Genomic DNA, 144,179 nt, shown 5'->3' with positions numbered 1-144,179 from the left:
TCACAGAAACCCCATCGACAGAGATGTAAGTAAGACGTCCTCTGTCAGCTTCAAACTGCCCAAACAAATCAGTCTTTGAATAAAAGATTCAAGTGTTTCTGATGTGTCAGTTTGATCTCCTGGGTCGTCGGTTAGCGAAAAACATGATCCAGACGAGCTAACGTTAGCTCTGTTGAACCGCTGCTAACGCGTCTGTTTTACAAGGTCAACATTAAGCGTCCAGTCAGGATGTGATGTAAATAACATGTAATGTTAGACACGCAATCTGAAACGTACAGTCAATACTAGACCTAATTCCAATTACAAAATTATGACAATGATCCTGTATCGTTCTGTTCACAACAGTCACACGACAGTTGCGATTGTCATCCATGACACTGTTCTCCCCCCCCCCCATTTTGAAGGTTTTGTGAGGAGCTTTGAGGATGAAAAATATTTTTGAGTAAAAGCAACAGATGAGACAGATAATAAGATAAATAACATGAAAACAGAAATGTTGAGTACCTCAGATACCAGCAGTACTGCTGGTTTTCCATTGTGCCAGGTAGTTCATTACATTTCACCTGTTGTCAGTCATTCCGACCAACTCGTTACAACAGATGAATGTAATGAACTACCGGGCAGAATAGAAAACCAGCAGTACTGCTGGTACCTGAGGACATAATTGAGAATAAGGCTCTAGACTTGCGCCACCGCCGGCAGTTTCCAAAGGAATCAGAATCTGCCGGCGGTGGTCCAGGAAGTGGACCCACAATTCGACCCTTGAGTCCAATAAGCTCCTCCTCTTCCTTCTTCCTCTGCTCAAAGTGGACGTCAATCAAAGTCTGGAGCTCCAATAGGTCCTTCTCCATACGCTTTCTGTGGATGTCCTGAAAAGCAGAGAGAGAAAGGGATGATGGGAATGAATGAGAGGTGGATGAGTTGGAGAGAGGGTCAAATGAAGTAAGGTATGGAAAGATTGTTGATAAAAAGGAGACATAAACGTGTAGAGGGATTTTTGTGTATAAGTGGATAGAGGATATTGGATATTTTTCAATTGCTTACATCAAAGTCAACTCTCTCCCCCTCGGGAATCTTTGGTGGGGCTAGCTGGGGTACCAGGGGTCTGTAGAAATAGTAAAAAGTGTAAATGAGCAAAAATGCGAGGAATACGGAAAAACAACTATAAGCCAAAAAACCTTGACGGTGTACAGCAGGACCTCAAACATAAAATGAAGGGGCTTGATTCAGACCTTTGCCGAAAAAGCACACCCCATTAATGCCCATTTACGATAATGCATATACATACATAGCAAAGCCTGTCCATCTTCATGCTGCAATATGTGGCTTATAAAGGAATTTTCCTGATGCACTGAAATATCTCAATACGTCTAGCTCTCATATTTGATATCGATGTGTAACTTCACAAATCCTGAATCGGACACTAAAGTGTGTGAATGAACGTACTTGGGTTTGGGGCGTTCCTCCTCTGGAGAGCAGTGAGGAGGAGGTGGTTTGATGTAAAACAAAAAAAAAAAAAAACAGAAAAAGAGAAGGATAAGTTGAAGTAGTATATGAATTATTATGTGAATAGACACAAATATTTCCCAAAATTTGTATGGAAATAATATTGGTAACACTTTAGTATGGGGAACATATACACCATTAAGTAGGTGCGTACTTTATAAGGTGGTAGTACCACAAGAAGAGTTATTCTCCCTTACTAACACGTAATGAATATGGTCTGTTCTTACATAACAAAACACAAAAGTACAAGTGTTAATAGTGTTAAATTACTGTAAATTAAGTTTTTGTGACTTAGAATGTGTTCCCCATACTAAAGTGTTACCATAATATTGTTATACATCCCTCTTTGGCAATGAGAGATATTCTTGTGATCAGACAGATAGTCTGAAACTGGCAACGTTAGCAAGGTCTATAATGTCAATTAGCGATAACAAACTGAAATGCTTGAAAATGCAAAGTAAAAAACAATTCGTCAGCACTGAACCGTCCTCGGCGTGACTGACTGTCTGTTAACACCGGGCGAGCTGAAAGGTGAAACAATCTTTTCCAGTTAGTTCTTTTTGTCATAGGTTTCATCAACTGTTTATCCAAAAGTGTAGACGCCTTTTGAATCGAAATGCACAAACACTTCAAAATGACTCTAGGTTGTGTTCAAGTTCCCTGTACCCCAGTCGGTTACCCAACCCGTTCTCTTCAATCTGTGCACAAATAACATACACTTTCAAATTGCATGCAGTGCATACACCAAAATCCACTTTTGTGTGCAGGTGCTACACCCATCCTTCCCATTAATTTCTGTGGAGAGGAGATGCATCCAAATACCATGCGTCACCTTGAAGGGTCATGACGTCACCAGCGACGCTCAGTTCACCTGGTCCTGATGCGTGGCAACCAGTCGCCAGAATAAATTGTTGGGATTTTACATTTCTGAAAACCAAAATCTCGACGTTTCTGAACCAAAAATACATTTAATGTCAACAACAATTAATAGTCTATGTTTCGGAACACAAATATTCTGTAGATGTATATTTTTCCGACCCTATTTAAGGGGATGGGAAACAAATGTGTGTGGTCACATTTTGAATATTTAATTGTTAAATGGATGAAAATTAATTTTAACCATTTTTGACAGTGCCCTCCCTCACTTGATGACTCTACCCATATGGGTATAGGTACATAACTGAAGTCAGAAGCTCTCTATAACAGTTGGTCCCTTGTCTATAGCCCTTTCTGTTACTGAATGAAAAGCCTACCACCATGCGCTGAGGTCAAGGTTCAGAGGTCAATATTTCAAAGCAGGAGCCATTTACAATCCTCAGACCGATGTAATGTCGCTCTACAGGTTGAGATCTTTCCAACGATGTAATTGGCTTAATCCTATGACAAAGTTTTAATTTTAACATTTCATGGACAGGGCCGTGACCCGGGGTTACTTTTAGAGAGCCCTTTGGAGGCCCAACACATGAAATGAGAGGTCTTTAGCAGGTCTTTAAAATAAGCCTTGTCGTAGGACTAAACAAAATGCATCGTTGGAAAGGTCTCGACCTGTAGAGTAACATTCTGTCAATCTCAGGATTGTAAATGGCTCCTGCTTTAAAATATTGACCTCTGAACCTTGACCTCAGCGCATGCTGGATGTACATAATATATAGCCAATATTTGCGGAAGTCGAAACATGAATTACACCGCATTTATGTGGTTTATTTGAAAACAATAAATCATACAAATGTTGATTTATTTAGGATGTTTTTAGCAGGCATTGTAGAAACACGTTTTAGGGTTGTGTTCAATGTAGGAAATGTTGCATTCCAAAAATTTTCCGACAAGACCTGAAAGAATCTTTGTAATAACTAACAAACTAAAGATCATGTACATTCGCTGAACGAAGAACATGAAAGTAAAATACATATTTCTCACTAGAAATGTTATCAAAACGCATTTTATTACCGAAACTATCTTAAGATGTTCCATTTGCCACTGGGACTAAAAGGAATGTCAGCCATTTTTTTCTTTATGCAGACAGAAACTCGACAGTCACGTGACGTGGATGCAGGTTCCAGCAACATTGAAATGTTGATATGAAACTTATTTTTGGTTCAGAAAGATGAAGATTTTAAAGTGCTGGGCGACTGGGTTGCCGCGCACCAGATGAACTGGGCGAAATGAGCCTCGCTGGTGACGTCATGACCGTTCAAGGTGATGCTGGTGTTTGGACGCATCTGCTCTTCAAAGAAGTTAATGGGAGGGATTGGGGTAACACCTGCACGCAAAACTGGACTTCGGCGTGTGCATTGCACGCAGTTCAATAGTATAAAGTCGTGGTATTTGTACGCAGAAAGAAGAGACCGATGAAACATCTTCTGAAACGTCATCACTGTACAAACAAAGGTGTTAATTAAGACAGTTTCAAAATCCAAAGAAAAATTCATGATGGGCTTTACAACAACAATTCAACAATGGCAATATCCCCAGATAGTTCACTTTTCTACAACTCGCACCAAGTATTGTGGGAAATTCCCAACTTGATCCCGAGAAAATAGTGTGGTCTGAGCTTTTAGCTACTCAATAACACACTTTTACAATCTCTCACCTTCCTCCTGGGCTTCTTCCTCTGGTGGGCGGGCAGGCAGGCAGACGGACGGACAGACAGACAGGCAGGCAGGCAGGAAGACAGACAGGCAGGCAGGCAGACAGGCAGGCAGGCAGGAAGACAGGTAGGCAGGCAGGCAGGCAGGCAGACAGGAAGACAGACGGGCAGGCAGGCAGGAAGACAGACAGGCAGGTAGGCAGGCAGGCAGGTTGAGGGATTGGTGTTGAAAAATAAAACGGAAAATGTCATAAATGAGGAAGCATTCAATTAGAGGAAGGAAGGAAGGTAGGTAGGAAGGTAGGTAGGTAGGAAAGAAGGAAGGAAGGAAGGAAGGTAGGTAGGTAGGTAGGTAGGTAGGTAGGAAGGAAGGAAGGAAGGTAGGTAGGCAGGAAGGAAGGACGGAAGGTAGGTAGGTAGGCAGGAAGGACGGAAGGTAGGTAGGAAGGAAGGAACCCATTAGATTTTCGGTGTGAATCAGACAGGAAGCGGATTGGGACGATAACAGCAGAGAGAATAAAACGAGGGAAAGAGGAGGAGAGAGGTGTAGAAAAGAATTACTTTACTCCAGAGTTCATATACGGTGCTGCGTAACGTACACGCTTCAATAAAACTACCATTTCCCATCATGCAGTGGGAGTCACGTCACTGACTGCAGCCAGAGGAAAATGGAGTTTTCTTTTTATCTAAAGCGGTCATAGTTATGTTACGCACGTGATCAGTGTAAAGGACATGTAATAGATGTAATAGCAAATTAATTAATTTGCAAGATTAATGAATAAAACAGTGAATACAGATCAAAGGCACAGTCCACTTAGCTCACTTGTTGACATGTCAGTTATTCCTATCACCTGGCTCAGGTCACTACTCATTTAGAAAACATGAGAAATCAAAGGGAAATGAGCACAATATCTGCACTGTATCGTCTTTGTTTGTTTGTTTGTTTTTGGACACCACAGATTATATCCTTCTTCCTCTGATCTCAGTGTGGGGGAAATATTTACGTTTATAAGATCAGAATATAATGGAAATATGTAATGTATAACGTGGGTGTGTGTAACTGTGAATATTTGTGTCTTACACTCGACTTTACAGTGCAAGTGCAGGTGAACCATCGGAGTAGACAGGAAGGTGGAAACTCAGCGTGCAGTTTTCCCAAACTTTCACACGTTTTGCGTGAAATCACTTTACAATCTGGGTTCAGTCTTCATTTAATGCGACTTGAACATCTCACTGAACACTACCAGGTTAAGGAAACTGGGCTCTTTTGACATGAAGAATTTCAGATTAGGCTCCTGGACAGGTTGGGGGAAACTGGGTTTGGAAAAGTAAACCGAGCACAGTAAATGTACAGTGTAAGTGCAGGTTTTTATTGAATAAAAACAACGCAGTCATCTGCATAAAAAGGTGATGTCTGCAATTTCGACCTGCACAGGGACTGAAATGTCAAATGTAGTTGGCTTCTTAAAGTGTGGTGATACATGTCAGAAAACTCTCGTCCTACCTTGGTATTCTTGTTGCTCTGATAGCCGGGACCAGTACCGTTTCAGCCAATGAGAAAGCAGGACACGGGGACAATGACAGGTCAGAATCAATGCAGCCTCACCAAATGCTCTCTCTCTTTCTCTCTTTCTCTCTCTCTCTCTCTCTCTCTCTCTCTCTCTCTCTCTCTCTCTCTCTCTCTCTCTCTATATATATATATATATACATATATATATATTTAAGTCAATATAAAAGAAAAGCAGTAACAGCTTTCATTTGCTTGAGCATGTCTGCAGACAGGAAGCCATGTGTTATCTGAATGCAGGATTACGAGGCAGCAAACTATGCAGGAATTTGTCTTGGTGGTAATGGCACACAGACATGTTAGTAACTTACCGAGTTTTCTGGTACACAGAATAAAACCTGAGCTTGTTCTTCAGTCTTGAGACCTATTTCAAAACCACATGGGACTCTGGGCTGATTTGTTTAGAGCATTTTTGTTTTTTGTTGTTGTTGGATTTTTTTTTTTTTTTGGATCAGTTCATGTTACACTGGTCTTGCAATTTTCTCCAGCGGTGCATATATGCATCATAATACCCAAATTCATGAGCACACTGTTCTTCGTCAGCTGTTCTTCATCATAACTGGACACTCGTAATTTCTAGGTCCCTGCTTTGCAGCTAGTGTGGGCCAGGCCAGAGAGAGGCCTGATTGACTCTTGTTTTAATATAAAACTTCTGTTTGGTGGAGTGACAACAGATTGAGTCTTGATACGTTTAGACCATATGACTCTTTTGAGTGTAGTTTAAAACAGAGTGCAGTGTAATAAATTGTATTTGTGCAGAATGGTGGTGGGTTGTAAGTATTTAAGCAATGTAGGCCAGGTAAATGAGACCATAAACTCACTGTTATGCAGAAAAAATAATCACAAGACTAAGTACACCAACTGGGGGAACCAGAGAATTCTATCACAAGGCCCCAAACTGGATTATTGGCCCCTTCAGAGGGACGTGGTGATTGTGCACAAAGAAACATTCAAGGACATTTTCCATTTTCTCCCCAAAACAAGAAATAAATGACCTTGCCAAAAATCCAGCAAAGCACATTGCACCATTAGAAACATTCTGGCTGTATGTCTTCACCTTCTCCATCCTCTTCTGCCTGTTCTTCCTCCTCTTCTGGCTCAGCCTCCTCCTCCTCTTCTTCTGAGAGAGACAACAAGAGAAAGAAAAGCTTAATAAGTTATAACATCGAAGTCTCACTTTAAGTCATAGTTTCTAATACAGTACACCTCCTTTGTGTGTGTTTGTGTGTGTGCAAGTGTGAAGGGTATGAATACGGCGGACAATTCCCTGAAGGGCAAAATTCTCTAAATCTAAAGAAAAGGGATCTCTTTAAATTTGAAACAATAATTTATTTGTTTAAGCTTTCAACATGTATAAGTTATCTATTTATATCTGTTTATGTGAGCGGACATCACGTCAACCAGAAACTCCTACAGAAAATGTGCAGGCTAGCTGAAATGGCTTGCAAGATGACCACTGGGTGGTTGCTAACGCGTGGCCTAGTGGTTGCTAGGCATTTACTGGTGGTTGCTAGTGAGTTTTAAGTGCATAGCAACCCACAGCAATCCCTCTGTAACTAGAAACATGTAAACGGCCAATCACAATGAGCCGATGATACAACAATCCTTCTACTATTTACAGAAGAGTTTCCCGAATTTCAAAACGTCGACAACCTCGACACGTCTTCCACTTCGGCTTGACACCTGGAAGTCTGAACAGAGCTGCTACGCTGAACTACGCAGGACGAGTTTGAGTCCAAAGTTCATTCATTCATTCATCTTCAGCTGCTTCTCCGGGGTGGGGTCGCGGTGGCAGCAAGCTAAGTAGGGAACTCCAGACGTCCCTCTCCCCAGCAACGCCCTCCAGCTCCTCCTGGGGGATCCTGAGGCCTTCCCAGGCCAGATTGGACATGTAGTCCCTCCAGTGAGTTCTGGGTCTACCCCGGGGTCTCCTTCCAGTTGGACGTGCCCGGTAAACCTCCAAAGGAAGGCGCCCAGGAGGCATCCTGATCAGATGCCTGAACCACCTCAACTGGCGCCTTTCGACACGAAGGAGCAGCGGCTCTACTCCGAGCTCCCGCCGGATGTCCGAGCTCCTCACCCTATCTCTAAGGCTGAGGCCAGACACCCTATGGAGGAAACTCATTTCAGCCGCTTGTATCCGCCATCTCACCCTTCCGGTCACTACCCAAAGCTCCTGACCATAGGGGAGGGCTGGAACCAAGACTGACTGGTAAATTGAGAGCTTTGCCTTCCGGCTCAGCTCCCTCTTCACCACAACAGTCCGGTACAGCGTCCGCATCACTGCCGAGTCCAAAGTTTTTGGAGAAAATAACGATGAAGGTAAAAACACCGAGACAACATAAAAACGCTGTTTGATATATATATATATATATATATATATATATATTTTTTTTTTTTATTTATGCAGTTGTCACAGTGAACAAATTCCCTTCCCCTAAAATGTCGACCCAACTTACCTTCTATCTGTTCCCTAAAGAGAGAGGAGGAGGAGGAGAGGAAGAGAAACGTCATTCATTAAACCAGTGAACCAGATTCTGATCACGTGACACTTGAACGCCGACGTGGACAAAACTGTACTCACTCATACTCCTCTTCTATGTCCGACATGGCTGAAAGAAAGGGAGCAAACCAGTTATTACGGACGGATATTATTAAATAAAGTGATTGAAATAAAACCGGTGTTAAAGACATCGATGAGGTGCTGGAAGACCGAAGACACCTGAAGCCCACATCCTAACACGTGGGGAGGGAGGTTGTTAGGACTTGGGGGGGGGGGGGGTTGAGGTCGGTTATTTCACCCACCGACGTCAAAATCCACCCCTGTACACAGAAACTGAGAGACAGTGTGCTGACCTTTTCATTTTCCCACAGTTTTCGTCAGTGAAATGAACACTCCGGCATGCTTATGTTGACCCAAAACAAGTTGTCTCTGGGCTTGTTGTCTACATCAGTGTTTCTCAACCGGGGGTCCGCGGACCCCTAGTGGTCCGTGGTGTAATTGCAAGGGGTCCGTGAAAATAAAATATCTTTAAAAAAAAGATCCTATGACATTTATAGAAATAGGATTATTTTACTCAAATGTGACTGAGACCTTTATCTACCTAAACTATAAAGGGTAACAGGACTTTTTTCTCTAATTACATCTGTTTCACAAGTGTCATCTATTGTATTTTAATAAGAGATCTCGCTCCCGTTTGCATTGTTAAAAGTTACTGAATACATATTCTGTGTTGTTACATATATCTGAAAGTTACTGAATACATATTCTGTTTCGTTACATATATCTGAAAGTTACTGAATACATATCCTGTTTTGTTACATATATCTGAAAGTTACTGCATAAGAATTCCGTTTTGTTAACTATATCTAAGTTACAACTGAAAGCTCTTATTTTTGCCCCAAAGAGTGAATAAATGCTATAATGCAATTTAAATTGCAACCCCCCTCCCCCAAGATCAGGTGGAGGGGTCCTCAGGGTAGATCAAAAATACGCAGGGGGTCCAGGACCCCAAAAAGGTTGAGAACCACTGCTCTACATGACCGCCAAAGCCCTTGAGCAAGAAGGCACTTCATGCCCCCCCCCCCCCGCGGAGCTTTTCGAGAGATCAGCCAAAGAAGACTGCGAGCGGTTGTCTTTGGCGGCGTTGGAGCGACCGGGTCCAACGCCTTGGTGTCAGCATCTGTATAAATCCCTCTGGGGAGCGACCGGAGGCGAGCGCGGCCTGGAAGGACGCGCCGTGCGGCACAGGCTGCGCTGAGATTAATCACTGTGGTGATGGAAGTACACACACACAGACACACACAGACACACAAACACACACCGTCCCACAATGCACATGAGAAAGAGAGAGGGAGAGAGAGATCATCCCTGTCTCTCCCTCTCACGCACGCACAGTGGCTGCTGACACTCTTTTGGCATGAACGAAGGGAAAGGATGGGTCATCAACAGGTGAGAATGTGAGGAGGTTTAAAGGGAGAAAAGACGGAGAGAGACAGATAGAGTTTCGCTCACTTGCCCTGCCCCCCCCCTCTGTCTCTGCCCATTCCTTCTGAGTCCCGCCCCCCCCCTCTCAAATGGTTTAAGAAACTATGTTCCTATCAGGAAAGAAAGAAAGAAAATTGAGGAGAGAAAGAAAAGTAAAAAGGAAAGAAAGGAAGGAAAGGGAAAGAAAGGAAGGAAGGAAATTGAGAAGGAGAGAAAGAAAAGGAAAAAGGAAAGAAAGGAAGGAAGGCAAGGGAAAGAAAGGAAGGAAGGAAAGAAAAAATTGAGGAGAGAAAGAAAAGTAAAAAGGAAAGAAAGGAAGGAAGGAAGGAAATTGAGGAGAGAAAGAAAAGTAAAAAGGAAAGAAAGGAAGGAAGGAAGGGGAAAGAAAGGAAGGAAGGAAAGAGAAAATTGAGGAGAGAAAGAAAAGTAAAAAGGAAGGAAGGAAAGGGAAAGAAAGGAAGGAAAGAAAGAAAATTGAGAAGGAGAGAAAGAAAAGTAAGAAGGAAAGGAAGGAAGGAAGGAAAGAGAAAATTGAGAAGGAGAGAAAGAAAAGTAAAAAGGAAAAGGAAGGAAGGAAATTGAGAAGGAGAGAAAGAAAAGTAAGAAGGAAAGAAAGGAAAGGGAAAGAAAGGAAGGAAGGAAAGAAAGAAAATTGAGAAGGAGAGAAAGAAAAGTAAAAAGGAAAGGAAGGATGGAAGGAAAGAAAGAGAACGCACGTGCTAATGCGAGGCACTTGGCTTTTATTTTGAAAGTAGCTTAACGGATGAACTTGAGGGGTCCGACGTGTGGTCTCACGGCGGTAAAGAGTGATCAGTAAATGAGTACTGGGGCACTTAACGACGTGCTAATTACAAAAACGAAACCAAAATTAATTTACCCTTTTTCCTCCGCGTCCATTTTGAAAACGTGTTCGTTGCGTCATGTCCGGTGTTGGGGGCGGGGCCAGAGCGGGCTGTGCCTCGCCCGCTGACGGTGGCCCCGCCCTCAAATAGAAACCTGACTGACGCCATTTTTGACCTGTCGCAGCGCCGCATCGCTGGACTCGGGTTTTAAGTTAATTTGGCGGGTGGAATCGACATCAGAAATTCATTTTTATAAAATCATTTGAAGTGCCACAGTACTGGATTTACGAAGCGTTTTGCCTGCTCTCTGAAGTCCTTTGTCTCGTTTCTAAAACGTATAGTTATTGTTCTGCTACTACACTTCTGAGTATTGCTATTGCCCTTACTGTGTAAATATTATCAACCTTTCCCTCGACTGGAGAATGGCGCCGTTCTCCCTGCAGCTGCTTATTCCAGTCAGACAATGTGACGTATTTCAAAGTGAAACAGGATATTAGGGGGCGGGACCAAACGTAAGAGGGGGTGTGATTTGACTGGACCGTGCAAAGCATTTGATGATATTATTGGTTGGACTGTTACTCGCCTGGTGACGCCAGGCTGTTTCAGAGCAAGTTAAAGTGAATATACACTCACCGGTCACTTTATTAGGCACACCTGTCCAACTGCTCGTTAACGCAAATTTCTAATCAGCCAATCACATGGCAGCAACTCAATGCATTTAGGCATGTAGACATGGTCAAGACGATCTGCTGCAGTTCAAACCGAGCATCAGAATGGGGAAGAAAGGTGATTTAAGTGACTTTGAACGTGGCATGGTTGTTGGTGCCAGACGGGCTGGTCTGAGTATTTCAGAAACTGCTGATCTACTGGGATTTTCACACACAACCATCTCTAGGGTTTACAGAGAATGGTCCGAAAAAGAGAAAATATCCAGTGAGCGGCAGTTCTGTGGGCGAAAATGCCTTGTTGATGCCAGAGGTCAGAGGAGAATGGCCAGACTGGTTCGAGCTGATAGAAAGGCAACAGTAACTCAAATAACCACTCATTACAACCGAGGTATGCAGAAGAGCATCTCTGAACGCACAACACGTCGAACCTTGAGGCAGATGGGCTACAGCAGCAGAAGACCACACCGGGTGCCACTCCTGTCAGCTAAGAACAGGAAACTGAGGCTACAATTCGCACAGGCTCACCAAAATTGGACAATAGAAGATTGGAAAAACGTTGCCTGGTCTGATGAGTCTCGATTTCTGCTGCGACATTCGGATGGTAGGGTCAGAATTTGGCGTCAACAACATGAAAGCATGGATCCATCCTGCCTTGTATCAACGGTTCAGGCTGGTGGTGGTGGTGTAATGGTGTGGGGGATATTTTCTTGGCACACTTTGGGCCCCTTAGTACCAATTGAGCATCGTGTCAACGCCACACCCTACCTGAGTATTGTTGCTGACCATGTCCATCCCTTTATGACCACAGTGTTCCCATCTTCTGATGGCTACTTCCAGCAGGATGACGCACCATGTCATAAAGCTCGAATCATCTCAGACTGGTTTCTTGAACATGACAATGAGTTCACTGTACTCAAATGGCCTCCACAGCCACCAGATCTCAATCCAATAGAGCACCTTTGGGATGTGGTGGACCGGGAGATTCGCATCATGGATGTGCAGCCGACAAATCTGCAGCAACTGCGTGATGCTATCATGTCAATATGGACCAAACTCTCTGAGGAATGTTTCCAGTACCTTGTTGAATCTATGCCACGAAGGATTAAGGCAGTTCTGAAGGCAAAAGGGGGTCCAACCCGGTACTAGCAAGGTGTACCTAATAAAGTGGCCAGTGAGTGTATTTTGGTGTAAAATAAGTAAAAATCGTGATTTGTGTGTGTCGAGGGGGCACAAGCTGTCGAGCAGACGCATGATGTGACTGGGGAACTGTACCAACTAGGTAAAAAAGTAAATTTTCATTCCACATCTTGAAATTGATATGTGTTTCTTCTCTTCTCAGCCTCCTTCTATTATAAACCCCTCTCTCTTTTACATTCTTTCCCTTCTTCTTCTCTCCCTTTCCTTCCTTTCCACTTTTTCTGTCCTCCTTACCACATTCCTTCTATCTCTGTTCTATTAAAGATCCAGTTCAATGCTTTCAAACCAGTCACACAGCTTTTATTGTGTATTATGAATGTTTCATCTTCAGAAGCATCATTTGATTTGTTATAACTGTGTTAGCGCCCCCTGTGGGGAAAGAAAACCCCCGGATGATCCGCTGTGGCGACCCCTAATGGGAGCAGCCGAAAGTAGTAGTGTAGTTGTAGCGCCCCCTGTCTGAACACAGACCATTCTCAGCAGGTTGAGTTCACAAGACTCTTTATTGATAGCTAGCTAGCTAGCATGATGTTGCGAGGCAACTATTCACCAACTGACAGACTTATGGTGACAATTCACTTGCTGTCCAATCAAATCAGAGTATTAGATGACGTCGTCTTGATGCATGCTCAATAATCCCGGTAAGAAAATCAAAGAAGGTTGAATCAGTTCATCCGGACACAACGTTTACTGACAGACACGTTTCATCACTCAACGTCTTCAGTCTAAACTGACTGCGGGTATCCCCTCCGCAACTGTATTGTTTATAAGGGGTGCCCCAGACAGCATCCGGATGTGGGCCACTTCAGGCTGTGATGCGGCACTGATGGCCTTCTTCTGGCCCTGACAAAATGGATGTGAGCCTGAAGTGGCCCACATGTATAACAGCAAATATGGCCCAAATATGCCAAATGAAATGTGGGCCTTTTCTGGCAAAGATGCGGTGCTCTGGGCAACATGTAATCTGGATGTGACCCTGAAGTGGCCCGTGTGGTAAATGGTGAATATGGCCCAAATATCACAAAACAAATATGGCCCACCTTTGGCCAACTTTACATTAACCAACCTTCTGTTATAAAATACAATGAGAATGAAAAACACGATTTTAATTGGACCGGACCTTCAAGCTCCTCCCTCCTCCTCGTTGTGCATTAACACTCCAGCTTCTCTGTAACACTAATGACCCTTTATGGTTCACTTAATCTCCCATCCTGCTCACACACCCGCTACCAAATGTGTCCCCCCAACACACACACCACACTCGCGCCCTTGACTAAAATTACCCTTTCAGAATTCCTCCGCTAAAGCCTTTGTCTGTGTCCCTGTGTAACTCAACCCATCTCCCAAATCCTCTCGTTGTGTTGGTCCCTCACCCATTCTCTCCGTCTAGCTTCCAGTGGGAAGTTTCCGATCGCCCTTCCCCATCCCTGAGGAGTTGTTGAAATGCGCACCTCTACCTCATCTGCCCTATCTGTCCCATCCCTCCCTCCATCAGTCAACGTCCACTCTCTTCCCCCCCCCCTCTCTCTCACTCTCTCATCACTCCTCTCACTCCATTTTACATCAAACCCATACAGTGCCTCAGCAAAGATGCTTAGTAGTCAACAGTAGAAGACGGTGGCTGTGTTTGAATACTCATACTATGGCCATAGTGTGTTCTATGTGGTACCCATTTATCAATAATCTACTCAAATATCTTTGTAGTGGTGTCCGGGTAGTCTATTCCGTTGCCTAACGCGGGGATCGTTGGTTCGAATCCCCGTGTTACCTCCGGCTTGGTCGGGCGTCCCTATAATTGGCCGTGTCTGTGGGTGGGAAATGGTGCCCCCATCGAGACGAATTCAAATTACGTAATCGACTCTGTGCATAACTGTAGTCCACTGACTTCCGGTTTCTACTGCAGCGGTCATACCAGTTTCCTGTTTGTTGGCGCGTGCTATTGACAATGGCATGTTTTTGGCGATGCCTGCAGGATTTACCATGGATACATGTCAACCACATGCACACAACTGTCCGCACGCTTTCGCCTGCACCTACCAGCACACGGGGGAAAAGTCTCAAGTTGTACACATCAAGTTACGTCCCCAATGATGAGGAGGATGAGGCTCCTCATCCTCAATGTCAGAGTCACTTATGAGACAATTCTGTGCATGTGGTTGACATTTATCCCTGGTAAATCTTGCAGGCATCGCCAAAAATATGCCATTGTCAAGCGCGAACACCGACAAACAGGAAACTGGCATGACCGCTGCGGTAGAAACCGGAAGTCAGTTATGCGCAGAGCCGATTTAGCGGTCAACAAACCTGAACTCGATGCAGACTAGAGCGGACGTCATCCGGTTGGGTCAGGCTGCCTTTGCTACCATTACATCAACTGCAGCCACAGCAGCTGTGGATTAGAGAGGAATATTCTGCGTGGATCTCCTTAAATACCCACAAACGGGAGTGATGTTGCCTAACTTATTCAACCCCGCGTGTCAGTCTGTCTTTCTGTCTGTCTGTCTGCTGGTATGCATGTCACCACATGCTTGTGAGGCTGGCTTCGTGCCCGTGTATCTGTCTATCAGTCTGTCGTTGGTGTCTTTGTCTGACCAGTTGTCTGTCACTCTGTCAGTGATTTATGTAGTCAGTGTGAGACGTGCGGATGGTGGGACCATCTGACTCAGACGTGCATACTTCATTTCTTTTATTTTCCATTTGCAGGAAACTTAAAATGTAAAAAAAACACCATACGTCCACAGTCAACATTAAATCAGTGGTAGTCCGCCACATACATATTCAATTCAATCAATTCAATGCAAAACTTTATTGCAGACTCAGGGTCCATAACAGACAAAGACAAACAGGTAAAAGACAAACCCCAGACAATACACAGAGTAAACACAATAAAATAAAAGAAGGAACAAGTCGGTGTCTTATAAGAAGGCTGATATACCAGTGGCCCCACTGTGGTACTGAGTCTTGTATTAGTTAAACTCTTGATGATTACATTATCAGAGTCCCTGAGCCGGCAAATACATTTATACATGAGCTTTCTTAGAAGAGCCTTGAAAGGTACTGACTCCTGCAGCCACAAACATCTCACTTGCACTACACCATCTAGGTCTTTTAGTGGCATTCTCATAGCATTGTTATAAGCTACTCGAAGCCTCTGTAAGCTACATAGTTACACAGTTGAGTACCAGTTATTTAAAAGAATCGGTCCAATGATTTCAGTCCAGTCAGTTTTATTGTGTAATATTAATGTTAGGAGTCATTTTGTCATCTTCTCAGAAGTATCATTTGGTTTGTTATAACTGTGTTAGCGCCCCCTGTCTGAACACAGACAATTCTCAGCAGATTGAGGTCACAAGACTCTTAGCTAGCTAACTAGCATGATGATGCCAGGCAACTATTCACCAACTGACAGACTGATGATGACAATTCATTGACCGTCCAATAAAATCAGAGTATTAGATGATGTCTTTATTTATTTTATTTTTTTTACCAGAAACTGATGGTTTTCTGAAACAGTTAATTATGTCGACAACCAGGAGGAGAGTTTCTCAAGGGGGCTTTAGTCAGATTTTCACAACAGCAGGTCTGATATTTTGGGTGACTTTACATTAAAAAACCCATCCGTTAAAGAAATGGGGTGAGATTGGAAAGCATGATTTTCACTGGACCGGATCTTTAAAGTATTGTTTAAAACCCTCCTGGTTTAGGCTCCCTTATTATCACCCATATCAACTAATGTCCAGAGGAAAATGATTAGAGGGGGAACCCAGATAGCAAAATTGCTGTGGCCCGGACCCGGCCCACAGCGACACTTCATCCGGCCCACATACCGCATGGAATGATGGCACTTAGGCGGTCCGCTCCTGTTTTCCAGATCTGGGCCAGAACCAAGCCATAACAATGCTGCATGTGCCACATATTTGCCAAAGGTGGCCCATATTTGTTTTGTGATATTTGGGCCATATTCACCATTTACCACACGGGCCACTTCAGGGTCACATCCAGACTACATGTTGCCGAGGGCACCGCATCTTTGCCAAGAAAGGCCCACATGTGATTTGGCATATTTGAGCCATATTTGCTATTATACATGTGGGCCACTTCAGGCTCACATCCACTTTGTCAGGGCCAGAAGAAGGCCATCAGTGCCGCATCACTGCCTGAAGTGGCCCACATCCGGATGCTGTCTGGGGAGGTGTGCGTGTTTGTGGAGGCAGCAAAGATCAGTGTGTCTATTTTTTTTCTTGTTTTTTTTTACAGTGAACTCAAATTTGACAAACCACCACGAGCTCACAGCCATGTCGTTCTCAGAAACACCGCCAAGCTGCTGTGGACAGCAACTCCATGATACAGTACAGACGCACAGGTTGGCCCTGTTAGAAAAGCAGCACCTCCTTCTGAAACGGTGATACGTCAGGAGGGCAGAGAGACGAGGGACGATTACAGGATGAGGGACAATCTGGATCCCTAGCCAAAGAGATCTAAACGGGGTAACACTTTATAATAACTACACCAATGAAGCATTAGTTAAGTATTAGTAACTACTCCATTCATCATTTGTAAAGCAAGGCGTGCACCGATGGTTAGTTTGTTAATAGATGTTTATAAATACTTGTTAATACTGCAGTTCATGATTAATTCATGCACAAGTGTACATGTAAATAGTGTGTTAATCATGTACTTACACTTTCTAAAGGGTCTTATGATCCTTTAGACTGGTGTGAGTCTCGCGGTGCTGCTGGCCTTCCAGTCTCATGTGTAAATGCTTTGTAAGGCACAGATAGTCCTCACTTCACATGAGCTCACACACAATACTTACTAACAACTAGTACTACCTGAAGTATCATGAACTGCAGTATTAATTAGGATTTATAAACATCCGTTAACACACTTACCAACCACTGGTGCATGTCTTGCATTACAAATGATGAATTCAGTGGTTACTAAACTCTACTACAATACCACGACCACCCCCATCCCCACCACCACCACCACCCCCATCCCCAACCACCACCCCCATCCCCACCACCACCACCACCACACAGAAATGCCTCATTTGGTCATACATGTACACACTTTCATCGAAGCACACAAAACACCAGTCTCGTTGAACGTCATAGAATTACAAACGCTAATGTCACACAAGTGTGCATGCTCTCTGACTCACACACACACACACACACACACACACACCCTTACTTTGCTATGCTGATGATGTACATGTATTTATGCACCTGTTTAGGCCCGTCCTCTTTCTTCTTTAACTGAGTGCTAAAGTTAGCCAGTCTGAGCTCACACTGCGCGCACACGTGTGTGTGTGTGTGTGTTTGTGTGACCATCATGCAGGGTTCAAAGAACATTTTGAAGAGTGCCAACACACACACACACACACACACACACACACAGCACCGATGACAGTATTGTAAAAGTTAATTGGCTGTTAGACTCGGCCCTGTGACAGCCAACTATAAAGGAGGGAACACGATCCTTCAGTACTCTGGATGGGATCCTGAATCAGCACCTGAACCCGAGTGAAGCATTGCATTGCCAATGGCACTAAACACGTAGCAGTTGCCGGACACATGAATCCGCAGGCCTTTGAGGAGGTGAAACCCCGTAACAGTGCCAGGTGACCCCGACAGCAGATAAAACACTAACTAGCTGCACGGACACCCTTAAGCAAGGCATCGTCCGTCGGTTTTGCTCTTCTCTTCGTAGCTGTAGACGGGCTTACCTGCCTTCGGTCCAGTACCACACATGATTTACATCGGCCCAGATAACGATACCACGCTGCTTTCACTGGACAAAAAACAAAACCATGTAGACGCGTTGCCCCTCTTTTGGTTGAAGTTGTCACCCCTTCTGCAAATCTGGCACCGTCCTAACTGATGATGTAATAACAGGGATTTCAAGGTAGTCTGATGTCATTGGCCAAAAAGTAAAAAAAACAGAAACCAAACTGTCAGAGTCAGAGGTGAAGAGTCGATTACCATCCCACATGGTTGGTCCCCACCGAGGGCGTCGGAACCGGGGGGGGGGTGGAGACGGAGGGGACAAGTCCCCCTCAGTGTGGGTGGGGCATAAATATATATAATATTGGACATATACTCCCTGTATGTGCCAGCATTCATGTCATTCCCATCCCTCAGTATGTAAAAGTCGATGATGAACAGATGTCTAGGCTTTACGTTTTTGTCTCAAATAGCTTAAAAATTTTAATTTAGCTCATTTAAAATGATAATGATAATCATCTTCCGGGGGAGGCCTTATCATATGGCCATGAAACATGTTTTTCTTTGCTGAAAACTGTTGTAAAATGGCAGTTTAAACCCGTTTTTTCAAATTGTTTCCAGGGCAGCATGCCTCCGGACCCCCCTGCAGGGTTTTGTCCCCCCCCCCAAATATAAAACCCTCTCCTACGCCCTTGGTCCACCCTACAGATCGGTGCTTTTCAGATTTACTGGATGGACCCAAGCTACATTACCGTTTAATGGTTTCCTCTACAAATTCAGCAACAGAGACCCCAGCAAAAACTCAACATCAACACTGTGGACACAAAACCTAGACTCACTCGTGCTGACTAGACTCATGTACGCTAACAGTCTGCATGGCCGCAGGGCTAGCTTGGTTAGCTATAGGTTTTAAATCCAACCCAACATGACACATTTAGCGTCGCGTTGAGTCGGAGTACAAACTCGTATTCATGCAGCCCTCCACGCCACTGGATGAAGTCAGGGGTGGGCAGTCGGATCCAGAAAGGGCCGGTGTGGGTGCAGGTTTTTGTTCCAACCAAGCAGTTACACACCTGTTCCCACTAATCAACCAGTAGAATCTTTGCTGAGGAACTTGATTAGGAGACACAGGTGTGTAACTGCTTGGTTGGAACAAAAACCTGCACCCACACCAGCCCTTTCTGGATCAGACTGCCCACCCCTGGATTAGGTGCTACTCACGAGTGGCTCAAGTTTGCACACAAAACCCATGTGTTGGTCGCAGGAGCAAAGACGTGAATGGAAAAGTAAACACAATTACTGGCAACATCAATTGCTGATTATACACACACCACCAGGCGGGACCTAGGGGTCAGTATGACCCCTGGGGAGGGTTTGAATCTCTGGGGAGGGTTTGAATCTCTGGGTGGCCACAGTTGCCACCCGTCCCTTACGGGCTCCTCCTGTACTAGAAAATAAAATGCTACGTCCCATGCCATACTGAATCAGTGATCTGTCCCGTATTTTCATACACGTCGATTCGTACATACAGCAGGCCTTCGAAGGGCTGAGGACAACGTGACATCAAGTAAAATCAACCCGGATGTACAAGTGGAGTGGAGAAGTGTAACATCAGTGGCGAGCTGCAGACCGACAAGCTGCGTGCTCTGCGAGATTGCGCCTCAACGTTATGACGTCTTCGTTGCCATTAGGCCTAACTTGCGTTAGCACCCTCAGTCCCTATCTATCTATATATACATATATAGTATATATATAAGTCCGCCTGTGAAATGTAAGAGCTTATCGAGATACAGGCAAGTCCACGGTGAGCGTCGGAGTACCAGGGGCACGTAGTTTTTTTTTCTCCAAAGTCCAGATCAGTTTCCCCGGGGTACCAGGGGAACATGGCCTAAATCCTAAAAATTGTACATGTAAATCAAATAATATACTCTTGTTGTACTGTTGTTACGTTTGTTGAATTTATTTTGTGTATTGCTTTTTTTTTTTTTTGGCCAATAAAGCGCTGGATCTGACATTGGATCTGGAAAAAAAATCATTAATGAGCGCTATGACGCACAAGTGTGAACACGGTCTTAATACCCTCGGTAGGACCTCAGTGGAGGGGTAACCCCGCAACGCACCACGGGGCATTAATTAGCCAGGCTGTACAGAGAGAAGAGGCGTGCAGCTTGTATTACAGCTCTCATTAAGAGATTAGCCCACATTGGATGTGGACAGTAATACCAAATAAAACATTCATTTTCTGTCCACTTGAGACTACTTTAAAACAATTCAAACCGGGTTGTTGTTTCGATGTCCAAGAGCTCGGGGTAAACAGCATAAGCCGTGTTAAAGATTATAAGCCTCTAATTGGTTTAGATTCTTAATGTGTAATTGGGAATACCATTAATTTGTTCTCAGTTGGAAAGATAACGTTTCACTCATAGGTACCTCTGAGATTCTCCACATGAGATATACAGACACCCAATGGCTAAACAACTTCCAATTAGGAGGCGGTTATAGATCAGTGGTTCTCAATCAGATCCCCAGATTCACCAGTTCTGCTGTTTATCCTGCCTGGCAGCGCGTTATGTTGTGTTCACACCAAACGCGCGGCATTTCTTTTTTTCGCGCGATGAGATCACAGATAAAGCCAATGCAAAGATGCCAAGAGACGCGAATTCGCGTGTAGTCGCGCCGTGCGACGCGAATGACGCAAATGACGCGACCCGAATGACGCGAAATTCGCGTCGTTCGCGTATTCGCGCGAGTTGAAAACATTCAACTTGAGCGAGAAATTCGCGTGACGCTGTGTCACGAAAGCCTGTCAGCGTTGACGTCAGAGGAATCTCATCAGGAGAATCTCGTCAGAAGAATGTCGTCGGAAGAATCTCGTCAGGTGAATCTCGTCAGGAGAATCTCGTCAGGAAAATCTCATCAGGTGAATCTCGTCAGAAGAATCTCGTCAGAAGAATCTCGTCAGGAGAATCTCGTCAGAAGAATCTCGTCAGGAGAATCTCGTCAGAAGAATCTCGTCAGGAGAATCTCGTCAGAAGAATCTCTTTCAGAAGAATCTCGTCAGGAGAATCTCGTCAGCAGAATCTCGTCAGAAGAATCTCGTCAGGAGAATCTCGTCAGAAGAATCTCTTTCAGAAGAATCTCGTCAGGAGAGTCTCATCAGAATCTCTTTCAGAAGAATCTCGTCAGGAGAATCTCGTCAGCAGAATCTCGTCAGAAGAATCTCGTCAGGAGAATCTCGTCAGGGGAATCTCATCAGGGGAATCTCATCAGGAGAATCTCTTTCAGAAGAATCTCGTCAGAAGAATCTCGTCAGGAGGATCTCTTTCAGAAGAATCTCGTCAGGAGAATCTCTTTCAGGAGAATCTCGTCAGGAGAATCTCATCAGGAGAATATCGTCAGGAGAATCTCAACGAATCTCCTCTCCTCTCTTTCGGAAGAGAATTCGCGGGTTCGCGTACTCGATTCTGCGGCCAAACCCGCGCGAGTAACGCGAATAAAAACAAATGATCCCGCGATCAAACTCGCGCACGTAAAGCGAGGCGTTTGGTGTGAACACGCCATTACACTCACCCGCCGTTCCAGCTGTACCCCCCCCCACCCGACTGGAACAACAGGTGCGTGTAACGAGCGCTACCTGGCGGAATAGAAAAGCGGCAGTAAGGATGGTAACTGAGGACCTGATTGAGAACCGGTAATAGAGCTCATTGTTACTGTCCTCCGTTCTAACGGCTATAGGATCTGGGAACCACAAGCTGTTAGCACAAGCCAAAGGGAGATAGAACGACAGACATACCTGTTGGAAGGTGTGGTCTCTACCCGGCTCGCGAGAGAAATGGGCAAAGTGGCAGACAGAAAGATGGTCAAAGAGAGGACGAAGGGACATGCGAGGGAACGGCTACTGTAGTGGGAGACAATGAGACTTTTATACAGGGGGTATTGGGGTAGGTGGGGTGGGGGTGGGGGTGGGGGGCAACATTGCGCGTGTGTCTGTGAGTAAGCGCTGTAAGTATGACTGGGTGTGCACGTATGCTGCAAGCACCACAGAGAGCATACTACAGGAATAGCCACGAACCCTCGCAAAGGTGTGTGTGTGTGTGTGTGTGTCTGTGTGTGTGTGTGTGTGTGTGTGTGTGTGTGTGTGTGTGTGTGTCCGGGGCAGGAGGCCACAGACGGATTAAGTGGGGGAACAGTGGAGCAGAAAGACGAGCACCACCCGGGATTAGAGGGGGGAACAGAGGGATGACATCACCGGACAAATGGAGGAGTGCAACAGGGCAGGTGTGTGTGTGTCTGTGTGTGTGTGTGTGTGTGTGTGTGTGTGTGTTTGACAGAAAGCTGGAAATGGGGCGTTGGACAGAACGAGAGAGAACAGGAAAAGAGAAGTTGTGATGAGAGAAAAAATGAATAGGAACCTATGGGGAAAGAGGAAGATAGAGTTAGATAAAGCTGGAGACGGAAGAACGAGAGAGGGGGGGAGAGAGAGGGGGAGAGAGAGAGGGGGGAGAGAGAGATGGAGAGAGGGGGGGAGAGAGAGATGGAGAGAGGGGGGGGTGGAGAGAGAGAGATGAGAGAGAGGGGGAGAGATGAGAGAGAGGGGGGGAGATGGAGAGAGAGAGGGGGGGAGAGATGGAGAGAGAGAGAGGGAGAGAGTTAGATAAAGCTGGAGCGAGAGAGAGATGAGAGAGAGAGGGAGAGAGAGATGAGAGAGGGAGAGAGATGGACAAACCACAGGGAAAAAGGGAAAAAAAAGTGAAGGTAGAGTGGTCAGAAAGACAGACGGAGAGTGAGACGGAATAAACCGATGTTTAAGAGAAGTAGTGTCGGAAGAAAGGAGTGAGACAGAAGAAGAGGAGAGAGATAAAGGGGGACGGTGAGAAACATGGACGAGGCTGAGCGATGGACGGCGCTAAGCTAAAAAGGAGAGCAGGTGGAGCCACGTAGCCGGCAGCCATCTTTTATTCAGAGGCGGATACGCAGCAGGATACTCGGCAGCGGCGGAGATAGAGGGGGAGCGGGCGGGGGGGGGGCTCGACAGAGGGATGGACAGCGCAGGTCCAGAAATAGAGGAGTGAGCCGTTTATTTCCTTTTTGTTTTCCACGAAGGGGGTCTCGGCTTCACAGAAAGACCCCATGCGGAGAGACGCAGCAGCCTCTAACAAGCTGAAGGACCCATTTGGAAGGGAAACAGCTAAAAGCTTTTAAACTGCTGCTCTATAAAGCTATGGATCCTTTTAATACAAAGTAGTAGGACTGTCTTAAAAAAGTATATTTTCATCGTTTCTCGACAAATTGTCTGAAGACTTTTCTAGACTGAGGATGATGGCGTGACTTCATAGGCTGTAGAAAAAAAACCTTTTTTGAGCTCAATTTTTTTTCTCAAACTATATCACCAACAATTTTGAAATTACCTTATTCGCAAAAACTTTGAAAATATATATGAATATATAATATATATTCTGCCCATCGTTGTGACAGTATTATTTTGCGTCCGTACTGGAAGTCACCTTGACATTTTGGGCGAGGCAGTTCTAGCCAATTAAGATGACTGAGTAAATCCAGAGCAGAACTCACCAGACAGAAAAAAGGTACTATATTTATTACTGCCTACCAGTGGCGGCTGGTGCTAAACTTTCTTTTTGGGGGGGGGCGCAATTTACCTTGGTGCAGCACACCTGACAGCTGTTTTAATGCCCACACAGTCTCAGAGTTATTAAGAAGGACAATGTGGCCTATAGATTTTATCAGGGCTCGTAGACGGTGGATGATTGACAGTCGAGACGAGGCGTGGTGGTGGGTGTGGACCAGTGGCGGCTGCTGACCAAAATCTTTGGTGAAGCCACCACTCAACCAACCCCCCCCCCCCCCATAATAGTTTTAAAACATCCCGCACTGATTTGGAGTGAGCAGCCAGAACATCATCATAGCGGGAAAACGCGTCTACCGCCTCTCTGCAGTTTCCTTTATTATGGGACTGTTCATTCTCATCATGCCCCCTAAATGCTGCTCCTGGCCACCCAATAATGACACCCAATCAATCAACCTTTTCAGAATGCCACGGTCTTTCCGGACCGTGGCGTTATGCTTTGCCAACTGGAGACGCTTGCCTTCATCAGTCAAAGTATCGATCCTCACATTTCCCAACAGACTTGACTGCCCGGCTGCGCTGACACGCTCCTCTGATTTTTCATGCATCTTAACAGATCTGTCAAAATTTCATAGATCCTCAAACCCATCTCCTGCAGGAGCACACTTAAACATCACGCAAGGCCAGCAACACAAGCAGGCTGTTAGCACACTCCCCGTTAGCCACTCCACCTTGTCATACCTAGAACACCTAAAACTCCAGCTTACCAAGCCCACTCTGCACCAGCTTGATGGGGGGGCTTTGCTGTCCCATGTGCCTTCACTCCTAGTTGCTCCTCGTAGGAGAAAGTGTGAAAAGATTCCCGTGGGATCCGGTCCACCATGTTTGCATCCATCATAATTCTTCTTTGCAAAAACTGCGAAAGACAGGACAGGAGCAGCTAGCTAGCTAAGCTAGCTAGAACAACTAACTTCAGCCTACAGTACAGGGCTGCAATGCGAGGTCAAGCACAAAAATGCAAATAGAAAGACGACCAATAAAGATCTGAACAGGTTAACTGATTATTGTAATATTTACAATACATATACAAGAACCACCAAAAACTGCTCTAGAGATCACTCATTTATCTTAGGCTAATCTCTTTTTCTTATCTTTCTTATCTTATCTTTCACCGAATACCACAAAGTATGATGAAGATTGGAGAACAAGTCAATATAGGATCGGAAAGGCTGACGGGATGTCAATCCTTTTCAGATCGAGGAAAGACTGGGTGAAGCGCTGTTCCACTGGGTGGGCATTAAAACGTGTCATAAACCATAACCGTCCAATCAACAACGTGTAAGGTACTACGGCAACTTCAATTCACTTACACTGGGTGCTGGGATAGGCTCCAGCATCCCCGCAACCCTGAGGGCCAGGATAAGCAGTTGGGAGAAGGGATGGATGGGTTATTGAAGCAGAACACTCCCCTGTGTCACCTACAGAGGGCGCTGTGTTACACAACACATTCTTTTAACAGTGACACTTTTTTTGTTTGATTCACAGAGCAAATAGTCATTCTAATGAGATGTTGGCATGTGAAAAAGATGTGATATGTTTTTTGCTTGTTTGTTTTTTGGTGAAGCCCTGCTTCACCTGTTGTCTTACAGAAACCTCCTGTGGTGGGAACATGATTGACAGCCACTAGAATTGTCCAATCACATTAGATAAAAAGAACAGTAGATCAATACCAATTCGCTGCCAATAAAAGTGGGAGTGTCTGAAGAAACCAATCGGACAGCAGCCTCAGGTCACCTGCTCGCCACAAGTTTGAGGGTTTACATAAAGTACGGTTTGGCCGGCGCCCCTCACCCAGGAAGTATATGTATTCAGACAGGAAGTATATGTATTCAGACAGGAAGTATATGTATTCACACAGGAAGTATATGTATTCAGACAGGAAGTATATGTATTCACACAGGAAGTATATGTATTCAGACAGGAAGTATATGTATTCACACAGGAAGTATATGTATTCAGACAGGAAGTATATGTATTCACCCAGGAAGTATATGTATTCAGACAGGAAGTATATGTATTCAGACAGGAACCAACCAAACACCATTTGGACCCAATATTTAATGCTGCTGACAGGCGCTCACAGACTGAACACACTTTTATTTCGTTATTATTTGCATTATACAACAAAATTATATTTAACAGGTTTAAGTAGATTAGTGATGTTTGAAGGGGGTGGCGCCCCAGCGCCCTCTACTGGCCAGCCGCCAGTGCTGCCTACTGCTAAGATGAGTTGCCTTTTACACTTTTAGAGACACAATGAAATGGCATTCAGAGCGAATCTCACTTCTGTAATGTGACGTATTTCCAAGTTTGTTTTTCCTTATTAGCAAATTGACAACACGCAATGGCATGGCACAGTGTCTCAGACAACTATCCAGGCAACAGACAAGCCTTTAACACGGGCGCATAAAAACAAACAGGTATAACGACGTATAATGACGTCTTTCCAAGTGAAAGATGCTGTGCCGTTAGAGCGGGCCAAAGGAGGGATGTGATTGGATGGTACCAAACGTTCGATGATATTATTGGCTAGAATGTTTCTCGGCCCAGCCAACCCGGCCACTAATGCACAAACCCGTGCATTCTTAGTGCCGGTCCCAAGCCCGGATAGATGGGGAGAACTGCATCAGGAAGGGCTTCTGGTGTAAAACCTTTGCCAAATCAAATATGCGGATCATAATTGATTGACTGATTGATCATAATGATTTCCATACCGGATCGGTCGAGACCCGGGTTACCAAGGAAGTGCAGGAGAGTATACACAGCAAAAGGTTGGCAAAAAAGAAGTTGGCTAGTCAGAGAGATGAAGAAAGAAGACAGGAGATGTGGCAACGACGTTAAAGAGAGGTGGTAAAGGCAACGGAAAAGGCGTATGGTGAGTTGTATGAGGTGGGACACTAAGGAAGGAGAAAAGGACTTGTACCGATTGGCTAGACAGCGGGACCGAGCTGGGAAGGATGTGCAGCAGGTTAGGGTGATGAAGGATAGAGATGGAAATGTGCTGACAAGTGACAGAGTGTGCTGAGAAGGTGGAAGGAGTACTCTGAGGGGCTGATGAATGAAGAAAATGAGAGAGAGAGAAGGTTGGATGATGTGGAGATAGTGAATCAGGAAGTACGGTGTATTAGCAAGGAGGAAGTGAGGGCAGCTATAAAGAGGATGAAGAGTGGAAAGGCGGTTGGTCCTGATGACATACCTGTGGAGGCATGCAGATGTTTAGGAGAGATGGCAGTGGAGTTTTTAACTAGATTGTTCGTCCTCTGTGTGGAGTTTGCGTGTTCTCCCCGTGTCTGCGTGGGTTTCCTCCGGGTGCTCCAGTTTCCTCCCACAGTCCAAAAACATGTAGGTCAGGTGAATCAGCCGTACTAAATTGTCCGTAGGTGTGAATGTGTGTGTGTCTGTGTGTCCTGTGATGGCCTGGCGGCCTGTCCAGGGTGTCTCCCCGCCTGCCGCCCAGTGACTGCTGGGATAGGCTCCAGCATCCCCACAACCCTGAGAGCAGGATAAGCGATTTGGATAATGGATGAATAATGGATGGATGTTTAACACAATCTTTGAAAGTGAGAGGATGCCTGAGGAGTGGAGAAGAAACATACTGGTACCGATTTCCAAGAACAAGGGCGATGTGCAGAACTGTAACAACTACAGAGGTATAAAGTTGATCAGCCACAGCATGAAGACATGGGAAAGAGTAATAGAAGCTAGGTTAAGAGGAGGAGAGGTGGTGATCAGCAGCAGCAGTGTGGCTTCATGCCAGGAAAGAGCACCACAGATGCGATGTTTGCTTTGAGAATGTTGATGGAGAAGTATAGAGAAGGCCAGAAGGAGTCACATTGTGTCTTTGTAGATTTAGAGAAAGCATATGACAGGGTGCTGAGAGAGGAGGTGTGGTATTGTATGAGGAAGTGAGGAGTTGCAGAGAAGTATGTAGGAGTGGTGCAGGATATGTATGAGGGCAGTGTGACAGTGGTGAGGTGTGTGGTTGGAATGTCAGATGGGTTCAAGGTGGAGTTGGGATTACATCAAGGATCGGCTCCGAGCCCTTTCTTGTTTGCAATGGTGATGGACAGGTTGACGGACGACATCAGGCAGGAGTCTCGGTGGATTATGCTGTTTGCAGATGACATTGTGATCTGTAGCGAGAGTAGGGTGCAGGTTGAGGAGAGCCTGGAGAGGTGGAGGTATGCACTGGAGAGCAAGAGGAATGAAAGTCAGTAGGAGCAAGACGGAATACCTATGCGTGAAATAGAGGGAGGACAGTGGAATGGTGGGGATGCAAGGAGTGGAGGTGACGAAGGCGTATGAGTTTAAATACTTGGGGTCAACTGTTCAAAGTAACGGGGAGTGCAGGAGAGAGTGCAGGCAGGGTGGAGTGGGTGCCCCAAAAAAAGTCAATAAGTGTTTGTTTTTCTCCTGCTGAAGAACCAGGTGGTTGGGACTGCAGTGCGTAAGACAATATGACGAGTACGAGAGAAAGATGGTGGTTTACGAGTCACTTACTTCAATATGCTCTATTTCTGTGACTGACAAGTTACACACCTACACTGTCCCCGTTTATGTGGTGCTGAGATCAGGATGGCGCACACCCCAGCTATGTGAGCCACATAAACGCTAACAACATTTAGCAGATGTGCTCTTTAAAAAGTCAGAAACAGAGTCCATAATGCTGTTACCTTTTATTACGCATGGCTCGTTTCTAAAATATGATGACTACCAAGCCCAACTTTTGGTTAAAGTCAAAACCAGAATCAGGAGCCAAGGACACAAGCTCAATGTATTGTGGGAGCGCAGCAGCAAGAACGAGTTTGTCAGATTACAGGATTTCTCGTGGCGAGTCGAGGGCTGAAATGAACAAAGTGTCGACAAATTCCAGTCTATGCTCCATCTTGTCAAAAGCAGCCAGTTGAGGTGGTTCGGGCATCTGATTAGGATGCCTCCTGGGCGCCTTCCTTTGGAGGTTTTCCGGGCACATCCAACTGGAGGGAGATCCCAGGGTAGACCCAGAACTTGCTGGAGGGACTACATGTCCATTCTGACCTGGGAACGTCTTGGGGTCCCCCAGGAGGAGCTGGAGGGTGTTGCTGGGGAGAGGGACGTCTGGAATGCCCTACCTAGCTTGCTGCCACCGCGACCCGACCCTGAAGAAACGACTGATGATGAGATGAGATGAGATGAGATGAGATGCTCCTTCTTGTCTTACTTCCTCAAGTTTTTGGGTCCCTAAAGCAATCACAGAATCCTGCCAGGAACCTGCATCATGGTGCACTGAATCATGTCATTGACATCATGTCGTCATGTCCTTAATTTGGCTGGAAGCGGACTGACATCGCTGGTTCTTGATCGGTGTTTTGGGCTAATATGGCACAAAAAACATCACCTGTCAACCCGACACCTGTCGAAAACAGATCCAGAGTTGACAAAAAGTTGACAAAAGTGTGGACCACATGATGCAAGTGTGAACATTACCTTAAGAAATTTGACAGCTAACATGAGACACCGCTAAACAGGAATCGGGTGTCAACCATGAAATGACACTCAACTCACACACACATTTATTTGCTTTTGAAAATAACTTTAATATCTTTAACAACTTACACACTTCAAGAAAGACAAATCATTTGGACATTCACTTGGGTTCTTCAGGAGGACCTCACAGGCATGGTTACTGTCAGAATCTGAAAGAGCCCCACATTAAAAACCATCAACTTCACTGTTTTCTGTCGATTCATGTTCCACACACACACTCTAACTCACACAGACAAGCACACACATCTTTTTATTAACATTATTATTATTGTTAAATTGTTATTCAATTGTTTTTCCATCAATGCTTTTACTCATTGTTAATTTATGTTAACGGTGCTTTGGCAACACATATGTATTGTTTTTGTCATTCCATTAATACAAATTGAATTAAGACATAGAGACAGAGAAATATCAATCTTTTCACTTTTATTAAAATTTATTTTATTATTATTATTATATATTATATTATTATTTGTGGATGACATTGTGATCTGTAGTGAGAGTAGGGTGCAGGTTGAGGAGAGCCTGGAGAGGTGCAGGTATGCACTGGAGAGAAGAGGAATGAAAGTCAGTAGGAGCAAGACGGAATACATATGCATGAATGAGAGGGAGGACAGTGGAATGGTGAGGATGCAAGGAGTAGAGGTGACGAAGGCATATGAGTTTAAATACGTGGGGTCAACTGTCCAAAGTAACGGGGAGTGCAGAAGAGAGGTGAAGAAGAGAGTGCAGGCAGGGTGGAGTGGGTGGAGAAGAGTGTCAGGAGTGATTTGTGACAGAAGGGTGCCAGCAAGAGTTAAAGGGAAGGTTTACAAGATGGTAGTGAGACCAGCTATGTTATATGGTTTGGAGACAGTGGCTCTGATGAAAAGACAGGAGGTGGCAGAGATGAAGATGATAAGATTTTCCCTGGGAGTGATGAAGGACAGGATTAGGAACGAGTATATTAGAGGGATAGCTCAGGTTGGACAGTTTGGAGAAAAAGCAAGAGAGACAAGATTGAGATGGCTTGGACATGTGTGGAGGAGAGATGCTGGGTGTATTGGGAGAAGGATGCTGAATATGGAGCTGCCAGGGAAGAGGAGAAGAGGAAGGCCAAAGAGGAGGTTTATGGATGTGGTGAGGGAGGACATGCAGGTGGTTGGTGTAACAGAGGAGGATGCAGAGGACAGGAAGAGACGGAAACGGACGATCCGCTGTGGCGACCCCTAACGGGAACAGCCGAAAGTAGTGGTAGTAGACGTGTGTGTTGGTTTTGAGTCATGTATTAAGGTTACAATGGAATATGGAAGTGTGTGTGTGTGTGTGTGTGTGTGTGTGACTTTAACCTGTGTGCTGGTGTTGTACTGGGCCACGCTGTTCGCCTGGTCAATGAAGAAAGGATGAAAGATGTCCAGGTGGAAGAGCGATGGACGAGCATTCAGCACCAGGCGATCCTCTCCTACATCCAGAACCAAAGAACGAGATGAAGACTGGAGACGAGGACGAGGAGGAGGGACATAAAGTGACACAGAGAGGAGGGGTGAAGAAAGGAGAAGAGAAAAGCGAGGGGCAGAAAACATGAAGAGAGGAAGATGAGGGAAGAAGAAGAGTATGGAAAAGGAGGAAGAAATACATTCAGAGGAGGAAAAACGGAGGAGCAGGAAAAGAGAGTGAAAGAAGAAGTGTCAGTGACAAACTTGATCAGAGAACCGAAAATGGGAATTTTCTTTTCTATTTGCTACCAACCATCACCTCTTTTTTTAAGGTTCACTTTTCCTTGTTTTGAAGCATTCATGTGAAGAAGCACTGCTTATATTCTGGTTTTAGAAGTATGATGTAGCTAAAGATCCAGCCATCCATTATCAGGGTCACGGGGATGCTGGAGCCTATCCCAGCAGTCACTGGGCGGCAGGCGGGGAGACACCCTGGACAGGCCGCCAGGCCATCACACAGGCCCCCCCTCACCCCCACCCCCCCACACATTCACACCTAGGGACAATTTAGTACGGCTGATTCACCTGACCTACATGTCTTTGGACTGTGGGAGGAGACCGGTGCCTGCAGAGGAAACCCAGGCAGACACGGAGAGAACATGCAAACTCCACACAGGACGACCCAGGATGACCCCCAAGGTTGGACTACCCCGGGGCTCGAACCCAGGACCTTCTTGCTGTGAGGCGACCGTTTTAACCACAGCCCCACCGTGTCGCCCGTGATAATTGAATATATGTGGTAGTCTGCAGCTCTCCCCGGATCAGCAGAGGGGGTGGAGCAGCGACCGGGACGACTCAGAAGAGTGGGCTAATTGGTCCGGTACAATTGGCGAGAAAAACGGGGAATAATAGAAAAAGAAAGAAAGAGAGAAAACACACTGTCCTCCAATACCTCCGGATCATGTGAGCGTTAGAGCTTTTCACCATCTTTTAAATCTGTCTTTTTACTAATCGAGCGTTAGCTGTCCTCCAATGCCTTAAAAAGCTGCTCTTTGTTGCTCTTAGCAGGATGTTGGAGCTCAAACACTGACTGATGGACTGACTTGTTTTGTAAACAGTCAGTTGTTATGACTCCCCAGGAAAAGGGTGTGTGTGTGTGTGTGTGTGTGTGTGTGTGTGTGTGTGTGTGTGTGTGTGTGTGTGTGTGTGTGTGTGTGTGTGTGTGTGTGGTACGTCTCACCACTCCGGGTAGTTGGATCTCTGCTACGAGGTACTGTGGGTCACCAACAGGGGGCTCCACCAGCAGAGTGAACACTGGTCTGGAGGAAAAACGAGGTCAAACCGGGGTTAGGAGGCCAAAAAGACAGAGCCAGGAATATGTGGAGGGGAGGATGGGGTGAGGAAAAGAGCAAAGACACGGGGGAGGGAGGAGGAGGGAAAGTCAAAGAGCGAGGAGAGGAAGGGGAAATGAGGAGGAGGACGAGAACAAGAAAAAATCAAAAAGAATGAATGTGGTAAATATTAGCTAAGGACAACAGAAATATAACCAAAGTAGAACGACAGAAGATAATAGTAACTGTGGACTCCAGACCACTTGAATCCCCCTCTTTCAGGAAAAGGAAGAGGAGCCAGAAAAGGACTGTTAGAGATGGGGAAAGAGACTTATGTGATAAGGAGTGGGAGGAAGGAGCGAGAATGAGGAGGAAAGAACATGTCCTAACTTAAAATCTCTCGTTATCAGAGGAGGGCCGGAGGAAGGTATTACCGTTTGGCTGTAGCAGCGGGCTTCTCTCTAGGAGAAAAAAAAAGAAAGAGACAAAACTGAGATTTTACCATCTGTTCAAAAAAAAAAGAAAAAGTTCAGTGACCTCGGAGTGAAGGATGCTGGGGAACCTGTCGGCGCTCTGTCAACACCACGCAGCCCCCGTGACGAAAACCTCACTTCTTAAACTGCCGAGAAAGTGAAAAACGAAGGCCATAACTTCCCTTTAGCTTGAGTTGGCTTTATCTCAGCAGCTTTAGCTCAGCAGCTTTATCAGACCTCCTCAACCCCTATATTCCTTCCCGGAAGACACAAAGTAGAAAGATAATATGTCATTTATGGATGTGGTACTCTGCAGTATTTGTATGTGTGGTACTGAAATTGTGGATGACTTATTGCCGATGATATTTCATTTCAGCGGATTCTTAATTTTGTAGCACTTTTCTATTTATTCAAAGCATCAGAAAATATCCCAATATAAATGGATGCAGAGCAAAAACGAACTCGGCCGGTGGTTTCAAAAGAATCAGCAGTTACAAATACAGTAAAATGCACAGATGAGTCTGTTATTTACCAGACTGTTTTATTTTCCGGTGTTTACTGGAGCTGGTGTTCTTGTTCTTCGTCTTCGATTCTACCATGTCGTCAGGTTATGTCACAAAATATGATGTCATAAGGACTCGGCTGGGCAGACAGCATTCCAGATGAGCTAGTTTTTGCCTTTCCTTCACAAAAAAACAAAACATTTACACCCAGAGGGGATTTTGCCTAAGGAGTAAGGGGGGAAAGGGGAAATACCTGGGTGTTCTGATAGACGCCACCTTATCATGGACTTCTCATACAGAAATTTGTAAGATACAGCAGCACATTTACCTTCTTCATGGACTCAGATCGTTTGGAGCCAGCAGCCAGATCAGTTATTCAGATTGTCATGCTGCGCTGCAGTACAGCCTGGCTCAGCAGCCTGTCTGTGAAACTTTAAACTACACAATCAAATCCGTGCAAAGACTATTGGCCCACCTTTGGCATGGTCCTTTCAAGCAACGAGAGCGTGCTCAGACTTGCAAACAGGATCTCTTCTGACTCCTCACACGTTTTAAACAGAGAATACCAACTTCTACCCTCTAACAGGTGAGGGAGAGTCCCTCAATTTAAACACAACAGGCTGAAGAATTCTTTTATACGTCAGTCTACCTTTTACCAAACCAAAATCAGTGTGCTGCTAACTGAGCTCTGAATCCAGAGGATATGATGTGATATGTACGTTTGTCATGACTGCCTGATGTGTTTTGTACTTCTATGATAAGTGTCACATGCGTAACTGTACGTTTAATTTGTGCATTAATCTCTTGAACAGAATTGCCTACTACTACTACTTCTTCCGGCTGCTCCCGTTAGGGGGCGCCACAGCGGATCATCCGTTTCCATCTCTTCCTGTCCTCTGCATTTTCCTCTGTCACATCAGCCACCTGCATGTCCTCCCTCACCACATCCATAAACCTCCTCTTTGGCCTTCCTCTTCTCCTCTTCCCTGGCAGCTCCATATTCAGCATCCTTCTCCCAATATACCCAGCATCTCTCCTCCACACATGTCCAAACTATCTCCATCTTGCCTCTCTTGCTTTGTCTCCAAACCGTCCAACCTGAGCTGTCCCTCTAATATACTTGTTCCTAATCCTGTCCTCCTTCGTCACTCCCAATGAAAATCTTAGTATCTTCAACTCTGCCACCTCCAGCTCCACTTCCTGTCTTTGCATCTGTCTAAGGTTGTAAAATTAACATCAGTGCAAACTGACAGTGAAGTCGTAACACATCGTATCATTTTGTGGAGGAACGAGACAGACGGAAAAGGGACAGGGACCTACTGAGCTTTCAGTTCTTCAATCACAGGTCTTCTCTTCATCCGGATGTTCTGCTCCATCACAGAGCCAAAGAACTTCCTGTTCTTCAGAACCTTCCAGTCTGCAGAGGAGCCAAAAACACACAGAACTGAAATTAAGTGCGACACCATTATTCGCATTGGCGTCTGCACACAGACTTGCACAATCTGCTTGTGTGTGGCCTAGAGGGCGCTGCTGCATTGATTTTGGATTCTAAATTGGATATGAACCGATGGAAGGATACACGGATAACACACAGACAAATATGCTTCCGTTCTCTGATCTCTATTTTATTTATTTATTTATTCAAATAAAAATAAAAAACAAATTGTGTCCAGCCAATTACCCCACTCTTCCGAGCCATCCCGGTCGCTGCTCCACCTCCTCTGCTGATCCGGGGAGGGCTGCAGACTACCACATGCCTCCTCCGATACATGTGGAGTCACCAGCCACTTCTTTTCACCTGACAGTGAGGAGTTTCACCAGGGGGACGTAGTGCGTGGGAGGATCACACTATACCCCCCTGTTCCCCCTCTCCCCTGAACAGGCACCCCAACCGACCAGAGCAGGCGCTAGTGCAGCGACCAGAACACATACCCACACCCGGCTTCCCCACCCGCAGACACATCCAATTGTGTCTGTAGGGACGCCCGACCAAGCCGGAGGTAACACGGGGATTCGAACCAGTGATCTCCGTGTTGGTAGGCAACGGAATAGACCGCTACGTTACCCGGACGCCCCTGCTGATTTCTACTTTAATGAAACATCTCCTTTGTGTCCAGGATGGTGTTCATGTGGACGGCTGTACCTCGGCTCAGCTCCAGGTTGTATTTGTTTTCTAGTCCCTCCAAAGACACCAGGATGACGAAATGCTGGAACAGGGGATCCTTCTAGAACACAAGTACACACACATTTATAGACTTGACATGTCAGAACACACCGTGGTGTCACATTTAGGAGGTAAATTAAAATCAGGCTTTTTCCATTGCCAAACAACCCACACACACCTGACACTTCTGGAAGAACTCTTGGTTGATGACCACATCATAGGCTGAGCAGCCCTGGGAGCCTGAGAGAGATGCGGAACACAGAGAGAGTTAGGCTACGGTCACACAAGTGTAAATGCAGGTGAATGACGCTCGATGGTGTTTTAGGCCCCCAACGTACTCTTCAAGGCAGCGCTGCATGGAAGGCACTCCCCGCCCCCTACAGTTTCAGCCAATCGCAGCACTGGCGCTAGATTTCAACTTTTTCCCTCCTTCTGCAGTGAAGTGAAGGAGTTCGACTCAAACAAACGTCAATCTTAAAAGTGCAGCGTTTGACGTAAATATCCTTTTAAACCAAAGTTTGACTCGTGTACATTCACAAAAAGACCCTAGATTGCATTTTGGCGACAGTTTTGCTTTAGCTTACTTAGCTGCTATGTCTAGATGTCTTACAACTTATCTAGCAACAGCTGGATGCCTAAAGGAGTTTTGGAAAGACACCCACTCCACCATGCCTTTGTGCAGCTCACTTAAAACCAGGTTGTCTCGTAGTTGTTTAAATAAGCAGACTGGGATCCGGAGAGATGATCCATGGGCAAGGCTTAGGGTTTTCGGTTTTTATTTTTCAAAGCCATCCAGCGTGCTGAATTTCGCCACAAGAGGACACTGTTACATAACCTCACACGAGCAGGAACAACTTTTGGATCCGTGGAAACATAAAATCCGGGTGAAAATCAGTTTAAACCGATCTGCTCCTTTTAAAAAAAAATCTGGGTATTTTTCAGTGAAAATTGGTAAAAACCGAAAGCACTGAGCCTCATCCATGGGTTAGGTAGTGCCCACCGGACCCAAGCTGGTATTTGATCAACTCTGACTGGGTCACCTGGATGAAGGTGTCCGATTGTTGAAAGATCCGACACACCTGAGGACCCCGGGTTACATCACTGAGGATGTGTCCAGGTGCATCAAAAGGTGTATTCTAGTTAACCGCTACCAGTGCACAATGAACCAACTCACCAACCATGCACTGTGAAACTGCTGCGTGCTTCATTTTTCCAGACATGACACTGACTCATTTTGCGGGTAATGTTAGATGCTGTTTCAGTTCACTTTCACCTGATAGACTTAAAAAAAAGAAAAAAACTAATTTGTATTGATGAAGAGCAAGGTGGGAGAGGGGAGGGACGTAGACATGCACCCCTGAGTCTGCTGGTTTGTAATCTGTTTTTTTATTTTCTGCCCACTGACATGAAAATCTGGTACGATGTCCTCACATGCAACAGGCATTACTGCACTTTGGTCTGGCAACATTATCTTGGTCAGTGTTTAAATCCTGACCAGTATTGCTATGTTTCATCTGGTTGAAACCATGTGAACATGTGCACAGGGCAAAAAAAAGACATGATTTTCGGGTTTAATTCCACTTTAATGCGATAACGCAATACCTATGCGTGAATGAGAGGGAGGACAGTGGAATGGTGAGGATGTAGGAGTAGAGGTGATGAAGGCGTATGAGTTTAAATACTTGGGGTCAACTGTCAAAAGTAACAGGGAGTGCAGGAGAGGTGAAGAAGAGAGTGCAGGCAGGGTGGAGTGGGTGGAGAAGAGTGTCAGGAGTGATGTGTGACAGAAGGGTACCAGCAAGAGTTAAAGGGAAGGTTTACAAGATGGTTGTGAGACCAGCTATGTTGTATGGTTTGGAGACAGTGGTGCTGATGAAAAGACAGGAGGTGGAGCTGGAGGTGGCAGATATGAAGATGATAAGATTTTCATTGGGAGTGATGAAGAAGGACAGGATTAGGAACGAGTATATTAGAGGGACAGCTCAGGTTGGACGGTTTGAAGACAAAGCAAGAGAGACAAGATTGAGATGGTTTGGACATGTGTGGAGGAGAGATGCTGGGTATACTGGGAGAAGGATGCTGAATATGGAGCTGCCAGGGAAGAGGAGAAGAGGAAGACCAAAGAGGAGGTTTATGGATGTGGTGAGTGAGGACATGCAGGTGGCTGGTGTGACAGAGGAAGACGCAGAGGACAGGAAGAGGTGGAAACGGATGATCCACTGTGGCGACCCCTAACAGGAGCAGCCAAAAGTAGTAGTAGTAGTAATGCGATAATTTCTAATGTACTTTAACAGTTCTCAAACCCCCACCTCATCACCCCAACAGGTGTCTCTACACCATTCCTGCCCTATATCACAAACAAAAACAGATTAAAGTAAAGGAATTCAAACTAAATTGAATCTTTGACATCAAAAACGTACTGTTGTCCGTCTCTATGTGCGGCTCGCCGAGGCTCATGGGAACTCTATAGCCGGTGGGGTCTTCTGATTGGAGCAGCTCAACAAGCTCCTCCCTGGAAAGTTCTGGAGGGGGCGGGACTAAATTTGATTGACAGATGTTGACGAAGACTTTCTGCTTGTCCAGCTGTGATACGGTTTTCACACACATCCCTGTGGGTAAGAGGAAAAGAGAAGAATGTTGCTCGAGGACGCGTACAGGGCGCGGTCTCACACATACACACAGGCCTCATCTTTTCCCATCTGCGTTCCGCGAAGACCCGCCCTACTCTGCCTCTGATTGGCTGGTACTCGTTGGTTAGATGGGTTAGGTTTCGGCATGGGGACCGAGATGGTTAGGCTGAGAACATGAGGGTCAGAGCCAGTCATGGGCAGAGTAGGATGCAGTAGGATGCCTTTGCAGAATGTGGCTGGGGAAAAAAATAACACTACACACACACACACTAGACCAGGTGCACTGGTGCGACCAATGAAAATGTTTTGTCACGCTTGACAGATTTTTGGCCGCCTGGTATGATTTGATTAATTGATATTAAGATCACTGGAAGACGGAGACCAGTACCCAGGCGTACATTACACACGTCCCCTTTAGCAGTGAAGGGACACTGCAAGGACTTTGTTTTTGGGGGGGGGGGCGTCTTTCCCCCACTTTTCCTCCCCAATTGTATCCGGCCAATTGTATCCGGAGTGCGCTGCTGCATTGATTTTGGATTCTAAATTGGATATGAACCGATCGAATGATACACGGATAACACACACAGACAACTGCAGAGTGATACCTCGGCTCGCTCCTTTTCTTGTCAAGTTTCCGTCCAAATGTTCAGTAAATTTCAAGCACACGTTTAAAATTTTCAAATGCAAGTCAAATATGCTTCCATTCTCTGATCTCTATTTTATTTATTTATTTATCCCCCCCCCCCCCAAATTGTGTCCAGCCAATTACCCCACTCTTCCGAGCCGTCCCGGTCGCTGCTCCACCCCTTCTGCTGATCCGGGGAGGGCTGCAGACTACCACATGCCTCCTCCCATACATGTGAAGTCACCAGCCGCTTCTTTTCACCTGACAGTGAGGAGATTCACCAGGGGGACGTAGCGCGTGGGAGGATCACACTATTCCCCCCAGTTCCCCCTCCCCCCTGAACAGGCGCCCCAACTGACCAGAGGAGGCGCTAGTGTAGTGACCAGGACACATACCCACATCCGGCTTCCCACCCGCAGACACGGCCAATTGTGTCTGTAGGGACGCCCGACCAAGCCGGAGGTAACACGGGGATTCGAACCGGGATGCCCGTGTTGGTAGGCAACGGAGTAGACTGCCACGCTACCCAGACGCCCTGCTACCTGGATGCCCTCGAAGATTTTAATGTGCTGACAAAAATGGAAGATGAAATAAACTTAATTAATCTTCCAAGGGAGTAAACCGGTTTTGCCACCCATACATAAATACAACAGGCACATAAAACCACCAAAACACACACCATACAAACAAATGAAACATTACAGTCCAAATAGACATTGTTAGAAATGGTCTAAAAAGCAAAATGCAACATTTGGCAACAAGGATTTATGCTTAATTTACTAATATTGTGTTTTGTTTTTTATCTATCACTGTTCTCAGCTGTCTCAGGAATTGTGAGGGACTGGTCTCGTCCTCATTAACACTCATCGCCAACCTTTGCATGACAGGTACAAGCTAGGACTGGCAGTAAGGGTGGGTGGGGTTTCATATTTTCGATAATTTTTTTTTTCCTGTTTGAGGGCAGCACGGGGGTGCAGTGGTTAGTGCGGTTGCCTCACAGCAAGAGGGTCCTGGGTTCGAGCCCCGGGGTAGTCCAACTTTGGGGGTCGTCCCGGGTCGTCCTCTGTGTGGAGTTTGCATGTTCTCCCCGTGTCTGTGTGGGTTTCCTCCGGGGGCTCCGGTTTCCTTCCACAGTCCAAAGACATGTAGGTCAGGTGACTCGGCCGTACTAAATTGCCCCTAGGTGTGAATGTGTGTGTGTGTGTGTGGGCCCTGGGATGGCCTGGCGGTCTGTCCAGGGTGTCTCCCCGCCTGCCGCTCAATGGCTGCTGGGAGAGGCTCCAACGTGCCACGACCCTGAGAGCAGGATAAGCGGTTCGGATAATGGATGGATGTTCTGATTGGCTGTATGTAAATGAGCGTGTCTCATGACACCATGACTATCAGACTGCGGAGGGACAAGAGGGACAAATTTGGGGGAGCTCCTCTTAAAAGAAGAATTCTCCCTTCTATACTTTTTTTTCCAGTACAAACAGACAGTACAAACTGCATGATGATTAAATTGGTTTTAGCAAATATCAGTGTCTGACTTTCCATAACATAACAGCAGTGGGGACAAAAGACGTTGTGTGGGCTATCTGGGCATTATAAACTGGTCACGAAATGCACTTCTCCTCTCCCCAATGGTATCAGGCCAATTATCCCACTCTTCCGAGCCATCCCGGTTGCTGTTCCACCCCCTCTGCCGATCTGGGGAGGGCTGCAGACTACCACATGTCTCCTCCAATACATGTGGAGTCACCAGCCGCTCTTTTCTCCTGACAGTGAGGAGTTTCACCAGGGGGACCCAGCGTGGTAGGATCATGCTATTCTCCCCAGCCCCCCCAACAAGCGCCCTAACCAACCAGAGGTGGCGTTAGTGCAGCAACCAGGACACATCCGGCTTCCCACCCGCAGACATGGCCAATTGTGTCTGTAGGGATGCCCGACCAAGCCAGAGGTAACACGGGGATTCGAACCGGCGAGCCCCACGTTGGTAGGTAACGGAATAGACCGCCACGCCACCCAGATGCACACGAAATGCACTTCTGAGGCTTTTCAAAGAATCCCATTGAGGGTGACCGTCGTATTGTACTGTGGCCCGTAACCTCTTCCTGGTTAAAAAGAAAAGGCGAGGACTAAACTACTCTGATAGAAAACATTCAGCTGCCTGCTCAACTCAAGTGACCTTAGTTTCTTAAGGAAGAAGGTGTAGAGTCACTTAGTATTCATGAGCTCGGAGGAGGAAGAAGAGTCGAGCCAAAAGTTAATGACCCATTTGTTAGAATGGGAATGAGGCATGCATGTCTTTGGACTCTGGGAGGAAATCGGAGTACTCCAACGGTAACCTAAGCGTGCACGGGGATCAAGTGCAGACTCCCCACAGGCGGGCCGGGACTGAACCAGCGGTGCTTACCACTTAACACGATAGCACAGCGGGTGTAGAGAAAGGGAGGGGAGCGCTAGCCGCTTGGGGAAGCGGCAGGTTGCAGGGCAAGGGTCAGTGTGTGAAGGGTTCCGGGCGTGTGGACGCCATCGCAGCCCTGACAACAAGCAGGCAGCAGGTATAGAAGTTTTCCAAAAGACTTGAGTGTGCGTTTACGTGTACACATCAGCGCATGTGTACTTGTGTAGGATCCAAACCAGCTGGTGACGGACAAGGTGCGTGGGACACAGGGACACTTACCCGGCTGCGGTCGTATCACCTTTGAGTCTGGGCTTTCACTCGGCATCTTCCCCATTGTCTGCAAACAGCGGGAGATTGTTTCAGTTCTCTCACAGCCCTGCTAGAGACGGCCGGGGACACAGTCTAACAAAACATTTGGCCAGTCGCCATGTTATTATTAACACATCCTCAAACTCATCTACTAGGACTGCACGATACTTCGATATTTTTTCTGTCTGTCGTACGATATGAAAAAATACAGAAATGTTCCCCGGGTGACTTGAATAGCTCTGTTTGGACAGAATGGATCTTTCTAGAATGACTGGGGGGATTCTGCAGGGGGTTTTGTTGGGAAACTGTGATAAGTGAGCGGTGCCTTTTTTCGCCATTCACACAGGAAGAGGAGGTAGATGGAGCCAGACAGATGACGTGGAGTGAAAGCCGAGAATAGTGACTCCCGGACCGGCTCTGACATCATCCAAATCTGCATGGCCACATAAATCCAAGCGCCACCCACCACAATGAATTATTTCCTCCGATTTAGAAACCCGCACCCGATCACACGGTACCATTATTTCTCAGTGGGATGTATAAGCGTGATGATATGGTAACAGGGCGGCACGGTGGTGCAGTGGTTAGCGCGGTCGCCTCACAGAGAGAAGGTCCTGGGTTCGAGCCCCGGGGTAGTCCGACCTTGGGAGTCGTCCTGGGTTCTCCCCGTGTCTGCGTGGGTTTCCTCCCACAGTCCAAAGTCCACAGTCTACACCATCTACAGGCCAGTGGCCGCTCTTTCAAGGATGAGGATGTGCACATCCTTGATAGGGAGGAACGCTGGTTTGAATGAAGTCAAAGAGGCCATCTATGTGAAGAGGGAACGACCATCCCTGAGAGTACATCTGTCGCCATGTTACAGTGCTGTGATTGCAACTCTTCCCCAATCCTCTGTGAATAGTACACATGGCCATTGTAACTAGTTAATGGTCACGCCTATTTGCATATGAAACCGATCGTTGGTTTCAGTCGTTATGCAGTTGTGCTGTTTATAAGGTTGAGGATACCTGCAGCCAGCTGAGACTGACACAGTCACTTAGATGAGGGATGAAATGTTTCTTCCGCTAAACGTTGTGTCCGGATGAACTGATTCAACGTTCTTGGATCCATCCATCCATCCATTATCCAAACCGCTTATCCTACGTAGGGTTGCGGGAAGCTGGAGTCTATCCCAGCAGTCAATGGGCGGCAGGCGAGGAGACACCCTGGATCACAGGGCCGACACAGTCACACATAGGGACAATTCAGTACGGCCGATTCAGCTGACCTAAATGTCTTTGGACTGTGGGAGGAAACCCACGCAGACACGGGGAGAACATGCAAACTCCACATAGAGGACGACCCGGGACGACCTCCAAGGTTGGACTACCCTGGGGCTCAAACCCACAACCTTCTTGCTGTGAGGCGACCACGCTAACCACTGTGCCATCGTGCCACCATCTTTCTTGGATATTACTCAGAACCTTAATTTTTATGACTCAACCTGCCTGATCCGTGGATTAACCGCGGATATAAAAGCGATCCGTGCATCACAAGCGGAGAAGCAGACGAACGCGTCGACGTGTCATTTGTCCAAGCGGAGTGAAATCGGAGTAAACTGTGTTACATCAGGCAGACGCCTCTTGTTTATTAGTCATGGAAAGTGAGAAGTGTGCGAGTTTTCCTTTTGTATCAAGCAGCAAGACGTTGTATGATGAGGTGTTTGAATGAATTTGTCTTGCCTCACAGACCATTTTGCCCATGCGCACATCGTGATGACGATGCTGATACGATACATCGTGCAGCCCTATCGTCTACCAGATTAACCATTTAGCTGGAGGCTGGGGTGTTTTTTTAACCCTTTAAACATGATTCACCGTTGAAATTGCTGCAAAAAAAAGGACTAATTAAAATTAAAAGTGTCACTGTACCCATTTAATCCTTTTTAATGACCTACACAAACTGACCAACCTGCAACAGCAGCTGCTGGTAGAGCTCCTCATCCTGCTGCTTCTCCAGTTCAGCGTTAAGGAGGGAGGAGTCTGTCGCCATGCCTGCGGGTAGTAGACACCTGTCAATCAATCAATCAATCAATCAATCAATCAATCTATGACAACCAACTCAACAACCAAGCCATTAAATAATAAATTATTTCGAATGTGGCAACAGCATCCGTCTTCCTTGGACGGTGGTTATAGGAGGTGTGTGACTGAATTTGAGGTTCACACCGTTGCTCATAAAGCAGTGACCCGGGTTCAGCACTGGTCATGCCCGCTGCTAGACGACTGGATTTGCGAAGGGTTGGAAGAATAGCGAGTGCGCTGCAAGAAATACAGCAGGTATACAAAACCAACATCCCCTTTCAAAATGTCCACCTTCTGCTGTATTAAAATTCTAGACGCCAAAGTTCTGACAGAAAAGCATTCTGAGTTCCAGAGGTGGCAAAACCAGGTCCAGGAAGTTAAAAGTCCGAACCGTATATTTCCTCCACCCATGTATAAAAGCAACTGATTTCGTTAACTAGTTCCCCCACCTAGCTGAAGTAAAGAGTGGTGTTGATTAGAACCAGCCGGTTTACTACATGGATGGAGCAAATACATGGCCAGGACTTTCAGTTCCTGGACCAGGTTTTGTCACCTCTGCTGAATACTAAAAGTCTGACAGAAAAGCATTCTGAATTCTGTCTGAGTTCCAGTCCTCGCTCCCAAACTCCGCTGAAGTCCATGAAGGAATTAAAGGAGAAAAATCCTTTTTGGGCAAAAGAAAATGAATCCAACTCCTAGGGAAAAGTTGGTTTTTAATTACGTCCATCCATCCATTATCCGAACGACCTATCCTGCTCTCAGGGTCGCGGGGATGCTGGAGTCTATCCCAGCAGTCATTAGGCGGCAGGTGGGGAGACACCCTGGACAGGCCGCCAGGCCATCACAGGGCCCACACACACACACACACACACACACATTCACACACACCTAGGGACAATTTAGTATGGCCGAGTCACCTGACCTACATGTCTTTGGACTGTGGGAGGAAACCGGGGCCCCCGGAGGAAACCCACGCAGACACAGGGAGAACATGCAAACTCCACACAGAGGACGACCCGGGGCGACCCCCTAGGTTGGACTACCCCAGGGCTCGAACCCAGGAGCTTCTTGCTGTGAGGCCACTGTGCTAACCACTGCGCCACCGTGCCGTAATTATTCAAATTGAAGATCCCATTTTGTTAGAAGTTTTTCTTCTGTTTTCTGACTTCACTGTTGGCTCCCCAGCTGCACTTTAATAACATCCACTGTTGAATTTGGTAGTTTTTAAACTTATTTGTATACAAGTGACATTTTTAGAGAGAACATTTTGATGAGAAATGAGCAAGTATGATGATGATGATGATAATTTATTTCAAACAGGTAAATAAGCGTGTCTGTGTGGGTTTCCTCCGGGTGCTCCAGGTTCCTCCCACAGTCCAAAGACATGTAGGTCAGGTGAGTCGGCCGTACTGAATTGTCCCTAGGTGTGAGTGTGTGTGTGTGTGTGTGTGTGTGTGTGTGTGTGTGTGTGTGTGTGTGTGTGTGTGTGTTGTCGGCCTGTGTGATGGCCTGGCGGCCAGTCCAGGGTGTCTCCCCACCTGCTGCCCAATGACTGCTGGGATAGGCTCCAGCATCCCGGCGACCCTGAGAGCAGGATAAGCGGTTCGGATAATGGATGGATGTAAATAAGCAGGATATAACATACAGATAACCCGTTGCCAATAACCGGAAGTAATCAACAAATCCACACATCAAACTCAGTCAACAAATCTCTGTATGCGTCACATTATTTGTCACATGTTCAAAAAGGAGTAAGAGGAAGTTGTAGTAAGAAGTAAGCATCCATCCATCCATCACCCACACCGCTTATCCCAGTCGGGGTCGCGGGTATGCTGGAGCCTATCCCAGCAGTCACCGGGGTGACAGGCGGGGAGACACCCTGGACAGGCTGCCAGGCCATCACAGGGCCACGTTAAATAATTATCAAGCAAATTGTTAAAAATGTTTGAAAGACTTGAGGCATGTTTATCATTTGGTTTAGTGGTCATGAGAAGATTTCCGGGACACAGGAAGAATGCTCAGGCGCCCCAGCAGGTTTAGGTTGGGCCCCCTAGATGTGCTGGTGAAGGGGAGTGGTACCACTGGCACCTGTTTATCCTGCAAGTGATGGACTCATTTGAGAACAGTCATTTTGCTCCTTTAACATGAGCCATGCATTATTTTTTAAATGTAACTGACTTGTGGTTTATGTCATCTCTACATCCAGTACAACCCTGCAGTAAGCGGTGAGTTTGAAATAGACCAGCTTGGTCTAGTCCAGTGGTTCTCAACCTTTTTGGGGTCCTGGACCCCCTGCATATTTTAGATCTACCCTGAGGACCCCTCCACCTGATCTTGGGGGAGGGGGGGTTGCAATTTGATAGAAACTGCATTTTAAATTGCATTATAGCATTTAGTCACTCTTTGGGGCAAAAATAAGAGCTTTCAGTTGTAACTTAGATATAGTTAACAAAACAGAATTCTTATGCAGTAACTTTCAGATATATGTAACAAAACAGAATTCTTATGCAGTAACTTTCAGATATATGTAACAAAACAGAATATGTATTCAGTAACTTTCAGATATATGTAACAAAACAGAATTCTTATGCAGTAACTTTCAGATATATGTAACAAAACAGAATATGTATTCAGTAACTTTCAGATATATGTAACAAAACAGAATATGTATTCAGTAACTTTAAGATATATGTAACAAAACAGAATATGTATTCAGTAACTTTCAGATATATGTAACAACAGAATTTTTATGCAGTAACTTTTAACAATGCAAACGGGAGCGAGATCTCTTATTAAAATACAATAAATTACACTTGTGAAACAGATGTAATTAGAGAAAAAAGTCCTGTTACCCTTTATAGTTTAGGTAGATAAAGGTCTCAGTCACATTTGAGTAAAATAATCCTATTTCTATAAATGTCATAGGATCTTTTTTTTTTAAAGATATTTTATTTTCACGGACCCCCTGCAATTACACCACGGACCACTAGGGGTCCGCGGACCCCCGGTTGAGAACCACTGGGAAAGGCACGAACTGAGGACGCCTCTTGGATGAGAGGCGAAACGTCTTCACGGATATAAACCAAGTCCAGTCGCACTCGATTCACCTCCTTTGGATAAGTTTGAAATCATCTACACACATGTTTAATGACATTTGGTACATATTTCAATTCTGTGCGGCCTGGATTTGTAGAAACGTTGCTGCTATAAATGGGCAGTATCTCTGGTTAGCAGCAGCAGCTTCCTGGGCTCGAGTAGTTTGCTAAAATCGATTATTTGTCAATAAGGAGTACTGAGAATGCACCCAATTAAGGAGGAAGAAAACGCTTTTCTAACCTGGCTGTTTTCACACAGAAGTGACTGTATTCAAACGGAGTGGCTATGCACCGATGATGATGATGATTTATGTCAAACATGCAAATAAGCAGGATTAACCACACAGATAAGACTGCCAATAATCCAACCAACCAATCAGGAAGCACAACCGGGGACCGGCGGATCCCGGTTCTGCGTTCACGCTCCAGCCGATGTTGTTGCTATGGACGTGGTCACTACCGCGAGCCTAGCGACAATACAGGCTAGCTCCCGTTTACGGTGGATAAACTCGTCCGCCGCTTTTTTGAACAACGTCGGTTTTTCGTGCGGGTATTTTGCTGTTCATAATTCCCTGTTTCTGAGAAAAGAAAGAAAAGTTATCCGCTCTTTACCTTTTTTTACGTGCGCATTTGACGCGGCCTGCCGGCGCTTCTGCACTTTCAATTCCGAGAGACTTCCGCGTTGCTCTGACGTCATCGTCGGCGAGCCGCCTTGACTTTCAAAATAACAGTCTCGTCGCTCGATGCGCGCTGAATACAGTGGGCGTGCTGGGTTCCTGTCTCGTGTACGCTTTTTATATTGTGCACATGCACCCACAGCTATGTGATAAACGTGGATCCTCCATCCAGAGAGGGTGTGACTCTTTTTCACCGGCTGTGCTAAATTTGCAATAGTTGGTTTGCTTCCCCACGTGTCCTTAGAACAGTGTTTCTCAACCCAGTCCTCAAGGACCCCCCTATCCTGCAGATTTTCATTGTAACCCTGCATAGGTAGCCCCTTACTCGACCAATCATGTCGCAGCACTTAATTATGCAAGGTGTGCAACGTCTGACAAAATTCATTGCTGATTGGTTGAATAACTACAAACAGGCGCCTATGCAGGGTTGCAAAGAAAATATGCAGGATAGGGGGGTCCTTGAGGACTGGGTTGAGAAACACTGCCTTAGAAGATTATAGGGCCTCCTGTTGAGAACCGAGTGACTGCGAGAAGACGTAAATTGCATTTCTGGAGTAATACTCAAGACGAGAGAGAGATAAAAAGCAGCTTTGTTTCTGAGATAAACTGACAGCCACATTTTCACAAACCGCAGCAAAGCAATGGTTTTTGTCACAAAGAGATACAAATAAGAAGACAGCAAAATGTTCAGGCTAGAGCACCAGACCAATTAGGCAATTATAGAAGAGTTTCTATTCTACCTGATTTCTCAAAGGTCCTGGAAATTTTTTTTATTGCAGAACAACTGGTTGACCACCTTGAAAGCAATGAACTTATGCATCTTTATGCATACTCAATAGTCCAGGCAAGGAAATCGCGTAAAGTTGAATCAGTTCATCTGGACACACAGTTTATTGAGAAAATTGTGTCCAGATGAACTGATTCAACTTTCTGTGAACTTATTTATCATAAACGATTCGATTCGGATTTAGGCCAGGGCACTCAACAGAAATGGCCAACTGCTCACTGAAAACATCAAGAGCTCACTAGACATGGGTAATATAGTGGAAGCGATATTTTTAGAGCTTAAAATGCTTTTGACACCATGAACTATGACATACTTCTGAACAAACTTAGAACCTTTAATTTTTCAAAGCGAGCAACCAACTGGTTTGCATAATAACTCGAAGGTAGAGAGCAACGTGTTAAACTCAATGCAAAACATTAAGTCCCCTGGCGATCCAAAATGGGTACTCCACAAGACGCAATCTTGGGGCCTTTGCTTTTCGGCTTATACATAAGTGATTTACCAATATGCTGTAAAAGAACTGGTTGTCAAATGTACCTTGATGACACAATCATTTACACTACCGTTCAAAAGTTTGGGATCACCCAAACAATTTTGTGTTTTCCATGAAAAGTCACACTTATTCACCACCATATGTTGTGAAATGAATAGAAAATAGAGTCAAGACATTGACAAGGTTAGAAATAATGATTTGTATTTGAAATAAGATTTTTTTTTACATCAAACTTTGCTTTCGTCAAAGAATCCTCCATTTGCAGCAATTACAGCATTGCAGACCTTTGGCATTCTAGCTGTTAATTTGTTGAGGTAATCTGGAGAAATTGCACCCTACGCTTCCAGAAGCAGCTCCCACAAGTTGGATTGGTTGGATGGGCACTTCTTTGAGCAGATTGAGTTTCTGGAGCATCACATTTGTGGGGTCAATTAAACGCTCAAAATGGCCAGAAAAAGAGAACTTTCATCTGAAACTCGACAGTCTATTCTTGTTCTTAGAAATGAAGGCTATTCCATGCGAGAAATTGCTAAGAAATTGAAGATTTCCTACACCGGTGTGTACTACTCCCTTCAGAGGACAGCACAAACAGGCTCTAACCAGAGTAGAAAAAGAAGTGGGAGGCCGCGTTGCACAACTGAGCAAGAAGATAAGTACATTAGAGTCTCTAGTTTGAGAAACAGACGCCTCACAGGTCCCCAACTGGCATCTTCATTAAATAGTACCTGTTAGAGCCTGTTTGTGCTGTCCTCTGAAGGGAGTAGTACACACCGGTGTAGGAAATCTTCAATTTCTTAGCAATTTCTCGCATGGAATAGCCTTCATTTCTAAGAACAAGAATAGACTGTCGAGTTTCAGATGAAAGTTCTCTTTTTCTGGCCATTTTGAGCGTTTAATTGACCCCACAAATGTGATGCTCCAGAAACTCAATCTGCTCAAAGAAGTGCCCATCCAACCAATCCAACTTGTGGGAGCTGCTTCTGGAAGCGTGGGGTGCAATTTCTCCAGATTACCTCAACAAATTAACAGCTAGAATGCCAAAGGTCTGCAATGCTGTAATTGCTGCAAATGGAGGATTCTTTGACGAAAGCAAAGTTTGATGTAAAAAAAATCTTATTTCAAATACAAATCATTATTTCTAACCTTGTCAATGTCTTGACTCTATTTTCTATTCATTTCACAACATATGGTGGTGAATAAGTGTGACTTTTCATGGAAAACACGAAATTGTTTGGGTGATCCCAAACTTTTGAACGGTAGTGTATGTATCCGTTAAATAAACACTGTAATGCCCTCAGGCCGACGCTAGAAAGCGCCCCCTAGGAAAATGAATTGCTATTCAGAGAACAATTTCATTGTAACCTGTACAATGACAAAATAAAGTGGCTTTTCGTCAGTGACCCAATTAGTTGACAGTAGTGGCTGTATCATATATGAGAATTCCTACCTTAAATATGAGTTAATTGGCAATCGTAAATGGATGTTTAGCCTATTGATCTTTTAAGGGGATAAGCGCTGGTATCATTGGTGCATTAATTGTAAAGCACTTTGAGTGGCTGTTGCGGCTAGAAAAGCGCTGTATAAAATGCAACTTGATTAATTGATTGATTGATTATTCTAAGTCCTTCATTCCTTCTGCTGTCAGGCAAGAGTAGTCATTTTAAATGAATGCTTTATATCTTTTTAAACCACAATAGTTGGTTTATACCTTGTTTGTTTTTCACGTGGCTTGTGGGCCTGTACGTTCGCTGAATGTTGTATTGGAATGTAACGTGCAATGCATCTTAGGATACTTCATTTATTTATTCTATTCTTTTAACTTATTTGAATTTTTATCCTTCGCCTGGGTCCTCGTGTGAGTCTGCGTGCAAGGCCAGATGAGGGTGGCAGCGTGCATCTCTTGTCCATGTACTGATCCGTCTGTTGTCTCTGGCCTACTGATGATTGCCACTTGTCTGTGAGTTTGTGTATGGTCTGGGTAGATTGTAAAACTGAATTGCCCTTCTGGGGTAAACAAAGTTATCTAAATCTGAATCTGAAATACCCCTGTGTAGCAGCAGAGACATTATCAAATGAAATGGAGGATGTATTCCAAGGGCTCAAATACGATCATCGAACCCTTAATCTTAAAAAGACTGTGTCAATGTGTTTTTGCATGAGATGGAATGCAAAAGATGAGCTTACAATTAAAATAGACCAAAAGGAAATAAAGGAAGTCAGTGATTTTAACATTTTAGTTGTAATTTTGGACTCCCAACTCAAATTTGATGAACACGTTAAAAAGCTATATAGGACAGTTAAGATGATGCTGAACTGTTTTAGAATGATAAGACATACATGATGATATCACGTGTTCCTTAAGGCAGCTCAACTGTTCATGCATGCCGTAATATTTTCCCATTCATCCTATTGTGTTACTGTATGGAGTCAGGCTTCAAAGTCAAATGTCAAACCTGTCAAATCACCATACAAACAAGCACTGAAAATAATGGCTCAAAAACAAATGAAACGGCACCACTGTATCTACTACTACTACTGCTACTACACCTGCTGCTACTACTACTGCAACTACTACTGCTACTACCACTACTTTCAACTACTCTCATTAGGGCTCGCCACAGTGAATCGCTCGTTTCCATCTCTTCCTGTCCTCTGCATCTTCCTCTGTCACACCAGCCACCTGCATGTCCTCCCTCACCACATCCATAAACCTCCTCTTTGGCCTTCCTCTTCTCCTCTTCCCTGGCAGCTCCATATTCAGCATCCTTCTCCCAGTATACCCAGCATCTCTTCTCCACACATGTCCAAACCACCTCAATCTTGCCTCTCTTGGCAAGATTGAGATGGCAAGACCAAATGGTACCACTGCATGATTCTGAAAAAGTATGACAGCTTTATAAAATTTTCTTTTATCAAATTCATTTTTAAATGTCTGAACAATCTTGCCCCAGCTGCACTTTGTCCATATGTCACAAAAACAAGCACCAATAGAATTGCCACTAGGGGATCAACAAATGGTGACTGCAGGGTGGCACAGCACAAAACTACTCTCGGTCAGTCACCTTATTCAGTGATAGGGATGCATTTCTGGAATGCCAGACCAACAGAAATAAGAACACAAACTGCCTTGTTTTTCTGTCACTATTAGGCCCTAAAATTCCTTCAATTTGGGTCGCGTCTCCCCGCCTGCCGCCCAGTGACTGCTGGGATAGGCTCCAGCATCCCCGTGACCCTGAGGGCAGGATAAGCGGTTTGGCTAATGGATGGATGGATGGATGGATGATTTTGACTCATCCAACACAATATTCAAGGTAACCTGGATAAAGTATTACATCTTAAACAAAAACAAGCTTTGGTACCTCATCCCAGATATCATTTTTGAAAAATGCTGAGATAGAATTCCTTCCTTTTTTCACATTTTAACAATTTATTAATGCGCACACACACATACTACATACACATAAACACAAAACAAAACCAAGAAGAAGGTAATCAGGTATGATGATGATGATAGGATAATGGCATATCACAATAGGACCCATATGGAGGTGTAATGCAAGATCTCAGTCCATGCTAGACCATAGAGATCACTTCGGACGGCCTGGGCCCCGTCATCTCCAGTATAGTCCAGAAAGGGATCTCGGATGTGAGAAAGACTTGAATGGTTTGTCCTCGAGCCAGAAGCGTACAGCTTCTAAAGGGATAAGCTCCATAACACACCGAATCCAATGTGAAACCGTAGGCACAAAGTCCGTGATCCACCAAAGAAGCACGCATCTCCTTGCACCGAAAAGAAGCACCTTAAGACACTTCAGTGAAGAAGGGCTGAGATTTAATGCAGCTGAATGTACTCCCAGAATGCAAAGAATAGGTTCAAGGGAGAGTTTTTTTCTTGAATAAGCATAAATTTCTTGACATACTTCGACCCAGAAATCATTAATAAAAGGGCACTCAAAAATACAGTGGAAATATGAACCTTCAGTGAGTTTACATTTATTACAGAAAGTAAAGGGTTAAACTTGTTACGTTTCACCAGAGAGATTTGAAGCCCCCCAGATAGCAAAATTGCTATGGCCCAGACCCGTCCCTCACCGACACTTTCATCCAGCCCACATACCACGTGGCATGATGGCACTTGGGCGGTCCGCTCCTGTTTGCCAGATCTGGGCCAGAACCAAGCTGCATGTGCCACATATTTGCCAAAGGTGGCCCATATTTGTGTTGTGATATTTGGGCCATATTCACCGTTTACCACACAGGCCACTTCAGCGTCACATCCAGATCGCATGTTGCCCAGAGCACCGCTTCTTTGCCCAAAAAAGGCCCACATTTGATTTGGCATATTTGGGCCATATTTGCTATTATACATGTGGGCCACTTCAGGCTCACATCCATTTTGTCAGGGCCAGAAGAAGGCCATCAGTGCCACATCATTACCTGAAGTGGCCCACATCCGGATGCTGTCTGGGCTGTGTATGACCCTAAATTGCAACTTCCTGGCTTTGTTGATAAAGAAGCAACCCGGAAAGCTTGACCAGATACTGTCCCACTCATCATCTGATATAGCCTTTCCAAAGTCTACTCCCCAGAGAGACCTGACACGAGCTGTACAATCATTGTTTGGGATTTGGGACTGGCACTCTGATCTCTCTTGTGGAAGTCACACAAAAAGAGATTTTCCCTAAGGGAGGGCAGTGAAATATTTATGCTTCCTGAAGCATAATATAACTAGGAGCTATGCGCAAGGGTTGTTGAATGGAGCTGATTGAATCAAAGTAAACCAATGTGCCCCCCCCCAAAAAACCCCCCAAAACAAACAATAGAACAAAAACAAGGTCCAAACAAACCCAGATTTCTGCATTCAGAATCACAGGTTCTTTTTGTTGTAGCTTCCTAAATACTTGGCTCATATTTGTAGTCTTCAGTTAACAATGCAGCAATCGAAGCAAACTGATATCTACTAAGGACGTTCTGGAATGATGGATGGTGATGTTTTGGGTAGCCAATACCTGTCTTCTTGAATTTACTTGTACTGTCTAAATCCATTTGTAGCCGTTATTCAAATTGGCCGGCAGCCATACCCACGTGTACCTTGGTTCTGCCAAATGACGGAAGCTAAGCAGGTACAGGCTTGGCTAGGACTTGGATGGGAGACCTCCCGGGAAAACTGAGTTGCTGCTGGAAGTGGTGTTGGTGGGCCAGTAGGGGGCAGTCTTCCCTCTGATCCTGATAAAAACAAGAAATATCAAATCCCAATGCCCCAGTGCAGTGACGGGGACACTGTGCTGTTGGAGAGGCCGTCCATCGGATGAGACGTTGAACCGAGGTCCTGACTCACTGTGGTGATTAAAGACCCCATGGCACTTATCACAAAGAGTAGGGGGTTCCCCGGTGTCCTTGCAGAATTCCCAACCTGGCTCCCCTCCATCTGGCCACCTAATCATCCCCCCATGTAACTGACTCAATGGTTCCTCCCTCTCCACCTCAAGCTGACATGTGGTGAGCGTTCTGGTGCAAAATGGCTGCCGTGCATCACCCAGGTGGTGCTGCACATTGGTGGTGGTTGAGGTGAGTTACCCCCTTCACTGTGAAGCGCTTTGGGGGTGTAGATAAAGCGCTATAGAAATGTAATTATTATTATAATTATTACACATGGAACAACTGGAAGAGAGCATTTGTACATCACACTTAGCTTACAAAGGAAGCCTACAGTGACTCAAAGGACCAGTGCTGTACAATGCAGACACCCTCCCACACACCTCCTGCATCTCACACAAACTCTAAAGAAGGTGCTCAGCAGGAATTCCATAGACCACAATAGGACCATAAACTCTATAACTTTCAATTCCTGTGACTTTGCACGCTTAAATGTGTCTGCAGAATGAACCCCTGGTCGCTGTGGACATAGCTTTGTAGTTGAGTAGCCCAAATGGCCGACTGTAAGCAGTCAAACTTTACAAAGAATTCACATTTAACATGCAAAGTGCAGTGCACAGACAACAACGAGACTCCAACCAATATGAAATTGATTCCTTATCGATTTTTGCCAAGATTCAAGAAATCTTTGGCTGGCCACCGTGTTCACGTGGCAGTTGGGTCCAGTTTTACAGCGACACGTTGTGATTATAGGCTGGGGCCCCCACTTTCGAAACAGTGTCCCCACTAAAAGATTAGCTCACGTTCCAACAGCAGCCTGTTTATTCGTTTCATGACATTTTTTAACTCTCCAGCTGGCTAAGCTCATAACAATAAAAGGATTATTGTCCTGTAATATCATCATGCAGTCAAGCATTGTGTAATAGTTTAGTTAGTTTTGCTGTTGTGTTTGTCTTTGTTGATTTCAGTGATGTCAAAGCGTTAAGAGAAATATTTTATTTGTACTTTCAGTTGTACAGCATTTTGAAGGTTATGTTAAAGCTTATTTCACTGACTGTAGCTGAAATTCGCCCCCCCCATTAAGTGGCCAATTGCTCCCTATTTTAGTTCAAACACCCACCCTCGTACTGCTTGCAGTCGCCAACTGCATCTCTCCAGCCGGCAGTCTGGAAGGAGTCGCCTTGTCACGGAAGTGGCGAGGCGACTCCAGGCCGAACCACTGCTTTTCCCCCACACACACAGAGACGCATTCATGTGACGAACACAAGCCGACTCCGCCCCCCTCCCCAAGACGGCACTGCCAATTATTGCTGCTTCATCGAGTCCGGCCATAGTCGGATCTGACGAGACCGGGGCGCAAACCCGGGTCCCCGGTGGGCAACTGCATCGACACAAAGCCGATGCTTAGACCGCTACGCCACCGCGGACCCCCAGCAGCTGAAATTTTAAAAAATTGTTTAAATATACACCTTACAATTTCCATTAACTTTCTTTAGACTGATCAGTCCCCCGCTCTCCCCATACGCTTTATTAAAAGCATCAGTGCCATAATGGAGAGGTAGCAGCCCCAGTTCACATCACCGACATCCTCGGGCTTGTTGAGTCCCGAGCTTTTCTCCTCCTCTTTGCTATGCGGCGTGCTCGTAAGAGTCCGTCCTCAGGCCACAAGGCTTTCACAGTCCCCGCCTCGCGACGCCGCGGCCCATTGAAGCTGCACTGAGGCGTCATGTCCCAAAACGTGTGGGGCTCCTGATGTCTGTCTGAACACCCAATGCCATCCATCGTGTTACAACCCCGTGAAGAGCGTTGATGGATCATGCGTAACACTGAAATTTGGTTAGCGGAGGGATTTATCAATCCAAAGGCTGAGTCGCCCAGGATTCAGAAGCACACAAGTCTGAAATGAGTCTGGGGAACTTGTGACAAATTGTCGTTTACACGCCGAAACGTGTTGTGAGAACCGTGTCCCCGGAGTGCATCGACCCTGCCGTCTGGAGTAGGAGAGAGATGGATGGCAGTGGTTTGGTGATGGAGGGACAGTGTGGGAATGGAGTGCAGTCTGCTGGTCAAACATGGCTTTCCTCACTGTTGTCATTTACAAAGACGTCACACGCAGTGTGGCCATTGGCGTGGGTGTTCTAAGAGAGAGAGAGAGAGTTTTAAAACAATTTTTATTTACACCACATTATAAAGATTTTCCGTTCCCATCACTTCAATATAAACCGTTCACGCTGAAATCATTTACACAAAAACATCCCTGTCTCACACACTCACACACACACACACGACCATGACGAATTAAAAGCTGAGAACAAGTGAACCATCTTCCCTCAGTAAACAGAAAACCTGTCTTAACCCCCCCCCCCCACAGTGCCCTGAAAGAGTCCAGATTACTGTTCAGGGTGTAGAAAGCGTGCTCTATCCTCAGACGAGCCGCTACCAAACCCTTTAGACGCCGCACCGCATCAGTCCAGCCCTGACCTAACATCTTATTCTTCCTGGTCTTCCAGATCGCTTGCTTAATAGTTCCAAACAAAAAAATTGACCAGAACCAGAGAGAGTCTTTTTCTTACTGCACATTTAGGCCCAAAACAAACAAGGGGACAGAGAATTTCTCTCCAAAAGCTTCCACCCATTCCTGCAGTACTCCTAATCTACTACTACTACTACTTGAGGCTGCTCCAATTAGGGGTCGCCATAGCGGATCATCCGTTTCCATTTCTTCATATCTTCTTCACCATGCCACTGTCCTCCCTTTCATTCACGCATAGGTATTCTGTCTTGCTCCTACTGACTTTCATTCCTCTTCTCTCCAGTGCATACCTCCACCTCTCCAGGCTCTCCTCCACCTGCATCCTACTCTCACTACAGATCACAATGTCATCCGCAAACATCATAGTCCACAGAGACTCCTGCCTGATCTCGTCCATCAACCTGTCCATCACCATTGCAAACAAGAAAGAAACAAGAAACAAGAATGGATGGATGGATGGATATTATTATCAGTGTTCTAATTTCCATACCGGATCGGTCAAGGCCCGGGTTACCAACGACCGCCACCGGCACTGTTGGCCAGCAAGTTGCCAGTGGAAACCTTTCTACTGTTGGGGGAAGGAGAAGGAGAAGGAGAGGAGGAAGGCGTGTCTAGAGGTGGAAGGGTAAGAGTGTGGAGGTGAGGGTCAGAACTTTGAATGTTGGCACTATGACTGGTAAAGGGAGAGAGCTGGCTGATATGATGGAAAGAAGAAAGGTAGGCATACTGTGTGTGCAATAGACCAGGTGGAAGGGGAGTAAGGTCAGGAGCATCGGAGGTGGGTTCAAACTCTTCTACCATGGTGTGGATGGGAGGAGAAATGGAGTAGGAGTAATTCTGAAGGAAAGAGTATATGAAGAGTGTGCTTGAGGTGAAGAGAGTGTTGGACACAGTGATGAGTATGAAGCTGGAAATCGAAGGTGTGGTGATGAATGTTTTCAGCGCATATGACCCACAGAATGGGTGTGAGATGGAAGAGAGAAGAATTCTGGAGCGAGCTGCATGAAGTGGTGGAGAGGGTACCCAAGGAGGAGAGAGCAGTGATTGGAGCGGACTTCAATGGCTATGTTGGTGAAGGGAACAGAGTTGATGAGGAAGTGATGGATAGGTATGGCGTCAAGGAGAGAAATGTGGAAGGACAGAAGGTGGTGGATTTTGCTGAAAGGATGGAAATGGCTGTGGTGAATACATATTTCAAGAAGAGGGAGGAACACAGGGTGACGTAGAAGAGTGGAGGAAAGTGCACACAGGTGGACTATATTGTATGACTTTGGAGATCAAGAAGAGGAAGAGAGTGAAGGCAGAGCCAAGGATCAAATGGTGGAAGTTGAAGAAGGAAGACTGTTGTGTGGAGTTGAGGCAGGAGGTAAGACAGGCACTGGGTGGTAGTGAAGAGTTGCCAGATGGTTGGGCAACCACTGCAGAAATAGTGAGGGAGACAGCTAGGAAGGTACTTGTTGTGTCATCAGGACAGAGGAAGGCAGACAAGGAGACTTGGTGGTGAAATGAGGAAGTACAGCAAATTATACAGAGGAAGAGGTTGGCAAAGAAGAAGTGGGATAGTCAGAGAGATGAAGAAAGTAGACAAGAGTACAAGGAGATGCAGTGTAAAGTGAAGAGGAAGGTGGCAAAGGATAGGTGTATGTTAAGTTTATGAGAGGTTAGACACTAAGGAAGGAGAAAAGGACTTGTACCGATTGGCTAGACAGAGGGACCGAGCTGGGAAGGATGTGCAGCAGATTAGGGCGATCAAGGACAGAGATTGAAATGTGTTGACAAGTGAGGAGAGTGTGTTGAGAAGGTGGAAGGAGTACTATGAGGGGCTGATGAATGAAGAAAATAAGAGAGAAAGAGAGAAGGTTGGATGATGTGGAGATAGTCAATCAAGAAGTGCAGTGGAATAGCAAGGAGGAAGTGGGGGCAGCTATGAAGAGGATGAAGAGTGGAAAGGCAGTTGGTCCTGATGACACCTGTGGAGGCATGGGGGTGTTTAGGAGAGATGGCAGTGGAGTTTTTAACTTGATTGTTTAACACCGTTTTCAGGAGGGACTGCCTCGAGCAGCGCCTGCTGCTCCCCCTGCTGTTAGCCACATCTGTTTTAGTGGGCCCTGCTGCATGCTGTCTGAGGGGACCAGCAATCTGTTAGTGACCCACAGCTCCACGCTCAAAACACGTAATACCCCCAGAGCTAGCATATACTATATGTGGGCATTGCAGCTGAGGGCCAGAAAGCACAAGCCAGGCTGGTGATGGCTAAGGGCAGGGGGCCCAGTCTTTTGGGCCATGACTGGCTTCGCAAAATCAGACTCAACTGGCATAAAATTAAGTGTGCACACATGACAGAGGACATTCTGCAGCGGTACAGTGATGTTTTCAGGGACGAGCTGGGCACACTGAGGGGCGTGACAGTCGAACTCACCACACTCTCCACCACCAAACTCCCAGCATGCGCTCAGAGAGAGAAAATGTGGAGGTTAAAGGTGAGAAAAGGTAATCATATCACCTCGCACTTATTTAGCCATTACTTTGACATCAGTAATCATTCTATAAGAACTGCTGTCATTCCTTCCACATGGCTAACGTGTTAATTTATAATGAACTCACAGTTTATGTATTTTCCATACTTGAAGGTAACCTTACCATGTGTGTGTTCTCTTCCAGGGTCTCTTCTGCATTCCTAGGCGATGCTGAACTCTGAAAGAGAGAGGACACGTTAAAGCTGACAACGAGCTGACGGCAGCCATGTCCATTCAGAGAGTTTTGTGACTGGAGAGTTGCTGGTTTGAATCCCCGCGAGGTAAATCTGGGTGGGAGATTGAAAGAGACCTGTTCTCTCCTTTCTTGACGAATACCGTAGAGGTGCCTATGTAAACAAAATTAAAGGAAAGGTAACTCCATCGTAAAAAAAACAGGAAGATAAATCAATTCATCAATGATTCATTAAAATGATTGAAAATAAAGAGCTCATACAACTAAGATGCGTTTTAGTTGCATCTCTGAAAGGCAGTTTTAATCAGGGTGTCCTCATCATGGAGGATTTCATGTAAACTACATGAGGGGTTCAGAGAAATCCCCGGGATGTCTTGTGTAAACACTCTGATGTCACGTGGGCTCAGCACATGGCTAGTAAGACTGGGACCACTCCCAACTCGGCGATCGTCAGTTCGAATCCCCGTGTTACCTCTGGCTTGGTTGGGCGTCCCTACAGACACAACTGGCCGTGTCTGCAGGTGGGAAGCCAGCTGTTGGTATGTGTCCTGGTCGCTGCACTAGCGCCTCTTCTGGTCAGTCAGGGGCGCCTGTTGGGGGCTGGGGGGAATAACGTGAACCTCCCACGCGCTATGTCCCCCTGGCGAAACTCCTCAGTGTCAGGTGAAAGAAGCGGCTGGCGACTCCACATGTATGGGAGGAGGCATGTGGTAGTCTGCAGCCCTCCCCGGATCGGCAGAGGGGGTGGAGCAGAGACCGGGACGGCTTGGAAGAGTGGGGTAATTGGCCAGATACAGCTGGGGAGAAAAAGGCGGGGAAAGGGAACCCCCCCCCCAAAAAAGAAAAGACTGGGAGCACTGGGATGGCAGCTCATTACATCAGGTGTGTGTTAAAGGACACTGCAGGTCTGATTCATACTGGCTGCCTTCCTGGTCACTTTCCACCATCTTGTCTGTGGAAGTTGGTTTGGGTTTAACATGTTTTGCCTCTTCTGTATTGAAGATTGACACCGGTGGAGTTTCTCTGCATTGAGTCTATGTGATGTCACGCATCGCTCTTCCCGCAGACTTGCACGGCTCCCCCTAGTGGCATTACAACCAACATACTGAAACACTCACTACTCTATCACTAATGGACGCGCAAGACTCACACTTTTACTACAGGATCTCAACATCACAAACTACCAACACAAGCATGTAATTATGTGACATGTCCTACTCTTTGAACACCTAAATGTTCCAGTGGAGCTGCCTAGGACTCATTTGTCGACAGGTTGCAAACTGTCGAAAATCCTCAAAATGGATAAAATCCAACCAACTGGATTGCAGCCAGGGGATCTTAGGGAAAGGGAGCAGAGTTTTGGGGGGGGGGGCAACAAAAATACGGCGCCAAACCATTTTGTATTATCATGATAGGTAGCTGTCAACAGTTTTCAATTACTGGTGGGTGTGATAACGCAAAGCAGTTGTTATACGACGGGCGGTCCACATTGATATTATCACTAATATTGTAACGTGCACGGATAAATAGACTCGCTAGCCCTTGGCTAACGGAGTGAACCCTTTAACGTAGTCGCCCGTGGCGCGGGGGACCCGGGTTCGCGTCCCGGCTGTGGCGGTTCCCGGCCGAATTCTCGCTACATTGGGGTCAGAAATGGGATGGTAAGACCGTGAGGTCATCGGAAGCGCGTGCACCCAGAGGAATGAGGGAGGTGGTATGCTGCTTCCCTAAGGGGGGCTAGTGTTACGTGCACGGGATAAATAGACTCGCTAGGCCTTGGCTAACGGGTCGGGACCCTTTAATCGACTGGTTAACGTAGTCGCCCGTGGTCCCGGCTGTGGCGGTTCTCCCCCTCCGAATTCGCTACAATATTATTGGTTTGAATTGTGATGCAAGTACACAATGACCCAAACGACACAGACCAACCTGCTTATCAGGAAGGAGACAAAGGCGGGTTTACGTAAAAATGCACCACTTTGAAAACAATATGGGAATATGTTGACATGCATCGTCACGTAAAACTAGATTCAAACGTACACTGCAATTTCAACTCAAAGACTGTGTAAAATGGATGTGGCACTGTAAATGCAGCGACTCACACACACACACACACGCACGCATGCACACAACTGCCAACACTTACGAAAGGAAGGGAACCTTGTTTCTTGCACCATTGCCAGTAGAAGTAAACGAGGCTGAAGATGCAGCCGCACATCAGTAACATCAACAGCATGATTGAGAGCGTACCTGTGGACGTGGCATGGAGAGACCAGAGACACAACTCCCATTAGAGTCACATAGTCAACGCCGGACCCAGTCCATTTCAGATCGCTGCTAAAACAGTGCTGCATGTCAGTAACTGAGCTCTGAAAGCAATGTCGTTTCATCCGTTTGAAAAGAAAGGAAAGAAGTGGATTTTTTTTAAAACGAGTGGACAATTGGCACTTACCCACTTCGACGTGTTGCTTTTTTTCTAGAAGGGAACGAAAAGACAAATCCACAGTTACTCAGGTCTATCTGGAGAGTCAAATCTGCATCAGGGTATTTGGTTGGTGGTTTTGCCTGCACTATATCCCAGTATAAAGATACATGAGCTGCCGTCCCAGCGGTTTCCAAATCAGCCCGCGTGAAGGTAAAAGAGTTATTAGGTAATACTTCACAATGTATTTGGAGAGGACGGGGCAGGATGTATTTGTATTATTTACGTGGTAGCAGCAGGCGGATGGTTACTGTGCAGTAACCTGCCATGTGGGGAGCAAGCACACATGACACGATATTGCACTTTGCGTGCAGTGCGTACCCCAAAATCCAATGTTGTGTGCAGATGATATGCTGATCCTTTCCATTAACTTCTGTGGAGAGCTGATGCGTCCAAATACCACGCGTCACCGTGAACGGTCGTGACGTCACCAGCGAGGCTCAGGTCGCCCAGTTCACCAGAAGCGCGGGCATCCACAACCAGGGTCAGGGGTAGCATTAGCGTTAGGTGCAGGGTTAGCGTTAGCATTAGTGTAGGGTCAGGGGTAGCGTTCACGTTAGGGTTAGCATTAGTGTTAGGGTCAGGGTTAGTGTTAGCATTAGTGTTAGGGTCAGGGTTAGTGTTAGCATTAGTGTTAGGGTCAGGGTCAGCGTTAGCATTAGTGTTGGGTCAGGGTCAGGGTTAGCGTTAGTGTTAGGGTCAGGGGTAGCATTAGCGTTAGGTGCAGGGTTAGCATTAGTGTTAGGGTCAGGGTTAGCATTAGTGTTAGGGTCAGGGTTAATAAAATAACTAAAATACTACCGTTAATACCATGATTTAATTACAGAAAAGATGGTTCCCCCTTCTTACCTGCTTGTGGATGTCAGCGCATCAGGTGAACTGCGTGAACTGAGCCTCGCTGGTGACGTCATGACCGTTCAAGGTGATGCGTGGTATTTGGACGCATCGGCTCTCCACAGAAGTTAATGGAAAGGAGTGGCGTATTATTTTGGCGTATGCATTGCACGCAGTGTGAAAGTGTAATATCGTGTTATTTGTATGCAGATTGTGCCGCCCAGTGACTGCTGGGATAGGCTCCAGCATCCCCGCGACCCTGAGAGCAGGATAAGCGGTTTGGATAATGGATGGATGACCACAAATGAGTCGGTGCAGGCTTGGGCGGCAGGCGGGGAGACACCCTGGACAGGCCGCCAGTCCATCACAGGGCACACACACACACACACACACACACACACACACACACACACACACACACACACACACACACACACACACACACACACACACACACGCCTAGGGACAATTTAGTACAGCCGAGTCACCTGACCTACATGTCTTTGGATTGTGGGAGGAAACCGGAGCCCTCGTAGGAAACCCACGCAGACACGGGGAGAACATGCAAACTCCACACAGAGGACGACCCGGGACGACCCCCAAGGTTGGACTACCCCGGGGCTCGAACCCAGGACCTTCTTGCTGTAAGGCGAGTGCGCTAACCACTGCGCCACCATGCCGCCGTCCTCTGCATCTTCCTCTGGAAATTATAATCTGGAAATCTGAAAATTGAAATCTAAAATAAAATAAATGGATTAAATAAAATGAAAATAAAAAAAATTAAAAAAACCTGGAAACTGTGTTTTCCAATTTACTACATTTTACAGGTTTTCCGTGGCCGTATGAACCCTGAGCAGGCGTTGGTCGCCGTGCGTGTTTCCAGGCGTGGGTGGGTTACCTGTGTTACTTTCTGCAGCAGAAGCTGTGGATGTTGTCTCAGGCTTTGTTGCAAATGTTGTTGGTTTATTCTGCTTTGTTTCTGCTGGCTGTGTCGTAGACTGAGTTGATGAAGGTGAATCTAAGAATACAGACAGCTAAGTCAATATCAAATAGTATACAGCCTGATAACAGCTAAAAAGAAAAACAAAAAAACAAGCATCTGAGCTTGGCATGAGCACTGTGATGTGGTTTTGCTGGTTTTGGAAGAGCCAACAGTGGTGGAGGTCTTCCTGCCAGAGACAGCTGTAGCAAATTAGTTATCAGTGGAAATATTAGCAATACTAGTTATTTAATTTGCTCTACTCTGTGAACTCGACTTAGATTCATCTTTGGGCGGTTTTTATTTGTTATGGCTCATTGTGAGATTTGGCAAGGCAGTCTGAGTAAGAAATTATCACAAACCTTCCAGGAAAATCTATTTCTTGATAAGATTAGCAAAATATTGGTTTAGCAAGCAATTGTGTGGCTGAGTTCATACACACAATGCTCAACAATCCGATAAACTTGGTTTTACTCAAACAAAACCATTCTTTTGCATTTGGCTGCTATGGTGAACTCCTATCTAAAATAAGTGTAACCCACATTAAAATATAACATTCCATCTCATCTCATCATCAGCCGCTTCTCCGGGGTCGGGTCGCGGTGGCAGCAAGCTAAGTAGGGCACTCCAGACGTCCCTCTCCCCAGCAACACCCTACAGCTCCGCCTGGGGAATCCCAAGGCGTTCCCAGGCCAGATTGGACATGTAGTCCCTCCAGCGAGTTCAGGGTCTACCCTGTGGTCTCCCCCCAGTTGGACGTGCCCAGTAAACCTCCAAAGGAAGGCGCCCAGGAGGCCTCCTAATCAGATGCCCGAACCACCTCAACTGGCTCCTTTCGACGTGAAGGAGCAGTGGTTCTACTCTGAGATCCCTCCAGATGTCCGAGCTCCTCACCCTATCTCTAAGGCTGAGCCCAGACACCCTACGGAGGAAACTCATTTAAGGAACTTGTATCCACGATCTCCACCACAACGGTCCGGTACAATGCCCGCATTATTGCTGATGCTGCACCAATCCGCCTGTCAATCTCCCGCTCCATCCTACCCTCACTCGTGAACAAGACCTCCGAGATACTTGAACTCCTTCACTTGAGTCAACAACTCATCCCCAACCTGGAGGAAGCAATCCACCATTTTCCGCTAGAGAACCATGGCCTGAGACCATGGTTCTCTAGCACCCCCCCACCTAGCACCCCCCCTCCTAGCACCCCCCCCACCTAGCTGCTGACTCTCACCCCGGCCATTTCACACTCAGCTGCAAACCGCCCCAGTGCGCGCTGGATGTCGCGTTCCAATGAAGCCAACAAAACCACATCATCTGCAAAGAGCAGAGATGCAATTCTCAGGTTCCCAAAACGGACACACTCCTCACCTTGGCTGCACCTTAAGATCCTGTATATCATGAACAGAATCGGAGACAAGGGACAACCTTAGCGGAGTCCGACGCCCACTGAAAACGTGTTTGACTTTGTGCTGAGAATGCGGACACAGCTGTCCCTTTGGTTATTTATGTAAGGACCGAATGGCTTGTAGCAACTGCCCTGGTACCCCATGCTCCCACGGCACCCCCAACAGAGTGCCCCAGGGTACACAGTCACAAGCCTTCTCCAAGTCCACAAAACACATCTAGACTGGTTGGTCAAACTCCCATGCCTCCCTCAGCACTTCCGCAGGGGTAAAGAGTTGGTCCGTTTTTCCACGGCCAGGACGGAATCCGCATTGTTCCTCCTGGATCCGAGTTTCGACAATCGGTCGGAGCCTCCTTTCCATCACCCTAGAGCAGAGGTGGAAAAACCCGGTCCAGAAAGTAAAAGCCCTAACCATGTCTTTACTCCATCCATGTATTAAACCAGCTAATTTGGGAAACTAGTCAGTGCAATCTGATGGTTTAGTACATGGGTGGAGTAAAGACACAGTTAGGGTTTTTACTTTCTGGACCGGGTTTTTCCACCTCTGCCCTAGAGTAGACTAGCAATGTGATGCCCTGATAAGGAGCACACCCTCCGGTCAAAATATGACATAAATAATGCATTAAAATGCACAAATAAGTTGATTGGTTAAAATGTACACTAATTAAAAGTCAGTTAAAATTGTTTGACAATAATTTAATGGGGACAGTTAAAAGTATGCCTTTAAGAAGTCGCAATGACGCTTCCCCTTTAAGAGACTCGCAGCACACGACGCAGCCAGCAGCAGAGAAGCAGAGAAAGTAGCGGAAGGGAACTTTCGTGAAAAGTTGAAACAGGACCTGAAAAATAAGGCCCCCCATCTAAATAACTTACAACAGTTTTGGTCATGTTTTCTTAGGAGGTTCCTGTTTGTTACGTTCAGTAATCTAGTTACCCTATATTACGTTGAGTTCTATACTGCCGACCGCTAGAGGGCGCTGTATTCTTAGGTCACTAGTAACAGTAGGTTAGGTTGACTCTTTGAATGTTGTTGAGAGTTGCTGCTGAGAACCTGTCGGAGCATGTCGGAAGCTAACGGTCTGCCTTGCAGTTCTTTTAGCAAAGTTTATTAAGCAATACTTCGTGTGGTTATCCTACCAAAGAATATAACACCGTCTGGATTTGTTTTAGAGTGGAGAGTCTTCTGTGGCGCGTGGGAAGGCGACACACGGACTCGGGACGCAAGATGGCGAGTCGCGCCCACGGACAGCGTGGGGATGAGGACGCGTCTTCATCGTGCCGGGGAGAGGCCCCCCTGCCGGGGAGAGGCCCCCCCCTGCCGGGGAGAGGCCCCCCCCTGCCAGGGAGAGGCCCCCCTGCCGGGGAGAGCCCCCCCCCCTGCTCACCGCGGGATTGTTGACCAGATCGCTGCAAGAGCGGTAAGCGTGTTGAATGTCTGAACTGAACCGGGTTGGACTACATAACCGGAGCCGAACTCGGAACAGTTGGAAGTGGCTCACATTTCATATTGTATGTGGTCTTCGTAAATGGCAGTGTTGTGATGGGATCTATGATAGTGTAAACTACTAATAAGACCCGTTAGCCCCTAGCTAGCTAACAGGTCTGACCCTTTAGCCGAGCGGTTAGTGATGTCGCCTTGTGGTGCAGTACACCCCATTTTTGCAAAAATGCACTTATGATCCTCTTTTTTTTTTGGAGGTGGTAGGTATTGTTTCAGAGAGGACCAGAAAAATAGCAGAAAATTAAAATAATTATAATAATTATGCATAATTATGCAAAATATGCGTTTTCTAAAAATGGCTAAAAACCACTTTTCTCAGCATTTCAGATGATTCTGAGCATTTGGGGGGAGGGAGTTGGAGTGGGGGGGGGGTTTAAGGGCAGGGGGAAGGCGGTTAGCTGGCAGGATGAAGAGGAGGGAGATTTAGACGGGTGGATAACCAAACCGCTACATTGTAGCGGGGCTCTTCTAGTATATAATATATCTTAAGGATTGCAATTTTAGGGCGTCCGGGTGGCGTGGCGGTCTGTTCCGTTGCCTACCAACACGGATCGGCTGTTCGAATTCCCGTGTTGCCTCCGGCTTGGTCGGGCGTCCCTACAGACACAATTGGCCGTGTCTGCGGTTGGGAAGCCGGGAGTGGGTACATGTCCTGGTCACTGAACTAGCGCCTCCTCCGGTCGGTCGGGGCGCCTGTTTGGGGCCTGGCGAAACTCCTTACTGTCAGGTGAAAAGCAGCGGCTGGCGACTCCACATACATCGGAGGAGGCATGTGGTAGTCTGCAGCCCTCCCCGGATCGGCAGAGGGGGTGGAGCAGCGACTGGGACGGCTCGGAAGAGTGGGGTAATTGGACGGGTACAATTGGGGAGAAAAGGGGGGGGGGAGGATTGCAACTTTAAAATGCGAAGTGAATATACTCGTTCTAATTTATCCTCTCACATGTTAAGGATTGTGGGTAGAATCTCATGATCAGTCTACTGTGTTGGTTGATCAACAGCTTGACAAAGTTCTCCATTAAAAATGGTTTGACACACAAACAACTGACTCACATACAGATGCTAAAGCAGTCCTTGTTTTAGTGAAGAACTGAATTACAGACGGTTCAGTTTACTCACTTGTAGTTGAAGCTATGGCTGCATACTCATAAATAGTCTGTGGCTGATTTGGCTCTGCAAAAGATCAGATGAATGTCACACCACACGTGAGTTATTAAACACAACAAACTGAAGCAGTTTGAGTCCAGGGGCAAATAGAATAGGTCAGTCGGTTAAATTTGTGTAGAAAATGGACATTTTCAGCAGGTACCCGATACAGAACATGAGTAGACGTGGCAAAACAGATGAAGAGCCAAGGTGGTCCCTAACCTTAACCATCATAACTATACCTTAAACTAATCCTAATCCAGGGGTGGGCAGTCTGATCCAGAAAGGGCCAGTGTGGGTGAAGGTTTTTTGTTCCAACCAAGCAGTTACACACCTGATCCCACTAATCAACCAGTAGAGTTTTCGCTGAGGAACTTGAGGCGGAGACACAGGTGTGTAACTGCTCGGTTGGAACAAAAACCTGCACCCACACCGGCCCTTTCTGGATAAGACTGCCCACCCCTGGACCTAAATCCTAACCCTAAAATAGACCCTTTTCTCATGGGGGCCCATAAGATGTCCCCACAAGGCCGGTGGTTTCGGGTTTTTCTATCCTTTAGCGGGACCAGATGTCCCCATTAGTATAGAAACACACAGACACACAAGTATCAATTTAAACCAATAATCGCAAACGCTAATTGGAGAAAGAAGGAGAATTGAGAAGGATGATGCATGTATGCATGTATGTATGTGTGCATGTGTGTATGCATGTATGTATGTGTGTGTGTGTGTGTATGTATGTGTGTGTGTGTGTATGTGTGTATGCATGTATGTATGTGTGTGTGTGTGTGTACACTCACCAAGTCCACAGTCTGTAAGGCAGGAAGGGAAGATCAATTGGAAATGTTAGAAAAATCAAACTTACATTTTTTACCAGTTGTATTTCATTAATTTCCAGAACGTGAACATCAGGATTTCGATAAGAGCGATAAGAGTTTGACTTCCAGCTAGATGCTCGAAGCTTTTTCCAAATCCGACCCTTTACTTAGAACGTGGTGTTACAAAGAATGTCGACGCTCCTACTGAGCCGCCAAAGACGCTGAGGTGAACACGAGGAACTGGCTCGATACTAACACGCCGCTAGCTCGCCACGTGCTAGATGCTAAACACTAGCTTACAAATAAAAGATGAAATAGTGATAACAATTTTTAAATACAAAGTTAAATCTAAAATTTAAAATGTAGGAACGAACATGGACATTTTAATTGGTAAGGGGGAAAAAAAGTTTAATACAAATCCAAAATCCTAAGTGGTGAATTATATTGGATTTCTCCACTGTATTTCAATCAGGACGACTCACATAATATATTTTATTCATTTATGTATTTTCCCCCCTTTTCCCCCCAGCTGTACTTGGCCAATTACCCCACTCTTCCGAGCCGTCCCGGTCTCTGCTCCACCCCCTCTGCCGATCCGGGGAAGGCTGCGGACTACCACATGCCTCCTCCCATACTTGTGGAGTCACCAGCTGCTTCTTTTCACCTGACAGTGAGGAGTTTCACCTGGGGGATGTAGCGCGTGGGAGGATCACGCTACCCCCCATTGAACAGGCACCCCGACCAACCAGAGGAGGCGCTAGTGCAGCGACCAGGACACATACCCACATCCGGCTTCCCACCCGCAGCCACGGTCAATTGTGTCTGTAGGGACGCCCGACAAAGCCGGAGGTAACACTGGGATTCGAACCAGCGATCCGTGTGTTGGTAGCAGAGGTGGAAAAACCCGGTCCAGAAAGTAAAAAACCCTAACTGTGTCTTTACTCCAGCCATGTACTAAACCACCAGATTGCACTGACTAGTTCCCCTAATCAGCTGGTTTAATACATGGATGGAGTCAAGACACGGTTAGGGTTTTTGCTTTCTGGACCGGGATTTTCCACCTCTGGTTGGTAGGCAACAGGATAGACCGCTAGCTACCCGGACGCCCTCACATTATATATTTTGATGCATTACAGCAGATACACGGCTTTGACAATGAGTGGATCTGCTGTATGATGGGTTGCACTTATTAGTGTAACCTACAAAAAGACTCATTGGCCAATCGCCAGAGAGTCGACCCCTTTGTTCGAGCGGTTAGTGATGTCGCCTCGTGGCGCAGAACGACCCTGGTTCGAAACCCGCAGCGGGCAGAAATATGCTCGGTTGCACTTGTTGCAGCGGTGGGATTCGGAAGTGTGCAGATCCTCATAAGTCTCTTCGGAGCGCGGGAATAACCAAGGGTGCGCTCCCGGGAGAGGATGACTACTGTAACCTCCAAAAAGACTCACTGGCAGGGGGTCGGCCCCCTTAGTCGAGCGGTTAGCAATGTCAACAGTAATACTAGATAGGTCTTAGACCTATTTTAGACTATTCTGATCTAATTCTGGGCACAAGTTTTATGTTTTCCCTGGACTTCTCCACTCCTGACACATGTTTTGTTGCCATCAGCAACATCCAACGACCAGCGATAACGTCAGTATGACGTTATCGCTGGTCCACAAGGCGTGGACCAGTATGGCACGGACAGCATCCGTGCCATACATTCATCCAGTACACACGGTCAAACTATAGGCCGTTCACTTTGATCAAAAATGTGAGATGATTGATCAGATTTTCTTCCCCAATAGATTGTAGCCAAAATGGATTGGGCCTGGCGGCCTGTCCAGGGTGTCTCCCCGCCTGCTGCCCAGTGACTGCTGGGAGAGGCTCCAGCATCCCCGTGACCCTGAGAGCAGGATAAGCCGTTTGGATAACGGATGGATGGATGGATGGGTGGGTGTTTTTTTTTTCCCCCTTGAGTTCACACCATTGTAAAATCGTTTTTTGGCGTATCCCCAAACATGCCGGTTAATAAAGTGGTTTCATACTGATGTGCGCAGTGGCAAAAACTAGGAAAATAAGATCAAAGTTGGAAAAAACAACAAAAAAATGATCCTTTAACAATTATTAGACGCCACGTTTGTCATTAAATTCGAACAAAAATACAATGTCTTCGAGTAGCAAATACATGATATGTCACATAGCAAGTATTGGTCTCAACGAGTGTTTTCAGATTTACCTGCTGGACTGAGGGGAGGAAGTGGTGTACCTGTGATACAGAGGGAGAGAGAGAAACATTTACATTTATAAATTTTAATTGCATGTTCGAAATTCTACATAGTTGGTGGATGATTTTGCCCAATACAGCGATAGATTATGAAATACCCAGGATTTTGCAGCGGCGTTGTAAATTCATTTTGAGTCATTTGGTTCTCCATAGGTAAATCCTACTTAGCCTCTGAATGCGAGAAGGCGCCGTGAACTGTGTGGCCACCTTTAACACTTGAACGACCGGGGTTTCACTCCTACCTGAAACGACCATGGGCGGTCAAAATGACTGCTGGTTTTTAAACTCTATATTCTGTCAAGATAAATACCCAATTGAGATATTAATGCATTTCTTAATTTAGTACATCTGTTAAGAAACTAACTGACACCAACATTAACAGTTTAACAACTTTTAATACTATTCTTAAACAATTTATACTTCAGAGACATGGTCGAACTTGAATAGCAAAATTGAAAAAGTGAAAATATTACCTGAAAAACAATACAGAAAACACATATTGCTAATCTAGCAAACGTAACAAGGCCTATAAAACCTGAAATGTAAAAAAAAAAGAACTGAAAATAAAAACAGTCCCAAACAACGACGGGAACTTAAAAACTACTAGAACGGCCGAGGGCGGTCATTTTGACCGCCACGGTTTTTAAACTCTATATTCTGTCAAGATAAATACCCAGTTGAGATATTAATGCATTACATACGTTAGTATGGCTGTTAAGAAACTAACTGACACCAAAATTAACATTTTAACAACTTTTAACATTATCTTTTAAACAATTTAAAATGGCCGCTGTCCCAACGCCTGTAAATACTGCAACGCCTCGGTGGTAGGCGTGGTGCGTCTGTAACCAGACATGTTGGACATAATCAGAAATCCAGTTTAGACTATTTCTCTCCACTGGAGGGCGCTAGTGTGTTTCTAGCACAGAGCAACGAACTTCACGAAGCAAATGATGTGACCAACACACGTCATAAATACTGACATGACGCGCACGATCACGCGCAAATTACGAGACGGTCATTTTGACCGCTCGTGGTCGTTTTAGGTAGAGCTTAGCATAACTTTTTGTTTGTGCTATTGATTTAAAACTAATTTTAATGCAAATATATGCAGTTTTAGGAGAATTCAGCAGCGTCAGCTCTGTATCTTTTTTTTCACAGTTATTGAACTTGAAAAACCAAAACGGTGGTCTTGTTCGTTATACATGGATGGTTGTCAATGAGAAGTTTGCCCCCCCCTAGTGGCTGTTTTCATTTTGGTGCTTGTCCTCTCCAGGAGTCATTGATTCCACACATCAATTTGACATGGCACAGTCCTGTTGTAGTGTTCTAAAATGCCAGCTTAGGGACTATTTCAGAGTTCAGATATAACGTACACAGATGGATGCCCACTGTGGTCTGTGGACCAAATTGACATAAAAGTGAACCTCAGGCACCACACATTTTCTGTGCTGAAGTTCCTATGCTAAGATTTGTTCCATAAATGAAATTAAAAAAAAAAAAGAAGGGAGATTTGGTGGCAAGTTGGCTTTTCAGCACTGTCGCCCCACAGCAAGAGGGTCCTGAATTTAATTCCAGCACAACTGTATGAACTTTACATGTTCTCCCTCTGTTTTCATGTGTTTACCCCCTCAGTCCAAAGGCATGCATGTTAGGTTAACTGGAATCTGTAAATTGCCCATAGGTATGAAGCATGTGTGTGTGTGTGTATCCGTCCATCCTGTGATGGACTGGTGACCTGTCTGGGGTGTTTCTCTGCCTTCCATACACTACTACTACTTTCGACTGCTCCTGTTAGGGTCACCACAGCGGATCACCTGTTTCCATCTCTTCCTGTCCTCTGCATCTTCTTCTGTCACACCAGCCACCTGCATGTCCTCCCTCACCACATCCATACACCTCCTCTTTGGCCTTCCTCTTTTCCTCTACCCTGGCAGCTCCATATTCAACATCCTTCTCCCAATATACCCAGGATCTCTCCTTCACACATCCAAACCATCTCAATCTTGCCTCTCTTGCTTTGTCTCCAAACCGTCCAACCTGAGCTGTCCCTCTAATATACTCCTTCCTAATCCTGTCCTTCTTCATCACTCCCAATGAAAATCTTAGCATCTTCAACTCTGCCACCTCCAGCTGCGCCTTCTGTCTTTTTGTAAGTGCCACCGTCTCCAAACCATACAACATAGCTGGTCTCACAACCATCTTGTGAACGTTCCCTGTAACTCTTGCTGGTATCCTTCTGTCACAAATCACCCCTGACCCTCTTCTCCACCCACTCCACCCTGCCTGCACTCTCCTCTCCACCTCTCTTCTCTGCCTTCAATACAGAATAGGATTAAGTGAGTGTAGATGTAACGAACACAGATGTGTAGACTCGCTAGCCCTTGGCTAACAGGTCGGACCCTTTAGTCGACTGGTTAATGTAGTCGCCCGTGGTGCGGGAGACCCGGGCTCGCTTCCCGGCTGCCCCTCGAATTCGCTACATTGGTGTCAGAAGTGGGATGGTGAGACCGTGAGGCCATCGGAAGCGCGTGCGCCCAGAGGCGTGAGGGAGTTGGTATGCTGAAGCACGAGGACGCGCTTCCCGAAGGAGGGGGGTAGTGTAACGACCATGGACGAATAGACTCGATAGCCCTTGGCTAACGGGTTGGACCCTTTAGTTGACTGGTTACCATTGTCGACCATGGCGCGGGAGATCCGGGTTCACATCCTGGCTGTGGCGGTTCCCGGATCTCCCGCACCACGGGCAACAACATTAACCAGTTGACTAAAGGGTCCAACCCTTTAGCCAAGGGCCAGCAAGTCTATTCATCCGTGGTCATTACATAGACAATGGATGGATGGATGGAGAAGAGCGATTCTAATCTATTTAAAGTTAAGTAATAGTAGTAGTGTCTCCCTGCCTGCCGCCCTATGACTGCTGCGATAGGCTCCAGCATCCCTGCGACCCTGAGAGCAGGATAAGCAGTTTGGATAATGGATGGAATGGATGGATAGTAGTAGTATTTCAAGTATATTTAACCAATTTTATATCACCTTCTTGATCTTCAGCAACTACATTTCTGACTGCTTTGACGACCATACAGTTGAAATAAGAGGAAGAGACCACTTCGATCACAGGTGGTAGCGACATTTTAGCTTGGCTAGAATTCACGAGACAAGACTGTAGAGAGAGAGAAAAAAAACAAGTTAAAAAAGTGTAATCAACAGTTCAATCAACACGTACACACGCGTGCATACACAAAAACATAGTAATAATAATACATTTTATTTGTGGGCGCCTTTCAGAGCACTCAAGGACACCTTACAGAACACAGTAAAAAACAAGCAGCACTGTATCAGACAGTATAAAATCAAAACAAAGCAATGTAGAGAATAAAAAAAGTTAATATAACAAATAAGTATAAAATCATCATGTGCACAAAACTCAATGAAGTGTGGATAAGACTGAATATGCCAGTTTGAAAAGGTAGGTTTTGAGATGGGATATGAAGGTGGAAAGAGAGTCAGTTTTGGGAATTTCTTGTGGGAGAGAGTTCCATAGGCGGGGGACAGAATGACTGACAGCTCTAGTCCCCATGGTAGTCAAGCGGGCTGATGGTGTAGTGAGTTGGAGAGCAAAAGAGGATCTGAGAGTGCAGGAAGGCATGTGGATATGAAGGAGTTCAGAAAGGTACGAAGGAGCTAGGTTATTAAGGGCCTTAAAGGTGAGGAGCAGGATCTTGAAGTCAATATGGTATTTAACAGTGAGCCAATGGAGTTGCTGAAGAACAGGAGTGATATGATCTATGGAAGGAGTTCTGGTAATGATACGGGCAGCTGAATTCTGGACCAACTGAAGTTTATGAAGACACTTGAGGGGAAGACCAAAGAGGATAGAATTACAGTAGTCAATACGGGATGTAACCAGGGTGTGAGTGAGTATGGCTGTGCTTTTAGGTGTAAGTGACGGGCGAAGACAATTAATATTGGGTAGGTGGAAGTATGCAGACCGAGTAACATTATTGATGTAAGCTGCAAAAGATAATGTGCTGTCCAGGATGACACCCAGACTCAACCTAAGGTGATGGAGGAACTATACAATTATCAATAGTCGAAGAAAAACTATTAGGTTTGGCCATAGTAGATTTAGTGCCTACTAGGAGGGCCTCGGTTTTATCACTATTAAATTTGAGGAAGTGGTATGAAAACCAGGATTTAATTTCTAGTAAGCAGTCAGAAAGGGAAGTGGGCGGAAAAGTTGAGCTAGGCTTGATGGATAGATAAAACTGGGTATCATCCACATAGCAGTGAAATTGAGTGCCAAATTTCCTGAAAATGTGGCCAAGAGGTAGTAGATAAATAATAAATAGGAGGGGTCCCAATACAGAGCCCTGGGGAACACCAGCAGTGACAGGAAAGGACTGTGATCTCAATTTTTTAAATTAGACAAACTGAGTGTGGTCAGAGAGATATGATATGATCTAAACTAGTCAAGGGGGGTGCCAGTTATTCCAATGGAAGCTAATCTTTCTAAGAGGATGTTATGTCCATAACGGATCACTCACATGTTCATACAAACAAAACGAAACAAAAAACACACACCTTACTCCTCAAAGACTTATAGACATCTTCATACACCCGTGCACACAGAGCAACACAAACAGTGACGTGCACACTCTAAAGTGTAGCTTTCTGCAATGGTAGGGAAAAAAGACAACTGGAATGTGATAAATACCACAGAGCTTAATTATGACTGGATTTGAGAGTTAAATAAACTGTGTCATAAATCATTTGCAAAAAGTCACATGTGCAAAGGTAAAATTCAAATTTAGCAAAATAACTGATTGTACAATTTACACACACACAAATGTATAAATATATATATAAAAAAGGAACCCCCCCACTTTTCTCCCCAATTGTATCCGGGTCCACTGACTTCCGGTTTCTACTGCAGCGGACATGCCAGTTTCTTGTTGGTTGGCGTGTGCTATTGACAAAGGCATATTTTTTGTGATGCCTGCAAGATTTACCATGGATAAATGTCAACGACATGCACAGAATTGTCGACAAACATTCACCTGCACCTACCAGCAAACGGGTGAAAATTGTGAGAATGAGGATACTCATCCTCATAATGGACAGTGGACTACAGTTATGCACAGAGCCGAATCCCGGTCGCTGCTCCACCCCCTCTACCGATCCGGGAAGGGCTGCAGACTACCACATGCCTCCTCCGATACATACCCAGATAGCAAAATTGCTGTGGCCCAGACCCGTCCCACACGACACTTTCATCCGGCCCACATACCACGTGGAATGATGGCACTTGGGCGGTCGGCTCCTGTTTGCCAGATCTGGGCCAGAACCAAGCCATAGCAATGCCGCATGTACCACATATTTGCCAAAGGTGGCCCATGTTTGTTTTGTGATATTTGGGCCATATTCACCATTTACCACACGGGCCACTTCAGGGTCACATCCAGATTGCATATTGCCGAGAGCAACGCATCTTTGCCAAAAAAGGCCCACGTTTGATTTGGCATTTTTGGGCCATATTTGCTATTATACACGTGGGCCACTTCAGGCTCACGTCCATTTTGTCAGGGCCAGAAGAAGGCCAGCAGTGCCGCATCATTACCTGAAGTGGCCCACATCCGGATGCTATCTGGGTGTGGAGTTGCCAGCCGCTTCTTTTCACCTGACAGCCGGGAGTTTAACCAGGGGGACGTAGCGCATGGGAGGATCACGCTATTCCCCCAAAGTACCCTGACCGACCAGAGGAGGCGCTAGCGCAATGACCAGGACACATACCCACATCTGGCTTCCCACCCGCAGACACGGCCATTTGTATCTTCGGGGGACGCTCAACCAAGCCGGAGGCAACACAGGGATTCGAATCGGCGATTCCTGTGTTAGTAGGCAACACAATAGACCGCTACGTCTGTGTTATGTTTATCTGTCGTCTCGTTTCACCCCGTTTATTGTAAAGCGACTTTGAGTATTAGAAAAGCGCTATATAAGATTGATTTATTATTGTTATTTATTATTACGCTACCCAGACGCCCACATGCTTAGACATTTTCACAAACATGCATGCACACATTCTTTCTCTTGCACTCTATTCACCGTTTCAAAACAGCCTAGAAGTATATCTTCTATTGTAGAATTCGGTGTGCAGAACTTCTTTAGCGTGTTGATAACAGCGGCGGTGTCGTTCTGCAACGACAAGAGAATGTTCACTGAGTTAGAGGCAGTTCCACATTTCTTTTCTTGTTTTTGTGTGGACCCCCCCCCAACCCTTTTTCTCCCAATTGTACCCAGCCAATTACCCCACTCTCCGGGCTGTCCTAGTCGCTGCTCCACCCCCTCTGCCGATCCGGGGACGGCTGCAGACTACCACATTTTTCCTCCGATACATGTGGAGTTGCCAGCCGTTTCTTTTCACCTGACAGTGAGGAGTTTCGCCAGGGTGACGTAGCGCGTGGGAGGACCACGCTATTCCCCTCAGTTCTTCCTAACCCCCCGAACAGGCGAGGTGTTAGTGCAGCGACCAGGACACATATTGCACATACGGCTTCCCACCCACAGACACGGCCAATTGTGTGTGTAGGGGCGCTCGACCAAGCCAGAGGTAGCACAGGGATTTGAACCGGCGATCCCCATGTTGGTAGGCAATGGAATAGACCATCACGCTACCCGAATGCCTGGGCAATTCCACATTTAGCTCAAATATAGACTCTACTGTCCATATGCACTTGAGCTATATCCATATAGACTATAGAAGAATTTGGAAGAGTGGATGGATTACAGACAGACAGACAGACAGATGGATAAAAGGCTGCATATAGAGAGACAGACCAACAGATAAACAGTGCCATAAAAGGATAGATAGGAAGACAGAAAGATAACAGACTAGACAGAGAGATGAAAAGATAAGACATACAGTTAGAAAGAAAGACAGGCAAATAATAGTATAGGCAGCCAGACAGACACACAGATAGGTAGGTAGGTAGATAGACAGATAGACAGACAGACAGATAGATACCTGAGAAGAGTTGGTTCTTTCGAGCACGACCATGTTACCTTTAGGTACAAGTGTTTTCTTGAGAAGAAAAACAAATGAAATAAAGTCACACAAGATCCTCCTAAGTGACCGGGAGCCTTTATAAAAACATGGATCTCTCCTAACCAGGAACATGCCAGAGAGACCCTTCATAAGCAGCCAAATGTCTGGATTCAGTCGACAAGTCTGGGGGCTGCTGTTGAAGCTAGCCTTCTGAATACAGACAGCAAAATCAGTTTTTATAGCATACTGCTGCTGTGAAGCTGTTGGCCAAAGATATCCAAAAGCAACAAAAGCTAAAGAAAGAGCAAAAAACGACAACAACAAAAAAACCACATACTAGTAAACGTTCAGGCTGATAGAGGTCACCACACCCTCCCGCTGATTGGTTGATAAGGACCAGGGAAAGCTGGGGGCCAAAAAAACAAACAAACAAACAAACAGCAGCGTTAAAGGCCCCGAGATGGTTTTAACATATTCAGAGATTCACTCCACAAACGGCTTATACGATCAGGCATTTGCACTTATAAAACTTAAAACTCGCACCCCACTCTCCTGTTTTTGCATTGACATTCACTCATTTGTAGGGTTGGGCATCGAGAACCAGTTCCAATTCTGTCTGTGAATGTTCTCCTTCATCCAGCTCATGGTTATCCAAAGGAGTTGAATCAAGTGCAACTGGACTTGGTCTATATCCGTGAAGACGTTTCGCCTCTCATCCAAGAGGCTTCCTCAGTTCGTGCCTTTCTGACTAGACAATCTAGCTAGCAGTCAGACTAGCTTGGTCTAGTCAGAAAGGCACGAACTGAGGAAGCCTCTTGGATGAGAGGCGAAACGTCTTCACGGATATAGACCAAGTCCAGTTGCACTTGATTCAACTCCTTTGGACAGTTCCAGTTCCAGTTCTGGTTCCAAATTCCGATTCCAGAGGAATCGTTAAGAAAGTTAAATTTCGGTTCTGCCTATCGGTTCCTAAATAAATTTCACTCGCGCTAAAGTTAGTTTCAGTTCCCATGGTGGTGGCGGTGTGCAGCTTCCATAGTTTCTGCCTCTGCAAGTTAAATGTGTGCCATCATGGACCAGGGGAAGCGGCGGTGGAACGTGTGGCTTCATTTTGCCTTGAAAAGTGAAGGCTTGGCACAGTGCCGCGCCTGTGGCAAAATTATTTCGTGCAAGGGAGGATGCACAACAAATATGGCCAAACACCTTGGCCTACACGGTGTACAGATTAACCAGTGTACTGTGTTTGACACGTTGTGCCGGTCTCCATGTCCTGCCTCGGCGCCCTCTTCAGCCATCCTGAGCAAACAGCCAGCAGCACCTCATCGCAACTGGGTAGGTGACAATTAATAACGTTTGTCTTTTCTCAAGTGACACAGCAAACAACTTATACATGAGCGGGTTGCTATAAACTGTATGCAAATACTGAAATGTGTTTTTTTTTCTTCTGCGCTGAATGCTCGCGTATACAGCCTGAGAAGGCAGATATGCTCATGTTTCTAAACAAGAACTGTGTATAATTTAAGGAGTTTAAGACCTGGTAGTCTGGACCAGGGTGTGACTGTCTTTACCTCTTCATCTTCATGTATGAAGACAGTTATTGTAAATGTAAATATAAGAGTGAGACGTTCACATGAATGATCTGTTCTTAAACCAGAATAGCTTTGATAAAGTTTTTTAACTAAAAATTTCTTCTGTGAAAGAAGCACGTGACCTGTTTTGACCCCGCCTCTCAAAGAGACGGAATTGAGAATCATTATGAACCGGAATCGAAAAGCAGAATCGGAATCAGAATCGTTAAAATCCAAAACGATGCCCAACCCTACTCATTTGGCAGTTGCAAGAGAATCAGCAATTAGCAAATTAAACAGACATCATAGAACACTACATAGTAATCATGTCATACTAGCACTTAGTAGTATAACATTTAACAGTAATAGGAGTGCTATATAAAGTAGTAGTAGGAGAAGTAGTAGTACATTTGCTACATGGTAATCATGTCATAGATCATAGTCGTACTATATGATGTAGTCACAGAAAGTTGAATCAGTTCCTCTGGACACAACGTTAATTGACAGATACGTTTCATCACTCGTCTAAGTGACCTCTTCAGACTAAACTGACTGCAGGTATCCCCGACCTTATAAACAATACAATGCCTAACAAGCCAAAACAACGACCAGTTTCATATGCAGACTGCTGTGACCCCATTAACTAGAGTTACAATGGCCATGTGTACTATTCACAGAGGATTGGGGAATAGTTACAATCACAGCATTGTAAGATGGTGACAGATGTACTCTTAGCCCAACCCCCCCCCCCGGCTCAGGGATTGTCGTTCCCTCTTCACATAGATGGACTCTTTGATTCCCCGTTCAAACCAGCGTTCCTCCCTATCAATGATGTTCACCTCCTCATCCTTGAAAGAGTGGCCACTGGCCCGTAGATGGGTGTAGACTGTGGAGTCCTGGCCTGACGTGTTGGCTCTCCTGTGTGCCTGCTGTGTTAGTTCTCCAATGGCTAGGTTGTGTCCCTGGATGAGACATCAGAGCCCTCTTTCCACTTCCGCCGTATACAAGTTGGCCGCTACAGGTGAGACTGGGGGTCCCATAGCACACTCATGCCTCTGCCTATTGTACTGCCCCCTGTATGTGAAGTACATGGACTGAAGACACAGGCTCAGGAGCAGACACACTTGGTCAGTGTTAAGGGTGGGGTCATCTTGTAATTTCATATGCACTACCTCCACTGCATAATCAACAGGAACACATGTGAAGAGAGACTTAACATCATAAGAGACCATTGTTTCCTCCCTCTCCATAATGATGTCCCTCACCTTATCCACAAAATCCATAGTGTTCTGAGTGTGATGTACATTACTGCCTACCAACGGGTTAAGAATAGATGCCAGAAACTTAGAGATGTTACAGGTCACTGAGTTAATCATGCTAACAATAGGCCGTAGTGGCACATCCTTTTATGTATGTTTATGTATCTTAGGTAACCCATACAGACTAGGCGTAGCTTCCCCTGGGTAAAATCTATGGTACAAAATTCTGCCTTATGCATGGTGACTTTTCTTTACATAAAGCATTAAAGGGCATGGCCTGAGCCCACAGAGTATGAGCTGTAGTCATAACTGTTGCATAGACTCTGCTGCCTTCTACTAGGGGGTGAGTATTTCCCTCCGGACCTGATAACAGCAGTTAAATTGGGGATTAATTGTGCTGTCCTGAATGCCTGCAAGCCAGCCAGTTTGATTTACACGCAAGGAAAATTGCTGGTCCCACTATCTTGGTTTTAATTATAGTTCAAGCCCTAAAGACAAGGGTGGACCGGGAAGAGCAAAGAGAGTTTTAACACCCTGTTGAATCAAGCCAGCACCTAACACTTACCCAGTGGACTTTGAACTTGCATCTTCACTGTATCACTGCCTACAGGGCAGTGAAAGGAACAGCTCCTTCCTATCTCCAGGCCATGGTCAAGCCCTACACCCCTGCCCGACCACTTGGCTCTGCTGCCTCGGGACGCCTGGTTGCCCCGTCGCTCAGAGGCCCCTGCTGCCGATCGACCCGGTCACGGCTCGGTTCTGTCCTGGCCCCACAGTGGTGGAATGAACTCCCCACTGATGTCAGGACAGCGGAGTCGCTGTCCATCGTTCGGCGCAGGTTGAAAACTCACGTCTTCAAGAACTACTACCCTGTTACTTGCTCTCAGCACTTATTGTATTCACTCATTAAAAAAAAATCACTTTCTTGCGCTTTTACTTTAAAACTGGTTTTGCTCTTAGATGCTTGTTTACAGAGAAGATGCACTTATGACCTCTGATGACTAGTAGTTCTTCTGATTTCCTACGTTAAATGATGCACTTATTGTAAGTCGCTTTGGATAAAAGCGTCGGCTAAATGACTGTAATGTACTCCCCACAGAGTGCCCCTGGGTACACAGTCGTAAGTCTTCTCCAAGTCCACAAAACACATGTAGACTGGCTGGTCAAACTCCCATGCCTCCCTCAGCACTTCTGCAAGGGTAAAGAGTTGGTCCCTTATTCCACGGCCAGGACGGAATACGAGGTTCGACAATCGATCGGAGCCTCCTTTCCAGCACCCTATAGTAGACTTTCCCAGGGAGGCTGAGCAGTGGGATGCCCCGATGATTGGAGTACACCCTCTGGTCACTCCATCGACCCACCACGCGTGGGGACGAGCGTTGGGGTAGAGTGCAATGCAGGCCAGGTGACTCTAGCTAATGGTCACGGTAATTTGCATATGAAACCAATTGTTGTTTTCGGTCGTTATGCCACTGTATTGTTTATAAGGGTGGGGGTACCTGCCATCAGTTGAGACTGACAAAGTCACTTAGATGAGTGATGAAACGTTTCTGCCAATAAATGTTGTGTCCAGGTGGACTAATTTAACTTAGATGATTTTCTTAGCTGGATTATTGAGCATGCATAAAGACATATATGATGTAGTAGTAGTTGTTATTGTACATCTGCTATATATTAATGAGACCATAGTAGTACTATATGTAGTAGTACATTTACTATATAGTACTCATATCACTGTATTACTGTATGAAATAGTAGTGGTAGCAGTCGGAGTACATTTGCTACATAGTAATCATGTCATAGCCAAGAGTGCATGTCATGTTGAATACATTGTGTCGTTTTGTCTTAGATCATCAAGAGGAGACTGAGAGGATAAAGCAGATTTACACTGACACATATCAGTACTGCAGACATATATTATCCTCCTGTGAGCATAAAATGTCAAGTGCAGGTGGAAGGACACAATAGTAGACAATGATAATGATGAAGTCTACACAAATAAGGCAAAAGGCAAGACAGTAACTAAGGCAAGACAATAACTAGCCATTAGTGGCTGGCACCAATTCATTTTTTTTGGGGGGGGGGGCAAAATACAGTCTGAAAATAACCAATATGACAGTCAATATAGAGAGGTTGTTTTTTATTTGGGACGAAGCATATTGTAAAGTGTAAAAGCAAAGACGCCTTTGAATTCAGGGCTCAACTAGATGTGACTTACAATGAAAAACAGGAGGAACCTTGAATTCATGCTGCCACAGTGTCGACCTGGACTCCTACTGCGGGGGGGGGGGGGGAGAGAATTTTTAATTTTAAACAGCTCTTTTATTTTACATAAAACTAAACTTCAACAATGACATATCCATTTCACAACATCAACATAAGCAACTCTTACATTAAAACATCCAAAGAGACATATATAAAAGAAAAATGGGGATTAGAATTTGCCACAGAAATTACAGAGGAGGACTGGCAGAATATGTGGAAAGTCCATCAATCCTCCACTAGTTCGCGGATATGGAGGGAATTCCCCTGGAAAAATCTGACACGTTTTTTTATTACACCAAAAATCCAAAATAGATACTCCACCACCAAATGTCATGCCGGAGGAAATGTGGAACAGAGGATGTAGACCACTCGCATATATTTTGGAAATGTAATAAGCTAGCCATGTTTTGGGAGATGGTTCATGATGTAATACAAAAGGTACTTGGATATGACTTCCCTAAGTGCTATATGACCCTCTATTTCTGTAATTTTAAAAAACGACGATATAGGGCCAAGTGATAGATGGTTGGTTAAGATACTGCTGATTGCTGCTAAGAAGGCAATCACAAGAAAATGGTGCCAGGTGGACGCCCCCACACAAGGACAATGGCTGGAAATAGTGGAGGACAGTCATACAATGGAAAAACTGACTCATCGCTTGAGACTTACAGTACCTCGGATGGAAGACCAGTGGAAGAAATGGACATGGTTTAAGGAGCAAACACGCGACAACATAATTCATGACAACACTTAAGACTGGAAAGTTAGACCCACAGGAAGCTCTTGTAGTTCAGTTTTTTGTGTGTTTTGTTTGTTTGTTTTGAGTTGCCCTGTTGGGCTTGTGTGTGAGTAAATGTAGATAATGCAATGTTTACTTCTGAATACGGATGCCATGTTTGTGCTGACCTAAAAACTTTCAATAAAAACTGAAGTGATAAAAAAAAACCACCCAAAGAGGTCTTTTTAAAACAAAGCTTCAAGTCACATACTCACTCCCAAAGGGTTCAAAAAACATTACGCAATAACCGAATTAAATACCACCTGCCCCTCATTGACTGAGCAAATGGCTGTAGTGAAGCACCACCGCACAATAAATCTTAAGTTGTTCATGAGGGTAAAGAAACTGAAATCCACTCGGACTCTCGCCTTCACCCTTGCAATGAACAAAGGAAGTAAATCTTCCTCTGAACCGTCACTAATTTCACTTTTCCTACTTCTATAAATGGAAAACTTAGCTTGTCCCACTACAAAATTTAAAAGTTGCCACTTTTCCGCATCCTTTCTCTCGTACCCAGCGCCAAAGATAAAAACAGTTTCCTTCCCCGTGTCACTACCGTGAGAGAATATGGTTTGTAGAGCTTCAAAAAGCACCTGAAGTCTCTTACCTTCCACGAAACAATGACAAATTGTCTCTGGCGACTGACAGAAAGGACACCTAACAGAAACGGATGGATTGATCTTAGAAATGAACCTACTGACTGCCAGCGCTCCCTGTAGGATCCTCCACTACAGGTCCCCCGGCCTTTTGTTCAGCGGGGCTTTATACAGCACCCTCACACTGGCCTACAATCATCTGCCACTTTTAGCTTTGTTCTCCATACAGTGTCCTTTCTCTCATTCCGCATGCTTTTTTTTGGGTGGGGGGGGATTTTGCAAAAAAATACACCTGTGTCATCAGAGCATTGAAAAAGGGTAAAAAGTACACATTCCCTTTAGAAAGACACGCCACAAAAAAGTGACAATTGACCCATTGCTAAACACCACAACAACCCACAGAAACCAAGAAAACAAACAAACCACACAACCATAAACAAACAACTAAAAGAGAGTAAAAAAAGGCCCCCGTCAGTCAACCAACAATAAACCGTGTCAATAGTAGACAGTAGACACCAATAGTCAGTGCAGCAACACATCACCCAGGTCACAGCAAACTCAGTATTAATACCCATCTAAACCACAAGAGCGTCCTCAATCAGGGGTAAATTGGAAATTCCTTTTTTGAGCAAATTGAATGAATGGACCCCATATTTTTCCAAATTTATTGGAGGAGCCACTTAATGAAAATCAGATTTTTTTCTAATCTCAGAAAGTAGAGGATGTCTCTTATCCAGTGGGTATCACAGGGAGCTACAGTGGATTTCCACCTGGTCAAGCTTAATCTTCTAGCCGGTAGGGTGACAAAAGCCAAAACATCTTTTTTGGATTTAGAGAGGGAGGGCAATGGGGTGGAGACCCAAACAAAGCACCAAGAGCATTGGGTTCTATCCCCCCAATTATCTCTGACAGGGTATTGAAAATTTCTGTCTAGTAATTTTGTAGGGATGGGCAAAGCCAAAACATGTGTATGAGGCTTGCAGGGGATTGCTGACACCTATCATAGGCTGGTGATACACCGTCATAGATCTTAGCCAACCGAGCCTTAGTGTAGTAAATACGGTGTACCACTTCACACTAAATAAGACCATGTCTTGCACAAATAGATGATCCATGTACACTTTCTAAAATCTCCACCCAAACTTCATCTGGTATTATCTCCCCCAGATCCTCCTCCCAATGGGTCTTTATAGAGTTTAATGACTCTGGATGTAAAAGATTGATTTGGTTGTATATATATGAAATTGAGCCTTTCAGGGTTGGGGCTGGTGTCAGAAAACCATCTAGAATGGAATCATTAGGTAGGTTGGGAAACACGGGGGACATGTTACAGGCAAAGCTACAGACCTGTAAAATATCTGAGAAAATGTTGCCTAGGTAGTGAAAATCTGTCTGAAAGTTGCTGATAGGATGCAAAAACCTTATCAATATACAAGCCTATAAAAGTGTTGATACCAAGATTTGACCAAATCAAGAAAGCACGGTCTGCCAGGGAAGGAGGAAAACATAATTATCAGCTTATGGGGCATAGGTAGAAAATGACTGTAGACCAAAATAGCGCTTAAACTGAACCCAGATCCTAAGAGAGGTTTTAACAATTATGTTTTTAGTATAAGGAGAAGTAGAAGAATGTATAGGAGAGCGTATTAGAGCCTCCAGTGATACTGGTTGGGGGAGTTTGCCTCCATAACAAGCCATGTCGGAGGGGGGGTCAAAGGCCTCATATTGAAGCGAGTATTTAAAAATTCTAATGTTGGCTGCCCAATAACAGAACCTGAGATTCGGTAAAGCCAGCCCTCCAAGTTGCCTAGGCCTTTGCAACTAATGTTTACACAGCCTAGGAACCTTCTCATTCCAGATAAACTCCAAGATCAGACTATCCAATTTACGGAAGAAGGTCTGAGAAAGGAAAAGCGGTATGCATTGGAACAAGTAGGAGAATCTAGGAAGAATATTCATTTGAACGGAATTGACTCGCACAAACTAAAGAAAGATTAAGCACAGACCAACGTTCACATTCTTCTCGAATTCGGGTTAATAAGGGGGCAAAGTTAGCTTTGTAGAGGTCTTCAAATTTGTGTGTAATCTGGACTCCCAAGATATGCAAAGCTATGTTGGGCAATATTAAAGGGTAAATTGTGTAGAGGATAATTATTGGCAGCTGTATTAATAGGAAACATGTCACTCTTGTTTAAGTTCAGTTTGTATCCAGATATTTGACCAAATGATTGAAGAGTAGCGAGGGCAGCAGGGACAGAGATGGACAAGTTGGAAACATATAAAAGGAGGTCGTCTGCATAAAGGGAGCCCTTCAATTCTATTCCATCTCTAAATATGCCTGTAATGTGGGGGTTAGATCGGAGTGCTATCGAAAGGGGTTCAATGGCGACTGCAAATAATAACGGACTCAAAGGACAACCTTGTCTTGTGGAGCGATAGAGGCGAAAATAATCCGATTGAATATTATTTGTCCTGACTGAGGCTTGCAGAGTGAAGTAGAGTAGCTTAATCCAAGAGATAGAATTTCTCCCAAAGCCAAATCTCACTAAAGTATAAAAAAGGTAATCCCTACTTTTTTATAAAGTTTTTCTCAACAAAATCCGCTGCCAACGCCGGCTCTTCAAACTTACAAGTTTTTCTGCTGGGCAAGGGGATGCGTAATGTTGCCGGGTAGAGAAGTCCAAACTTAATGTTAGGGTAGGAGTGAAGCTCCTTCTTCACTTTGGCAAAGGCAGCCCTTTTCTTAGCCACCGCCGGGGTGAAGTCGGGAAAAATCGAGATTCTCATACCCTTATACGAGACAGGGGAGGCCTCCCTGGCTCGGCGCAGGATTTGGTTCCGAACTTGGACCTGATTTACTCGGATAACAAGTGGACGGGGAGGTTTCCCATCCTTGGGCCTAGCGCGTAGAACACGATGGGCTCAGTCATCAAGTCCAAGTAGGTCTTGTAGAAATTGGGCCGCAAACTCAGTGGGGCGAGGGCCCTCCGAACCCTCTGGCAAGCCCACCAGATGAACATTATTCCACCTCGAACGTGCCTCTAGGTCCTCACATTTCTTGGAAAGTGAATTGACCAAGGTAGTTAGTGTGCTAACATTAGCATGAAGGTCGGTTAGCTTGCTAAAGTGGTCATTAGCCAAGCGCTCGAGGTCCGCAATGGTTTCGCCATGTGAGTCAATTTTCCTCTCGAAAGACTCGAGAGCCGTTTTTATCTCTCTTCTGACAGTCTCCAAGATGAAGGAATTAAGTTCTCTGACAATATCAGCGCGCATTTCGTTCATCATCTGCTTTATGTTCAACCGCAGAGTCTCGTTAGCATCTAGCTGCTGTTGGGAGACTGACACAGGCTTGTCGCGGCCTCTTTTATCGGATTGCCCTCGACCTCCCATCATATATTATCCTCAATTGAAAATTAAATTAACAAAAGCAAACAGCAGCAATATTAAAGCTTAGATTGGTAAAAGGTACAAAATAGTGTAAATAAAGTATAAAAGAAGTCACATTTCGACGGACCTGCTGCGAAACACGTCTTACATCCTTCCTACACAGCAGCGCCCTCTCATTCAGCATTCTTTTGTTCATGGCTACAACACAACACTTGTACAAGACTTTCCCATCCAACATGTAAAGGTCCATTTTAGTAGTCAAATTTGAGATGAGCAAAGGTCCCATTAGTCCAGTCAGGTCCATTTGGAGACCCAACTCGGGGAAAGGATCTCCATTATCAGGAGTCTCGGTCCCAGCGGCATAGTCCTGCAGCACGTCCAATTCTTCCCTGGTGAGTCTTTTAAGCCAGGCATTTAGAAAGTCTCTAGTATGTGTGCTTGACCTCAAGCCCAGCAGTGAAGCCGTTGCCTGTGTCAAGAAGCTTCGGGCCTGCAACATCCACTATGTGCTTCAACTTAACAGCTCCAGCTGAGCATAGCCTCCGGTTGAGACCTGGTTTGCTGCCATCCTGAACGTCCAGCCTGGCCCCATGGATTAGAGGCTCTTCCAGGAGCCAAAACAGAGATGCTGTAGGCTCCAGTCTGCACCACTTAAAGACAGTCCAAGCTTTAAACAATCCTTGACAGAAAGGTCGCAGGTCATGCACGCTCTTAAAAACACAGTCTGTTAAAAACAAAGAGGCGTCTAAACCCAAACCCTGTACCTTCTTTAAAATAATGCCCAAGAGAGGTCTCCACAGCACATCATCAGTCCCTGTGAGGTAACGCTGTATGAACTGTAGTCTAAGAGCTGCTACTCTGCTCTCTAGATGCACTAAACCCTGCCCTCCCACCTCTTTTGGTAGCTACAGTATACTCTGTGGTAACAGTGCAGTTTGCCCCCAAAAAGTTCACCAGAATAGACTGTACTTTTTTCTTCTTTTTTTATAGCAATCCGGCAGGGGGTTCATACATGTTAGCTTGTGTCAGAGGGTGGAGGCTGCCAAATTATTAACAACTAAAACTCTTCCTCTGTAAGACATCTGTGGCAATAGCCATCTCCACTTTTGTAATCTCACCTCCACCTTTTCCACCACCCCCTCCCCGTTTTTCTCAACAGTCTGGTCATCACCTAGAAACACTCCTAGGTACTTGAAACCTCCCCTCTCCCAATTTAGCCCTCCTGGCAGCTGAGGGAGACCAGCAGACCACTTTCCAACCGTTAAGGCTTCACAATTTTCTTGGCAACTACACAGCACCAAACTACATCGAGCTGCTTGACAACGTGCTTAAAGCACACAAAACCATGAAGTGCAACATGTCATTTGAAATTCCTTTTCTGCATTCACACTTGGACTTTTCCCCTGCTGATCTTGGTGCAGTCAGTGACGAACATGGTGAAAGGTTTCACCAGGAAGAGGTATCGGGGCAACTGGAATCCATCAATGCTGGCGGACTATTGTTGGACACTGACACGAGAGGCAGCAGATGCTGAGTACAAAGAGTACTCAAAGAGTACAAATCATCCGCAAAACATTTTAAGCTCAGTTGAACTAACACAATGGCCCAGTGTTGTAGTCGAGTCACTAAACCTCGAGTCCGAGTCGAGTCTCGAGTCCCCAGTGCTCGAGTCCGAGTCACCAAAGAAGAGTCCGAGTCGAGTCCCGAGTCAAGTCCCCATTACCTGAGTCCGAGTCCGGGTCATCAAGGCTGAGACTGAGTCGAGTTCCAAGAGGTGCTCCACTCTGGCACCGTAAAAAAGCCGACAAACAAATAAAAAATGACACAGCTGTCACCAATTCAGAGGGAGTTTATTTACTTTGTGACACAACAGCCAAACAGATGGACTCGCAAGCGTGTGCACACACACCAGTGTTGTACTCGAGTCACTAAACCTCGAGTCCGAGTCGAGTCCCGAGTCCCCAGTGTTCGAGTCCGAGTCATCAGTGCTCAAGTCCAAGTCGAGTCACGAGTCCTGAAAATCAGGACTCGAGTCCAGGACTCGGACTCGAGTACTAAAAAATCATGATGCGATTAAACATTTTAACTTCAATAGAAGATATTTTAATGTTTCTCCAAATTCTTACGCGGTACAGCAAATCTGAAATTGTTTTTGTGTTCAGCTTGACGTCGTCTATCATGATCTCTGTTTTTCTTTTTCGTTTTGTTTCTTCAGGAAGGAAAACGTTCGAAGAAACGTGTTGTCCAGTGTAACCAGTTGAGTCGAAACGAATAAAGGCCTTTGCGATGTTTTTGCAGTGTTGCAACTCCTTCGGTCCACGAGTCAAGACAAGTAGCATTTGGGAATGACAAATGACGAAAGGGGGCCAGTGTCAAGCCAGAAGACGATGACATTTAGAAAGAGTTTGGTATACGGGTAAGTACGTGTGTGTGTGAGAGAGAGAGAGAGAGCGTAAGTGACTTGGATAGAGATTAATGGGCAATCGCCCTATTGCCCATTAATCTCTGTGGACAATGAAACGTCCATCCATCCGAACCGCACACACTTTAGTACGGCCGATTCCCCTGACCTACATGTCTTTGGACTGTGGGAGGAAACCGGAGCCCCCCCACGCAGACACCGGGGGAACATGCAAGCGCCACACAGAGGACGACCTCCAAGGTTGGACTACCCCGGGGCTCGAACCCAGAACCTTTTTGCTGTGAGGCGACCGCGCTAACCACTGCGCCACCGTGCCGCCAACAATGAAAATGAAAAAGCAGAAGACTGATTTCACTTTTGGTGGTGGTGGTGTTGTGCTTCTTCTTCTTCTTCTTCTTCTTCTTCTTGGATTTGGCTGAAGGAAGATGGCGGCCTCCTCAGCAGTTTTATATTGACATGCTTATATTCTACATACAACACAAAAGAAAGAAGGGGGGAAATTAAATAAAATATATAAATAAATGAAAGGGAGGGGGGCCCTAGGGGTTCTTTGCAAGTTCAAGTTCTTGGATCAAGTCAGAGAGTTCCATCGCATACTTCTCCATTGAGCTCAGTGATGAGACATAATGACACCGTTCCCTATGAAATATGCACAAGTTTGGCTGCGTTTATATTTTATGACGATCGTTATAAAATATGCATAGTCAAAGGACGGTCACTGTCGGTTTTCCCTTGTTTGTCTGAGGCTGCGCCCAGTGGCGGCTGGCCCAGTAGAGGGCGCTGGGGCGCTGCCCCTTCAAACATCAAGAGATGAAAATCTTAAACATGTTAACTATAATGTAGTTGTATAATGCAAATAATGATGAAATAAAAGTGTTGTCAGTCTGTGAGCGCCTGTCAGCAGCATTACATATTGGTTCAAATGGTATGTGGTTGGTTCCTGTCTGAATACATAGACTTCCTGTCTGAATACAGACTTCCTGTCTGCTGTCTGAATACATAGACTTCCTGTCTGAATACATATACTTCCTGTCTGAATACATATACTTCCTGGGTGAGGGGCACCAGCCAAACCATACCTTATGTAAGCCCTCAAACTTGTGGCGAGCAGGTGACCTGAGGCTGCTGTCTGATTGGTTTCTTCAGATTTTCCAGGGGGCGCAGTTCTGTGCCGCCCCAGACACGCCCACTTTTATTGGCAGTGAATTGGTATTGTTCTAATGTTTTTTGATCTAATGTGATTGGACAGTTCTCATGGCTGTCAATCGTGTTCACACCCACCACCACGCCTCGTCTCGACTGTCAATCATCCACCGTCTACGAACCCTGATAAGATCTATAGGCTACATTGTCCTTCTGAATAACTCTGTGACTGTGTGGACACTAAAGCGGCTGTCAGGTGTGGTGCGCCAAGGTAAACTGCGCCCCCACCCCTCCTCAAAAAAAATGTTTTGGCACCAACCGCCACTGTCACCACAGAGTCTGAAGACCGGTGTGGTGGTGACGTGCGAGACAGGACAGAGAGGTAGATACCCCCCCACCCCCACCCCCACTGACTGACAGACACAGAGAGATAGACGGGGGAGGAGGAGACACGAGGGAGGCAGGACTGCCAGTGGTGAACCGGCGTACTCGGAGCTGTCGGATCATCCAAGACGCGCGGTGACGTCAGGAGTAAGCAGCCTCAGAGCAACACAAGGGGAACCCCACAGTGACGGGGCTTTCTCTAGGCATATTTTATGACGACCTGTACGGTTGATGCTAGATCCAACGGGGTGTAGGCACGGAAGTAGACGTGATTGGTTGTTGGTTACCGTTAGCTATCGTTACAGTACGACCTGGGCATGTTAAGGTCAGCTGTAAGCTAGCTAGCTGAATGGTTCAGTGCGCGTCGTTTGCTTCAAGTCTGTGCGCTTCGAGCTTCCGCGCTGTCTATTGGCCGACGCAACAGCCAATCACGGCTACTTCCGTGCCTACACCCCGCTGGCTCTAGCGTCAAGCGTCTACAGGTCGTCATAAAATATGCATAAGTGAGAGCCCCGTCACTGTGGGGTTCCCCTTGTGTTGCTCTGAGGCTGCTTACTCCTGACGTCACCGCGCGTCTTGGGTGATCCGGCAGCTCCGAGTACTGCCGGTTCACACCTGGCAGTCCTGCCTCCTCCCCCGTCTATCTCCGTGTCAGTCAGTCAGTGGGGGGTCTCTACCTCTCTCTCCTCCCCCGTCTATCTCTCTGTGTCAGTCAGTCAGTGGGGGGTCTCTACCTCTCTCTCCTCCCCCGTCTATCTCCGTGTCAGTCAGTCAGTGGGGGGGGGGGTCTCTACCTCTCTCTCCTCCCCCGTCTATCTCTCTGTGTCAGTCAGTCAGTCAGTGGGTGGGGTTGGTGGGGGGGGGTCTCTACCCCTCTCTCCTGCCTCCCTCGTGTCTCCCCCGCCCGCCCATCTATCTCTGTGTCAGTCAGTCAGTGGGGGGTCTCTACCTCTCTCTCCTCCCCCGTCTATCTCTCTGTGTCAGTCAGTCAGTCAGTCAGTGGGGGGTCTCTACCTCTCTCTCCTCCCCCGTCTATCTCCGTGTCAGTCAGTCAGTGGGGGGGTCTCTACCTCTCTCTCCTCCCCCGTCTATCTCTCTGTGTCAGTCAGTCAGTGGGGGGGGGTCTCTACCTCTCTCTCCTCCCCCGTCTATCTCTCTGTGTCAGTCAGTCAGTCAGTGGGTGGGGTTGGTGGGGGGGGGGTCTCTACCCCTCTCTCCTGCCTCCCTCGTGTCTCCCCCGCCCGCCCATCTATCTCTGTGTCAGTCAGTCAGTGGGGGGTCTCTACCTCTCTCTCCTCCCCCGTCTATCTCTCTGTGTCAGTCAGTCAGTCAGTCAGTGGGGGGGGGGGTCTCTACCTCTCTCTCCTCCCCCGTCTATCACTCTGTGTCAGTCAGTCAGTCAGTCAGTCAGTCAGTCAGTCAGTGGGGGGTCTCTACCTCTCTCTCCTCCCCCGTCTATCACTCTGTGTCAGTCAGTCAGTCAGTCAGTCAGTCAGTGGGTGGGGTTGGTGGGGGGGGGTCTCTACCCCTCTCTCCTGCCTCCCTCGTGTCTCCCCCGCCCGCCCATCTATCTCTCTGTGTCAGTCAGTCAGTGGGGGGTTGGGGGGGGGTCTCTACCTCTCTCTCCTGTCTCCCGCGTCAGCTCCGCACCTGCCTTCGCTTTGCTCTTCACCCCGGCAGCAGAGCCCCGGCGGTTCTGCCCTGACTCATCGTGAGATCATTCCTCCAGACTCCGTGGTGGGGGTGGCTCCGCAGTCCTGTGTACGCGAGTTAATTAAGCCCGGTGCTTCCTCGTGTCTTTACTAAGCTGCGTTCTCCTGTGTCACGCCACCTCAGCCCGCCCCCCCCCCCCCCACACACACTTTATTCTTCATTAACCCCACTTTCCCCTACTCACCTCTGTCTGGGTCCACACTCCCGAAACGAGCAAGCCGTGACCTCGGACACGTACGGGGTGTCCGGCTCCACCGGGTTTAGGTCGGACCACGGGTCCGGCTTTATGTCACTAATCCGACAAGCCCCCCCCCCCCGTCCCGCACGTGAAAATCAACGCTAACACGCGGGATAACGTAATTACGCACGAAGACACGGAATCCGTGCGCTCACCGCTCACGCTGACTCGACACGGGCGAACCGGGCAGCACGTGGCGTAGTGCGCCGCTTGACATGTTGCCCCCCCCCCCCCCCAAAAATAAAAGAGCACGGGGAAGCCTCTCGTGCGTCTTGACCCACGCCTCGAGCAGAAAGAAGTGTGTTAAGCAGCCTACCATTCGTCGCTGCTGTCCGCCTCGTCCGCGCTTTGCACAGTTTATGGACACAGTTTACTTTCACTTTTGCTCGGCAGACATCCAGTTGGTCTCTCGGGCTTCGCCACTCAGCTCCCCAGGAGCAGAAGGGAGGAGAGTTGGACAGTGACATCACGAAGCTCGGAGAAGAAAAAAAAAACCCCAAAGAAACCCCCATTACTATATTTAATTTGGGCGGTTTTGTGCGTTACGTAGAGTTACACCCCCCCCCACAGACACACACACACACATCCGCTTCAGCCACAAAACTGCAGTGACGTACTAAGCCGGTGATGTTCACTTAGACTACATCTGTCGTCTCCTGGTACTGACAAATTGACAGTACCTGTTGATCGGGGGGAGGGTGGTGTCGGATGCTACAGGTGCAGCACCAGATATAATCCAGGCAAGCAACTGCCGATTATGTATCCATGTCTTGCACCAGAGCGGTTTGAGACCATCTTCAGACTGGCAGCTCAGGTCTGGTTTTTGGTCGGGCGCTGCTAAACACCGGAACACAAAGAGCCATGGACATCTAGTATAGCTCGGACAACGACTCCTATCGGAGTCTCATCAGCAGCCAGTCAGACTAGCTTGGTCTAGTCAGAAAGGCACGAGCTGAGGAAGCCTCCTGGATGAGAGGCGAAACGTCTTCTCGATTCAACTCCTTTGGAGAACCGTGAGCTGGATGAATGAGAACACTCACAGACACGCTTTTGGTCTGTCCAGAGTGGATTCGAGAGGCAAGATGCTTCTGCTTGTTCCGTCTCGTTATACAAGTGCAAGAGAGTACAATTCTTCAGTTTCAGCTGCTCGACACTGCAGCAACAATACTAATAAAACAACAACAAAACAGAGCAACAGAGTAGTAATCATAATAATAGTGTGTGTGTGTGTGTGTGTGTGTAAACTGATGACCTGCTGAAGACCACAGTCAGTCCGGCACCAGGCTTAGTGTCTTTAATGGTCTTTGTTCAAAAGCCTGGTTGCTTGGTGGGAAGAGCTGTTCTGGAGCCTACTGGTCCGGGCTTTGAGGCTGCGGTACCGCTTGTCTGACGGTAGCAGCTGGAACAGTCCATAGCTGGGGTGGCTGGGGTCTTTGATAATCCTACAGGCCTTGCTGACACAACGTCTATTATATACGTATGTCCTGGATAGAGGGAAACTCACATCCACTGATGTCCTGGGCCGTCCGCACAACCCTCTGCAGCGTGTTGGGGTTGTGGGCGGTACAGTTCCCACCCAGTCAGGACGCTCTCGGTTGTGCCTCTAGAAGGCCCGTAGAATCCTGGGCCCCGTGCCCAACTTCTTCAGTCGCCTGATGTGAAAGAGGCGTTGCTGCGCCTTTTTCACCCCATGGCCGGTGTGTTCATCCCGGGCGAGCTCCTCGGTAAGGTGGACACCGAGGAGCTTGAAGCTCTCGACCCTCTCTACAGCAGCCCCGTTGATGGTGGTGGGGTCCAGCCTGCCCCCTCTCTTCCTGTGGGCCACAATCAGCTCCCTAGTTTTGTGGAGGTTGAGAGAGAGGTTAGTCTCCTGGCACCACTTTGTTAGGTTGTTGACCTCTCTCCTGTACGCCGTCTCGTCATCGTCGGGGATCAGGCCCATCACCGTCGTGCCGTCAAGCAAACTTTATGCCCAGGTGGGAGCTATGTGCGGCCACGCAGTCACGGGTGTACAGGGAGTAGAGGAGGGGACCCAGGACGCAGCCCTGGGGGGCTCCTGTGTTGAGGATCAGAGGGGCAGAGGTGTTGGAGCCCATCCTCACCACCTGGCGTCGGCTCAACAGGACGTTCAGGATCCAGCTACACAGGCTGGGGCTGAGTCCCGAGTCCCTGAGTTTGGTGTGGAGTCCGGAGGGGACTATGGTGCTGAATGCTGAGGTGTAGCCTACAAACCGCGTTCCTTTTCTCCAGGTGGGTGAGGGCGGTATGGAGTATAGTGGCTATTGCGTAGTGGATCGGTTTTGTCGGTGGGCAAATTGGTGGGGGTCAAGGGTGGGCGGTAACGTGCTACAGATTAGTGCCCTAACAAGCCCCTCAAAGCATTTGCTCACCATGGGAGTGAGAGCAACGGGACACCAACCATTCAAGCATGTTACCTCGGTCTTCCTCGGCACAGTGGCGGATGATTGAAAGCAGGAGGGACTGCAACAGGAAAGGGAGAGGCCGAGCATATCCGCCAAGACACCCGCCAGCTGCGCTGCACCGCGCATGCTCCGATCACCCGGCCCTGCTTTGCGGGAGTTCACGCGCAGGAATGACCTGCGCACGTGGGACTTGGCGATGGCCCACGCGCTGTCCATGTCAATCAAGGTTGGTGTCAATCAAGTCTGGCCAAAAAATGATAATGATAACAAAACATGCAGGTTGCTTTAGAGGAGGACTACATAAAGTAGTGCTAGTAGCACGTTTCCTACACAGTACGGTAACCAGTGTGACGTGTATTTTATATAAGCATCCTCTTAACCTTTATTCAACCAGGGAGAAACACACTGAGATCAAAAATATCTTTTTCCAGAGATCGCCCGTTCGAATCCCCGTGTTACCTCCAGCTCAGTCGGGCGTCCCCACAGACACAATTGGCCGTGTCTGCAGGTGGGAAGCCGGATGTGGGTATGTGTCCTGGTCGCTGCACTAGCGCCTCCTCTGGTCGGTCGGGGCGCCTGTTCAAGGGGGAGGGGGAACTGGGGGAATAGTGTGATCCTCCCACGCGCTACGTCCCCCTGGTGAAACTCCTCACTGTCAGGTGAAAAGAAGCGGCTGGTGACTCCACATGTATGGGAGGAGACATGTGGTAGTCTGCAGCCCCCCCTGGATCAGCAGAGGGGGTGGAGCAGAGACCGGGACGGCTCGGAAGAGTGGGTTGATTAGCCAAGTACAAAAGTGGACCCCCCCACCCAAAACAGCAAAGAAAATTTATATATATGTATATATATGTATGTATATATATGTATATATATATATATATATATGTGTGTGTATATGTATGTGTGTGTATATGTATGTGTGTGTATATATGTATGTGTGTATATATGTATGTATGTATATACATACATATATATGTGTGTTTGTGTGTGTATGTATGTGTGTATATATATACATATATCTATACGTGTGTGCATGTGTGTATATATATACATATATCTATATATGTGTGTTTGTGTGTATGTATGTGTGTATATATATACATATATCTATATATGTGTGTTTGTGTGTGTGTGTATGTATGTATTTATATATATCTCAACACGGATACAGGAAAAATAGATTTTAATACAAATCAAAATCTTTTTTCCTGTATCCGTGTTGATATTCCGCTCCTCGTTAGTTGAGCACTTACACCGCCATTGACAGGTTCGGAAAAAACGCTATATATATATATATATATATATATATATATATATATATATATATATATATATATATATATGCACACACACACACACACACACACACACACACACATACATACATACATACACATATATCTATATATGTGTGTATATACATACATACACACACACACATACATACACATATATCTGTGTGTGTGTGTGTGTGTGTGTGTGTGTGTGTGTTTTTTTTTTTACCCCCCCCCTTTTCTCCCCAATTGTATCTGGCCAATTACTCCACTCTTCTGAGCCGTCCCGGTCGCCGCTCCACCCCTTCTGCTGATCCGGGGAGGGCTGCAGACTACCACATGTCTCCTCCAGTCGCCAGCCGCTTCTTTTCACCTGACAGTGAGGTGTTTCGCCAGGGGGACGTAGCGCGTGGGAGGATCACGCTATTCCCCCCAGTTCCCCCTCCCCCCTGAACAGCCTACAAGCCTACACGTCATGACAGCACACACAGCCAAGCAGCCATCAGCAACAGCCACTACAAGCCCATATACAGTGCACAGCGGTCTGGACCATGGACCATGGACCACGTCAGGACCATGGAGAGTGCACAGCGATCATGGCATTTTGGGAACCCACCACCACAAACGTGTTGATAACTAGTATTATTAGACTGGTACAGCGGCCTCTTACATAAACATGCTATGGTGAATGTGCGTTGTGACCGCCGAGTTATTAAATCTCCAGACTGACCGGTAACTCTGCATAATGACCATTTCCCCAGATAGACCTTTCTTGTAACCGAGTTTATTTTCGCGCTCGGTGCGGGATTCGATCCGGTGTTGTACTGCGCCACAAGGCGACGTCGCTAACCGCTCGACTAAAAGGGGCTGACTCCTTGGCGATCGGCCAGCGAGTCTTTTTGTAGCTTACGGTGCTCCCCCTCTCCCGGAAGCGCTTCGTTAAACCCGCGCTCCGAAAAGACTTACGAGGATCTGCACACTTCCGGATCCCGCCGCTGCCACCAATGTAACCGAGCTTATTTTCTTGCCCGGTGCGGGATTCGATACGGGGTGTACTGCACCACAAGGCGACATCGGTAACCGCTCGACTGAAGGGTCAGAACGGGTCTTATTAGTAGTTTACAGTCGTCACCCTCTCCCGGAAGCGCGCCCTCGCGCTTTGTTATTCCCGCGCTCTGAAGAGACTTCTGAGGATCTGCGCACTTCCGGATCCCGCCGCTGCCACCAATGTAACGGGTTATTTTCTTGCCCGGTGCGGGATTCGATACGGGGTGTACTGCACCACAAGGCGACATCGCTAACCGCTCGGCTAAAGGGTCAGACCCGTTAGCTAGCTAGGGGCTAACGTGTCTTATTAGTAGGTTACAGGACTAAACAGTGGCAGCGGCAGCCAGAATAAAATCAGTTGGCACGGCAGCCTTTTAGATTTGAAATAACTCGCCGGATTAAGCTCTGGTGTAGGTCTACCTTTGCTGATTAACGCCAACTTTTCATTAAAAGTTCATCTTTAAAACGGCGGGGATAACACATTCACAACGACGCCGTCCTCACTAGCGGTAAAGTTACTCGCGGCTCCCACTGTGAACCAAGAGGCTGACTAGCTAGCTAGTTAATCGGTGGTTTGTTTGGGGGTTTTTTTTGGCTAGCTTTTGAGTCGTGTCCCCCACGCAGCAGCCAGAACTTGTCATAAAGTTAGTGATAACCAGCGTTGGGCATAACCGGTTCCAAAATTCCGATTTCCATTCTGCCTATCTTCTTCTTCTTCTTCTTCTTGGTGTTCATTGGCGGTTGGCATTACCGCCACCAGCTGGTATGGAGTGTGGATCAGAATGTCTATTATTTACGCTACCCCCCCCCCCAAAAAAACCTCAATCCCTTTTAGTTACTCTAAGAAACTTCCCGAATATGTATAAGCCATGTAATTTTTTCATCAAACCATACCCCTAAAAACTTAGTGTTTCACTCTTTCCATGTGGTATACTGACTACCTGTTCATATTATACTTACCTGCAGTACCACCCCACACCCTAGGGAGGCACAGTCGACCCCTAGGGTTATCAAGTTGATGAGTTGAGACATACAGAGAGTAAGTAGTGATAACTGTAATGACAACATGTGAATCTGTATGCTGTTCCGTGAGACTGAATAAACTCGGTAAACCCCAATCCGGTGAAACTACATCTTTTCATAAAGAACACGTTATCACAATAATTTTAGTTTTATTTCATTATCAATTCTGGCGCCGCTGGACGCAGCGGTCTCCCTGTTCAGGGTCGTGTTTTCTTTGTTATTTATACTGTAGCGAATTCGGGGGACAACGCAACCACAGGAACTGCCGCGGCCGGGAAGCGAACCCGCGTCGCCCGCACCGCAGGAGACATCGCTAACCGCTCGACTAAAGGGTCAGACCCGCGAGGCACCGGCCAGCGTGTCTTCTTATCCATGCACGTTACACTACCTCTCTCCTTCGGGAAGCGCGTCCCCGCGCTTAAGCATATCAGCGCCTTCATGTCTCAGGGCGCATGCGCTTCCGATGGTCTTATGGTCGCTCCATCCCACTTTTGACACCAATGTAGCGAATTCGGGGGGCAACCACAGGAGCTGCCGCGGCCGGGAAGCGAACCCGTGTCGCCCGCACCGCAGGAGGCATCGCTAACCGCTAGACTAAAGCGTCAGACCCGCCAGCCAGTGGCCAACGTGTCTTCATATCCATGCACGTTACAATACGTTAGATTTAAGTGTGTTTACAAGTGTAGGTCCTGCGCTCTTCTACAGCCGTCAGGAAGTGTTAAACCTCAGAAGGGATTACTCACTTCCCTCCTCCATCACGGACAACTTCCCCATCCATATGATCCGCTCACCGGTCTCGCAGTGGAAACACTGCCCCCTGTCGGCAACGTAAACAGAAGCGTTACAAGATATACATTACAGGGCACAACAACCCCTTGTGTATACAGCCTGAGAAGAAGGCAGATATGCTAATGTAAACTACTAATAAGACACGTTAGCCCCTAACTAGCTAACGGGTCTGACCCTTTAGCCGAGCGGTTAGTGCTGCCGCCTTGTGGTGCAGTACACCCCGTATCGAATCCCGCACCGGGCAAGAAAATAACCGGTTACATTGGTGGCAGCGGCGGGATCCGGAAGTGTGCAGATCCTCAGAAGTCTCTTCGGAGCGCGGCAATAATAAAGCGCGAGGGCGCGCTTCCGGGGAGGGTGACGACTGTAAACTAGTAATAAGACACGTTAGCCCCAAACTAGCTAACGGGTCTGACCCTTTAGCCGAGCGGTTAGTGCTGCCGCCTTGTGGTGCAGTACACCCCGTATCGAATCCCGCACCGGGCAAGAAAATAACCGGTTACATTGGTGGCAGCGGCGGGATCCGGAAGTGTGCAGATCCTCAGAAGTCTCTTCGGAGCGCGGCAATAATAAAGCGCGAGGGCGCGCTTCCGGGGAGGGTGACGACTGTAAACTAGTAATAAGACACGTTAGCCCCTAGCTATCGGGTCTGACCCTTCAGTCGAGCGGTTAGCGATGTCGCCTTGTGGGCAAGAAATTAACCGGTTACACTAATTTTTCTAAACAAGAACTGTTTCTAACTCAAGGAGTTTAATACCTGGTAGTCCGGACCCTCCATTGTTTCAATCATAATGGTGTGTACCCAGAGTTACTCCCTCATCATGTTTGGGAGGAGATAGCTTATCTGGATGGACTGTGATCTGTTGCGGATGTGTTTTGGGGTCTTTCCTTCCCCTTCCGTTCGATCTTTTGTGCACAGCCAATGTAAACACAAGATGCAACAACTGTGCTTATATGTGTTGTGTGCTGTGTGACGCCTGGGAGATAAAAAAACAACAACCTACAAATCCCAGTGCAGCAGGTTTCCTGGGTGTGACGTCACGTCCTGCCCATTCGTTTGGCGGGGATGGCTGATTGATAATGAGGTATCGCCGGGCGGCAGGCTAGGTTAGGGGACTGTATGGCACACACTCAGAGGAAGGAAGAGCGTTTCTACCCACCTCTCTCTCCACTACAAACCAAACTTGAACACCATCTACAACGAACAGGACTGGCCGCTCGCGGGAGCTGGGATTGCGTTCTTTGGACCACCGAGAGGAGACGTCCTCGCGGGGGTCCCCGAACCGGTTCACGGCTGCAGTGATGGTAAGCATGGCTGCCAGTTTACTCGCCTCTGTTTTCCCACCAGTTCTGTGTTTGGTTTTCGCTCTTCATTTCACGTTGTGCTCTTGCAGTGGCAAGTTCCGGTTGTGTGCTTGTCGCAGCTGTACCACAACACCATCGTACAATGCTGTGGTTGCAACAATCCCTAATCCTCTGTGAATAGTACGCATGACACGGCCTTTGAAACTCTAGTTAATGGTCACACCCACGTTTGCATATTGTAACGTGCATGGATAAGAAGACACGCTGGCCGCTGGCTGGCGGGTCTGACCCTTTAGTCGAGCGGTTAGCGATGTCTCCTGCGGTGCGGGCGACACGGGTTCGCGTCCCGGCCGCGGCAGTTCCTGTGGTTGCGTTGTCCCCCGAACTCGCTACATTGGTGTCAGAAGTGGGATGGAGCGACCAGGCCATCGGAAGCGCATGCGCCCTGAGGCGTGAAGGAGCTGATATGCTTAAGCGCGGGGACGCGCTTTCCGAAGGAGGGGGGTAGTGTAACGTGCATGGATAAGAAGACACGTTGGCCGCTGGCTGGCGGGTCTGACCCTTTAGTCGAGCGGTTAGCAATGTCTCCTGCGGTGCGGGCGCTACGGGTTCGCGTCCCGGCCGCGGCAGTTCTTGTGGTTGCGTTGTCCCCCGAATTCACTACAATATGAAACTGGTCGTTGGTTTCAGTCGTTAGGCACCTGTATTGTTTATAGGGGTGGGGATGCCTGCAGTCAGTTTAGACTGAAGAGGTCACTTAGTTGAGTGATGAAACGTATTTGTCAGTAAACGTTGTGTCCAGATGAACCAACTCAACCTTCTTTGACCATCCCAACACACACTGGAGGCAGTGGGCAACTGCTGTGCAGCGCCTGGGGACCAACTCTAGCTCTTATTGCCACGCCTCGGTTATCAGGAATCAGGAACACTTTGTCATTTCACGTCATGCACTTGCGTACATGAAATGAAACGAAATACCGTTTCCCCCAGCCCACAGCAGTACAACACAAAGACAAAAAACACATCCAAAAACTACAAGAACACACATACCCAAACTAACACACATCCAAACAAAACAAAACAATCACCGTCCAAGGGAACGAACGCCAGCCAGGATGACTGTCGGAACCGCTGGTCTGCATGGGCTAGCAGTTAGCTTAGCCCGCCCCGCTTCCGCGTCCTGTCAGACCACCCTTGTCGTTTCCTCCTCGGGCGCAGCTCCAGTCAGGGGCCATGGTCCCCAGGCGCAATGGATGAAGCAGACCACCAAAGCTCCCAGCTGATCCAGCACCAGCTCTCCCAGCCAGACACCATCGACACACCTACCCGCACTCCACACAACGACATCAAAACCACCACAGTCAATGCCAGGTGAGGCCTCCGCCAGACCGCCCTCTGTGTTATCAGAAGTGCTGGTCTGCATGGGCTAGCATTTGCTTAGCCTGCCTCGCTGTCCCAGCCGATCCAGCGCCAGCTCTCCCAGCCATCAAACGAAGACAAAACTTAGACACAGAAGTGGAAAAAGACACTGCATGGATGGTTAGGGGCACAGACAGGAGTATTAACCTAACATAAATGTCTTTTGATCCATATCCTAAGCTACATACATTTAGATGCAAGATTCCAACACCAGACTGGGTTTTAAAATCAGAGATTAGGAACAGCAAAGCCACCACACATCTTAGTTTCATAACATCATATGTGTCTTTCCTTGAGTCCATACCATAAGCAAAATTAGCAAGAGAATTACCAGATAGCATGAAAGAGTCTTTTAAAACCATAAGGCTTATGAGATGGCGAAAATGTAAACAGTTCATGTTCTGAGACAAATGCATTGGCACTTGTTTCATTTGACTGGGGAAATGGAGCAAGCTCCCATGCAAGTGAGGACTAGCACAGGGATGGGCAACATGATCCAGAAAGGGCCGGTGCGCGTGCAGGTCTTTGTTCCAACCAAGCAGTTACACACGTGATTCTATTAGTCAACCAATAGCCTTTGCTAAGGATCTTGATCTGGTGCGTCACTGCTTGGTTGGAACAAAGACCTGCACGCACACCAGCCCTTTCTGGATCACGTTGCCCATCCCTGTGGTTTGACAGCATTGTTGGCTGAATTACTCACCCAACGCAGTTCACTCTTTCCAGTGTCTAATGGAGTTAGCGTGCAAAATAGAACTAAGTTATTTTCTCAATGGGATGAGAGTCAGTGGGCCAGGGAAGGGGAACTTGATGTGTAGGTGCAGTAGCATTTGGTGGAAAGGGGGATCCAGGTGAGAGGAGTGTGGTAGTATCAATAAAAACGATCGTAAAATAGATAGAACCACTGTTTTTCCAGGGTTAAAAGAATAAAACCTGTACTACAAAATGACACGTGCAGATCTACCAGTCATACGTGAATGGGATTCAAAGATGTTTGGTATAACAGACTTAGACACCCGACAGCCTGATGATCTAACCAGACCTTAGCTCATCAAGGAGGGGTGAATGGGAGAGTCCAAGTACAAAGCAGATTTATGTTGTCAAAATCAGTAAAACCAGCAAATAATGCCATGAGAGCATTAAAGGTCAAGTGTAGGTAGAAAAGGGCTCGGTAGTAGACACTGATAATAATGGTACTAAGGTACGTAAGGGCACAAGAGTAACAGCTAGCACCAATTCATATTCACTGCAAAGTGCCACCAGAGACCATGGCAGGACTCATTAAGGCCTGGAAGAGGATGTTTTTAGACCTGTCTTGAAGGAAGGCTCTCAGTCAAGTAGCTCTGATATAGACCGGGAATTTGTTCCACCTTTTTGGGACCAGATGAGAGAAAAGACCGTTACAGCTTGTCGTCTCGGTTTAGCAGGCGTGGATATTAGATCCTACCAGATGTGGAGCGCGGCGATCTAGCAGGGGCGTTCATGTTGATATGGATTCACAAGTCGGTGCAGTTCCTTGAAGCTCTCACGTCCACTGTTCCTGCACATACTGCCCATATCAACACCACATGCATGCATATTCTGACGCATAAACTCTGTTACAGCATTTGTGCTACACACCATTTGAGATAAAAAATGAGTCACATGCAGTTATGCAACTTTTCATTGTGAAATTCAAAGGATCACACACACACACACATTTCCGGAGGGGGGGGGGTGGGGTGGATTAGTATTGAAGAAAAGAAGAAGCCACTTTACTTTTGTCATTGTACAGATTCCAATGAGTGTGTTCTCTGCATGTATCCCATCCTGTTGTACAGGAGCCGGGGGCAGCTGCAGCGCCCGGGGACCAACTCCAGTTCTTCTTTCCATTGCCTTGCTCAGGGGCACAGACTGTATTAACCCTAATATGATTTTGTTAAAAAATGTGTTCATTTGATACCTTAGAAATCTCTTGCGACCCAATCTGCATACTAGGCGACCCCATATGGGGTCATGACCCCAAGGTTGAGAATGTCTGTCGTAAGGCCTTATCAGAAAGAGGCTTGCGGTCAAATCAGGACACATCCTGTCTGACTCAGCAAGTCCTGCCTGTTTCTCTGGACTGGAGTGAGGGCCAACAGATGTATTGCAGGTCTATCTATACCTTTAAACAAATTAAACGTTTCCAACAGTGGGCATGGTGGGACATTGTTGACAATGAGTTGCAGGGCGTGGGAGAGTCAGTTTGGTTCGCATGGGTCGACCATGGAGCAGTTCGAATGGAGACCAACCGGTAGTGGCGTGGGGAGTGGCGCGGTAAACCTGAAGGAAGTCTACCACGGCTGGTTTCCACGGCTGATGCTGCTGAATGGCCAGCTGGATAATTTGTTTCAGAATCTCTCTATAGCTCCATTAGCAGCAGCGTAGTAGAGAGAAGAGCAGTTGTGGGAGATCTGTCTCTCCTCCAGGAAAGATGCAAATGGTGTAGAGGTAAACTGTACACCGTTGTCAGTGAAGATGCTCAGGGGGTTTCCATGCCGACTGAACACGGATGACATGAACGTAAGCACAGTGTCAGTGGTAATGTCACGAGTGAAGGCTACCTCAGGCCACTCGCTGTAGTAGTCAGTCATCGTGATGGCGTATCTGCAGTCTGAAGCAGCAGTCTCGAAGGGGCCGACTATGTCCATGGCAACTTTTTGCCACGGTCCATCAGGTAGCGGCACAGGTTGTAGCGGGCCTGGGCGTAGTTTTGCTGTCTTGTTGTTTGACTGGCACAAGTAGCAGGAACGGATGGCACTGAGCACCTGAGCGTCCATTTTGGGCCACCAGTAGAGTTCACGTAGTCGTTGTTTTGTCCGCACCGCCCCCCGGTGGGACTCGTGAGCGATGGAGATGAGCGTAGAGCGGACAGCAGCAGGCACAATCAGTCGGGAGCCACGAAACACGAAATTGTCCTTGACAGACAGTTTCAGGCGGAGTGAGTAGTATGGCAGGAGCACAGGGTCGAGGCCTTTGGAGGAAGGAGGCCAACCCCTTGTGACGATAGCGCGAAGCTTCACGACCTCAGAACATGAGGCACAGGCAGAGTCAAGGTCAGCAGCAGAGAGAGACGCACGAGCAGTGGTGAGGAGGGCAACATACTCTGCGTCCTCGTCGGGCGGAGCAGCAGCAGGAGACTCATCGGCTGAGGAGGTAGCAGGCAGAGGTAGGCGAGACATGACGCAGTCGGCAGGTGCATTCTCAGAACCTGGGCGGTAGACGACATCGTAGGCGTAGGCCATAAGACGGGCAGCAGGACAGGCAGAGGCGGAGGTGTCAGGAGACAGTACCTTGTTGTTTGCGATACGCACACATAACGCAGTCATTAAGTCTCTCCCCAGCAGCGGGGTTGCATTCTCCACAATGAAGAAGGTTCCTGTAGCAGTGCGGCCATGGAGAGAAACAGCAGCAGACATGCACCCCAGCACTGGAATGCTTGTGTTTGAGTATGACACCAGCCTGGCACTAGGTTCAGTGAGTGGAAGGCTTCTGAAATGCTGTGCATAGAGACTCTGTGGCAGCAGTATAGAGACAGACGAACCCGTGTCCACCAGCAGCTCCACTGTGCAGCACTGTGATTGTTTAGCAAGAATATCCACAGTGCAGGTGATCTTATCACTAAAATGCGCAGAATGTTCAGTATATAACACTGTCAGTTCCGGTAGTTCAACCTCACGTACCTCTCTTGTGCGTGTCTGTGTGGCACCACGACCAGAGATGGAAAAACCCCGTCCAGAAAGTAAAAACCCTATCCGTGTCTTTGCTCCACCCATGTACTAAACCATCAGATTGCACTGACTAGTTTCCCCAAATCTGCTGGTTTAACACAGGGATAGAGTAAAGACAAGGTTAGGGTTTTTACTTTCTGGAACGGGTTTTTCCACCTCGGATCCACGACACACTTTGGCAAAGTGTCCCACTTTGTTGCATTTTCTGCATGTAACGGATGTAGCTGGGCAATTAGATGCGTTGGCTAAATGTCCATCTGATCCACAGCGGAAGGTAACATGTTTTCCTCCCTTGTTGAGAAGCAGAAGCAGCAGCAGCAGCATTCGCATGTTTTCCTCTCTCTCTCCTTCGTCGTTTTGGCCACCTGGTGTACAGCCTGCACAGGTGCGGCAGTCGGCTCACAGAACACTTCAGCTTGCTCCGTGGCAGCCTCCACCTGTATAGCAGTAGCCACGGCCTTTTCCAGTGTAAGTGAACTGTCCAGCACAAGTCTCTCACGTATCCGCGGGTTGTACAGGCATCCAGCCAGCTGGTCACGGATCACCTCATCTTGGTCACCGAAGTCGCACGTCGATGCCAGTTCACGTAGCGCAGCAACATATTGCACAACCGCTTCATTCGGAGCTTGTACTCTCTTCCGGGATGCATGACGTCCAGCAACAAGGTTCGTCTTTGGGACAAAGTGCGCCTCCAACGCAGCCATAGCAGTATGGTAGTCCGTTCCTGTGTTGGGAAGCGAGTAGAAAAGTCTCTGTCCTTCTGTCCCCAGGCAGGGAAGTAAAGCGGCTCTTCGTCTTGCAGTAGGCCAAGAGTGTCCAGTAGCAGTGATAACTAGCGAGTAGCTCTCACGAACTAACCGCCAGGTGTTGAACGGGACGGCAGGTTCACCAGGGCAGGGCGGGAAAACACGCGGGAACGGCACATTCCCGGCCGTTGTAAACAAGCGGGAAAAACCGAACTCAAAAGTAAATCCAAATGATCTCGTCGCCAATTGTTGTGTGCACCGTGTGTGCACTGTGGTAATAAGTGAGCAAAGTAGTATCTTAATCAACGGTTATTTACATCTTAATCAACGGTTATTTACTGAACATCTCTGAGGCACGCTAGTAACGGCCGCCGCTCCACGTAGACTCCTCCTCTCTACTCCTACGTCATCACGTCTTAAAGGCACAGGACACAACACAGAACTCGCTCACAGAGTTCATAGGTCAGCTCTCTCCTCTTCCTTATCTTTCAGGTCGTAATTCTCCAGGACCGTTCCTCCAGACCTTTGTGACACTCAAGTGAGTTTCCCTTACATTCCTCTGCTATCAGCTAACCAACAAGTCCTCCAACCCATACGACCGCGTAGGTCGTTTGTTCCCATACCTGCCATAGCATCGGCGCGGTGATGGTGAGAGGCGTGTCGGAGGCTGGTCCGGCCCGGCCACCGAGGCGGAGGAGAAATGGCTGCGCTAGTCGACAACAAGACCTCTTTTGTATTTTGAGACGAGTTCAGCAAAAGTGTTGCCGACGTGTTTCCTGACTCGGCAACAGCTCGGAAATACTCCTCAGGGAGAACCAAGTCAACGCAGCTCGTTAAAGGCAAGATCCGTGATTTTTCTCTCGACCCCATCGCTGTGGGGTAACTATATTGTAGCGAATTCGGGGGACGACGCAACCACAGGAACTGCCGCGGCCGGGAAGCGAACCCGTGTCGCCCGCACCGCAGGAGGCATCGCTAACCAGAGGTGGAAAAACCCAGTCCAGAAAGTAAAAACCCTAACCATGTCTTTACTCCATCCATGTATTAAACCAGCTAATTTGGGAAACTAGTCAGTGCAATCTGATGGTTTAGTACATGGGTGGAGTAAAGACACAGTTAGGGTTTTTACTTTCTGGACCGGGTTTTTCCACCTCTGCTAACCGTTCGACTAAAGGGTCAGACCCGCCAGCCAGCGGCCAACTTATCCATGCACGTTACAACTACCCCCCCCTCCTTCGGGAAGCGCGTCCCCGCGCTTAAGCATATCAGCTCCTTCACGCCTCAGGGCGCATGCGCTTCCGATGGCCTCACGGTCGCTCCATCCCACTTCTGACACCAATGTAACGAATTCGGGGGACAACGCAACCACGGGAACTGCCGCGGCCGGGACGCGAACCCGTATCGCCCGCACCGCAGGAGACATCGCTAACCGCTAGACCAAAGGGTCAGACCCAGCGGCCAGCGTGTCTTCTTAGCCATGCACGTTACAATATTCACATACGCAAAATTGCTGGATGGAAAATACGCTACTTTTAAATATATTAACCCATTGTAAAGCGAAATGTTTGGTTAGAAATTGGTTTTTTTCTTCCTAAATTTGCTTCTGATTTTCCCCTTTTTCTTCCAATTTAGTGGCCAATCGATCCCTATTTTAGTTCAAACACCCACCCTCGTACTGCATGCGTTCGCCAACTGCGTCTCTCCGGCCGGCAGTCTCGAAGGAGACGCCTCGCCACTTCCGTGACAAGGCGAATCCAGGCCGAACCACTGCTTTTTCCCCCACACACACAGAGACGCATTCATGTGACGAACACAAGCCGACTCCGTCCCCCTCCCGAAGACAGCGTCGCCAATAGGCTAGTTGCGTAGCGACGTTCTACCACTTCCGCTTCCCATTTCCGGAGTGCATTTCCTTTTCCGGTCTTGATGCGAGAAGCAAAGAGATGCGATGGCATTTTACACAAGGTGTCTTCAGGATTTATCAAAAATCACAGTCAGTGATGTTCACCGGATCGTTCAGGCCTCCTCGGCAACACCGGGGAGTAAGCGGGAGAAAGGCCTCAAGATGTATATTTCGAGCTCCATGGATAATTATGAAGGTAAGTTGGCGTTACCTCAGAAGCTAGCTAGCTAATGCTAACGTTAATGTCAAGGGAAGATTCAGGTCGCTCGCACTTAGTACGTTACTATTATCAGTCTTCTAACCATCTAACGTTTGATGATTTGATTTGATTATATGAATAACATTCCCGTCCCCCCCCCCCCCCAGTTTCAAGTAAAGATCAGCAGACAGGGAGAGTGAGTGTCCGAGCAGTCTGCCACGGATCAGTGAGGAAGCATGAAAGACCTCACAACCTCAGAGTAGGCTATGAGAGTAGAGCGGAAGATAGTTCAGTTATCTGTCAGTTCTGGGGATTTTATGCGGCTAGGATATGTGCAAATATATCATTGTATCTTGAAGAAGTTGAAATTCAATGTGAAATCAGGCATTCATAATTAAGTTGTCTGGCTATTGTATTGGCTGTACAATGCCGTTATTATGGCCATGGGGCGAAACTCCTCAATGACAGACCAACTTTTTGCGAGGTGCACTGACAGGAATGTTCTATTATCCTTCATGAAAACCCCAGTAACTGGTTGTTGTATATAGCTGTTTGAGGTTTTAGTTGTCATGCTGTTCAGTAATCATTGTGCAAAATAATTGACTGTAGGATTGAGACAGTTAAGGCATTGATGTTACGACGACTCATTATTGTTCCATAAACAACAGAAATAGGCCATCTTAGACCATAGGCTACCCTGATGCTCAACTTAGATTATCTTTCTTTTGTTTATAGGTTGTGCTTGCCGATTCTTCCCCAGTCCAAATGGTTGAGGCTGAGTGTTCATGTGAGGCTGGAACAGCACTCTGCAATCAGAACGTTGCACTGCTGTTTCAGGCTGCACACTGCTCTCAGTTAAACCTCACAGCTGTTCCTCCAGTGTTGAGCTGTACAGAGACGGGACAGCGCTGGCACAAGCCACGGACGATGGAGAGTCTGTGGGCGCACCTGCACCATCCAATGGTTTAAGTACATACATACATACATACATACATACATACATACATACATACATAATTTAACTAAACAAATCATTTAACTAACTAACATGTTCATATTATTAGGGTGTGAAGCCAGGTCGGGTCAGCGATATGGTGGTGCTATCAACCAAGCCGAAGCAGAGGACCATTGGCAATGGTGTCAGGTATTTATGTTTCATTATAAACTGAAACACAACACATTGATTTACTTCCAGTGTGAAGTTATTATTTCTAATTCCAATGCCCGAATTATATTCAACACAGGAGCACACTTTATAAAGCAGTGCGGGGGGGAGCTGCCTGATCCCGACGTCCTTAAAGTAGCAGAGGCTTATAAGGACTTTCCAGCTGACATCATACCACTGATCACCACCATGTCAATTAGTGCTGAAGTCCCACTGGTCAGCTCAAAATTCGGTGATGTTCAGGAGGGGAGTCCAATCTCTTACCAACACCCGGTGCCTGTGAGCCGTGTGATTCTGATCCACCCAGATATGCCCCTCCACCGCCACCTCTACCATTGGATAATTATAGGCTCACACCCACCAGTTGCCCGTATCAGAGTAGTCTTCAAGAGCAGCTACATCTACGATCGTTATGTATGTATGTATAGTAGCTATACAGAGTACAGCGTAGTGTAAGGCTACACCCCTGCACATGCACTGAAATCACTTTTAAATTGTCTCATTTTATCTTTATCTTTATATTATTATTATTATTCTGTATGTTTTTTTACTACTATTACTAGCACCTTGGGACTGCATCCAATTTCGATGTACTTGTACATGTACTTGTTCAATGACAATTAAAGCTCTTATCTTATCTCACTAGCAATCGATCTTGATATGGCGAGGAAAATAGAGGCTGCTGCGAGGGAGCCGAGTGGAGTGGCACCGAGTCAGGAGGGATAGGGTGACATCTTCCCACTTCAGAGAGGTTTGAGCCACACTGATGAAACGGGGGGTTGGCATTGGAGCCTGCTGCCATACAAGACTATGCCGGGTTAAAAATCCCAATTACTGGCCATGTGGGTTCATCATCCACCCAGACGCTCCCTGGTTAGGATCCTCTCCTGATTGTGTTTGACCCAACAGAAAATCCACCCTTTGATTTGTAAAGAAAGCTTTTACAGCCACAAAATGCAGCAAATGCAATGAAATACTCATGTGCCTGTTGTGAGAGTTAGTGCTTGTATCAAGAGCTCACTCAGGCAACTACATGTGATGTCTCCAATCTTACTGAACATTATTTTCTGCACAGGAGTCATAGCTGTGGAACTGGATGGCGATGTAACAAGGATCTGCCAGACCCAGCCATTTGCACTCCTTTGTGATGAATCAAGTAACATAAAACCAAACAAGGAATTTGTAATCTTAGCAAGAGTGCATGATGAGGCCCTTGTGCAGGTGGCCACCAAGTTCATCGACATGCCAGTCTGCAATATAGGCACTGCTGAGGGCCTTTATGAAAAGCTGTCATCAAGCTGATGAACCCGATATGGCTTTCAGGTGCACTCACCCATTGTGTATTGTATATTGCAATTTGCAATGCATGTGTACCTGTTGTACTTTGTTGTTTGCACATCGCGGAGTTTGTACCTTTTTTCATTTCACTGCACTCAGGACTTGTGTGTATGTGACAAATAAAATTCTTGGATCTTGAATCTTGAATCTTGCAGTGGCTAGGTCACCACAAAGGAGAGGTTTTAACAGTTTGAAATTTTTTTTATCTGTTTGGAGAGACAAAATTAATATAGTTGGGAGCAGTTGAGTGTATGCATACCCTGTGTATGCATATCCGATATGTGAAGCATTGAGTACTTAGAAAAAGCACTATATAAATGCATTCAATCATCATTATTATTATTATCCTCCTCTAACTGCATGCATGCTGTTTGTTTTTATGTTTGTGAAAGGAAAAGAAGCATTCCGTGGGAGGGGCTGATTGCCTTCAACTCGGACAATGCCAGCGTTATGGAGGGGGAACAGTTCTGTCATAACCAGACTTCGGAGCAGCCAGCCGCATATCCAGGACTTGGGTTGCATATGCCACCTCAGGTATGCTCCCTCTAAGAAGGTGCTAAGCGCTGCCAAGTCTGCCACCTACATGTACAACAGGTCCTTGGGTGACCGAGGGAACCAAGGGTGACGTTCTCCCTCGTCACTCTCCCCTGCCCCCCTCGCTCTCTCTCTCAATTCAATTCAATTTCAAGGGCTTTATTGGCATGGGAAACATATGTTTACATTGCCAAAGCAGGTGTAAAATAAAATAAGAATAAAAATATAAAAAGTGTGTCCAAATAGAGTGGGTACATTAAGGTATATACAATTAAAGCTATAGAATAAGCTATAGTTAAAGAATATGTACATGTGCAAACCGGGCTGGGTACATACAGTGAGCATATATACAGTGAGTACAGTATGTCTGTGTCAAATGTCAGCACAGTACAGGAATATAATAATCTCTCCCTCCCTCTCTCTCTCTCTCCTCTGGTGGAGGGATGGGGTGGTGGGAGTTAGGTGAATTCTTACAATGTTTGCCCTTGGTGATATTTTTTGTGATGTAAATTTTAGATGTTGACTTTTGATCACTTTTTTGGTACAATTTGTTTTGGGTTTTTTTTTAAATTGATTTTGCTGTGAGCTATGAATTTAAGACTAATTCAAAGTAATTTTAGTTTCACATCCTTTTATTTATTCTTTTGATCTGTGGTGTAGGGTTATATGGGGGCCGGGGCGTTGAGGGTGGGCCATTTGCTGATACCCCAGAAAATCTCCCTCTTTTCCACAGCCTAATGTTGGCAGGTATGTGTTTCTACCCTCTCATAAGACCCACAGGAGCGTTTCCTAAAAACAGATGGACAGACACAGACAGACAGACAGACAGACAGACAGATAGATGGACGGACAGACAGACAGACAGTCAGAAAATTTACTTTAAAGAAAGACAGACAGACAGACAGATATAGATAGATGGATGGACAGAAAGACAGGTAGATGGACAGACGGACGGACGGACAAATGGACAGATAGTCAGAAAAAATTACTTTCAAGACAGACAGACAGACAGAATCATAGTCACAATCATATGACTATGGTTAGCTAGTCTTAACGTTACGTTTCGAAATTAATTCAGGTTGAGCGTTCCTGCATTTGCAGAAGTCGTCTGTACGTCCGCGAGTCTACGGCGCAAACGGACGTGACGATAACCTGCTTCGCGGAAAGGCGGAAGTTAATTGACGTCATTGCGTAACGGCCATATCGCTTGCGTGGCGCATACGCCGAAAAAGTTCCTGGTTTCCGGCTACATGGGGCCCACTGAATATGCACAGCAGTAAATGTTCCCTTTAGTTCAACACAAGGTTCAGAAACCTTAACGGGGACAACGGTGGTCTGTCGAAAGGGACGAACGAGTCGAGACCACCGCGGCGCTCGACGACCCACCAGCAGGCCGCGGCTATGCTAACATGGCTAATGCCGGGGACGGGACGGCAACGCCATTTCAAGAAGAGTTTCCGGCTTTGCCGCGATCTCCCGAGGGGACTCCCTGTAGATCACCAGCTTCCAAGAACCCCCCCCCCCCAGTTTAAATGCAATAAGAAGAACAGCGATACCGATCAAACTCGAGATATTACTCTCAACTTATCAACCCACGCTTTGACGCCATGGAAAACACGACGGGAGATGACTCGCTGAAAACAGGGCCTGAAGAAAACCATCACTACTAATAAGGTGTCTGACCCTTTAGCTGAGCGGTTAGTGATGTCGCCTTGTGGTGCAGTACACCCCGTATCGAATCCCGCACCGGGCAAGAAAATAACCGGTTACATTGGCAGCAGCGGCGGGATCCGGAAGTGTGCAGATCCTCAGAAGTCTCTTCGCAGCGCGGGAATAACAAAGCGCGAGGGCGCGCTTCCGGGGAGGGTGACGACTGTAAACTACTAACAAGACACGTTAGCCCCTAGCTAGCTAACGGGTCTGACACTTTAGCCGAGCGGTTAGTGATGTCGCCTTGTGGTGCAGTACACTCCGTATCGAATCCCGCACCGGGTAACAAAGTAACCGGTTACTTTGGTGGCAGCGGTGGGATCCGGAAGTGTGCAGATCCTCAGAAGTCTCTTCGCAGCGCGGGAATAACAAAGCTTCCGGGGAGGGTGACGACTGTAAACTACTAATAAGACACGTTAGCCCCTAGCTAACGGATCTGACCCTTTACCCGAGCGGTTAGTGATGTCGCCTTGTGGTGCAGTACACCCCGTGTCGTATCGAATCCCGCACCGGGCAAGAAAATAACCGGTTACACAAGAGATGCAAGACATAAAGAGGAGGGTCGACGTCATTCCAAACAAAACCAACAAAGATGATTTGCTCTCTTCCGGGATGCAGGAAAGAGTTGTGGAATCTGAACGATACTCAAGAAGCTGGAACCTGAAACTTTCTGGAGTGCCACCAGAGTCTGTGCCCAAGGAAGATGTAAAGAAAGAAACCGTCAAAATATGTCAAACGGCCCTCCCAGATGAGAAACACAAGTTGCCAGGGAACATTGGTGTTGTGCACCATTTAGGGAAGATGCGAGAAAATGAACAGAAACCGGGAGGCATTGTAACCTATTTTTCTGGACTTAGCCTGTTAGTGATTTTAAGTTCCTGTTATAAGCTGTTGCCAGAGTATATGCCTTGAGCTCTTATTTTGAAGGCTGAAGAGAGAGCGGAAGTGCTGTACGCAGTGTTGTTGCTGTGGAATTCTGTTGGGGGAAGAATCCAAATAAAGTGGTCCTCGTGTGAAAGTGGAACCTCCGTATTTGTTATTTTATAGTTTCATACAGTATAGGCGACATCTTCTTGTTAAGGGACTGTTTTCTTCGTAAAATATTATGGAGCCGGCCAGTTGCTATATGTATAGGCCTATATGATGTTGTGGGAGTGCAGGAATGAGGAGACGGAGAGATCGAGTCGAGTCAATTCCGTTGACTCACCACACAAAACAACACCGATGCCGCACCACCTCCCCTGGCGACCAGCTGACCAACCGCTAGGCTGCTGCAAACATGGCTCCGCCCCGGAAACTCTAAGCAGTGCCTACGTCACCACGCTGAACGTCTGCCTTAAAGGAGCAGCAGCCCCTGCTGAATCTACCCTCGTTTGTGTATCAGTGTATTTTTTACTACACGTGTTCCAAATAAGTAGCCTCCTGAGATAATTTACATATCTGACAATTTCCTTCCCTTCATGTAGTAATTGCAAACTTGGTGCATGGCTTGCTTGAGGTTGACTTAATGCCAGGGGGCTACAAAATATTACTAAGTGTAAAGCCCATTCCACCCATTATCCAAGCTGCTTATCCCAGTCGGGGTGGCGGGAATGCTGGAGCCTATCCCAGCAGTGACCTGGCGGCAGGCGGGGAGCCACCCTGGACAAGCCGCCAGCGTAAAGCGTTATTTTTATTTTCTAAACAGTTAAATACAGATTTCCTTTTCTTTCAGGAATCCCGTTCTACTCTTACTGATACCAGTTTCTGGAGATCCCAGTGGGGAGATGACGTATGGTTTCCACCCGGTGCTCGACACTCAGCTGGTGCACTTACTCTGGAGAACAGATTTGAAGGTGACGTCCTTTTCACCACATGTGACCCGGGGGGCAATATTTTGTTCCTAGGATGAACCCGGAAAGTTCCTGTCCTCAGGCGCTAGGATTGGCCAGATCTGCCTTTCAGTCAACTTTCCGGATTCATCCTAGGGAAAAAAAAAACATTCGCTTACCGTACACACACAGTTAAGTTGGCACAATTAGCTTGGTTGAAAACGTGGCTAACAGTTAGCTAGCAAACGTGGCTAGGGTTAGGGTTGTTGCGCGTTCGCATCGGCCTTGACTGACTGGCAGATCTGGCCAATCCTAGCGCCCGAGGGCGGGAATTTTCCGGGTTCATCCTAGGAAAAAACATTTTGCGACCGGGGGGGGGGGTGCGTTTTACTTCCATGACTATTTCTTGTTCCAATACGATGCTTTTCATCATTAACCTTTAGGGTGGCGACACTAAAACTGAAAACCCAACTGCTATCTTCTTTGGAGAATAATATCAATCAAGGGCTAGAAGAGAGTTTCCTAATGCCGTATTTATAAGGGAGGTGATTTCAGTATGATTGTAGATGGCCAGATTGATAGATGGCCACCACCAACTCTTTCCTCAGAAAAGGACCCAAAGCTACTCATGCAGAGATACCATTTGGTTGATGTTTGGAGAGATGATAAACTTTATACCTGGAGAAATGACGCTGGTTCTAAACAGTCTCGTGTATTGATTTTTGGCTAGTGTCTGATAATATAAACACAAATAATATTTTTGTAGATATTCTTCCCACCCCTTATACGGACCATAAGGCTATTTACATCACAATTAAGAGTTGTCTGTGGTGAAAATAATAAATCTTTCAGTAGGAAAACTTATTGGATGTTGAACCACTCCTTGCTTGGAACAGACACTGTAAAGCACAAAATTACAAAATTAATTCATTACCTTTTTTTTTAAGAAAGCCAAAAATGAAAACTGTTATGGGACAAATTGGGAATTATTCAAATTTGAGGCTGCGAGTTTTTTGAGAAACTTCATCTCTAATTTGGCTAAACTTTAAAAAAGGCAGAGGGAAATGAAGTTATCGGTGATATTAGGATGCTTTCAAAAAATAATCCAGCTGACTACAACGTAGAGGAACTATGGCAAATCTACAAAGTAAGCTGGATCAAAGTTACAAAAAGAGGGCCGAGGGCGCGTTTGTGAGATCCAGACTGAAATGGCTTGGGGAGGGTGAAAGCAAGTCCTTTCTTCTTCGAGTCAGAAACACTATTCTATTCAGCACCTAGAAATAGATGATATCATAACGACTATTTGTAACCACTGCTGTTCTTTCTATAGTAATGTCTATACATGTAATTAGTCTGCACAAATCACAGAGCCAACGCATTTCTCCTGCACATAGTAAAATATGTGAGACTTCCCTTACTGTTGATGAGCCAATTTCCCAAAAATCACTTGAAAAACAATAAGTCCCCAGGGATGGACGGACGGTCTAACTGGGGACTTCAATAAACGGTTCTCCAATGAAACTGCCCCATTTTTACTTAAAACTCTTCACAGGAAGTATTGCTCAAGGCACTCTCCCTCCCAGTCTGAGTCAAGGCATACTTACCCTAATACCTCCTCCCAAAGAGGATCCACTCCTCATTGAAAACTGAGGCCCAGTATGCCTCCTTAACAATGATTATTGAGTCCCTGCCTCAGTACTTGCCAAGAGAATTAAATGTGAATTGGACTCTGCAAACGGAGAGACACAATCCGGGTTCATGTAAAACAGACATATCTCAGACAATACTCTCTGATTAATCTTAGATGTCCTGGATTACTCGCATTTAATATCTGATAACAGCTTTATCCTTTCTTTTTTTTCCTAAAATTTATTTCTGATTTTCCAATGGCCAATCGATCCCTATTTTAATTCAAACACCCACCCTCGTACTGTATGCGTTCGCCAACTGCGTCTCTCCGGCCGGCAGTCTGGAAGGAGACGCCTCCCCACTTCCGTGACAAGGCGACTCCAGGCCGAACCACTGCTTTTTCCCCCACACACAGAGACGCATTCATGTGACGAACACAAGCCGACTCCGCCCCCCTCCCGAAGTCAGCGTTGCCAGTTATCGCTGCTTCATCGAGTCCGGCCATAGCCGGATCTGACGAGACTGGGGCGCGAACCCCGGTCCCCAGTGGGCAACTGCATCGACACAAAGCCGATGCTTAGACCGCTACACCACCGCGGACCCCAGCTTTATCCTTTTTCTAGACTTTTATAAAGCCTTCGACTCCATAAATCATCATTTTACCTTCAGCTGCCTTGACAAAGTTGGTTTTTTGGCACTTGTTTTTGTTGTGCAGTTAGAGTTACATATCAACTCTTAACTGCAGAACAAAAGTTACATAGTAACTCCAATTGTTCTGTTAAACTCAGAAATGGCACTTCAAGATTTGACCTCGAGAGGTCTTAAACAAGGTCGTCCAATCTCGGCTCCAGGTTATGAGAACGGCTCGTACACAGCCGTGACGTCATGCAGGGGAAAAAAAGATTTTTCTGGGCTTTGGATTTTTTTTTTAAAACGACTTAAAAAATATACAATACAAAGAGTAATAACTGACCATGATTACTGCTGCAGGTGTCCTGTCAACAGTTTTACAGGCGTGTCTTTTACAGTGGTGGTCTATGGGGAACATGCTTTTTGGCCCGCAGGGGATTTTTTTGGGTGCAATACCGCGAGTGACCACTGGGGAAAATTGGCTGCAAGGCTGAGCGGCGGCGCCGTGTCCAGTTCTGCTATACTACATCCATGGTTGTAATAAGCTGCTCGTACAAACGACCTATGGGGTCGTTTTGTTGGTGGAGGACAGTCTCCAGCTAACAGTTAGCAGTAGGCTTTTATTAGTTCACATGGAGAAGACACTTTATGACACCACCTTCCATTTGCTACACATGAGGCTGAAGCACTTATCCAAGCAGTACAGACTACAGTTAAACATGGCGTAGCTCATACATGGTCAGACATTAAAAGTAAGCAAACATCATACATGATTATATGGCAGACAAGTTGCCTTCACACCCATACATCACTGCAAATTTGTGTAAGCGTCGCATGCATGAACAGAGAAACTGCACTTGCACCAGTTTACTGAGAAAGTAATGATTAAAAAAGTCACAAAAGCAAAAAAAACAAAACACATATACAAGTCAAGAGTCTACATTTCACATTGCAGATTGTAGCCCTAAAATAAAGCAAATTCTGCAGCTGCTACTGATAATGATAGTGCGAGTCCTCTCCCGAAACGGTAACAACTTCAACATGCTTTGTGCGATCACATCTTATTGACGTTGGGTTCTTCCCCTAACAGGATACAGATGCAACGGGTGAATCTGAACGAGGCACGGACCAGTCGACGGTTAAAACTTCTCTACGGTTTCTCTTCAGCCAAGGTAAAATGACCCTCCCGCCCCAAAAAAACCACACCCCCAGCAACTAATTGTGAAACCAACTGCAGACGTGTTTAAGTTCCTGCAGGACTGCAAGGTTTAAGGCCAAGGTTCAAACGGCAGTGCCCAGAGGCAGAAGACCGGGGTCTTCCCGTACAGCCACAGGAGGTTTATGCCAACAAGCAACATGTCTGAAACAGAAATGTGAGGTAGAAGAGGTAGTTACTGATTAAAGGCTGCAACTGTAGACGTCACATTTTTAAAATCTTTTTTTTTCTTCTTCTAAATGATCGTCTTCGTAACCGTCTTGTGGCTGTACAACAGTCATCTAAAATAAAAACAACAACAGCTTTAGCAGTCAACACTTTGGGAGAGGAGACACTAAAAAATAAAAAATGCCGGACCAAGTTAGGGACAGAGGACCAGAATCCAGGTCAGATTAACAAAACTTCTACTTGACAATCTCTCTGAGCAGACCCAACCCAGATTTATAACAAAAGCAGAGAGGAAGAAGTGGAGGGTAGTCACGCTGTAAATCCCTTTAACAACAGCTTTAGTGTGACTGTAGAGAAAAGAAAATGTAAGGTAATGCCTCTGAAATTATTTTTCTATAAATGAGTTATTCATGTCTTGGTGTTGAGCGAAAACATATTAAAACAATTATATTAGAATATATAACATATAATTTAACATATAATATTGTTATATATAACAATATTATAATATATATTATAATATATTATATATTCGAAATATAATATATATATTACGACATATATTCTATATATAATAGATATTGTGATATATATTGTAATATATTATTTATAATTTATAACAATATATCTTATTACAGTATATCTTATAATATATATATTGTACTGATTGCTAATTAAAAACAATAATGACTGTTTTCACCCCTGAAACGATCAGTATAACCGTCCCTTGTTAGAGCCCGTGCCTCCTCCTTCTGTTGGCCCGGCATGTCTTTAATCAAGCCCAGCCAGCCTCCACCAGCCCACAAAGACGACTTTCTCCCAATAACAGTAAAAACAATCATTAGGTTTATATCACTTTTCTAGACACCCAGAGCGCTTCAGACTGAATCTGAATGTTTACCGTACTTTGATTCGCTAAAAGATGGATGAAAATAAGACTGGATGTGATAAATGCCCGGGAGTCGTGATGCTGCGGACAAAAGGGCCGACGTGAAGCAACACTTTCCCCAGGAGCTGAAACCGAGAGGAGCTGCGACCACCGACTTCAGCAGGAGGAGAAAACGGGAGGAGCTGTGGCTTTACGGTAGTGGCCTAACTAAAGACTTCTAGCGAGGACAAACAACTAATAGCAGACATACTTTCAGAAGAGTAATAAGTCACTGAGAAAGGACAGTAGTTTTTTTCGCGTAACAGGACCCGGAAGCGGTGGCCAGCTGTACATTCGGTACAGTGGAGAGTCGGGTCACGTGTTCCCTAAGAGAATTGCATTGATTTAAACATTGCATTGAACAAGTTGTGCTTGAATCCACTCAAAGATGCCTTTCAAACTGCTTGAAAGCACACATTGGCATGTACATGGTCCCAAAAAGCCAAAGAACAGTAACTGTACAAGTGGGGGCAACTGGAAAACGAAAGTTCAGCTCGTGCCCTTGACAAAGTTCTTGGTGATACAGACGCAAAGGTCAGAAACGCCAGTCATTAAGGTCGCTTAACAAAGAAAGTGTTTGTCGATGTGAAATTTTAATTCTGACAAATGGAGCTTTGGCCTTTACACTAAGACGAGGAGGAGTTGATGCTGTTCACCTTCTGACCCTTCAGTTCCACACAAGGTTTGATTCAGAATGGAGGGTGGGAAAAGAAGTGAGCGCCAAAGGAAAAAGCAGGCAGGACCCCCTACAATTCTTTCTGTGCCTTGCGGTCTGATGTCCCCCCCCCCCCTTTTTCTCCCAAATTGTATCCGGCCAATTACCCCGCTCTTCCGAGCAATCCCGGTCGCTGCTCCACCCCCTCTGCCGATCCGGGGAGGGCTGCAGACTACCACATGCCTCCTCCCATACACGTGGAGTCGCCAGCCGCTGCTTTTCACCTGACAGTGAGGAGTTTCACCAGGGGGACGTAGTGCGCTGGAGGATCACACTATTTCCTCCAGCCCCCCCCCCCCCCCGAACAGGCACCCCAACTGACCAGGACACATACCCACATCCAGCTCCCCACCCGCAGACACGGCCAGTGTGTCTGTAGGGATGCCCGACCAAGCCGGAGGTAACACGGGGATTCGAACCGTCGATCCCCGTGTTGGTAGGCAACAGAATAGACCGCTACGCAACCCGGACGCCCCGGTCTGAGGTTTTCCTTACGTATCACTGGCGTGTGATAAAAAGAAAACCCACTCATCATCCAAACCGCTTGTCCTGCTGTCAGGGTGGCAGGGATGCTGGAGCCTGTCCCAGCAGTCAGCGGGCGGCAGGCGGGGAAATAAAAAGAAAATTCCGCTCATAAATCCAGACGAGGGAAACGAGAGTCTTTGGGTAACGAGCACATTGTTTCCAGAGATTGCTCCCATGAGAAGGAAAAGGGGAAATAAACCTTGCTGAGAGTTAATGTGACACGAGTCTACCGTCACACTGGCACATTGACTACGTCAAATTCATTTGTAATGTATAACCTCGATTACAAGCGTTTTATAAACCAGGGACTCTTCGTAAGCAGGGCAGGTCGAGCAGTTTGCCTTTCGACGGCATCCCAAACTCCAGACTTGTTGCTCTCCGGCTTTTTTTAAGAGCTAAAGTTGATATTGTTTAATGCCCCTTTTCCACGACATGGCACCGGCTCGGCTCCACTCGACTGGACTCGCAGAGTGTCGTATTCCGTCACCGTAGCAGTACCCCTCAGTGTAGCTGGTCTGCATTGATTTTGGTAACCGCTCCAGTTTTTTGGACCCCCGACAAAGGTGGTACCAGAAAAGTGGTAACGGTTACCAAAATGCCGGTACTTTCCAGTAAAGGAAAATGAAAAAGTCGAGTTGAGTCGAGCCGGTACCATGTAGTGGAAAGGGGGCGTAATTATTATCGGCCAATAGTTGAAGCACACAGGACTCATTTGTGAGCCTGGGCTCTTTTCAAGTAGCAGGCTACGAATTAGTAGCCTGCTACTTGAAAAGAAATGATGACTTGTCAGTGAAAGACACAGACTCGACCTCCACACCAAGGGTAGTCCTTAAATAACACATACGCACTCTTTGTAGCTGCTTGTTAGCATCTGCTGAAATGTCTGGAATGTAAACGTGTGCGTTACGTTTCAAGACGGACGGTCCCTTTGAGCAGCAGCGGTTAAGCGACGACTCCCTCATGCAAACACCCACCAAACAATGTTAGCGTGTAGTCGACAGCAGTAGTCCACGTCATACCTACGTTACACACACATCGTGGTACAGCCAGAACAACACCTCAGGTGCACCTGATTTACAAGAGCCTTTAAGGGACACTCGGGTATTTTTGGACCAAACTCCTGTTTTCCTATGGTTAGGACTCATACTGAGCGATGGGTGCAGAATCTTTTAAATTTAATGAATGAATGCATTATTTTGGTCATACGTTTGTATTCATATGCGACACAGACAAAAAAAGAAAAATATCTTCGTATATATTTTCATCAGTCCATTTCACACAACAAAACTCAAACAATCAATGACCGAAAAAGGAAGGGGCTGAAGCCCAAGGCCTACTGTTTCCTCTGTTGCCTAACCGATTGAGCACTGAGCAAGCTAGTATCAGCCGACTGCTGCGCTGTAATGTAACCCTTCACCAAATAACATCAAATGAAAGAGGAGCCACAGTATTAATCATTGAATCATATAGCTATCAGTCCATTTCTTCTGTCCATGAGGTCTTCAACTCCCACCTCCAGAAGAAGTTCTCATGTATCCCGAGGGAGGCTGGGGACATGGAGTCTGAGTGGGCCATGTTCAAAGCCTCTATTGCAGATGCGGCAGGTAGGAGCTGTGGTCATCGGTGCCTGTCGAGGTGGCAACCTAAGAACCCGCTGGTGGACACCGGCAGTGAGGGGAGCCATCAGGCTGAAGAAGGAGGCCTTTCAGGCTTAGGTGGCCCAGGGGTCCCCTGAAGCAGCAGACAGGTACCGGAAGGCCAGAAGGGCTGCGGCTTCAGCGGCCGTGGAAGCAAAAACTCGGGTGTGGGTGGAGTTCGGCGAGGCTATGGAGGAGGACTTTCGGTTGGCCTCAAGGAAGTTCTGGCAAACCCATCCGGCGACTCAGGCTGTGTTCAGCCGGGGAGAGGAACTGCTGACCTGGACTGGCGATGTTGTCAAGCGGTGGAAAGAACACTTTGAGCTTTGAAGAGCTCCTGAACCCGGCTAACACGTCCTCAGTGGAGGAGGTCGAGTCTGAAGACACAGGAGAAGCCCCACCCATATTCCTGGCAGAGGCCTCTGAGGTAGTTAAGAAGCGCCTTGGTTGCAAGGCACCGGGTGTGGATGAGATTCGCCCTGAGATGCTGAAGGCTGTGGATATTGTTGGGCTGTCTTGGCTGACACGCCTCTTCAGTATAGTGTGGAGGTCGGGGACAGTACCTGTGGAGTGGCTAGTGCAACGACCAGGACACATACCCACATCCGGCTTCCCACCCGCAGACACGGCCAATTGTGTCTGTAGGGACGCCCGACCAAGCCGGAGGTAACAAGGGGATTCAAACCAAAGATCCCCGTGTTGGTAGGCAACGGATATCAGTCCATTTCTAACCTGGAGCAGAAGTCTCGCTCAGTAATCCGGCGAGGAAGGAGTTGTTGCAGGAAAACAACAATGAAAGTGTGAGACAGTCAGAGAGGAATGCAAAAAAGGAACTGTAAGAAGGTTTATCACTACACTGACTAACTGCCCTGGGATTGTCTTTTCACAAAGAAAGGCGTTTTCAGACACTTATCAAAACATTATGAGCCTGTCGGTGCTAAAAAAAGAGCTCTTTCAGCGGACGTCATTCGGTGACGGTTTAGATTTCAGCGTGGTGTGTAGCAGTCGGCTGATGCTAGCTTGCACAATACTAAATGATTTTAAAAGATTCTGCGACTCATCGCTCGGTTTGATTCCTACGATAGAAAAAAAAAAGACTGGTTGAAAAATACCGGAGTTGCCCTTTAAATGACATCCTATCACCTTTTCATTGTCAGTGAGACATGGCTGTGTGTCTGGCCTTACAAAGGAAGTACACCATCATGATTCTTTCATCATTTTACAAGTCTGTACCGTGTCAAACCAGATAACTGATCTGATATTCAATCAAAAAACTGCAATAATACATCAGTAAGCATTTGTACACGCCATCCATCCTTACTCCCTTTCTCCTCATAAATAAAACTTTCAAGTTGTTTTTGATTTTAAGAATTCAACAAACCTGGTTCAAGATATGAGTCAACAATATATTCAATATGTCCTGTGGGGATTGGCTGGCGTGGTTTAACCACAACTGGACTGGCCCTGGAAAGTGCGTGTCGGGCGACGCTGTTCTAGAACAGCGGCTAGGAATTTGTTTTGTGCACTGATTTTTCCATTTGTAATCCGTGAGTAAATTTGCAATAGGCGTTGACCATTAACTACAGTTTCAATGGCCATGTGTACTATTCACAGAGGATTTGGGAAGCCAGAGGTTACACGGGGGATTTGAACAGGCGATCTGTGTTGGTAGGCAACGGAATAGACCGCCATGCCACCCGGACGCCCGTGATGTAAGATTTTGGCCATATCGCATAGCCCTACGTTGCAATCACAGCATTGTAAGATGGCGAAAGATGTGCTCTTAGACCCCCTCCCCCCTGTTCAAGGATGGTTGTGGGGGGGGGGGGGGCTAAGAGTACATCTTTCGCCATCTTACAACGCTGTGATTGCAACTATTCCCCAATCCTCTGTGAATAGTAGACATGGCCATTGTAACTCTAGTTAATGATCACGGCAATTTGCATATGAAATTGGTCTGTGGTTATGCAACTGTATTGTTTATAAGGGTGGGGGTATCTGCAGTCACTGTATTGTTTAAGGGTGGGGGTACCTGCAGTCACTGTATTGTTTAAAGGGTGGGGATACCTGCAGTTACTGTATTGTTTATAAGGGTGGGGTACCTGCAGTCACTGTATTGTTTGTAAGGGTGGGGATACCTGCAGTCACTGTATTGTTTAAAGGGTGGGGTACCTTCAGTCTCTGTATTGTTTATAAGGGTGGGGATACCTGCAGTCACTGTATTGTTTGTAAGGGTGGGGATACCTGCAGTCACTGTGTTGTTTAAAGGGTGGGGTACCTTCAGTCTCTGTATTGTTTATAAGGGTGGGGTACCTGCAGTTACTGTATTGTTTATAAGGGTGGGGGTACCTGCAGTCACTGTATTGTTTATAAGGGTGGGGGTATCTGCAGTCACTGTATTGTTTATAAGGGTGGGGTACCTGCAGTCACTGTGTTGTTTATAAGGGTGGGGTACCTTCAGTCTCTGTATTGTTTGTAAGGGTGGGGGTACCTACAGTCACTGTATTGTTTAAAGGGTGGGGGTACCTACAGTCACTGTATTGTTTGTAAGGGTGGGGTACCTGCAGTCACTGTATTGTTTGTAAGGGTGGGGTACCTGCAGTCACTGTGTTGTTTAAAGGGTGGGGTACCTTCAGTCTCTGTATTGTTTATAAGGGTGGGGTACCTTCAGTCTCTGTATTGTTTATAAGGGTGGGGGTACCTGCAGTCACTGTGTTGTTTAAAGGGTGGGGTACCTTCAGTCTCTGTATTGTTTATAAGGGTGGGGTACCTGCAGTTACTGTATTGTTTATAAGGGTGGGGTATCTGCAGTCACTGTGTTGTTTAAAGGGTGGGGGTACCTACAGTCACTGTATTGTTTATAAGGGTGGGGTATCTGCAGTCACTGTATTGTTTATAAGGGTGGGGTACCTACAGTCACTGTATTGTTTATAAGGGTGGGGTATCTGCAGTCACTGTGTTGTTTAAAGGGTGGGGGTACCTACAGTCACTGTGTTGTTTATAAGGGTGGGGTACCTGCAGTCAGTTGAGAGTGAAGAGGTCAGTTAGATGAGTGACAAAACGTCATGTGCAGATGAGCTGATTCAGCTCTCTGTGACGTCCTCAGTGGGAGTACTCAGGAATCGGGAACACTTTGTCATTTCACTTCATGTACTTGTGTACATGAAGTGAAATATCGCTTCCCCAGCCCACAGCTGTTTCTGAGCATGCCTCCGAGACCGATGAAGTAAATAATTGGACCTAATGCTGCACAGTCGGCCTCGTCTTGAGATAAGAAGGGTCAAAGTAAATCACAGCAGACCAGGGTCAGGACTTGGACCATCTAGTTTTTGAGGGTCTAGTCTCGCTGGATGTGTCAAAACTAAGCAACGGCGACAGGAAGCAGCTAAAGGGTTTTTTCTTTGCTCTTTCGTACCTCTCCCCCTTATTCGTCATTTTCTCCTGAAACCTTTCCCTGTTGAGGAATGCTTCACCTGCGGGGCAACGACGGTTAAAGACCGATGAAGCCTTGAGAAATCTCAGAAGCCGTGGAAAAAAAGAAAAGAAAAGAAAGTCGGGGCAGTATTTGAGTATTGCGTGTCACTATCAGGAAGTGGGTTTTCACATGTTGTACACTCAGTATATGTCCAGCTGTCAGCGTCTGTCCACGAGGCATCATCCGCACACAGTGTCCGTCTGTCCATATGTCTGTGAGTGCAGGCAGAAACTTCCACCTCCGTTTTTTTTTAGTTTTTTTGTTTTTTTTTAGAGGAGCTTCTTGGACTGGGGCTGGGACGAGCGTCTGGGGGAGGCGAGAGGGGCCGTCCGTGGCTCGGAGGTGAGGAGATCCAGAATGTCCTTCAGGGCACGGCTGATCTGCGTGCCGAACCTGTGGGAGTCCTGAAAGGGGGGGGGGGGAGAGACCGGCGTTAATGATGATTTGTACGGGTGCGAGATAGTGAAGAAGCGATGCTATCACTCCTTCGCACATTAGCAGCAAATAGCTTTTAACCGAGACGAACTGCACATGGGGGGAAAAACAAGAGCTGGGAGCTGTGTATCCCCACCCCGTCCTCCAGGACCCCCAGATCCTGCGGCTTTTCACTGTACAATTCAACCAAGAGCTGAAATACGTCAGATTTGCCCGCCCCCGCCCCCATTTTTATCCCCAATTGCACTTGGCCAGTTACCCCACTCTTCCGAGCCATCTTGGTTGCTGCCCCACCCCCTCTGCTGATCCGGGGAGGGCTGCAGACTACCACATGCCTCCTGCCATACGTGTGGAGTCGCCAGCCGCTTCTTTTTTCACCTGATAGCGAGGAGTTTCACCAGGGGGATGTAGCGCGTGGGAGGATCATGCTATTCTACCCCCCCCCCGAACAGGTGCCCCGACCAACCAGAGGAGGCACTAGTGCAGCGGCCAGGACACATACCCACATCCGGCTTCCCACCCGCAGACACGGCCAATTGTGTCTGTTGGGACGCCCGACCAAGCCGCAGGTGACACGGGGATTCGAACCGGCGATCCCCGTGTTGGTAGGCAACGGAATAGACGGCCACGCTACCCGGACGCCGCTGCAACAAGGTTTTTGAGAGGCTGCCTCAATTCAAAGTGCTGGCATTCAAAACTGGTTTGTAAACCAGAGGCTCTCAGAAGAAACAAAAACAACAATCCACTGACAGCTGGTGCAGATACGCCATTTGACAAGTTCTGTCAACCCAGAAAATTCTTGCTAACTAAAGTAAAGTGGCTGCTTGTGTCAGGTCAAATTCCTGCAAAAATATAAATAATCTGACCAATGAAGGAATAATTAACTCTTAACATGGCGTTCAGTTTCAGATTGTGCTCTGCTCAGAAGTACAAATTAGCCCCTGGTTCAAAACGAAGCAGCTGCACTCTTCCCTGGCAGCTCCATATTCAGCATCCTTCTCCCAATATACCCAGCATCTCTCCTCCACACATGTCCAAGCCATCTCAATCTTGCCTCTCTTGCTTTGTCTCCAAACCGTTCACCCTGAGCTGTCCCTCTAATATACTCGTTCCTGATCCTGTCCTTCTTCATCACTCCCAATGACAATCTTATCATCTTCACCTCTTCCACCTCCTGTCTTTTCATCAGTGCCACTGTCTCCACACCATACAACATAGCTGGTCTCACTACCATCTTGTAAACCTTCCCGTTAACTCTTGCTGGTACCCTTCTGTCACACATCACTCCTGACACTCTTCTCCACCCTGCGTATTTAAACTCATATGCCTTCATCACCTCTACTCCTTGCATTCTCACCATTCCACTGTCCTCCCTCTCATTCCTCTTCTCTCCAGTGCATACCTCCACCTCTCCAGGCTCTCCTCCACCTGCACCCTACTCTCACTACAGATCACAATGTCATCCGCAAACATAGTCCACGGAGACTCCTGCCTGATCTCGTCCGTCAACCTGTCCATCACCATTGCAAACAAGAAAGGGCTCAGAGCCGATCCTTGATGTAATCTCACCTCCACCTTGAACCCATCTGTCATTCCAACCGCACACCTCACTGCTGCCACAGACACAGCAGCAGATAAACAGACAGAAAAACCAGTTTTTCCTTCCATTATAAGACGTTTGGGCAGTGCCCAAGTCGATTGAACAGGAATTATGGGGAAAAAAATCTTTAATAAGCGGCACTCAAGCTAAAAAAAAATCTACCTAATAAAAACATTTTGCCTGTCAGTCTGTGGATGTGCAGCCTCCTAGGGGCCCCTCGCATGAATGCGACCAAGTCTAATATGCACTTTCACTTTCCAAAAAGAAAAGGTTTGCTTTTGGACCATTTTGGTCTAACCCTAACCCTGTCTTTATTTTCATAAGATAATACAGGTGGGTAAACCAAAACAAACCAACCAAAACAGCGTGTCACCCTGCTGTTCATATCCCTCCACTGGCTCACAGTTGCTGCCCGCATCAAATTCAAAACCTTAATGCTCGCTCACAAAACAGCAACTGAAATGGCTCCCGCCTACCTGACCGACCTCATTCAGGTCTACACTCAGTCCCGCTCACTATGCTCTGCCAGTGAAAGGCGCGTGGCACTCCCCTAGCCAGACTCTTCTCTTCTGTAGTTCCCTGGTGGTGGAACCAGTTACCAAGCTCCATCCGATCCGCTGAGTCCCTCCCCATCTTTAAGAAGAAGCTAAAGCCCCAGCTCTTTCTTGAACACCTCCACATCTGATGGTAAAAAATCTGCTTCTATGCACCCTATGCATTGCCTTGTGCACTGCCTGTTTACACCTATGCTCTATCGGACTTGAACCTAGTTGTTTGGCACGTACTTGCATTGTCGCCTCCTGACTAGATCCTTGTTTGTGTTGTATTAACTCTCAGACTTCGCTCTGGATAAAAGCATCTGCCAAATGAAATTGTGAATTGTAAACCATTTACGCTCGTGAATGCGTGACTCAAATCTACGGTCGACTCAGATCGGGCAGCGACAAGAACACGCAACACTTCCTGTTCCTGTTTTGACTGCAACCAAGAGGAAGTTTTTTTTATTTTCTCCCTTTTTCTCCCCAATTGTATCCGGCCAATTACCCCACTCTTCCACGCCGTCCCGGTCACTGCACCACCCCCTCTGCCGACTACCACAGTCTTCCTCCCATACATGTGGAGTCACCAGCTGCATCTTTTCACCTGACAGTGAGGAGTTTCACCAGGGGGACGTAGCACGTGGGAGGATCACGCTATTCCCCCCAGTTCCCCCTCCCCCCCGAACAGGCGCCCCAACCGACCAGAGGAGGCGCTAGTGCAGCGACCAGGACACATACCCACATCCAGCTTCCCACCCACAAGACACAGCCAATTGTGTCTGTAAGAAGGCCCAACCAAGCTGGAGGTAACACAGGGATTCGAACCGGCAACGGAATAGACTGCTACGCTACCCGGACGCCCGGAGGAAGTTGTTTCTTTATAACTCTACCTTTTAATAACGTTTGATCATGTCACTGCCCAATCTGAGTCAACCATAGATGCGAGTCACTCATGGGCAGAGTTGACTCAAATCGGGCAGCGTTGGTTGAGCGAGCTAGAGAGTGGATGAAGAGAGGGAGCGGCGATAGCGAAAATAAACGTTTTTCGAAGGTTTTTAATCACCGTAACCACGAGAGGTTCTTCATCATACTGCGCAAAAAACCTAACTGCACACAAAAGACAGGTCCAGTAGTTTGAGAGATTAGCCGCGGACACAGACGCGCAACCAAATCGCCTCCATTCTATCCACCTGGAGGGGCTAACTAAGAGGAAACGGGGCCACAAAAGGTCCATAATTTGTACTGAGGGCCCAATTTAATGCATTACATTTAAACTTGTATTTTTTGCTCTCTTACAAAAAACTTTGAATGACAGCCTGTCGGCCATTTTGGCTCCTTTGTAGCACTGACCGAGCAGTATGAAACCCACAAGATGGACGTGTAGACGTGAACTTCATAGTTCAGATTATGAAAACAATCAGTTTGTTTCTTAAAGTTATCACTCGTTCGAGTTTTTAAGATCGATGAACGTCAATCTAGATATTAATTTTGCTCAATCTAGATATTAATTTTGCTCCATGGATGTGAACATTTAAATATTAAAGGTGATTTAATGCTCTTATTTCACTTTTTTTTTTGGCTTTTCCCCCTTTTTCTTCCAATTGTACTTGACCAATTAGCCCGCTCTTCCGAGCAGGCCCGGTCGCTGCTCCACCGCCTCTGCTGATCCGGGGAGGGCTGCAGACTACCACATGCCTCCTCCCATACATGTGGAGTCGCCAGCCGCTTCTTTTCACCTGACAGTGAGGAGTTTTGCCAGGGGGACGTAGCACGTGGGAGGATCACACTATTCCCCATTTCCCCCTCCTCCCTGAACAGGCGCCCCAGCTGACCAGAAGAGGCGCTAGTGCAGCGACCAGGACACATACCCACATCCGGCTTCCCACCCGCAGACACAGCCAGTTGTGTCTGTAGGGACGCCCGACCAAGCTGGAGTTAACACGGGGATTCGAACCGGCGATCCCCGTGTTGGTAGGCAACAGAATAGACCGCCACGCCACCCGGACGCCCTCTTATTTCACTTCTTAAAGCTTATGTTAGTGTATAACTGAGAGCTTCTCATATCGTATCATGAGTGAGTCTTCCGTTAGTGCCGAAATGAAACCAGAGTGTCGACACTCATCCTGCCTCGTTCACCCACCGTCTCGCTGCAGGAGCGTTTGGAGGACACGTGGAAGTTGATCATATCTTCACCCACAATGATGTAGGAAACCCCATAGCCGTCATCTGCAACCTGAACATCAACACAAACCATAAATGAGATTCATGAAATACCCAAAACCTATTTCAGAGATTCTTTTGTTGTTTTGTTATAGAACTTGTAGTTTGTGTGTTTGTCTTGTATCATTACAGTACAAACAGAACGGTAAGTACAACGAAAAAATGTTAAAATTAGGCAAATAATGACGTGAGTGACACTTCCAATGTGTTTACAACCAAATCACCATTTTATATCAGACACATCAGACACATCCCTTACTTACCCAGCTCAGCTTCATCCCATGTAACTGTGTGGTAATGTGAAGTCCCGTATCAAACCAAGACAACACTCTCAGATATCTCACACCTCACCCGGTGAGAAGCTTTACAGATTCTCATGAATCTAGACTACAAAACTGTAGCCATCTGTCCATCCATTACCCAAGCCACTTATCCTAATTAGGGCCACGGGATGCTGGAGCCTATCCCAGCAGTCACTGGGCGGCTGGCGGGGAGACACCCTGGACAGGCCGCCAGGCCATCACACAGGGCCCACATACATACACACATTTACACTTAGGGACAATTTAGTATGACTGATTCACCTGACCTACATGTCTTTGGACTGGTGGAGGAAACCCACGCAGACATGGGCAGAAAATACAAACTCTGCATGGAGGACAACCCCCAAGGTTGGACTATCTCGGGGCTCGAACCCAGGACCTTCTCGCCGTGAGGCGACCGCGCTAACAACTGCGCCACCGTACCGCCCCCAAAACTGTATTACGTTATGAAAATATCACCCTGATGCAATTTCACTGAAAGATGAAAAATGACAATATTGAGCAATATTAATATTACTGACCTGTCCTACATACATGCATATATATATATATATGTGTGTGTGTGTGTGTGTGAGTCCTGTGCCAGGCATTTAACTAGATACATGCCCATTTTCCTGGTAGACTTGAACCCTTGTGTTGTCCACACATTGTGTATCCTGCCTGTGTCTGAAGGGTCATCTAGGACCCGCCTTCATTAAAGCACCTTCATTTAATTTTGCACGAGGAAACAACCTGCCATTCATCACAACCTGTGTGACTATCTGGGTTTTCCCTCTTCACAGTGCAGAAAGACTGCATTTAATCAGTGGACACCACTCACTTTTATAGGGTCACACATGACCCACACATGTCTTTTTTTTCCCTCTTTTATTCTACAGGAAAAGCATTCAAAATACAACACACATACCAAACCAGGAGGGGAATAAAACCTTTCACAAACCCATCGAACTCTACACAATCAAAGAGGACAAGAATCCAAGATGACTACGCAGGTAGACAACACAACACAGTGAGGTAACCTGTAGGCCTCGGCATGGCTTCCTCCTACAGACCCCCCCCCCCCCAAATCAAACAAAAAATACACATATACCACACACAGTATACGGTTTAACCAAAATCCAACATCACCCTCCCTCCTTCCCCAATCACAACAAAAGTGCTGCCCTCCACAAATCCACCAACAAACTCTTGGTCTCTAACACGACCATACATGTTAACGCCTCTCTCCATTATACTCCTAAAAATATTCCACACCTCAGCTTCCTCTTTTCATAATGGGCTGTGTTCCTCCTGAGCTTGGCAGCAAACCTTGCATGGCTTAAAACACAACGTAATACATTAACATTACATCCGCTCACTTTGCCAGCCACCCCAAATAACCACAATTCTCTCCACCCCATTCTGTCAACAAACCCACCTCTCCAACATCTACTTATTAATTCTTTCATTTTCAACTTGCATCCCTCCAGCTCACAAGACTCGACACACTCATGCACAAATGCTTCCTCTCCCACAGCCACACCACTCGCTGATTATTACACTACTGAACACCCTATTATGCCTTAACAAAAAGTCAAAATTCTCCCATTCAGCACTGGTCCACTTCCCTCTCCGATTCCTCCATACCCTCCCTACATCCATCTCATTCAGAACCCTCTCTCACACTTTCTCCACAGCCAGTCTTCCCACTTCTTCCCCTCCCAAACATCTGTACACCACTTTCGTTTCCACACTGATCAGACTCACTCTCCTCTCTCCTTCTCCTACACACACCTCTGTCTCTCCTTCCTCAACACAGCCTGTCTCTCAGTCATACAGACCCAATCTCTCGGCACTCCCCCCCCCCACCCCAAATATCCTATCTGCGTCCCCTCACATCATCTACCAGTACCTGTGCCCTTCTTTTCTTCTATCCGCTTAAATAATCTGTGTAACACTGGCACTAATTCCTCTCTAAACTCTATGTACAACACAGCAGTTAAACCATCTACCCCTGGACTCTTGTTCCTACCTCGCCCTGCTATTGCTGCCTCTGTTTCCCCTGTCCCCATGTCTCCCTCACACATCTCTCCATCATCATCATCACCTACCCTGGCCTTCACCTTATCTAACACTTGTCCTACGCCGTCTTCGTCAATCTGTTCTTTCCTAAACCAAACCCTATAATAATCTTCTAGTCTTTCAACTATCCCTACAAAGTCTGTAAGCTCCCTACCATCCTTTCCTTCCACCTTTTCTAAATAATTCTTCTTTTGTTTCGTCTTTTCTAACCCTAAAGATACCTCGTACATTCCTCTCCTTCAGCTACATACCTAGCCCTGCTTCTAGCTATTGCTCCCATACACCTCTTTTGTTCTATCTCCTTCAGTTCATCTTTTATTCTAATATGTTCCCTTGAATCGTAACCTGCCCCCCTATCTGCCCTCTCTAGTTAACTCTCCCTTTAGCCTCCTCTCTCTTTTTCTCTCTATCTTACTTCTGCCTCTGCTATAATCTATACTCACTATCTTTAACTGTTCCTTCACAGTCTCCCACCACCTCCCAACGTTCTCCTCATACGTACTCTCATTTTTTCTTCTCATTATACACTCTCTCACCATCTTCTTATAGTTCTCATCTTTCAGCAATTCACCATTCAGACACCCCCCTCCTCTCCTCTCCTCTCCTCTCTACACTTTGGCCTATGCTAAAACCCAACACCAAGTGATCGCTAATTATCATGTCTTTGTATTCTAGTCCCCCTATCTTATCTACTATGCTCTGTCACACGTCTATCAGCCCTTTTACTGTCCTCATGTCTGTGAATGTTCTCTTTCATCCAGGTCATGGTTATCCAAAGGAGTTGAATCAAGTGCAGCTGGACTTGGTATATGGCCGTGAAGACGTTTCACCTCTCGTCCAAGAGGCTTCCTCAGCTCGTGCCTTTCTGACCAGACCAAGCTAGTCTAGCTTCATCTAGTCTCCACCATTGTTCACATACATTCCTCCATCCACTCTCTCAGCCTCCCTCACACATGCCTCATCAAACATGACCCTAAGACAGTCTGAGTACCCTGGTGGTGGACAGCTTTCATGGAAATATGGACAAAAACAACGGTTCACTTTTTTTCATGTCGGGGTCACTGTAGGAAAAGTCATCACGGTTCAGGATGAAAAAAGCTCAGTTAAGAGTCTTTTCTCTGCTCTTAAACACTGTCATGGGTCTTTCTGACCCACAAGGCAACAGAAGGGTTCAATCTGAAGACACCTTTAACAAACTAAAGACTAGAACAGAGCAGTTCACAGTGGATGATGGTGTTCTGTAGTCCAAACCACAAATGATCCGGCCCACTGTTTAATTTGGCTCGGTCTCTACTGGGAAGACACATGGGGTTTTGGCCACATTCCTTACTTTAGATGTGTGTGTGTGTTACTCACAGGTCCAAACCCTCCGCCCAGGGAAATAAAGTCGGGGTGATTCTTCAGATCAAACAGTTCCATTTGCTGGACCGGAGTCTGACTGGTGGACAGACGCCACGGCTCTGATAGAACCTGGAAGCACAGAGAGACGCAGTTCAAACCAGCCTTTAATCATTAACGCAAGCAGTTAATAAGACTAATAACACAGTAGAATCACAATCACAGTGTTGATAAAAACCTCATCGGGTTCCAATAAACAACACAGCAGTAGCAGCGAAACCATCTGTCCCTCTTCAGCCAAGACAGAAAGAGAAATTCGGAGAAAGTGAAACAAAGAAAGAGAAAGGAGACGAGGGGGCAGCGACAGGAAGGAGAGGAAGAGGCCGGAGAGGTTAAACGCGAAAGAAAACACATAAAACGAGCAGGACGGAAAGCAAAGAGGGAAGAGAAAGACTGGTGGAGTTTCCAATTGATTCACTTCGGTTTCAGATCTGTTTGACCCGACCCGACACATGACTCCGCTGTGTAAAACAAACACAGCCGCTGATAAGGACACTTCACACCCTAACACTGCACCAAGAACACAACACGACACAACACAACACACTCCTCCCTCTCTGTTCTCATGCATCCATCCATCCATCCATCCATCCATCCATCCATCCGAACCGCTTATCCTGCTGTCAGGGTCACGGGGATGCTGGAGCCTATCCCAGCAGTCACTGGGCGGCAGGCAGGGAGACACCCTGGACAGGCCGCCAGGCCATCACACACACACACACACACACATGCACACCTAGGGACAAGTTAGTACGGCTGGTTCACCTGACTTACATGTCTTTGGACTGTGGGAGGAAACCCACACAGACAAGGGGAGAACATGCAAACTCCACACAGAGGACCACCCCCCAACGTTAGACTACCCCGGGGCTCGAACCCAGGACCTTCTTGCTGTGAGGCGACCACGTTAACCACTGCGCCACCCTGCCTGTTCTCATGCAATGGGATTTTTGGGGGAGGGGATTTCCCCCTTTTTCTCCCCAATTGTATCCGTCCAATTACCCCACTATTCCGAGCTATCCCGGTCGCTGCTCCACCCCCCCCCCCCCCGCTGATCCGGGGAGGGCTGCAGACTACCACATGCCTCCTCCCATACATGTGGAGTCGCCAGCCGCTTCTTTTCATGTGAAAATGAGGAGTTTCACCAGGGGGACGTAGCGTGTGGGAGGATCACCCTATTCCCCGCAGTTCCCCCTCCCCCCCAAACAGGCGCCCCGACCGACCAGAGGAGGCGCTACTGCAGCAACCAGGACACATACCCACATACGGCTTTCCATCTGCAGACATGGCCAATTATGTCTGTAGGGACGCCCGACCAAGCCGGGGGTAACACGGGGATTCAAACCGGCGAGCCCTGTGTCAGAAGGCAACGGAATAGACCACCTTGCCACCTGGATGCCCCGTGCAATGGGACTCCTGAGGATCTCCGTTCTGATCTCTCCAGGCTGGATCCCACAGATCCATATTCACCACCCAACTGAGACCCGTTCACTGCACACCCCCTGAGTCACCCAAACCGCTCTTTCTACCAATATGGGAAACATCCTTTGTTTTCTGATTAGCTGCGTGAACACAAATCTGACATTTTTGAACGTGAAGAACGTGGCCCAAATCTTCATATATGTGTATGTTCTTCATATGTAGTGACCTACATATCTGATCTGTGGCCTTCATGTCCATTATGGTCAACATGTACCCTGGCTGTGTCAAATGACGGAAGCTAAGCAGGTGTGTCCTTGGCTAGTACTTGGATGGGAGACCTCCCGGGAAAAGGAGGCGCTGCCAGAAGTGGTGTTGGTGGGCCAGTAGGGGGCAGTCTTCCCTCTGGTCCTACTAAAAACAACAACAAATATCAAAACCCAATACCTCAGTGACGGGGACACTGTGTTGTAGGAGTCGTTAAACCGAGGTCCTGACTCACTGTGGTCATTGAAGAGCCCATGGCACTTATCAGAAAGAGTAGGGGGTCCCCTGGTGTCCTGGCAAAATTCCCAATCTGGCTCCCTCCATCTGGCCACCTAATCATCCCCCATGTAATTGGCTCAATGAGTCCTCCCTCTCCACCTCGAGCTGACGTGTGGTGGGCGTTCTGGGGCAAAATGGCTGCCGGGCATCACCCAGGTGGTGCTGCACATCGGTGGTGGTGAATGGATGTAAATGTGTGCATGCGGAGCCGAAGTCTGGTCACATCAATTTCATCCATCCATCCAACCATTATCCGAACCACTTATCCTGCTCTCAGGGTCACGGGGTTGCTGGAGCCTATCCCAACAGTCATTGTGCGGCAGGCAGGGAGACGCCCAGGACAGGCCGCCAGGCCATCACACAGGGCCAGAATACACACACACACACACATTCATACCTAGGGACAATTTAGTACCACCAGTTCACCTGACCTACATGGGCTATAGGAGGAAACCGGAACACCTGGAGGAAAACCTCGCAGAAGCGGGGAGAACACGCAGAACCTGCAAACTCCACACAGAGGACAACCCCCCCCCCCCAAGGTTGGACTACCCCGGGGTTCGAACCCACGACCTTCTTGCCGTGAGACAACCGTGCTAACCACTGTGCCACCGTGCCGCCACATCAGTTTCAGATATGGATCAATTATTAACATGAATATGAGCAGTCGGGTACAAAAGATCAGATCTGAGCAAAATATGGTAATAAAACACCAAGGCTGGTAATGTGAACGGAGCAGGAGTCCCCACCGCTGAAGGAAAAGATAAAACTTTGTTGAACTGGAACTACAGCCGTTTATGTTGTAGTTTATGTTGGTAAATGTCTTTTTTTGAGCTTGTCCTGCTGTATCTGCCTGTTAGCCACAACAACTTCCCCTCTTCTTCTTCTTCATTCACCACAGAAGCTTACCTCTTTGAGGAAGGGCGAGTTCACCCCCAGGTATTTGGAGACCACGTACAGGCAGAAGAGGTGTCTGTCGATCCCGGCTCCCGTCATAGCCAGTCGGTAAAGGTTCTGGTGCTTCTCAGCAGCCAGTCGGAGGAGGCGCCTGCACTGTTCCGCCCCCTGCCCGGACCAAACAATTTAAAGACAACAGGAAGCGTCATTCAGAGCGAATCTCTCTTCTGTAACGTGACATTATTTCCAAGTAAAACAGGATATCAGGGGCGGGACTAACCGTAGGGAGCGATGTGATTTGATTGGATAGTGGAAAAAATGTGATGCTGTTATTGGTTGGAATGACGCTTGCCTGCCCGCTAGGACTTGGTGAAGCAATCCTAACAAATTGGCGTGGCGGTCTATTCTGTTGCCTATCAACATGGGGATCGCTGGTTCGAATCCCCGTGTTACCTCCGGCTTGGTCGGGCATCCCTACAGACACAATTGGCCGTGTCTGCGGTTGGGAAGCCGGATGTGGGTATGTGTCCTGGTCGCTGCACTAGCGCCTCCTCTGGTCAGTCGGGGCGCATGTTCAGGGGGAACTGGGGGGGGATAGCGTGATCCTCCCACGCACTACGTCCCCCTGGTGAAACTCCTCACTGTCAGGTGCAAAGAAGCGGCTGGCGACTCCACATGTATGGGAGGAGGCATGTGGTAGTCTGCAGCCCTCCCCGGATTGGCAGAGGGGGTGGAGCAGAGACCAGGACAGCTTGGAAAAGTGGGGTAATTGGCAAGATACAATTGGAAAGAAAAAAAAAGGGGGGGGAAATCCCCACCCAAAATTTGTTTTCTTACCCCACCCCATCCAAAGGAGTTGAATCAAGTGCAACTGGACTTGGTATATATCCGTGAAGATGTTTCGCCTCTCATCCAAGAGCCTTCCTCAGTTCGTGCCTTTCTGACTAGACCAAGCTAGTCTGACTGGCTGCTGATGAGACTCAGATATTTATCCTCTTGGAGTCGTTGTCAGAGCTATAGATGTCCATGGCTCTTTGTGTCCCGATGTTTGGCCGCGCCCGTCGTTATCGGAGACGTCTTCACGGATATATACCAAGTCCAGTTGCACTTGATTCAACTCCTTTGGATAACCATGACCTGGATGAATGAGAACATTCACAGACATCTTACCCTACCCCACTCCCCTTTTTCTCCCCAATTGTACCTGGCCTATTACCCCACTCATCCGAGCCGTCCCTGGTCGCTGCTCCACCCCCTCTGCTGATCCGGGGAGGGCTGCAGACTACCACATGCCTCCTCCCATACATGTGGAGTCACCAACCGCTTCTTTTCACCTGACAGTGAGGAGTTTCACCAGGGGGAGGATCACGCTATTTCCCCCAGTTCCCCTTCCCCCCGAACAGGTGCGCTGACCGACCAGAAGAGGCGCTAGTGCAGCGACCAGGACTTTTACCCACATCCGGCTTCCCACCTGCAGACACGGCCAATTGTGTCTGTAGGGACGTCCAACCAACCCGGAGGCAACACGAGGATTCGAACCAGCGATCCCCGTGTCGGTAGGCAACGGAATAGACCACCAGGCCACCCGGACGCCCCACAATTTGTTCTTTTTTTTTGGCACAACTTGTTGAAGGTGCATAATATGACGGGGGGAACGAGCTAACAAGGTAACAAAGGTCAATATTCCCGTCACGTTGTCTGTGACTGTTGAAGTGCTCGAACAGAAGGTTTGTATTGCAACAGCTCGTCTTTGCTCGACATAACATGTCAGTAAATTACGACAAATAATCATGGATTACAGCACGGAGGTAAATAAGTGAAATGTTGCCATCGTGCCTGCTGGTGGTGCAAGGCTCTGAGGCAGCGGCCTGTTGGGACGTCGACCTTCCTTCTATAAAGATGATTTTAAAAATTATTGTTATTACTATTACTTCTGGTATTACCGTTTTATAACCAATCGCTATGCTGCATGTCCTATAATTATGATTGTTTTCTCTAAATACCCTTCTGAGACCAGAACAATGCAGCCATGAGCACCGCTGAAGGACCGGGAGGTATAGCTCCAGATGTTTAATTTATCCACCCGTCCATCCATTATCCAAACCACTTATCCTGCTCTCAGGGTCGCGGGGATGCTGGAGCCTATCCCAGCAGTCACTGGGCGGCAGGCGGGGAGACACCCTGGACAGGCCGCCGGTCCATCACACAGGGCCCACACACACACACACACACATTCACACCTAGGGACAATTTAGTATGGCCGAGTCACCTGACCTACATGTCTTTGAGTCACCTGACCTACATGTCTTTGAGTCACCTGACCTACATGTCTTTGAGTCACCTGACCTACATATCTTTGAGTCACCTGACCTACATGTCTTTGAGTCACCTGGCCTACATGTCTTTGAGTCACCTGACCTACATGTCTTTGAGTCACCTGGCCTACATGTCTTTGAGTCACCTGACCTACATGTCTTTGAGTCACCTGACCTACATGTCTTTGAGTCACCTGACCTACATGTCTTTGAGTCACCTGACCTACATGTCTTTGAGTCACCTGACCTACATGTCTTTGGACTGTGGGAGGAAACCCACACAGACACGGGGAGAACATGCAAGCTCCACACAGAGGACGACCCGGGACGACCCCCGACGTTGGACTACCAGGGCTCGAACCCAGGACCTTCTTGCTGTGAGGCGACCGCGCTAACCACTGCGCCACCCTGCCGCCCTGTTTAATTTATTTATATATACATTTATTTTGTCACAAACAACTTAATTTTCCATTTGAGGTGACAGTTTACAGAACACTGACGGGTCTGGGTAGATACAGGAACTGAATTTCCCTTCTGGGACAAATATAGTTGGCTGAATCTGAATCTGAACTATTGGCCTACAAGTTGTCGGAGCCAACAACTGGGCCATCACATTCCTAACCCAGCAAGGACCCGGCTGGAGAACATTCTTAAGCAATGCGGACATTTCAGACGGCGCCAAAGCTCGGAGGGATCCGATTCAGCTCTCTCTCAAGTAAACCGCGGGGGCCTTACGACACACCGGATATGAAAGGAGAACATCCTCAGCCGCCGAGCGCTCTGTTGTTCTCTGCCAGGCGGCGTGTTTGTGACTTGTGCATCTCAGCACTGTGAGTCCAGCTGATTCATTAGTTTACCGGTTTAGTTTCGTTTCCTGCTTGCTGCAGAACCAGGGTCTCGGGGGACGAGTCTCCGTCTTTAATCATTCATCGCATTTTCCAAACCAGAGGTGGAAAACTCCCGCTTCAGAAAGTAGAAGTACCAACCGTGTGTTTGCTCCACCCACGCACTAAACCAGCGGGTTCTAATTAGCCCGACACTTCAGCCAGCTAGGAGAACTGATTAGTGAAACCAGCTGGTTTGGTCCGTGGGCGGAGCAAATACACGGTTAGTACTTCTACTTTCTGAAGCCGGGTTTTCCACCTCTGATCCGAACCGCTCACCCGGCTCCCAGAATTGTCCCCTTGCTCGTCATTCATTGTTAGGTGAAAGACTTGACAAGTGTTTACTTGACCGGGAGCGCGGCCCCCCCGTCACACGGCGTCTCACAGCCAACAGCGTGCACCAGCGCCGACGCTGCACTGTGGTGTCTGCAGCGTGGAGTAACACATGTATACACTGCACACTACATTTTCAGCTGCGCTGCGGGCACCTCTGAGGGCGTCTGAGGGCACCTCTGAGGGCCTCTGAGGGCACCTCTGAGGGCGTCTGAGGGCACCAGATACTGAACACATTTCACAGTCAGAACTGAGAGTCAGAATGGAGGAAGGTGAATGCTGTGCACCAACGTAGCAGATAGCGAGCAGTTTTAGACACCGCTCGGGTCTACTAAGGGTAAACAGGATGTTGTGCGCGCCGTACAAGAGGCGACACTTCCTGTGGTGCGATGCCAACATGTTCCTACACCAGCCGCTGTGCCGCATCACCAAGAGGCAGATCGCAACACTGATAACAAGCACAAGTTCACATTTCACCGTCAAGAAAACGGAGCCGTGGGTACCTCTTGGCCCTCCAGGGCTTCAACGAAGGCGCAGCTCTCACCGGAGCAGGAGCGGACCGTCTCCGTCCGGCCCTCCCTGAACAGACGGGTCATGGAGGCCTCGTAGGTCAGACAGAAGCCGCCACGGTCCTGCAGGACGGAGGAGGCAGAAGGAGAGAGAGAAGGGGTTAACGGGGCTATTGCTGCTGTGTGTTCTCGCATCCCACACAGGGCAGGGGGGGGGGCAGGTGGAGGCGGGCGGGGAAATGGAGGAGAGCAACAAGAGGGAGGAGGAAGAGAGCGGGGAATCAAACTCGCACCACACTCGGTCCTAAGTCCTAGGTGGCTTCGTGAGTCCTGCTCAGCCTGCAGGGTTTGAATATGGAGCTTGAGATTGGCATGGACGGAGACAGAGTCAAACAGAGCTGTGTCATATAGGATATGGAGAAATATCACACATAGGGGGCGCCTCCGGGGAGCGGGGCGGTCTACTCTGTTGCCTGCCAACACAGGGATCGCCGGTTCAAATCCCCGTGTTAACTCCGGCTTGGTCGGGCATCCCTACGGACACAACTGGCCGTGTCTGCGGGTGGGAAGCCGGATGTGGGTATGTGTCCTGGCCGCTGCACTAGCGCCTCCTCTGGTCGGTCGGGGCGCCTGTTCGGGGGGGGGGGAACTGGGGGGAATAGGGTGATCCTCAGACGTGCTACGTCCCCCTGGTGAAACTCCTCACTGTCAGGTGAAAAGAAGCGGCTGGCGACTCCACATGTATGGGAGGAGGCATGTGGTAGTCTGCAGCCCTCCCCGGATCAGCAGAGGGGGTGGAGCAGAGACCGGGACAGACCAGCAGAGGGGGTGGAGCAGAGACCGGGACAGATCAGCAGAGGGGGTGGAGCAGAGACCGGGACAGACCAGCAGAGGGGGGGAGCAGAGACCGGGACAGATCAGCAGAGGGGGTGGAGCAGAGACCGGGACAGATCAGCAGAGGGGGTGGAGCAGAGACCGGGACAGATCAGCAGAGGGGGCGGAGCAGAGACCGGGACGGATCAGCAGAGGGGGCGGAGCAGAGACCGGGACGGATCAGCAGAGGGGGTGGAGCAGAGACCGGGACGGCTCAGCAGAGGGGGTGGAGCAGAGACCGGGACAGATCAGCAGAGGGGGCGGAGCAGAGACCGGGACAGATCAGCAGAGGGGGCGGAGCAGAGACCGGGACAGATCAGCAGAGGGGGCGGAGCAGAGACCGGGACAGACCAGCAGAGGGGGTGGAGCAGAGACCGGGACAGATCAGCAGAGGGGGCGGAGCAGAGACCGGGACAGACCAGCAGAGGGGGTGGAGCAGAGACCGGGACAGACCAGCAGAGGGGGTGGAGCAGAGACCGGGACAGACCAGCAGAGGGGGTGGAGCAGAGACCGGGACAGACCAGCAGAGTGGGGGGATTGGCCGGATGCAATTGGGGGGGAATTAAAAAAAAAAGATATCACACGTTAACCAAAATCCTCATGAAGACGAAACGAAAAAAGAGAAGACGGCACAGAGGAATGTAAGAGGACAGAGAAGAGTCCTGTGTGTGTGTGTGTGTGTGGGGAGTAAGCGAAAGCGTGAAAGAGAAAGAGAAAGAGGAAGTGCGCAGTAAATGAGAGCGAGAGTGTGTGTGTGTGTGTGTGTGAGTGAGGTCAGGAGAGAGTGTAAGTGTAAGTTGTGTGATAAAATGTAATTGCATAACTTATTACACAAGTGTAAGTTGTGTAATAAGTTAAGCAATTATTGCATCTGTTGATGTAAATACGTTGGTGTATATATGTTAATGTATACATGTTGATGTATATATGTTAACGTATATGTGTTGATGTATATATGTTGGTTTATATGTGTTAATGTATATACGTTGGTGTATATATGTTAACGTATATGTTAATGTATATTTTTGGTTTATATGTGTTAATGTATATACGTTGGTGTATATATGTTAACGTATATGTTAATGTACACTACCGTTCAAAAGTTTGGGATCACCCAAACAATTTCTTGTTTTCCATGAAAAGTCACACTTATTCACCACCATATGTTGTGAAATGAATAGAAAATAGAGTCGACATTGACAAGGTTAGAAATAATGATTTGTATTTGAAATAAGATTTTTTTTACATCAAACTTTGCTTTCGTCAAAGAATCCTCCATTTGCAGCAATTACAGCATTGCAGACCTTTGGCATTCTAGCTGTTAATTTGTTGAGGTAATCTGGAGAAATTGCACCCCACGCTTCCAGAAGCAGCTCCCACAAGTTGGATTGGTTGGATGGGCACTTCTTTGAGC

The 144,179-nt window shown here is 46.9% G+C and overlaps 4 protein-coding genes across 7 annotated transcripts in view; all 4 read right to left on the bottom strand.

The window, feature by feature from the left end:
- The window catches only part of tnnt1 (troponin T type 1 (skeletal, slow)), a 17,924-nt gene extending 7,266 nt beyond the window's left edge, over nucleotides 1–10,658 (bottom strand). Inside the window, exons 1-7 of the mRNA XM_056287606.1 lie at nucleotides 10,566–10,658; nucleotides 6,718–6,808; nucleotides 5,598–5,615; nucleotides 4,097–4,117; nucleotides 1,447–1,468; nucleotides 1,045–1,105; nucleotides 753–869 (exon numbers count right to left, since the gene is read on the bottom strand). Coding sequence (XP_056143581.1) covers nucleotides 753–869; nucleotides 1,045–1,105; nucleotides 1,447–1,468; nucleotides 4,097–4,117; nucleotides 5,598–5,615; nucleotides 6,718–6,808; nucleotides 10,566–10,658 — 423 coding nt within the window. The remainder of the gene's footprint in view (nucleotides 1–752; nucleotides 870–1,044; nucleotides 1,106–1,446; nucleotides 1,469–4,096; nucleotides 4,118–5,597; nucleotides 5,616–6,717; nucleotides 6,809–10,565) is intronic.
- An 18,625-nt stretch (nucleotides 10,659–29,283) lies between these two features.
- Nucleotides 29,284–46,912, bottom strand: pih1d1 (PIH1 domain containing 1). Of its 4 annotated transcripts, none has more exons than XR_008810856.1 (11): nucleotides 46,861–46,912; nucleotides 43,041–43,123; nucleotides 41,061–41,118; nucleotides 37,561–37,749; nucleotides 35,319–35,380; nucleotides 35,120–35,201; nucleotides 34,297–34,393; nucleotides 32,435–32,461; nucleotides 31,910–31,988; nucleotides 30,583–30,695; nucleotides 29,284–29,403 (listed from the first exon to the last, which is right to left on the bottom strand). XR_008810856.1 is itself a non-coding variant. In XM_056288117.1 (11 exons), the coding sequence occupies exons 2-11, from the start codon at nucleotides 43,119–43,121 to the stop codon at nucleotides 29,368–29,370; spliced, it is 855 nt and encodes a 284-aa protein (XP_056144092.1). In that variant the 5' UTR covers nucleotides 43,122–43,123; nucleotides 46,861–46,912; the 3' UTR covers nucleotides 29,284–29,367. The 4 variants fall into 4 exon arrangements, 3 of the variants coding, with proteins under 3 accessions (XP_056144092.1, XP_056144093.1, XP_056144094.1); XM_056288117.1 differs by having other exon boundaries at nucleotides 30,583–30,726; XM_056288118.1 differs by having other exon boundaries at nucleotides 30,583–30,726; nucleotides 43,041–43,140; nucleotides 46,861–46,905.
- Nucleotides 46,913–54,406: 7,494 nt separating this feature from the next.
- On the bottom strand, nucleotides 54,407–93,438 carry LOC130119947 (uncharacterized). Its single transcript, XM_056288550.1, has 13 exons — nucleotides 93,369–93,438; nucleotides 82,345–82,402; nucleotides 77,637–77,705; nucleotides 77,279–77,335; nucleotides 76,360–76,449; nucleotides 73,288–73,414; nucleotides 70,204–70,233; nucleotides 67,141–67,194; nucleotides 63,035–63,154; nucleotides 61,273–61,296; nucleotides 60,967–61,070; nucleotides 58,755–58,808; nucleotides 54,407–55,719 (listed from the first exon to the last, which is right to left on the bottom strand). Exons 2-13 carry the CDS (start codon nucleotides 82,372–82,374, stop codon nucleotides 55,648–55,650), a joined length of 831 nt encoding a protein of 276 aa, XP_056144525.1. The 5' UTR covers nucleotides 82,375–82,402; nucleotides 93,369–93,438; the 3' UTR covers nucleotides 54,407–55,647.
- Nucleotides 93,439–126,682: 33,244 nt separating this feature from the next.
- cpt1a2b (carnitine palmitoyltransferase 1A2b) overlaps nucleotides 126,683–144,179 on the bottom strand; it is an 81,441-nt gene continuing 63,944 nt past the window's right edge. Inside the window, exons 14-18 of the mRNA XM_056288639.1 lie at nucleotides 141,887–142,015; nucleotides 137,864–138,019; nucleotides 134,948–135,061; nucleotides 131,128–131,220; nucleotides 126,683–126,817 (exon numbers count right to left, since the gene is read on the bottom strand). Of these exons, the coding sequence (XP_056144614.1) occupies nucleotides 126,683–126,817; nucleotides 131,128–131,220; nucleotides 134,948–135,061; nucleotides 137,864–138,019; nucleotides 141,887–142,015 (627 nt within the window). The remainder of the gene's footprint in view (nucleotides 126,818–131,127; nucleotides 131,221–134,947; nucleotides 135,062–137,863; nucleotides 138,020–141,886; nucleotides 142,016–144,179) is intronic.

The sequence above is a fragment of the Lampris incognitus genome, chromosome 10 (genome assembly GCF_029633865.1).
Source record: "Lampris incognitus isolate fLamInc1 chromosome 10, fLamInc1.hap2, whole genome shotgun sequence".
In the NCBI taxonomy this organism is placed as follows: Eukaryota; Metazoa; Chordata; class Actinopteri; order Lampriformes; family Lampridae; genus Lampris; species Lampris incognitus.
This window is presented reverse-complemented; position numbering and strand designations above follow the sequence as displayed.

Coding starts and splice junctions, on each gene's coding strand:
- LOC130119947 (XM_056288550.1), bottom strand. CDS start 82,374: ATGAATTCAAGGTTCCTCCTGTTTTTCATT. Junction 77,336..77,636: donor ATCAGCCTGAACGTTTACTA/GTATGTGGTTTT, acceptor TTTCTTCTCAAG/AAAACACTTGTACCTAAAGG. Junction 61,297..63,034: donor TGCTGCAGAAAGTAACACAG/GTAACCCACCCA, acceptor GTTCCCTTCTAG/AAAAAAAGCAACACGTCGAA.
- pih1d1 (XM_056288117.1), bottom strand. CDS start 43,121: ATGGCGACAGACTCCTCCCTCCTTAACGCTGAACTGGAGAAGCAGCAG. Junction 35,381..37,560: donor GCACATAGAGACGGACAACA/GTACGTTTTTGA, acceptor CATCTCTCTCAG/GCTCCCAGGGCTGCTCAGCC. Junction 34,394..35,119: donor CAACCTGGAGCTGAGCCGAG/GTACAGCCGTCC, acceptor GCTCCTCTGCAG/ACTGGAAGGTTCTGAAGAAC.